At 38.8% G+C, this 144,179-nt stretch overlaps 4 protein-coding genes and 1 pseudogene across 8 annotated transcripts; 2 read left to right on the forward strand and 3 right to left on the reverse strand.

The window, feature by feature from the left end:
* Positions 1 to 4,745: 4,745 nt before the first annotated feature.
* On the reverse strand, positions 4,746 to 5,363 carry LOC143686651 (U7 snRNA-associated Sm-like protein LSm10). The gene has a single exon (XM_077163274.1). The coding sequence runs from the start codon at positions 5,361 to 5,363 to the stop codon at positions 4,746 to 4,748; it is 618 nt and encodes a 205-aa protein (XP_077019389.1).
* A 5,824-nt stretch (positions 5,364 to 11,187) lies between these two features.
* ATAD5 (ATPase family AAA domain containing 5) lies at positions 11,188 to 81,952 on the forward strand. Its single transcript, XM_077165271.1, has 23 exons — positions 11,188 to 11,637; positions 14,358 to 16,282; positions 16,869 to 16,977; positions 20,504 to 20,668; positions 21,748 to 21,874; positions 23,659 to 23,740; positions 37,624 to 37,808; positions 39,637 to 39,794; positions 41,038 to 41,197; positions 41,658 to 41,984; positions 43,022 to 43,118; positions 44,300 to 44,379; positions 44,599 to 44,738; positions 44,837 to 44,987; positions 52,587 to 52,763; positions 53,011 to 53,141; positions 54,692 to 54,785; positions 55,749 to 55,813; positions 67,964 to 68,144; positions 78,446 to 78,612; positions 79,167 to 80,023; positions 80,460 to 80,618; positions 80,723 to 81,952. Exons 1-23 carry the CDS (start codon positions 11,572 to 11,574, stop codon positions 80,799 to 80,801), a joined length of 5,682 nt encoding a protein of 1,893 aa, XP_077021386.1. The 5' UTR covers positions 11,188 to 11,571; the 3' UTR covers positions 80,802 to 81,952.
* Positions 53,490 to 55,570, reverse strand: LOC143687883 (transcription factor BTF3 pseudogene; annotated as a pseudogene).
* A 2,195-nt stretch (positions 81,953 to 84,147) lies between the features above and the next one.
* Positions 84,148 to 92,602, reverse strand: TEFM (transcription elongation factor, mitochondrial). Its single transcript, XM_077165277.1, has 4 exons — positions 92,505 to 92,602; positions 90,947 to 91,416; positions 86,052 to 86,201; positions 84,148 to 85,489 (listed from the first exon to the last, which is right to left on the reverse strand). The coding sequence occupies exons 1-4, from the start codon at positions 92,533 to 92,535 to the stop codon at positions 85,052 to 85,054; spliced, it is 1,089 nt and encodes a 362-aa protein (XP_077021392.1). The 5' UTR covers positions 92,536 to 92,602; the 3' UTR covers positions 84,148 to 85,051.
* A 17,497-nt stretch (positions 92,603 to 110,099) lies between these two features.
* ADAP2 (ArfGAP with dual PH domains 2) lies at positions 110,100 to 140,025 on the forward strand. Of its 5 annotated transcripts, XM_077165272.1 has the most exons (11): positions 111,974 to 112,104; positions 113,061 to 113,191; positions 114,868 to 114,959; positions 117,636 to 117,715; positions 118,552 to 118,664; positions 128,425 to 128,571; positions 131,883 to 131,966; positions 134,615 to 134,677; positions 136,022 to 136,099; positions 136,808 to 137,036; positions 138,635 to 140,025. In XM_077165272.1, exons 1-11 carry the CDS (start codon positions 112,011 to 112,013, stop codon positions 138,667 to 138,669), a joined length of 1,146 nt encoding a protein of 381 aa, XP_077021387.1. In that variant the 5' UTR covers positions 111,974 to 112,010; the 3' UTR covers positions 138,670 to 140,025. The 5 variants fall into 5 exon arrangements, with proteins under 5 accessions (XP_077021389.1, XP_077021391.1, XP_077021387.1 ...); XM_077165274.1 differs by lacking the exons at positions 111,974 to 112,104; positions 138,635 to 140,025 and adding an exon at positions 110,100 to 110,324 and having other exon boundaries at positions 136,808 to 137,210; XM_077165273.1 differs by lacking the exon at positions 138,635 to 140,025 and having other exon boundaries at positions 114,868 to 114,905; positions 136,808 to 137,210.
* Positions 140,026 to 144,179: the final 4,154 nt, after the last annotated feature.

The following is a 144,179-nucleotide window of genomic DNA, read 5'->3' on the forward strand; positions in this document are numbered from 1 at the left end:
GAACTAAGCAAACTTCTTCTATAAAGGAACAGATAGTAAATAGTTTGCTCTTTGCGGGCCATATGGTCTCTGTAGCAACTACTCAACTCTGGCAGGAAAGCAACCATAGCAAACAAGTGGGCCTGTCCAGACTTTGTTTATGAATGCTATTTGATTTTAATAGAATGTTCACGTGTCTGAAAATATTCTTTTCAACCATTTAAAAAGATAATAACCATTCTTAGGTCACGAGTCATTCAAAAACAACTGGTAGGTTGGATTGGCCAGTTTGCCTACCAGTGGCCTAGGAAGTCAAAGCTGAAAGTTGCCTCAGCCAGGGCTAGAGACAGGAGGCCATTTGCTTAAGTTTACGCTTGACTAAGCCTAGATCTCAGTTTCCCCAGGCCCACTAAGGGTCTTTCTATCACACAGTTTTATGCTAAGTAAAGGTTCCCAAGGTGTGGAACCTGAGAAGTTTAGAAAATTAGGAAAGAGAAGTCCTTAGAGAGAAAATAGGAAATCAGCTTTATCCTGAAGAAAGGGTAGCCTGGCACTTACAAGGTACTCAACAAATATTTGTTGAATAAATAAAGGTCTTAACTAAAGAAAAAGGACTGGGGAAAGAGAACCTGGGTAGGACATCATGAAGTGGGGAGGAGAAAAAGGACTTGAAGATGGAAATGTAAGTGGATTGGTTGAGAAAAATGGAACAGACCAGTTTGGCTAGAGAAACCAGACCGAGTAATACATTGGGAGATGAAGTTAAGAGAAAAGTAAGGGCTATGGAGTTTAGGCTAAGCTGTGAATGAGTAGACAGTAGATGTTTCTGCTCATGAAGTGACATTTGCAAAACAATGTTTTGAAAGATAAATGATAGAAAGGTGGGAGTTGGGTTTGTCTTAAGATATGGTATCAGGTAGGGATTATGCATAGTAAATTCTCAATAAATATTTGTTCAGTGAAATAAATATGCATAGGATAACTATGGGAAGAGGGCTGAAAATAAAGAAAAATCATACGGGATTAGTCCAGGTGGGATATGAAAGAGGCTTAAATTAGGATCATGGCATTCTTTACAGAAGTTTGGCAGTAAAAGGAGGGGAAAAGATAGTCAAATGGCTCAAGGGAATAGGAGGGTTTGGGCACAGATTGAATCCGTGTAAGATATGAGTGAACATTATTGACATAATTAAACATTACTGTGTGCCCTATAAAGCTAACAGAACTGGACCCCCGACCCTGAGAGTATCACTGAAATTTTAAAAATTAAAAGGAAAACTTCCATAAAGCCAAGATGTAATCCTTAGTTTCATTCAGCTTTATTTCCTTAGCCTACTAGCTAATGGGAGTCAGGAAATATGTATCTCCACATAATACCAAACCAAACCAAAGAAAACTAAAGAATATCTTGTGAAATAACTCCCCATGTTTGAAATTGTTGGAGATCTTGTTTTTAACTTTATAAGTTTCTAAATAGTAAATCCTCTTGTTGATAATGGAGAGGAAGATAATCTAGAGGTGGCAATGGCAGAAACCAGCTGGCCATCTGGCAGTGTTCTATAAAGTTATATTATCTGGGTCATCAAATTTGTCTAGAGTCAACTTTTCAAGTGTACTCAGAAGTGAGCAGATTCAGGATGACTCAGGCCAATAAGACTTAAAAAAACAAAGATATAAGAAATTTGCCAGTATATTTATTTACGATGAGAATATAATTGCTGTACAAATCATTACAACTGAAAAAATCAAGTTACATTCAGAGAGTTGCTTGATAAACATTGATTTGGTCCAAGAATATTTTGTTCATCACGTTCAACAAAGTTTTACCTTCTTTTTTCTCCAGGCTCCTCCCAGGAAGCTTCTAATTGTATTCGGCAGATGTTGATTTATCTTTACACTCTGACTCCTTTTTTTGCACACTTAGTACTATTAGCATAGTCTTTAGAATCATCTGGCTATAATTAAATACATCTTAGACCCAAATTTTTGAAGAGGAACTCATACAAAGAAACTCAGTCAAGCAACCAAAAATAGAGGTAATTCCAATGAAAACTTGTGTCTCTTAAAAACTTTTATGAATGCTAGGTATTTTAAAGTTTTGAAACTGTAAACTTATAGAAATCTCAAACTCATAGAAAAGTTGCAAGAAGAGTGATTTTTTTTTTTCCTGAACAAACCATTTGAGAGTCAATTCCCAACATCCTACAGAGAAGGACATTTTCCTACAAACTACAATGCAACCCTATCAGAAACGGGAAATTAACACTGAAACTTTACTACCATTTAATTCTCAGATCCCATTCAAGTTTAATCACTTGTCTCAATGTCATCCTTTATGGCAAATGGATCCAGTCCAGAATCTCATACTGCGTTTAGTTGTCATATCTCTGCTTACAATTCTGCTTACAGAATTTTAAATGGTCTCCAATCCATAACCCAGAGAAACTTTTTTTTAATTGTGAAAAATAACATATATACAAAAAAGCAATATATTTCAAAACACACTGCAAGAATTAGTTGTAGAACAGGTTTCAGGGTTTGGTATGGGTTACGTCACAATTTTAATTTTTTACTCCTAGCTGCTCCAAGACCCTGCAGACTAAAAAAAATATCAATATAATGATTCAGCAATCATACTCATCTATTATATTTTATCTTCTCTGTTATAACTCCACCTTCTCCTTTGAGCTTTCTCCCAATCTTTAGGGGCATTTGGGCTGAGCCCATTCTAACTTTTTCATGTTGATAATATTGAATAGGGGGATGGAACTAGTTGATGTTCTGGAGAGGTTGGCCCCTCTAGGTTTCAGAACTTATCTGGCCTAATAACCCATCTGGAGGTTGTAGGTTTCTGGAAATTAATCATAGTGCATTTAATTTTATAGAATCCCGGGTAATGCCCTAGGTGTTCTTTAGGTTTGGTGGGAATGTTTTGGTTGGGGGTTGGCAAACTATGATAAATAGCAATGTCTAGCTGAAGCTTGTGTAAGAGTATCCACCAGAGTAGCCTCTGGACTGTATTTGATCTTTCTCAGCCACTGATACCTTAATTGTTACACTTCTTTCCCCCTTTTTGGTCAGGAAGGAATTGTCAATCCCACAGTGCCAGGACCAGGCTCATCCCTGGGAATCATTTCCCACATTGCTAGGGAGACTTTCACCCCTGGATGTCATGTCCCGTGTAGCGCAGAGGGTATGATTTCACTTTCAGGAAATTCTTTTTTACTATCCTCTTTTCCACTCCCATTTTCTCATTCCGCATTAGTGCTGAAGTTTCTCTCTAACCCCTTACTCTACTGAATACAAACCTCCCAATGCTCAGCTTTCCCCTCCCTGCTTGCCTTCATTCCTGCTTTTCAGTTCTGTACCACAGAAACTTGAGAGCCAGGTTGGTAAGACAACCTGAAGGTGAGCCGGGAAAGACAAAATTCCTCTTGGTTGATAGTTTGGGTGATAATATATCTATGTTAATACATTTCGTATCAGTCTTTCTTGAGTCTGTCTCAGTGACCTCTTGATTGATTCAGATTATTCCTAAATGTTTTCAGTATATATTTACATCTTTTACATAGGGGAATTACGCTTTGATTCTTCCTATCTTTCCCATCTGTGCCTACCTTTCATGCTGTATCAGTTTGGATAGCTTCAGTTGCAAGTTACACGAGACCCAATTCCAACTGTCTTAAACAATAAAGGGGAATCATTGGCTAATATAACTGAACGGGTGCATAGGCTTGGTTTGTTTCAAAGGGCGGGCTTCCTAATCTCTTCTCTGCCGTTTGTGACACCTTATTTTAAGGCTGTTTAATCTTACACACCATCTGGAGGGAGTAGGAAGACCGCTTCCTCAACTTATTTCAGTAGTACACACAAGCTTATCTTCCAGAGGCAGCCAGATCTCCTTGCATGTCTCATTGACCTAAATTAGTTGATATGCCTACCTTTGAACCAATAATTTAGGCCAGGGATTGGATTGGTTAGTTTAGGTGGCTCCAGAGCCAGAGGTGGAATTAATTTTCCCTAAGTACAGGGTCAAGTAGAGGAAGCATGGGTACCAGAATGACAATAGGGATGGTTATTAAGAGAAGGGGATGTGATATCGGGGAGAAAATGACATCTTTCACTTTTTCTCCATGTACTGACTACAATGTGTTATTGCAAAAAAACAAAAAACAAAAAAACAAACAAAAAACCCCAAAACAAACACTGAAGTTGAAGTTAGGAGATGAGGCTCTATACTTTAACTCTGGAAATATCTCTGTGCTGTAGTTTCTACTTTTATAAATTGGCAATAATATAATTGTTTTCCTTATAGGACTGGTGTAAAGCCTGATTGATATAGTCATGTGAAAACACATATTAATTTTAAAAATGTTTAAAGAGCACAAGGTACATATGTGACTCTGTGCTAGGTGCTGAGAATAAAAACAGGAATGAGATCTAGTATTTGTCTTCATAGTCCAGTGGGGGGGAAACACACAAATAAACAGGAATTTAAACTACTATGCACTGACTGCAATGAGAGGTAGAGTATAATAGACGCACAGACACCTGCCGTCTAATCCAACCTGGGACAACGTCAGTGGTAGAAGGTGTCAGGGAAGGCTTATTTTTTGTTTGTTTGTATCCAAATTTAGTTTTATAAGAAAAAAGAACACAATTGCAAGAGAAAAAGGGACACTTGTGGGTGGCTCAGACGAAACATGTAATCATCTTTACTGAGGAGAGGATAAACAACAATTTGCTGGATTCTTTAAATCAGTAAATCAGGGATTCAGATGCAAACGATCAGAAGAGGGGACTGTCCCTACTCCAAAGCCACATACACATAATAGGATTCTGGATCCCAGGGTGAGTCTGGGAGGTGGAACCCTGTGAAAGGCAGCTGTGACAGGGTGTGTCAGACACCAGACTCTGGGCAGGCCTCGCTCCCTTCCTAGAATCTGGGCAAGCAGTTGGCTCAGCCGAACTCTGGTGGAAGCAGAGTGGGGGCTGGGGCCTGCTGAAGAGCCAGTCTCACAGCGTTTGGAGGGAAATTCATGCCGGCCCTGGCCCTTGCCCTTGCCCCCAAAGTTGTGCACCTGATGGATGAGCTGCTGCTCGACGGTGGCAATGATGTTTATATCATCTAGGATGTGGACATAATGGACATTACGGCCTGTCACAAAGAGGTCATCCTGCTCGACCTGATGCCCCCAATCGTCCGGGTAGGTGACCTGGGCCAGGTGGATGTTCATGAAAGCATCAGTGTTGTCTATGCGTCCGCGAGCCACACTCTGGTCCAGCAGGTCCACAGTGGTCACCTCGCCCTGGAGGCCCTGCAGCACGAAGATCAGGCCGTTCTCAGAGATGGTCTGCTCCTTCACCGAGTGGCTCACGGCCATTCTGCCACACTGGCTGGCTGCTTGTGCACGGGAATCTTGACACTCTCCTTGTTCAGGCTGCCACCGAAACTAGCGGGTGCCTAGCTGGGACGCCTCAGCCCATGCCAGACTGACCAAGAAGCCATGACAACGACAGGCCACCCTACCTTTCCGGGGCATGGAGAGTGCTGGTGAAGGCTTCTTGCATAGGGTGAACCTCAAGACTCTTAAGAAAGTTGAATCTTAAGATTTCTCTTAGGTTGGCCACATGGGATTCTCTCCTTTCCCTCCCAAACCTCATCAAAATAACAGTAAAGGAATTAAAACCTAATTAAGGACAACTAGAACAAGAGATGTCACAAAGGAGTGCATGAGGGTTTCATAGATTTTTGGAAGATAGAAAGTAGACAGGGGAGTAGTGCTTGCCCAGATTACTGAAGGAAGTTACATCCCAAAATTCAGAATTGGCCCACCTTCTCTACAGACACTTGAGAAATTCAGTTAGGAGGTCCCCTATATTTTCCTGACTATTTTTTATTGTTGTACTTTATTTCATCAAGGTGAAGTAAAAATTTGAAAGTAAATAGAGGAGTTAACATTATTTTAAAAAGAGATCATTTTTTTTCAAGGTGAGGAGGCATTGCCCAAAACATTAAGGAAAGAGATGGCCAACATACATATCAATAAGTATATTGGTCTGATAATATATAGAATCTTTGTCATCTATGCAGATTACTCAGATGCTTAAAAACTTTTTATAGCTTCTCACTAAGAGCAAACAAATAATCCAAGAAAACATTGTCATTTTAACAGAGTGAAAATCAAATTCTTGTTTTGCATGAAGATCCATCTGATAAGAAAACTATTAAAAATCTTATAAAACTATAAAAATCTTAGCCAACCTTAACCACAACCAATAAAATTCACTTCCAACAAGACTTCTACAATTTTTCATATCCATTCATTGTGTCCTACACATTCCTGTTTCTCATTCTGCAACAATCAGTTATTTTACGTTAGCCTGACTACTTTTTTTTTTTAATTTTTATTGATACAACGTAGAAGCACATACATTCTTTTTTTTTCACATACATTCTTAACATACAAACATTACATACATGGTATACAATCAATAGCTCACAATAACATCACATAGTTGTATACTCATCACCATGATCATTTTTTAGGACATTTGCATCAACTCCAGAAAAAGAAATAAAAAGAAAAAAGAAAAAACTCATACATACCATACCCCTAACCCCTCCCTCTCATTGGCCACCTATCCAATATATATATTTTTTAATTTTAACATTTGTTCCCTCTAATATTTATATATTTTTAATCCACATGTTTTACACATCTGTCCATACCGTAGATAAAAGAAGCATCAGACACAAGGTATTCACAATCACACAGTCACATTGCAAAAGCTATTATCATTATACTATCATCTTAAAGAAACATGGCTACTGGAACACAGCTCTACAGCTTCAGGCACTTCCCCCTAGCCTAATACACTTTAATCTAAAAAGGGGATATCTATATAATGTGTAAGAATAACCTCCAGGATAACCTCTCGACTCTGAAATCTTTCAGCCACTGACACTTTATTTTATCTCATTTCTCTCTTCCTCTTTTCGGTCAAGAGGACTTTCTCAACCCCTTGATGTTGAGTCCCAGATCATTCTAGGATTTCTGTCCCTCATTGCCAGGGAGGTTTACACCCCTGGGAATCATGTCCCACGTAGAGAGTGGGAGGGCGGTGAGTTTACTTGCCGTGTTGTCTGAGAGAGAGATAGGCCACGTCTGAGCCACAAAAGAGGTTCTTTGGGGGTAAGTCTTGGGCCTAATTTGAAGCATAGCCTGACTACCTTCTAAAATTGCAATCTTTCCCCTGGCATTCATTTCCTTATCCCACTTCCTGCTCTATTTTCTCCTCAGCATTTACCCTTACCTATCCTACCATATATTTTACTTATTTATCAATTTTATTATATGTCCCTTCAATCAGAATGTAAACTGCAAGAGGTTAGGGATTTTTATCTGTTTTGTTCATGCTGCTTCCCGGTGTCTAAACAGTGCCTGGCATATAGTAGGAACTCCACGCTATTTATGGAATGATGGACTACCACAGATGGTGACACTGAGGTATGGGATTGAAAAAGGAGGGTATTAGTTAAAATCAGAGTGACATCTTCCAGTTCCAGAGTTCTATAACATGCAGTTAGGTGACCTCTTCAAATAGCCCCTACCCAACTGCAAGATATACAACTCTTCCACAGTTCTTGAAACTGGAGGATAAACTGAATGGTCCCAGAGAAAGATCACCTCATATTGACAGTTGGGAGGCCCCTGTGAAGAGGCAGCAGACTCCCCAGACCCACAACCCCCAGGACCAGAAAACTATTGGATTAATGCCTGGCAAAGCAGGGGGCCTCTGGACCCTCCTCTAGCCCTAAGTGCCAGAATCTGTTGATTCTTTGGTATTTTGACCTACCTTTCATTGATTATTTTGACTCTCCTCTTGGGCAGCAGGTAATAGATATATAGAAACAAAATAAAATAGAAAAAAAAAGAGGAGGTACTTATCAATTCCAGGAAAAGAAAAAAACTTGGAGGCGAAAGTAAATCACTTGGATCAGTTGTAAACAATATTTACATCATCACAAAATGCAAAATTGATGATTGAGTTAGTAAAAAATTGCCATATAAATATAATAGAAGGGGGGAAGGAGAGAAAGTGTGAAGGGTGTGGTATAAGAGAATTTAATTCTCAGTCACCACAACAGGAAATTAATGAATATGTTTAATGTAGTTAAATCAAGAAATAGCTGTACAAACATATTATATATTAAAAAATAAGTTATTTATATTGTGAAGTGTTGAAATTGGTTGTCTATGGGAAAGAGACCCAGGTTGTGAAATAGCTATATTTTTATGTTTTTTAAAATGTTCTTTGATGTTTTTAACAAAGTGTAGGCATTACTTTGTTAAAAATGAAAAATAATTAAAGTAGGGTTTATGAAAAAAATAGGAAAGATACTCTAAATGACACGAACAAACTGTAAACTCTAAGTTGCTATACAAACATGGAACCCATTTAATTTAAAATTGATAAATACCATGAGTTCCTAAATGAGGGTTGTGTAAAATACTAATTACATATCTAGAAACAAACTCAGTGCATATGATAACAACTCAAGGCAGTACAAATGCATAACATTCAAGAAGGATAAAAAGCCTATAGACATAACCTATAACTTACTTTGAGATGTTTATCCTAGGGAGACATTACACGTGTGTTTAGGGGACCTAGACAAAAATATTCATTCACTCACTGCTTGAGTAACAGAAAATTAGAGACAACCCAAATGTCCATCTCTAAGGAAATACATAATTAAAACGTGGTGCATAGTTGGATAGAAAACTCAGGAATGAAAGGGAATAGATGAGATTTGTTCTAGTTTGCTAGCTGCCAGAATACAATATACCAGAAACGGAATGGCTTTTAAAAAGGGGTATTTAATAAGTTGCTTGTTTAAGTTCTAAGGCCGAGAAAATGTACCAATTAAAACAACTCTATAGAAGTGTCCAATCTAAGGCATCCAGGAAAAGATACCTTGGTTCAAGAAGGCCGATGAAGTTCAGGGTTTCTCTCTCAAGTGGAAGGGCACATGGTGAGCACAGTCAGGGCTTCTCTCTAGGCTGGAAGGGCACATGGTGAACATGGCATCATCTGCTAGCTTTCTCTCCTGGCTTCGGGTTTCTTTTTCATTTATTTATTTATTTATTCATTTATTTATTAATTAAAAAAATTAACTAACAACATTTAGAAATCATTCCATTCTACATATGCAATCAGTAATTCTTAATATCATCACATAGATGTATGATCATCATTTCTTAGTACATTTGCATCGATTTAGAAAAAGAAATAGCAAGACAACAGAAAAAGAAATAAAATGATAATATAGAGAAAAAATAAAAATAAAAAATACAAAAAATATATATAAAAAAACAAACAAAAAAAAACTATAGCTCAGATGCAGCTTCATTCAGTATTTTAACATAATTACATTACAATTAGGTAGTATTGTGCTGTACATTTTTGCATTTTTGTATCTAGTCCTGTTGCACAGTCTGTATCCCTTGAAGCTCCCCGGGAGGCGTTGTCCTTCTTCATCTCCAAAGGTCGCTGGCTTGTGGACTCTGCTTTGTGGTGCTGCAGCATTCTCTGCTCTCTCTGAATCTCCATTCTCCAAAATGTTTCCTCTTTTATAGGACTCCAGCAAACCAATCAAGACCTACCCAAATGGGTGGAGACATGTTGTCACCTAATCCAGTTTAACAAACACTCTTGACTAAATCACATCATCCAGGGAGATGATCTGATTACAGATTCAAACATACAGTACCAAATAGGGATTATTCTACCTTTATGAAATGGGATTTTGATTAAAATATGGCTTTTCTAGGGGGCATACTTCCGTTCAAACCAGCACAAGGTCTACATGAATCATGAACAGCTCTTGAAAACAATGTTGAGTAAAAAAAACAAGCAAATGAGTGATATCTACAGTGACACCATTTATTTATAATTTTTTTGTACATAAAAACAAAAGTAAAGATTTCCTATGGATACATATGTGTATGGAAAGCTATGAAAAAGATTGCAGCAGTACACACCAAATAAATAATAGTGGCCACCTCTGGGAGAAAGGGAGAAGATCAAGTTCAGGGGTAAAAGTCAAAGGAAATTTTTAGGTTTTTTTCCTGTAATTTTCTCATTTATTTTTCTTGTTCTTTTTTGGGACAATGTTCATATACTCCCTGAGTTATAAAACATATATAACAAGGGAACAGAACAGTACATTAAACATTAAACATTATTTTTAAAACATTAACATTAAGCAAAACATTAAAGAAACAGAACAGAGCATTAAAGCAGTAGTGTTTCTCCTCCTGAAAAATCTTATTCAGAGCTAATTTTCAAAGAAAACGTAATTACCATTAATTTCATTAGGGAAACATTTGTATGTGCTCTTACCACACAAATTACCTCCCACTTCTGATAAGACAGCAACAAAGACCCTAAAAGATGGTCACAAATACTTCAGTAGTTAAAAACACTTTGCATAACACTGGAACAGGTGGCTTCCCATCATTACTTGATTATGTCCTTTCTCTCTGTCGGCTCCTACACACTTGATTCAGTTTTTACATACCCGTCAGTTAAAAACTTATGCTTTCCAACAAACATTCATTATGTTTATGTAATTGCAACTTTCACGTAAAAGAAAAAAAGACTAAACAAATCCATAAAAACAATGGAAATGAAAACAAGGTTATCATTACTACTAACAGCAAAACACTGGTATCCTGCTTGGACTCCTACACTGCTCAGAGGACGAAATCCACAGGGAAAACAAGTCTTCTTAGCCAAATTCGGGGTATAAACGTAAAGCCAAAATCTCGGACCCCAAATGGGCTTATCTCGAGGTATGACTCACGCCAAATAATTAACATATACTGGGTGATAGGAATATAGTAATTGTTACTTCTTTAACAAAATTTCCACTTTAAAAAAGGATCCGGCCTGGAGCGTCAAGAGTCTAGGGTTTTAGTTTTATCGCCGACTAGGTGATCCAAGTCAAATCAAGTCCTTACATGTGAAATTGGACTTTAAGTCACGAGAAATTCGAATCTTTAAAATTCCGGTTGACATTAAATTCCTCGGTACTAAGATCCTGCTTCGGGCCAGTTCGCCAAGAGAAGCATTTTGGCTCCTTTGGCTCACCGTCCGTTCAGATCTCGGGAAGCAACACTAAGCTCCGCCCCCCGCGCGCCGGACGGCGCGAAAACCCAATTGACTAGAACTCCTGCTAAACCTTTCAGGACTGATCTGCGTTCGGTCAGCTTTCCCCGCCCGGACCCTTCTAGCCTTGAAGACTCACCCTAGAGCGCCCGCCTAGGAGGCACTCGGCGCTCACTGGCCGCGCCCCAGGGGTCTCGCCGTCCGCGCCTTTTCTTCCCCTCTTCCCGCGTTCGACTCGGCCAAGCTCGGCCCGGGCTCCGCGCGCTCTTCGGCGGGTGGGCGCAGGGAAATCCGAGACGGACCGGGAGACCCAGCTCGGCTCTCCTCCTGGAGCAGGCCGCCCCCATGGCCTCCAGGCAGGCCAGTCCGGTTCGCGAATGCTCCTAGGAACCGGGATACTGGGAAGCAGGGAGCATGGTAGGGGTCCTTGCCATGGCGGCGGCGGCTGCTCCCCCTCCAGTGAAGGACTACGAGATTGAGGTGCGGTCGAGTGTCTGTCGAGTTCCTTTCTCCGGCTGTTGGGGTTGGGTGGGTGGAAGGTGATCCCGACTTTGCAACTCTGAGGCGGAAGGGAAGGACATGGTGAGACCCCCAAGTTATGATCTTGTGCCTAGACTGTGTCTCTTTTTAGAGTTGTCTTGACAAACATTGCGGTTGTGCGATGTTTGGGGGGTCACGGTAAATCTGGATTTAGAATGATGATTCGGCCAGTTACCAGAGCCTGACATGTTCGTGGAACATGATGTTTTGGACTTGTGACATGTCATGGGGTAGCCGAGAGACAGGTTCTGGTTTCATGATATAGAGCCATAGGACTTTAGCGATGAAAAGGATTTTAAAGTTCACCTAGCCTATCCTTCTGTCTATTTTAGGAATGCCACTTAGTGTCAGTACTGGAATTAAACAAGGTGCTTAATAAAAAAATCAGTTTCTCCTGGCCCTAGTTCTTATGCTACAATTAGAAATTCAGTGTGGCATACTGACATTTCATGATTTTGTCAAGTTTTAGTGAAGTGCACTAAGCATTCATTATAAAGAGAGTCTAGTGCCGCTTAAGTAGTGGGCTAGCATCTTAAGGTAAACAGTTGCTATATTTTTACGTCTTTTCATCTCAGGTTAGCATTCTAACTGAAATATGTGTCCTGGTGTCCTCTAAGTGAGCCGAGATGTATGCACTTTTTTTTAGGCTTTTTTTTTTTTTTTTTTTTTTTTTGCATGGGTAGTAACCGGGAATCGAGCCCCGGTCTCCGGCTTGGCTGGCAAGAACTGCCTGCTGAGCCACGGTGGCCCGCCCTAAAATGTATACACTTTTAACCGCGACCATTTCTTTTTTCTCGGAGTTGGGTGCCCTTTTTCCCCCTCTTTTTGTTTTTATTTAATTATTATTATTTTTTGGAGTTGAGTGACTTTTGTATGCTTGAAAATAGTTATGCTGATACTAGCTACTAATTAGCTAAATCAAGGCAGTTCTCAGCTGGTCTCAGGTTTTGTGATGGTCTTTTGGTAGTTGAATTACACAGTTTTTGATTTGTGTGTGGTCAGTTTTATCAATCTTTTCCTTATGTTTTCTGCTTTTGGTAGCCTGCTTAGAGAGCTTGTATAATTATAATGACACTTACTTTTGTATGGTAAGGGTAAGGGCTTTATAAATATTATTGCTTAATATTGCTTAATATCAACCCTGTGATGGAGTCCACAAAGGAGAAGAAGGTTAAAAAGTTTAATTTGGTACAGTGTTAATAATGGTGGATCTGGGTATCTTGAAGGGTGGGGGTATGTTGGAGTTCTCTTATTGGTTTTGTATTATTTTTGCACCTGTCCTATAAGTTTGAAATTATTTCAAAATAAAGAAGTTTAAGGGAAGGAAAGGAAAAACTCTTTAAAAACAGCAGGTTTAATTTGATTAAGGTCACACCCAGTAGATGTCAGAGCTGACAGCTGGTAGATCTGACCCCACAGGCTGTAGTATAGTGCCTCTAATATTGTCTCAGGATTGTATCTATACTCATCAGTATTTTCTTCTAGTGTATTTATGATTTCATTGTAACAAATACGGTTTTAGTTTGTCTGATCTTATTTTGTTTCAGGTTAGAAATTTGTCCCAATACTATTAACTGTGTCTTTTTCCACTAACTTGATTGCTATTAGTATCATATATTAAGGTCTTAAATATTTACTTTATTTTATATATAGCAAATATATTATACGGTTTCTGAGTTTTTTAACCCATTCCATTAAAATATCTGCCTGTATCAGCACTACACTTTTAATCTTGATAGCTGTATAATACAATTAAGTTTCCAGAAGTATAATTCTCCTATTCATTACCTCTTAAGAATTTCCTTGTTATTTTGATAAGTTTATTCTAACAAACAGAGAAGAGAGAATTAAAGAAAAAACCAATGGAACTTTTTGTACCCAATAAGTTGATATCTATTTTCTATCATAATAAAATTTGTTTATAATATATAGAAATATATATATAGATTACTAACTTATGATCAACAAAAAAGATAGTCATGTCTAACATTATAGTAATCTTTATGCTGTGAGTGTAATCACTAATGTAGAAGGAAGATAGTGGTTGTTTTAATAGCAAATTAAAATAACAGACTTGTAGTAAGTGTTCTTCTGGTGATGTTACTATATTTTCTGTTTGATTAGTAAATATTGTGGGATCCTGGGCTTGTTCATCATGTTCTTGTTTTTTTTTTTTTTTTTTAAGTACAGCCAGGATAATGTGTTTAACTAAAACTTACCTAGATAAAAGTTAAAAAGGGATGGAACAAACATTTGTATTGTCCCTATCATGTGTCAGACTTGACATATTTTATCTAATACATTCATTTTAAGTTCTGTAAAATTGGTGATGCTATTCATGGTTCATAGAGTAAACAGAAGCTGTGAGAGATTGATACATTTACTCATAAATACAGTGACCTTGGAATTTTTTTTTTTAGTGTGAACATTTTATATAATGAAAAATACACTTATAAATTATAAGCGTACAACTCATTGGGCACTGGAATTTAAATATAGGTTTAACTTCAAATCTCGTGTTCCTTACCATTTATCAAGTTTGTCACTAAAGAGCCTTCATTTCTTTATTCAATTACTTAAAATATTAGGTCGATGTTTAAAGTTTGTATTTTGTATTACTTGCTTGAAATACGTGTCTTTTTCTTCTTTTATGTCTATAGCCATGTAAAAAGCGAAGGAAAGATGAGGACAGATCTTCCTGCAAAACAATTATAAAATATTTATCACCCATAGGGAAGACTGGAGATAGGGTCTTCTCTCCACCAAAATCCAACAATATTCTGGATTATTTTAGAAAGACCTCACCAACACATGAGAAGACAGAATCGGTGAAACAGTGTAAGATAAAGTCATCTGAACTGATGCCTGCTGACAGTGGCAAAGATTGCAAAACACCTTTGAAAATGTTCTCAAATGTAGAGTTTAAGAAGAGAGGAAAGAGAGTTAATTTATCTCATCAACTAAATAATATGAAACTTGAAAATGAATCTCCAGTTGAAATTAATAATAATAATAAAGAAGATTCAAGGCTAAGCAATGATTTTGCAGAAAGCAGTACTTCTGTTTTACTCTACCAAAAACATGTAGCGATACTTGCAGAAAGTTTTCAAGATATCAAAAGCCAGTCAAGCACTATGACCTCCAAAAAAAATTATGAGAAAATAAATCCTAAACAAGGCACCACAAAAACTGATTGCAAAAAAATGAGAAAAAGGAAGCACAAAGATGTAAAAGATCTGTCTGAAAGTTTTCCCTTGGCAAAAGAACCAAATCTCCTTAAAAAAGATGGTAAACATAATAAACAGATAATGTCTTCCTTAGCTAATGAAATCAGGAGTATGGCAAATGAAGGAAATCCTGGAGATAATGTAACTGAAACAGCACAACTAAAAGATAGTATAGTAACTGTCTCATATGAGGAATTTTTAAAAAGTCACAAGGAAAAGAAAGTGGAACAGATATCAGACTCTACAATGTCAGTTTGTGTTCCTTCTGAAACTGTTGAAGAAATAGTCAAAAGTGATTGTCTAAGTGATACAGAAACCTGTGACAGTTCCCAGCAGGTACTCTTTAAGACAGTAACTGTTCTTGCACAAGTTCATTCTATACCTCCCAAAAAGACAGTGAAAATACCTCAAATTTTCTTAAAACAAAAGCAAATTGAAATGGAAAATAGTCTATCTGATCCTGAGAGTGAACAGACAAATCAGAAAAGAAAATCTAATGTTGTTATACAGGAGGAGGAATTAGAATTGGCAGTGTTAGAAGCTGGAAATTCTGAAGCTGTAAAACCAAAATGCACTCCAGAAGAAAGACAGCAATTTATGAAAGCATTTAGGCAGCCAGCATCTGATGCACCTAAAAATGGAGCTAAAAAATCTTCTGATAAGCAGAAAGACCTTAATGAAAAATCTTTAAACGAGGAAGGAAAAGACAGTAATTCTAAAAAAGTCATGGAAAATTCTAACATCCAAATGGTTTCAAATAATGACAGTTCACAGCGATACCCTCCTAAAAGAAGTTTTCCTAAAGAGAAAAGTAAAAAGCTAAAGAAAAAGGGTAAGAAAACATTAGACACTGAGGCTACTCCAGTTGAAAAAAGAGAGGGAAAAACTCAAAAGAAAGAAACATTTTCCTTAAAAGCTAAGCAAAATCAAAATAGGGTTAGAAGGAGTTTAAGACAAAAGGAAACAGAAGTTTTCAAAAGCAGCACCTTATTTAAGAATGAAAGTCTTGTTTGTGAAGATATAGCAAATGATGACCCTTTAAAGATTTCCTCTCTATGTAACAATAGTAAATCGTCAAGAAAGACCAGCACACCAGTTAAAAATGTCAAAGTTTTACATTCTCAAGCTGAACCTGAAGGCAGTTTGGTAAATGTTTCTACACCCAGAGCAACCAGAAGATCTGTAAGGAGTAGCAGCACACCTACGACAGTGATCATTAGCAATTTTGACTCTAAAGATGGACAGGATAATACTCCAGTAAAGGCTTCCTCTCCAAAAGCAGCCAATTTCTCGGGAAGGCATAACTTATATACAGCAGAATTAATAACAGTACCCTCTGATTCAGAAAGCCCTATTAGGTAAAAGTTTGTTTTTGTCCTCTAGTATTCTGCATGTAACAGTAGCTTGGAAGGAAAATACTTCGAGTATCAGAGCATATTTTTTTCTAGAACATAACTGAATTATTTAGTAAGAGAAGAATGGGGCTTCAAAAATGCTCCTTGTTTTCCACATTTAATTTAGTCAGGCATAATTTCAGAAAAGTTCTAGATGTGTTTTAGATTAGTTCCAAACCCTTATTCAGCATCGTTGCTAATCTATAGCAAGTTTCAAAAGTTTTTATATAGAACTTTATTTCTTGGGTTAACTGAGCAATAACACTGAATTATAGTTGTGTGTTGTTCTGGCTAATGGAAGACTGCTCATTGGAGCTAATTTTCTGTAAAGTTTATGATTTTTTAAGTGAAAAGTTTTATTTTTTTCTAATAGTTTACGTTAAGTTTGGCTTATTTTTGAATTAGTGGTTTGAAACTGATGGGAGGTTTTTTTACTTCTTCCAAATTTAGTCCTAAAATTGAAGCCCTAGTTGATTCTTTTCCATGTGTAATTGAGAATCTTGCACATTATAATCATGAAAATGTTCCTTAACACCTTTTCTTTTTTCAGGATGAAATTCACCAGAATTAGTACTCCCAAAAAATGTAAGAAAAAATCTAAGAAAAGACCTAAGAAATCTGAAGTGCCTGATGGAGATTTTACTTCTCATACTAGAAAGGTAAAATTGAAATATAAAAGTCCTATAAGTGGTGTCCTATATCCTATAACCTTAAAAACAAAACAAAACTATTAGAAATAATAAGCCAAAAGAAGATTTACGTATTTCATAGTAATAGTAAATTATTTTTAATATTATTCTATTCTTCTAGTTAATTAAGATTTTCTCAAGATGTGTTATTGTAAAGTAAAAGTACAATATAATTTACTTAGAAAAAGCTTTCTTTGTGAGAGTTAGATTCCAATAGTTTTTTCCTAAGACTGCCTATAGGTCATGATTAGAGTTTTGGTTCATTTCTGTAGATAAGAGGCTCAGAAGCAGGATTTCTCAACCTTGGTACTTAACACTTTGGGCTGGATAATTCTTTGTGGTGGTGGGCTGTCCTGTTTTGTTTTGTTTTTTGTAGGATGTTTAGTAGTATCCCTGGCCTATAGAGATACCAGGAGTAGCCATACTCCCCAAGATCAAAAATGTCTCTAGATGTTGTCAAATATCCTTGGGTAGGGGGAGCAAAATCACCCCTGATTGAAAACTACCTTTTCTAAAGGGAAAGGTGGGATATATAAAAGAAGAATTTAGTTGCTTTTACAAAATAGCTACTTGTCTCCACCATGAAAGAATCATTTGATTCTCTCTCTAGCATTTATAGATACACGAATGTGTGTTTTTAAAAGACTGCTGAGGTATTCTAATATAATCCTTGAATGAAAACCACTGCTACAGAAATTTCTCTCTTTCATTTTTATTTAACAGCTATCATTTTTTTTAACTGCTTTCAAGTTCCAGGCACTGTGCTTAGTTTTTAAATCATTACTCTCATAACGTAGATATTATTTAGTCCTGTTTTATAGATGAAGAAAACTGTAGTTCATGGGTTGAGAAAGCATGCAGATTATGTATAACTGGGAAGTGACTTTCCCAGAGTCACTATAAGTTGTTAGAAAGATGGTTCTTAGACTGCTGGAAAGCTCTCTGGAATACAGAGGGTGATACTACCAGCTAAAGGTTAAAGTCTCTGAGATGAGCTGTATCCCATATGTTTTATTCTTCCTAATTTCATTCCAGAGGATGACTTCGACTTTACTATCAGGAATACTGTGCCTTGGTTTGCTGCATGTACTGCTTAGAATTGTAATTCAGTGATGTTTTCCAGTGAGATAAATCTCAAAATTAAATGTATCCAAATGGGGATACCTTACCCAAATTTACGTATGTCAGTCATTTTATCTTGTTCTGTTGGTCTATGAACCTCTTACCACAGATCTTTATTGTCATTTGAAACCTTATTCAGGATTGTTTACTAGCTCTAGAGAGAATCTCAATAATTTTCTGAGATGCATTTTTCAAGGTTCCTCGAGAATGAGGAAATAAACTGGTTATCCTAAATGCCTCATATTCATTCTTTTTTTTTTTACATGGGCAGGCACCAGGAATCGAACCTGGGTCCTCTGGCATGGCAGGCAAGCATCCTTGCCTGCTGAGCCACCGTGGCCCGCCCCTAAATGCCTCATATTCATAACAGCTCTTGCAACAGAGATACTTACAGAACAACTTTCAGAATGACTTTGGGTTCATTCTTTCATGCATTATCTTAGTTTGCTTAAAAACAAAATTACTCGTCTTATAGTCCTGAAGGATAGAAGTCTGAAATCAATATGTCAACAGGTCATGCTTCAGTCAAAGTCCCTAGGGTTCTTGCAGTGGCTGGTAATCCATGATGTCCCTTGGCTTGTGACGTAACTTAGTCTCTGCCCCTGGCACATAACCTTGTTTCTCTCTGTCTCCCGTTTACCTGTGTGCAAATTTCTTCTCCTAATGAGGTTGCCAGTCATTGAATTAGAACTCACCCTAATCGAGTTTGGTCTCATCTTAACTAATAAGATCTTCAAAGGTCCTGTTTACAAATAGGTTCACAGTCATAGGACTAAAGGTTAGGACTTGAATATATCTTTTTGGGGGCCACAAACCATCCTTTATATAAAGTTTCAAGTGAGGGTCAAATTTAAAAGGGTCAAATTCATCTAGAAGGTCTTCATTCCCAACCCATCCTATTTATTCAAGTTGATTGTCCAATGACTTCCAACATAAACTTTTAAAATATCTCTTATAACATAGACTCCTTTGAAAATATGAATGCTATTGACCCTCTCCCTAGAGAAAATTTTGTGCACAAAATTTATCGGCAGATTTCACTGGTTCATGCCTTCCCTTATGACCTATCATTGGTCTGTCGGTTAAGAATTGCTGATGTACCTCATCAAGGGATCTTGCTTTCCTTGTAATCTGTGGACTCCTATAGATCTGTACCTTTAGTTCTTAGAATATATGCATTTCTACTACCAATCTATTCCATTAGTTACAAGCTTTGTCTTCACTGTCTCTATGAAACCTTCTCTAATCACCTTTATTAAAACTGGTTACCAATAGTTTCTTTTTAGTTGGATTGTAAACTCTAAGAAAGCATGAGTTACAATTTTACAGTATTTTCTTCATGCTACCTTATGCTCTGATGTCCCTCAGGGAGGGTGAGAATTGTAAAAAATCATATATTGCTTAATTTTCTATTTTAAGCTATTTGGGGAGAACAATTCAAAATACTTCATAAGAGATTTTCATACCTTTGACATCATAGTTTCTGAAGAGTCATTGCCTGCCATTTCAGCAGTTTTACCCCTAACAAGCAGACTCTACACATTTTGGTCTAACACATGTAAAATTTCAAGCATTGATTTTGGATTGATAGATAGTACTGACCAGTATCAATTTTTAAACTTCACCATGAGTTTCAGTAGAGTCCATCTTCAGTAGTATACTTCATTAGTGTTATAGTAAATATCTGTCTGACATATTTCTACTTTGTTGTGAAAAGTAGCTACACAAACCTACATGGTTTGCCGTCTTTGGTTATTTATCCTTTCTTTGAGCTTTCTTATGTATGAACATAAAAAGAGGAAAAGAATCTTTGTCCAAATAATGTAGTTTTAAAACTTTGTATCATAAAGACATGCTTAGAATTGCTGTTTTAATGCTTTCTGAAAGACAAATGAAAGACAATGATAAAAAATTGTCTTTGTTCCTGTTTGTAAAGTACTTTGCCTAAATTTGGTGAATAAAATCAAATAATAGGGTGTGTGACGATGGCTCAGTGGCAGAATTCTCGCCTGCCATCCCGGAGACTTGGGTTTGATTCCTGATGCCTGCCCATGACAAAAAAAAAAAAAAAAAAATCAAATAATAGATGCCATGAAGATGATGGGGAAATAGCAACAATTCTAACCTATGCTGTTCTGCAGACATCCTTCTAGGTGTTTTTCACACATGTACATACTTAGTTTATCATGATAAATTTCAAGTAAGAAATAAAGGCAAAACAAGTATAATGATCCAGTTTAATTAAAGTTCCCTGGTAAAAGTTGACTAACCATTTATTTGTCTTTTATGTAATGTGATTTATGGTTATTTTTTCTATTGTTACATATAAAATGTCTACTAGTGATCTAATTTAACTTTTGTAATCTTTGTCTAGGCAATTAATGCTTCAAAAAATATATCAAAAGCAAAACAATTAATTGAAAAAGCAAAAGCTTTACACATTAATAGGTCTAAGGTTACTGAAGAAATATCAGTACCTTTAAGGCGTTCCTCTAGACATCAGGCACATCCTGAAAGCAAGAAACTGTCAGAAGCAGAAGTAAGTACTACAGATATTTATTGATATAAATTCTGTCCTATTCTGTTCAGAGAGAGAGAGGGAAACCATTGTAAAATTATATAATCTAGCATTGTAAGATAACCTCGAGATGGTAGAAAAGAATATCATTTACAGTTCTGTTTAAAAGCCTTTGGTATCTTTTTGCCTTTAGAAAACAGTTTGAATCTTTATCAAGTTATTCAGAATCCTTCATAAACGAAATTAGCTTTTCCCTCTCCTCAAAACAACCTCATGCACATACTCTTTGCTCTAGTCACACTAAATTATTCATTTCTCCCTGGACAAGTGATGTAATTTTCACTTTTCATTTAATAGCTTTTCCACTTGAAATATCCATTCTGGGTACTCTTTCTTAAATGAGAATTGTTATTCAACCCTTAAGTTCCTACGAAGTGTCACAGCCTCCTCATAGAAGTTATACTGATGCCTTCAGGCCAAATAGTTTCCTTCCCTAAATGTACTTTCATGGGTTTTTTTGTATTTTAAATATTGCCCTCATAGTACTATATTTTAACTAGCTAAGCTGCCTATCCATGAACTAGCCCTTTCTCTGTCCCCTAAACCCTGAATTATCTGGAGGACAATCTTGAATTTTGTCTGTGTATTCCCGGCACCTGCTACATTGCCTGATTTATGGTAGATGCTCAATAAATGTATTCTAATCATATGAAAATAGTGGACTTCATCTAATATATTTTCAAGGATATATAGTTCTAAAAGGAAGATAGCCAGAATTTCAATATCTTGGTTGTACTGATTCTTTTATCTGAAATGCAGTCTACTGGTTTCACTTTTAAAACAGTTCATGGTTAGAATAAACTCAGTCTTTGGTATCATATCAACTTGTACAGTATAAGCATAGACTGTCATTCAGATAGTCTAAGTGATAAGTCTGTGCTCATATTTGTGTTTTCTGTTTCTATCAGATCATGTGTCATTGGAATTGTATGGAGTTGCTAATTTAATTGTGTTGTCTATGGCTCTATCACTAATCTTTTTGATAATTTTTTTTGGCATGAAATTATATATACTTTTTAAATGTTTTCCCTTTATTTTAGGATTCTGTAATAATAATAGATTCAAGTCCTACTTCTTTAAAGCATCCTGAGAAAAGTCAAACAAAACTTAAGTGTTTGAATAATGTAATAAGAAAAAGCCTCAATATATCTCCCCAAAATGTACCTGGTAAGTAGGTTTAATAACATTTAGGATGAAATATGAATGTGTTAGTGGGATTTTAGTGTTCTGAATGCATTGTAAGATAGCGTTGAGATGTTAGAAAAGAATATAATTTACATTTCTGCTTTAAAAGCCTTTGGTGTCTTTTTGCCTTTAGAAAAAGTCTGAATCCTTATCAAGTTATTCAGAATCCTTCATAAATGAAATTAGCTTTTCCCTCTCCTCAAAACAACCCTATACACATGCTCTTTGCTCTAGTCACATTAAATTATTCATTTAGTCTCTTATTTCATAAACTGAAATTTTTAGTTGTATTAAATATTATTTCTATTTTAATAAGTGAAGTTATGGTATAGGGAAGAGTTTTAAAAAGGGAGACCGAGTTACATTTTAATTTATTGCTTTTCTTTGTATTTATCACTTAAATTGACGGTTCCCAAATCTGTCTGACTATCAAAAACATCTGGGTAAATTTTCTATATTTTATATCTTTACGTCCTTCCATGGACATATTGAACAAGAATCTCCAAAGGTGGGCTATGGAAATCTGTAGTTAAAAAAAATGTCTCCCAGGAGATTCTGATCTTGCTGGGTTGAAGGATCAGATCATTATATAGGAATTTTTTAAATTAAAAAAAAAGTTAATTTAAAAAACAAAAAAAAATGTTATTTTTATTTCTCTATTATAACAGTTATAAGTTTGCAGAAAAATAATGCAGAAATAACAGATCCCATGTAAATTCTACACACAAGCATACAGTTCACCTATTAATATTTTATTAGTGTGTTACCTTTGTTACATGATGAAATGTTATTATAATTATACTATTAACTGTAGTCCATAATTTACATTAGGGTTTACTCTTTGTGTTGTACAGTTCTATGCTTTTTTGTTTTTAAATTGTTTTTATTCTGGTAACATATAGAAGCTAAAATTTCCCATTTTAACCACTTTCAGATATACAATTCAGTAGCGTTAATTACATTCACAGTGTTGTGCTACTCTAAGCACCATCCATTGCAAAACTTCATATCAAACAGAAACTCTATACCAGTTAAGCATTAACTCCTCATTCGCCATACCACCTCAGCCCCTGCTAACCTGTGTATTCTAGTTTCTGACTATGAATTTGCATATTCTGATTATTTAATGTCAGTGAGATCATATAGTGTTTGTCCAGGAAATATAATTTTGAAAGTAGCTGGAGGTGGTAAACTGTTTTTTTCAGTAGCACACCTTTAGTTTATTGACTTATGTAGAAAGATAATAGGTCTTAAAAAGTCAGAACAGTAAAAGAATATGCCAAAGGGTATTTCTGTTTCTAGAAGTCTACACAAATATGCGAAAGGGAATAGGTCATTATTTTTTTGCATCTGGGTAAACATTTTTAATAACTGTAAATTTTATTGAGAGATATTCATATACCATATAATTCACCCAAAATATATAATCAGTGCCTCACAGTATTATCAATTAGTTGTTCAGTCATCATCATGTGATTTTAGACCATTTTCATTGCTCCAAAAAGAACAATTACAGACAAAACCCCAAAACCCTCCATACCCCTTATTCCCCCGTTTATTGACCCCTAATATTGGAGTGGCACACTCGTTACTGTTAATGAGAGAATATTAAGATCTCACTGTTAACTACAGTCCATAGCTTACGATACTTTCCCCCCATTCCACTCTATCATTAACTCTTTGTAGAAGAACTTAATTATATTTATGGTGTTAAACTGAGCATGGTGGTAAAGATTTATATTAATCTAAATTTTTGTTTTTCTAAGGAAAAATGAAAGTTGCTCCTTTATTTCTTTCCAAAAAAGCTCAAAAGACAGCTGCTCCTGTCCTTGGTTTTGAAGAAAGCAGGTCAGTCCAATATATATTTTAAGATATCAAAATATTTTATGGGATGGATTTTGTATTTATTTCTTTACTTTGATGAGAAAATAAGTAAATTATCATTTGAAATCTTAATAAGTTCATTTTAAGATGATAATATTGACAGTGCTATAGCTGCTATTTTTTATTTTGAAATAGTTTCAAATTTACATGACAGTTGCAAAAATAATACAAACCCACATACTTCTATCCCCCAGAAACCTATGTCCAATTTTAACACTTTGCCACCTTTGCCATATTATTCTTTGTATCATTTTTCTGTCTATCTCTCTACTGTTTACCTATCTTCTGAATATTTGAGAGCGGGTTGCATACATCATACTCCTTGAATACTTAATACTTCCATGTACATTTCCTAAGAATAAGGATATTCACTTATACAATCATCTTAAGTGCAGTTATCAAGTTCAAGAAATATAACATTGATAGAACCCTTACATTTATATTCCAATTTTTCCTTATGTCCTAATAGTGTCCTTTTGAGTATTTTCTCCTCTATTCTTAGATCCCATCCAAGATTATCTCTTTAGTATCGTTCTTTCTTTCTTTTTTAATTGTGGAAACATATGCAACATGAATCTTCCTGTGCCATTCCTTTCCAAATATACCATTCAGTGGGATTAATCACATTCAGTGTTGTCTCCTCAACAGTGTCCATTACTAGAATTTTTCCTTTATCCCAAGCATGAACCCTCTGCTCATTTTGCATTAACTCCCCATTGCTTCTGCCCTCCATTCCTGATAACATGTGTTCTAGTTTCTGTCTCTGAGTTTGTATAGTCTCTGATATATATTTTTTTGTGTGTTGTTATCATGGGGCTTAAATTTAACAAGAAATATAATTTCCTGTTAAACAATCTCATTTCCTTTGAAGCCAACTTCAATATCATACATAAACTGTGTTCCTATATCCCTCCAGACCCCAACTTTAGTTCTTGTTACAAGTTACATATTTATACATTATGAATCCAAGACTATTTATTTATCATTACATTTTATGCATTCACCTTTTAGATCCTGTAGGAAGTAAAAAATGGAGTTACAAATAAAAAATACAACACATTCTGGTATTTATATTTACCCATGTCATTATTTTTACTGGCTTCAGTCAATTGCCTGCCATCCTTTCCTTTCGACCTATAGAACTCCCTTTAGCATTTCTTGTAGGACTGGTCCAGTAACAAAGCCCTTCAGGTTGTGTTTATCTGGGAGTATCTTAATCCCTCCCTCATTTTTGAAAGACAATTTTGCCAGAATTCTTGGTTAGCCATGTTTTTGCTTTCAGCATTTTGAATATTTCTTCCCATTGCCTTCTTACCGTCATGGTTTCCAATGAAATATAGACTTTTTTTTGCATGGACTGGCACCAGAAATTGAACCCGGGTCTCTGGCATGGGCAGGTGAGAACTCTGCCTGCTGAGCTACCATGGCCCACCTGAGATAGAGACATTTAATTTTTTTTAAATTTATTTTATTTATTAAACATACCAACATTACAAACATAAACATTCTTACCATATGATCATTTCATTCTATATATATAATCACTAATTCACAGTATCATCATATAGTTGTATATTCACCATCATGATCATTTCTTAGAACATTTGCATCTATTCAGAAAAAGAAATAAAAAGAAAACAGAAAAAATTCATACATACCATACACCTTACCCCTCCCTTTCATTGATCCCTAGCATTTCAATCTACTAAATTTATTCTAACATTTGTTCCCCCATTATTTATTTTTAATCCATGTGTTTTACTCGTCTGTTGATTATGTAGATAAAAGAAGTATCAGACACAAGGTTTTCACAATCACACAGTCACATTGCGAAAGCTATATCGTTATACAATCATCTTCCAGAAACATGGCTACTGGAACAGAGCTCTACATTTTCAGGCAGTTCCCTCCAGCCTCTCTATTACACCTTAACTAAAAAGGTGATAACTATTTAATGTGTTAGAATAACCTCCAGGATGACCTCTTGACTGTTTGGAATCTCTCAGCCATTGACACTTTGTCTCATTTCTCTCTTCTCCCTTTTGGTCCAGAAGGTTTTTTTAATCCCTTGATGCTGAGCCCCAGCTCATTCTAGGATTTCTGTCCCATGTTGCTGGGGAGGTTTATACCCCTGGGAGTGATGTCCCTCATAGAGAGGGGGAGCGTGGTGAGTTTGTTTCCTGTGTTGGCTGAGAGATAGACCACACTTGAGCAACAACAAAAGAGGTTCTCTGGGGGTGACTCTTAGGCCGAATTTTAAGTAGGCTTAGCCTATCCTTTGTGGGGTTAAATTTCATATGAACAAACCCCGAGATTGGAGGCTCAGCCTGTTGATTTGGTTTTCCCCACTGCTTGTGAGAATTTCAAGAATTCTCCACTTGGGGAAGTTGAATTTCCCCCTTTCTCACCCTTCCCTCAAGGGAACTTTGCAAATACTTTTTTATTCACTTAGACATTTAATTTTATTAGGGTTCCCATGTACATAACACCTTGCTTCTTTCTTGCAGCTTTTAGCATTCTCTGTTTATCTTTGACATTCAACAGTTTGATTACTGTGGGTCTGTTTGGATTTATCCTTTTGGGGGTTTGGGAATCTTGTATATATATATATTCATCACTTTTGTTAAATTTGACAAGTTTTCAGCCATTATTTCTTTGAATAGTCTCTGCTCCTTTTTTCATCTCCTTCTGGAATTTCCACAACGTGTATATAGGTACACTTGATGATGTCCCACAGATTCCTCAGTCTCTCACTTTTCTTCATTCTTTATTCTTTCTGCTCCTTAGAGTAGATGATTTCAATTGTCTGTCTTCACATTCATTGGTTCTTTCTTCTGCCAGCTCCAGTCTGCTGTTGAACTGTGCTTAGGGAATTCGAAATTTCTAGTTACTATAATTCTTTAACTCTTTTTGGTTCCTTTTTATAATTTCCATCTGTATTTGTATTCTCTGTGTTCCTCTGTTGTTTTCCTGATTTCCTTTAGTACTTTGTCTGTGTTTTCCTTTAGCGCTTTGAGTGTGCTTAGGATCATTTTTTGAAGTTTTTCTGGACTGTCCCAAGTCTGATCCTCCTCATTGATGGTTAATAAAGCTTAGTCTTCTCCTTTGCCTGGATTATCACTTCTTGTTTCTCCTTATGTTTTTGTAATTTTTAGTGAAACCTGGATATTTTGATATTTTAATGTGTTATTCTGGAATTTAGATTCTGAAGCATCTGTTCCTTAAGCTTGAATCCACTTAGTATATGACAGTTTTCCTTCAATTCCAGGACCCAATATCAAAAAAAAGAGAATGAGAAGGAAAAAGAAAATACTGTTCCTAGTCCTCATAGATTGACCTGTGCAAGTGCTCTCTATCAGAGTTTATCCCATACAGTGAATTTAGAGAATAATTCTAAGCCAAAGTGCAAGGGCCTCACTGGTCCTTTCTGCTCATGTGTCTTTTCTTGGGAATGTACGTATGGCTCTAGGAATTCCCGTTTACAAGGTTCTGAATGTTCCCTCTTCCTTAGGAAACAGTTCCTCAAGGTCTGGACTTATATCCTATAGCCAGCAATCCCTTGCCTCTGGCAGCCACTTGATTGTTTTCACAAGGGTTCTGTAAGATAGCTCTCTGAGCTGTTTTCTATACACAGGGCAAGTTCTGTGACAGAAAATGCCTCAGGCCACCACCAGATAGATTGAGTCAGATATATATGCTCCTTATGTACATGAGAATTACTCTCCTCCCTCTGAACTTGGACTAGGGGAATCTGCACTGGGAGAGCAGGCTGGTTCCGCTCTGACTGGGTGAAGAGTGGGGGAGGGACCAGCTAGTGTACCACTGAGATCCTTCTGCTATTAAGTAGCTCTTTGTCTTGATTTGGCACTCACCCTTTTACTGCAGTTTTTTAGCTATTTTCTAGAGTTTTGTGAAAAATGTTTCTGCCAGTTCTTACCAGTTGTTCAGAGTTTGTTCAGGGATGGAACCCTGAAGCTTCTTGCTCCATCATCTTGTTTAGGACAAGTTACTACTACTGCTATTTGAAGATCTTGTTTTTCTGTAAAAACTTTGTGTGCAGCTCTTGGCAAAATAGCAAAATAATAAACAAACATGCAAACAAAAAAACAAAGTACCTACTATGAATTTCATTCATGCAGTGCATTTTTAATTAACTACTATAATGTCAGGCACCATTTTGGTATAGGAATATTATGGGAACAAAACAAGACTGACTCTTTCCCTGACTTCATAGAGCTTACTTTCTAGAGAGGAAAAATAATCTATGATAAAGCATTATTCAAACCAACAGATGAAAAATTGCATTGTGCTAAGCAGAGGTATATAATTCTATATAAGTTCATAAGAGAATTGGTCAAGGAAGCCTTTCTTGAAACTTGAACTGAAATTTGGAGGATAAGTACAAGTTGACTGGAGAAGTAAAATTGTTCCCTCCAAGGGTAACAGTCTGTGCAAAGACTGTGTATAGTTGGAAGGAGCATGGTAAACACAAAAGACTGAAAGGATGCCTTGGTGACATGAGTAGAGATAGCAAAGGTGAATAGAATGTGAAATTAAGCTAGCAATGTGAATGTCTGACATTGTGGGATCTTATAAACCATGTTAAAGAATTTTGTCATTACTCTAAGAGCAATGAGAACCTATCAAAGAATTTTAAGCATTGGTGTGAGTATAAATGGATTTGGAGTTTGAAAGTCTAATGTAACTGCAGAATTAATCTGCCTTTTGTATAAAGAGTAGATTGGAATACGGATTAGAGTGGATGCAGGAATCCAGATGATGGAGGTGTGGGCAAGGGTGTTGGAGATAATGTATGAAAAGGTATTTAGGAGATAAATTTAAAAACATTTGATAGGGCAGGCCACAGTGGCTCAGTGGCAGAGTTTTTGCCTGCCCTGCTAGAGACCCAGGTTCGTTTCTCAGTGCCTGCCCATGTAAAAAAAAAAAAAAAAAAATTGGTGATTAAATCTGGGGTTGGGAAACTGAGGAATGGGAACATGTAAGGATGAAACCTAAGTTTCTAACATATGCAACTGCATAGTACAATAAAAAGACCAGATAGGGACATCTTGAGTTCAGGTTTTGCCTTAGGTTTTCATTTTATTGAAGGATAATTGCATATTGATAACTGCACAGATCTTAAGGGTACAGTTTTGAGAAGTACACCCATATCAAGATTTCCCCATAAAGTTTATTCTTATTCTTTTATTTTTGGTATGCTGTATGGTGGGGGTCACATTTCATTCTTTTTCCATGTGGCTGTCCCATTATTGCAGCACCGTTTGTTGAAATTTGTTTTTGTTTTGGAAGTGCCGGGCTGGGAATCGAACCTGGGCCTCATGCATGGCAGGTGAGAATTCTACTACTGAACTACCTTCAGACCCCCTTCTTACTCGTTTTCTATGATTATCTCCACCACACCAAAAGGTTACCACGTCTCTGATTTCTGTTATAAAATATTTTCTTATTTATTGTAGAACTTAACATAAATGGAATATACAGTATATACTCTTTTGTATCTAGCTTCTTGCTCAGCATATATACATATATATTTTTTAAAAACCTGTTTCATTCAGGTATAATGTATGTGCAGTTACGTGTATCTGTTTTAAGTAAGCAATTTGAGTTTAAATAAATGTACACATCTGTGCAATCACCACCATAATAAAGATATAGAACATTTCTATCATCCCAAAAATGTTCCCTTGTGCTCCTTTGTACTTAATCCTTGCCCCCCATTCCTGTTCTTGTGCAACCACAGATCTGCTTCCTGTCACTATAGATTAATTCATCTTTTCTGAAATTTTATTTAAGTGAAGTAATGTGATAGGTATACTTTTGTATCTGGCTTCTTTCAGTCAAGGTAATGTTTTTGAGATTCATCCATAGTGTTGCATGTAACAGTAGTCTGTTCCATGTTATTGTTAAATAGTGTTCCTTATATGAAGATACTAGAATTTATTTATCCATTCTTTTTTGGCGGACATTTGGGTTGTTTCCGATATCAATTTTGAATTAGGCTGCTGTGAATATTCTTGTGCATATGTGTGCACGGTGTTCTCATTTCTCTTGGGTATTGCTTTGCTAAGTAGGTGCATGTTTAACATTGTGAGAAATTGCCAAACTTTTCCAAAGTGGTTCCATTTTATACTCCCATCAGCAATATATGAGAGCTCTAGTTGCATCATGTCCTCATCAACATTTGACATTATCATACTTTTTAATTTTAGCCATTCCTTTGGGTTTATAATGGTATTTTATTGTGGGTTTTTTGTTTTCAATTAATTTAATGTATAAATTTATTTTAACTTTTATGAGGTATAATTTATGTATAATTAACAGAATCCAATTAAATCCAATTAATTTGACAATTATATATACCTATGAAACCACCACCATAATCATGATAGTGAATTGTTGCCGTCACCCCAAAAAAGAACCTAATGCTTTTTTTTCCTTCATGCTCATTTGCAGCCCATTTCTCCCTTTGCCCTCAGCCCTAGACAAAGTGATCTCTTTTTAGTATATTGATTTGCATTTTGTATCAATGAAATCAATATAGCATTTATTTTTTTGTGTCTGGGTTTTTGATTTTTGAGATTTATTCATGTTCATTCTTCATTTTTGCTGGATAGTATTCCATTGTATGTTGTACCTCATTTTGCTTATCCATTCACTTGGTAATGAGCATTTGGGTTGCTTCCAATATTAAGCAATTTGTGAATAAAATTGGTATGAACATTCATATATGAGTTTGTGTGGGTGTGTGTTTTCATTTTTCTTGGGTAAAGATCCAGAGGTAGAATGGCTGGGTTGTATGGTAAGTATAGATTTAATTTTGGCAGTTTTTAAAAATAGTTTTTCAAAGTAGTTCTACCATTTTACATTTCCACCAGCAGTGTATGAGATCTCTAGTTGCTTCACATTTTTGCCAACATTTGGTATTGTTAGTATTTGTAATTTTATCTGTTCTAATGGGCATGTAATTTCTCATAGTGGTTGTAATTTTAATTTCTCTGCTATCTGATGATACTGAGCATTTTTTCATGTGCTTATTAGCCATTTGTTTATCTTCCTTAAAAAATTTTTTGCCCAATTTTGTTTGAATTGTCTGTTTTTACTGAGTGGTGAGAATTCTTTATATATTCTGGATACAAGGCCTTTATCAGATATATTTGCTTGCCTTTTCTTTTTGTTGTTGTTGTATACGGTGTCATGGGGGTCACATTTCATTCTTCTCCATGTGAATATCTCATTATCGCAACACCATTTGTTGACTTTTTTTGAGGGGAGTAGTAAGAGGAGGGTTACATGGGCCAGAAATCGAACCCAAGTCTTCCACATGGCGGGTGAGAATTCTACCACAGAAGTGCCTGTGCATCCCTGCCTATTCACTTCTTTGTTTACTTTTTTGTTGTTGTTGCCTTATCATTTTTTAATGGTGTTTTTTGATGAGCAGAGGTTTGATGAAGTCCAGTATATCAATTTTTTAAATGTATGGTTTGACTAGTAAATCAATTGTATTAGGGCAAGTTTATTTCATTCATTCATTTCTCTATTTTTACACCATTATCGTACTGTTTTAATAACTGTAGCTTTGTAATAAGTCTTGAAATCAGGTAGTGCATAGGCCTTTAGCTTTAGCCTTCTTTTTCAAGATTGTTTATCTATCCTAAGTTCTTTTCAGTTTTTATAAATGTTAGAATTTGCTTGTCAATTTCCACAAAATCTTCCTGAGATTTTGATGGTGATCATGTTGAATTTATAAATTGATTAGGAGAAAATTGACATCTTAATAATGAGTCTGATGACCCAAGAACATGGTATATCTATTTACAACTTTAATTTCTTTTAGCACTGTTTTGTAGATTTTGGTGTAGAGGTTTTATAAATTTTTGTTAAGTTTACCTAAGTATTTCAGTTTTTATGTTATTTTAAATGGTATTTTTTAATAGATACTGAAAATATTTTATTATTTTAGAGCCACTTATCTGGTTTGACAAAATTAAACTTCACCTGAAACTTCAGTAGTTTTTTTTAATGCAATTTTATTGAGATATATTCATATACCATATAATCCATCACAAAGTACAAAAGCAGTGGCTCACAGTATCATCACATAGTTGTGCATTCATCACCACAATCAATTTTAGAAGATTTTCATTACTCTAAAAAATAAATAGATAAAAAGAAAACCCAAAATATCTCATACGCCTTGTTTTCTCCTACTATTTTTTAACAGTTTATTCACACATCTACAGTCTATCTTAAGTATACAATCAGTAGCTTTTGGTATAATCACATAGCTATGCATTCACCACTACAGTTACTGTGAGAACATTCTCATAGTATCTTTCTTCCAAAGAAAAAATCCCATACCCCTGATATTCCCCTCTTACGGACTATTTAGCTGTTGTATAGTGCTTTTGTTACCATCAACGCAAGAATATTACAGTGTTACTGTTAACTATAGACCTTAGTTTACATTAATTGTATTTTTCCATATACCACCCTATTAACATCTTGTAATGATGACACATGTTTGTTTTAGTTTCCTAATATTTATACACTATCATTGTCCTTCTAGGTTTGGCTAAGTTATACAGTCCCAGTTTTTATCCTCTAGCTTTTTTTCTAGTGACACACACAACTCTCGACTTCCTTTTTCAACCATAATTTCCCTCTAAGATCTGGAACAACTTAAGATACCTGTTGCCACCACTGTTATTCAGTGTTATGTTGGAAATTCTACCTGTAGCAATTAAGCAAGAAAAAGAAATAAAAGGCATCTACATTGGAAAGGAAGAAGTAAAACTTTCACTGCTTGCAGATAACATGATCCTATATGTAGAAAGTCCTCCAAAATGAACAAAGCTACTAGAGCTAAAAAACAAGTTCAGCAAAGTAGCTGATATAAAATCAACATACAGAAATGAGTAGTGTTTTTGTAAACTAGTAATGAGCATTATCAGGAGGAAATCAAGAAAAAAAATTCCATTTACAAGAGCAACCCAAACTATCAAATATCTAGGAATCAATTTTACCAGGGACATAAAGGAACTATACAAAGAAAACTGTGAAACATTGCTAAGAGAAATCAAGGAAGACCTAAATAAATGTTATGACATACTGTGTTCATGGATTAGAAGACAAAATATAGTTAAGATGCCAGTTTTACCCAAAATGATTATAGACTCAACAAACTAACAATCAAAAGCCCAACGACTTACTTTGCAGAAATAGAAAAACAATAGTCAAATTTATTTTGGAGGGCAGGGTGCTCTGAATAGCTAAAAACATCTTGAGAAAGAAAAATGACGTGGAAGTCTCACACTACCAGACTTAAAAGCATATTACAAAGCTTTGGTGGTCAAAACAGCATTGTACTGGCATAAAGCTAGATATACTGAACAATGGAATCAAATTGAAAATTCAGAAATAGACCCTCTCTCTCATCTATGGACAACTGATTTTTTACAAGGTGGCCAAGTCCATTCAACTGTGAAAGAAGACCCTCTTAAGCAAATGGTGCTTGGAGAACTGGATATCCATATCTCAAAGAATGAAAGAGGACCCCTGTCTTACATTTTATACAAAAATTAACTAAAAATTTAATGGATGGAAGGCCTAAATATTACAGCTAATACCATAAAATTCTTAGAAGAAAATCTGGGAAGGTATCTTAAAGATCTTGATAGGTGGTGGGTTCCTAGACTTTACACCCAAAACGCAAGCAATGAAAGAAGAAATAGATAAATGGGATGTCCTCAAAATTGAATACTTTCACATATCAAAGGACTTTGTCATAAAAATATAAAGGCAGCCTACTCAATGGGAGACAATATTTGGAAACCACATATCTGATAAATGGTGTTTTTAAATTTTTATTTTCCGTTTGTTTGTTTCTAGTATACAGAAATACAGTTGATTTTTTTCTTTGCCTATGGATCTGACAATAGGCCAGTTTAATTCATCTTTCTCTTTTTTAAAGATTTCTTAGGATGTTTTAATATGCACAATTATATAGTCTGCAAATAAAAACAGTTTTACCTCTTCTTTTCCAATTTTTGTATTTTTTATTTAGTGTTGTTTCCTAATTGCACTGACTAGGACCTACAACACAATGTTGATTGAATGGAAGTGTTAAGCTTGAACATCTTTGCCTTGTTCCTGCTCTTAGGGGGAAATCATTCAGTGTTGCACCATTAAGTATGATGTTACCTATAGTATTTTTATAGATGTCTTTTATACCTGCAAATTTTTATCATGAGTAGTTGTTGAATTTTGTCACATGCTTTTTTGCATCTGTGGAGATCATCGTATAGTTTTTCTCCTTTATTTTGTTAATGCAGCAAATTATAGTTGATTGATTTTCCATTGTTAAATCAACCTTGCATTTCTAGAATTAACTCTATTTGATAGTGATTTATTAGTCTTTCCATATATTGCTGAATTCAATTTGCTAATCTTTTAAAAGGATTTTTATGTCTATTATCATGTAATTTTAGTGTGTAGTTTTCTTGTAATTCTTGTAATGTCTTTGCTTTTGATATAGGGTTTATGCTGGTCTCATAAAATTAATTGGTATGTGTTCTCTTCTGTTTTCTGAAATATTTTGTGTTGAATTAGCCTTATTTTTTCTTTTATATTTGATATTATTCAGATGATTTGAGTGGAAGCCTCATTGAAATAAATTAAGGGGTGAGGAAATAGAGGGCCAGTATAGACATCTTTGAGAATTTTGGCCATGAAGAGAATAGGTGGTGGTCAGTTAGAGAGGCATGAACATTGAATTAGGATTTTTTTTTTTTAATTTAGTGAGAGACTGGATCATGATTAAAAGTCACAGAGAAGGGTGGGCCACGGTGGCACAGCAGGCAGGAATGCTTGCCTGTGATGCCAGAGGTTTGATTCCCGGTGCCTGCCCATGTAAAATAAAAAAAAAAAGTCACAGAGAAGTTGATGAGAAGTTGAATATATGAGAGAAAGATTAATTGATTGCATTAAGGAAGATTTCATGGGATGAGTTCCAAAGCCATTTTGAAGGAATTGGTCTTGTATTGGACCTTCTTATTTTAAGAGGAAAGAAAGAAGGATAGAATGGGCAAAGTTATAGATTTGCATGTTTTAAAAAAATTTTTTTTATTATAAAAAATTACAAGAAAGAAAGGCAAACATTCGTAACATTTGCTCATTCCATTCTACATATATAATCAGTAATTCACAATATCATCACATAGTTGCAATATTCATCATCATGATCATTTCTTGGAACATTTGCATCAATTCAGAAAAAGAAATAAAAAGGCAACAGAAAAATAAAATGAAAACAGAAAAAAAAAATTATACATACCATACCCCTTAACCCTCCCTTTCATTGATCACTAGCAATTCAAACTAAATTTATTTTAACATTTGTTCCCCCTTTTATTTATTTTTATTCCATATGTTCTACTGGTCTGTTGACAAGGTAGATAAAAGGAGCATCAGACACAAGTCAGTCACATTGTGAAAGCTATATTATTATACATTCATCATCAAGAAACATGGCTGCTGGAACACAGCTCTACATTTTCAGGCAGTTCCCTCCAGAGTCTCCATTACATCTTGGATAACAAGGTGATATCTACTTAATGTGTGAGAATAACCTCAAGGATAACCTCTTAACTTTTTGGAATCTCTTAGCCACTGACATTTTGTCTCATTTCACTCTTCCCCTTTTGGTCGAGAGGGTTTTCTCAATCCCTTGATGCTGGGTGTCTGCTCATTCTAGAGTTTTTCTCAATCCCTTGATGCTAAGTCTCAGCTCATTCTAGGATTTCTGTCCCATGTTGCCAGGAAGATCCGCACCCCTGGGAGTCATGTCCCACGTAGATAGGGGGAGAGTGGTGATTTGCTTGTTGTGTTGGCTGGAGAGAGAGGCCACATCTGAGGAACAAAAGAGGTTCTCTTGGGGGTGACTCTTAGGCCTAATTTTAAGTAGGGTTGACCTATCCTTTGTGGGATTAAGTTTCATATGAACGAACGCCAAGACTAGGGGCTCATCCTATAGCTTTGGTTGTCCACACTGCTTGTGAGAATATCAAGAATTAGATTTGCATGTTTTTTATAAGGAACAAGAGGAAATTCCTATCTGATAGCTCTTTTTTCTGTAATATAGGCTGTTGAGATCATCCGTTGAAGGTGAGAAGATACAAATGGACCTTCTGAGGTCTGGGTCTGAGTTTGAAGAGAGTGAAGGAGGTTTGAAATAGTCTTCATGAAGAATGGGAGAGAAAATGAGTTGAATACAAAAATGCGAAATTACTGACAGGGTTGAGGGTCCATTTGCATTGATACTGTAAATTTATGGTGGAATCAGTGTACTCAGTTATGTGACTTTAGGTGCTCACATGCGTGTGTAGAGAAAATATTTGGTGATTTTGACAGGCAGGCACTACAAAACATGAATCTAAAGTAGAATAGATTGTCAGGGGTTAGTACGTGCCATAGGATGACCTGTGACTGGGTTGCTATTACTCATGACCAGACTCAGGTCATACATTATTGTCAGGATTACCATAGAAACATTCTGCTCTTCTCAGTGCATCACATAAGGAGACATGTGATGGTGACCAGTCCCACCCACTGGTGATGTTAAACTTGATCACCCAAATATGTTGATATCTGCCTGGTTTCTGTATCTTATATTCACCCTTTTCCCTTTGAAATTGATTAGTTTTTTTTTTTGTGGGAAGATATTCTGAGATAATATCAATATCCTGTTCTGTTCCTCATCAGACCTCGAGTTATTAATCTTGACGTAGACTGACATGCCTGTCTCAGTCAACTGCCACTTTGATGGTAAAGGTGATTTTCTATTGCAGTCATTCCTTCTGTATTTGTTAGTTTACTGCTGCTATAAGGAAAAAATTTCACTTTGCTCGTTTATCTATTTACTTATTTACTTTTTTCTCAATATAGACTCATAGATCCCTCTTTTATTCAGTGGGTTGTAAGCCATTATTATCATTATTTATTTGGATGTTCAAATTGTTTTCAACTTTGCCAATAAAAGTTCTTTAGGATGGCTTCTGTATCTCTTTGGTGTGCTCTCACCATTAATTGAACATTACTTTCTGGAGTAGTAAGATGTTTCAGGTTCATGTTATACTTGCCCTGCCTTAGCATTTGGAATATTACAGTACTTACATTGTGTTATGATAGGCTAGGAAAAAAATATAAGCTGTAACGTACCACACCACATATCTCTCTCCGCACACACACATTCCAACTCCCCAACTTCCTTCTTCCTTTCATCCCCTTCTACCTTCTTCCTTCTCTCCCACTTCTCTCCAACTGTCTGCCACTGCAATCAAGATTCCTATTACTAACAACTGAAGATAAGCCAGGTAAAACTAAGTAAAGTGAAAATAGGACATTGATAATAAGAGTTCTGATTTCCCTGTTCTTATATTGGAAACAATATTACTTTAGAGATTCTTGTATTACAGTTTTTAAAATATGATACTTATTTTTTTTCTAATGATAATTTAAATGCATGTTTTAAAAATGTTAACAGAAAAGGCAAGGGTAAAACTCACCTACCTATCACTCAAAGATAGCCGCAGTTAGCATTTTGATGGTTGTTCTTCCAGTCTTTTTTTCTATGTATATTTATTTTTATTTAATTTCTTAACACTGGAAGGCATTTTTTGTATGATTACCAAAAGGATTTGTATAGCTAACATTTCAGGAAGCTAATGAAAAACTTTTCAAATTAAATTACGTGTTTTTTTCCTAGATAGTATAATATTATAAGTGTTTTGTAACCTTAATTTTCCTTTTTCAAATCATTTTCTTAAAAGCCAAGATACATCTGAAAAACCTCAGAACTGTGATGTGCAATTTAAAGCAAAGCGTGAATTTCTAATGAGTGGTTTGCCAGACTTGTTGAAACGACAGATTGCAAAGAAAGCAGTTGCATTGGATGTGTACAATGCTGTGAGTACCAGTTTTCAGAGAGTTGTTCATATACAACAAAAAGATGATGGTAAGTTTATTATTATAGAATATTTACTCTTTAAATGTTGGAAGTAATATAAAAGTGTATAAATTAATTAAACACGAGGCTAAAGTTTAAGTATACTTATGATTTTAGTGGGAATTTCAAGTGTGTTTCATTGTTTTTCCTCAGCCTATGACTCAGTTTACTGAGATTGGGTGTATGTGGGAATGGGGGCATCCAAGGAAGCCAAAGGTATCTTTATCCCTTATTTCAGCGAGGACAGGCTAGTGTGACCGACCTTGAGTGAATGTTGTTCTCTGGAGAGGCATGTGTTCTAAAATGAAGACAGTTCCCTTCTGAAATAATAGGCTGTGTGATCACAGAGGAGCTCCAGCCCTATCCTTGTCCTGTCTACTACTAAGTGGCCAAGAGAAGTCTGTCTGTCTCCTTTCCTGAACAGTTTTTGCTGTTTCGTACATGATTATTTTCTGGAATGTATAGGTAACAGGTAGCAGTGCTTCTTGCTCCAATTCACCCCTTTCTTACACACACACACATATACAAAAGCGAACTGTTTGTACAAGTCTCTTGTACATGAGATTAGCCTGGTTATAGTCCAATTCTTTTGGATACAAATACTATAGCAACCACAATCTTACTTTGCTTATAGCTTATAATTACTGATCATGTACAAAATATATCTTTAGTTGGCCATAGCTTTTACCTAGAACTCTTTTTTTTTTTCAGCACAAAAACAGAGTCTCCTCAGGTGGCTTTGTGGTATGTGGTAGTGTGCTCCCCTATCCATGAAATTCCACATTGTGCTCTGTTGTCCTTTCTTTTCCTTTTGAATTTTTGGTCTTGATACTTTATCAGTTTTGTTCAGCCTCTTTGTTAGTTGGGGAATTTCCCAGACAATATTTCTAGCAATCCTTTCTTTTCATTTTTTTCTCCATCTCTGCCATTGGTCATTTAATTGACAGACCCTTTTTTATTATATTTAGTAGTCCAATTTTTTATGTCTCCCTACATATATGTATATCTATATCTATGCATACACACAGAGAGAGGCAAATATGTAATATGTATGTCATAGGGAATTTTGTTTACAACTTGTTCTTGGGGGGAGGTGCATGGGTGGGGAATGGAATTGAACTGAAGTGTCTTTTTCATGGCAGACGGGAATTCTACCATTCAACTACCTGTGCACCTCTAGTCCAGTTTTATATAGCATTTTCTAATAGTATGTTCAATTACAGAAATTAGTTATACTTTTCTTCCATGAATTTGATAAACCTATTTTCACTGGTGTGCCACTGTAAAATTTAGCAGATGAGGTAAGCGCAGAAGTCCTTAGTGCTTAAGAGTTATTGAACACTTGTTATTTTCTGACATTTTGCTGAGCAGTTCATGTACATATCTAGTTTAATCACCATAATAACTCTAGGAGGTTGAGAATTAAAATTGTCACCTCCACTTTACAGATGAAAAAAGTAAGGTTTAGGATCTCGCCCATTGTCATGTAGTTTGTAATTGGCAGAGCAGAGATTTGAATCCAGGTCTGACTCAAAGCTCGCACTTTGAATCCGGGTGCTAGCTACCCATAAAATTTTTACCTTGAGTATTAAGGTTGAATTAAAAGAAAATAAAGTTTGCTAATATTTGCTCACTTTTAATAATTGAGAAAGGAGACTAGGTAACTTTTTACTAACTGTATTTGTTAGAGAAGAGGATTTTATTCCCTGAGTACTCATTTGGGTTTTTGGTACTTTTTTTATGTAGTTGTTAACTCTTTCCATGTTTATACCTAAGCATTCATTAAATGGATAGTATGTAAATGAAGTTAATTATGATAATTTTCTCTCTTCTTTAGGGTGCCATTTGTGGCACTTGACACCACCCTGTTGTCCTCTCTTAACTAAATTTAAGGAACTGAATACGAAAGTAATAGATATTTCAAAATGTACTATAGCACTTGGTGAATTTTCAACATTGAATTTAAATTTGAAAAGCCTTTATTCTCCTGTTACCGTAAGTATTAGAGAGCTTAGCTATTGTAGTGTTTCTTTCACATCTTCCAAAGGGAAAAAGAACTTGATATCCACTGGTGTAGCTGAAGGCACATTTTTCCCAGAGTCCAATTTTAAGAAATAAATACTAATTGAGGTACAAATCATTTCTTTGTTTGTTTATTTATTTATACGCATCTTTTAAATACGCAGAGTTTTAAAAACATTTTAAGAATTGATAGTTTCAAAAGAATATCAGATTTACTGCATGCACTCCATCTTGAATTGGTAGTTCTAAATTCTGATAATGTACTTAAGATACAACTATTTAATATTTCTGAGAGATATGCTTCCCTCAGTTTGTGATTGCCCAGGGTTTTTTTGCATAATTGAGATAATTCCTTATTATGCTTCAGAGAGTTTGGATAAACATTGGCTCTGATTAGAAGGAGTAAAATTATTAACGTATGGAAAAGTGTCCACATGGATCACTTAAATGTGCCTTGTACCTGTTTGAAGAAAAAAATATACAGTGTACCATCAAGGTTATAATAGTCTGGGTGTATGAAATACCAGTTTTTCTTCCTTCTGTTTTTTTCCTATTTTCTAATGGAGTACTCAAGAAAACTGAAAAATTGTAATGGCTCAATTTAAAATATTTTATTTCATAAAAGTTTTTTTTTTTCTCACCTATTGTAATATGCAGGACCCTTCTCCTCTGCTGGGAGAGAGAGGTAGTGAATCTAGGCTGGAAAAGGTTATGTCAAAATATATACGTAATAAGAGGGAAACTCTGCTTTTCCAAGTTCTTGTTTTCTCTTAATCTAAGTTAGCCATATCCAAAATAAATATATAAAGAAGTAAAATAAAGTTATCTTCATGGAAAAAAGAAATACTAGAATAGTCTCATATCAAAAGTGGTGGTGAATGCATAGCTATGTGATTATACCAAGAGCCATTGATTGTACACTTAGAATTGATTGTATGGTGTGTGAATAAAACGGTTTAAAAAAAAGAATATTATATAGCACATTTAGATAATGTATAAATCAGCATTATAATACAACAAATGTATAAAGTACAATTAGTTAAAAGAACAACAAAAAATATTAGCTTATTCTTCACAAGCTATGCAGATAACAGCTTTGCTGTCAAGGTTGTACTTTTAAAGCTAATCCTGTACTGATGTTGACATTAGACAGAAACCAAGCAGTATTACACCCAACATTAAGGCATTTAAAAAAGCATTTTATTCTTAATTGCAGCTTATGAGGACAAGGAAGGATTTTACCAAAGAAGTAAGGAATCTTTTGCTGGAGGAGATCAGGTTGTCAAATCCTGAATTTCCCTTGAGAAAGTATTTCCCTTTGCTTCTAAAAAAACGAACTGAGTACCAGGTACTTTCTGAGTGTCGTGGTAAGCAAGGTTAGTGATGATTATTATCATTTATGTTAAAATTTCAGTTTCCAAGACACTAAGATAAGCTTGCCATTTACTCTTGGAAGTAGTCACTGGAGACAGAACGTTATTTACAGCTTACAGGGAGAATTGTGCAACTGAAGTAAAAGAATCTTAAGTAATGCAGTGTTAGCTCCTGCCAACTTCCAGAGATGCCAACCCAAAGACAGCTTTAATTATGTTAAAATATTAATTATTCATATATGGAAAGCCCTAGATGAAATTATTTTTACTTATGTAACTTATACAAAAGACAGTCTAAATAACAGGATCTCCAGCTTGATTGCATGTGCTACATTTGAGTTTTACGTTTTTATTTTATAGTAATAAGACTACTGGATATTTTGAAATACTAAGATTATTAGGAATTTAAAAAATTGTTTTTGTTGATTAGTAAGCACATACATACCTATAATTCCCAAAATAGGAATTCCACAACTAGAACCTGATGTCAATCAAAAAGAAATCAAAAGGAAAAGAGTGGAAACTGAAAATCATAGGTCAAAAAGAAAAAAACCAAACGAATGTTCTGTAAGTCAAAAAAAGATAAGTGGAAAACCTGAAGAATTTGACAGAAGAAGTAACTCCTCTGAGATAAAGCTAGAGTCTTCCAAATGTGTATTTTCTAAAATAGCCAGGAAGAAACAAACTGCTTTGAATGTAACATGTAAAGTGAAAACAGAAGCTGAAGATTTTGATATTCTGATAATTGATGATGACGAAGAATCTACATCAAAATTGTCTTCTATTCCTGGTAAATAAGATTTTTTAACCTCTGATTTTTTCCTCTCCCTTTTAATATATGCTCATTGCAACATTCAAACTATTCATGTGTATAAAATAAGTAGGAGTCTCACTAATTGAGATAACCACACTTAATGGGGTCATTTGATTCTTCCATGCTTCTATAAATATATATATATATATATATATATAATTTAAAAACCTGAGATTAAAAAAACAAACCTGGAATCATGCTATGCATGTTATGTTACAACCTGTTTCACGTATCTCTGTCATGTTTCCATTTAGTTTATGTAGTTTTTCCAAAGTATTTCCATGGATTTGATTCATTCATCCATTTATATAGCTTTATAGTATGTTTTGATATTTGGCAAGGCAAGTCTGCTATCATTTTTTTAAAAATAATTTCTGTATTTACTATACTAAATGAACTCAGGTTCCTCTACCTACCAAAAATCCCAGTGCATTTTGATTTTTGCATTGGTTTATGAATTAATGTGTAGTGAATTGACACCTTTACATATTCAGTCTTTTTAATTAGGAGCATAACATATTTTTCACATGACTAGGCTTTTGACTTTTCGGTGGTAAAAAGTAGGCTCCAGTAAAGTTTATGATGCCTTTATTTTTTTTAGACTTTTGCTTTTTAATCCTAAAAATTATTTTGCGTGTTTATTGTTTCTTGAGTGGTTATTACAAATTTAAATGCTCACTTTTAAACATCACTTTCTTGAAACTTAATGGTGGTTAGTTTAAGAGGGAAGGATTTTTTTTTTTAAATGGACAGGCATTGGGAATCAAACCGGGGTCTCTGGCATGGCAGGTGAGAACTCTGCCACTGAGCCACCGTGGCCCACCCAAGGGGGAAGGCTTTTATTGTGAAGAATTTTAAGTATAATGTTAAGTTTTAATTTGTCTTTTTGACATTTTGTAAATATAAATATTTGCATAAATGCCTATTCTTACACTGTAACAGAAATGTAAATGTAAGTTAAGAGTGTGGTTGTATTGAGGAATGAATGCCTTAATATATGTTTTTTACTTTAGATTCTGGAATTGAAGACATGCTTTGGACAGAAAAGTATCAACCACAGAACTCCAGTGAACTCATAGGCAATGAACTGGCCATAAAAAAGTTGCATAGGTTGGTAAAGTTTATAAAGGAATTGAGAAATAGTTAATGGATCAACTTTTATTATTTATTTTATTTATATTAAAATTTTAAAATTATAAGTAATACATTACATAGCAAAATCTTTTTTTAAAATTATAGAATTTTAAGTGAAAACGAGTGTCTTTTCTCCCGTCTCTAGACTCCAGAGGCAACTCCTAATAAAAGAACATTTCTTATAAAACCTTCTAGAAAAAAGTTAATGTTCTTCCTCACAAATGAGTTAATATTACTACTACTAAGGTCCATAATTCCCTATTTACAATTTCCAAATCGAAAAAGTTCTGAAAATTGAGTTTATTAAGTAATAAATTGAGTTTATTAATTTTATTACCTAAAGCTGATTATGGTCTTTATCTGTCTTGCTTAGGAGGAATTCATATTTTTTTAATAGAAATATTAAGCGATTTTAGATGTATTGTCCCAGGCTCCATTAGGGGTGTTATGTAATATGTGATATATATCTCACATATAAATGGTAATACATATTACCTTTTAAATATCTAAATAATTCTGTATTCTAAAACTCATCTGACCTGAAGAATTTCAGATAAGGAATTATAGACATGTATTAATAGCTAACACCATAAACTTGGCACTGTTTTAAGTGCTTGAACTATTCTTAGCTCATTTAATCCTTAGAATAATCCTATAAGGATAAATACTGTTGTCTTCCTCATCTCATAACTGAGGCCCAGAGAGGTTGAGTTATTTGCCCAGTGTTACATAAACTCAGACAGTCTAACTCCAGCCTTCTAATTACACTTAGAATTATACTTTAGTTATCTTTCATATCATCATACAGTGTACTGCAATTCTTTTTTATTGCTGTTAACTATTTTCTTATATGAATGTATCATAATTTATCATTTTCCTTACCAGTATACTTTTAAGTATTTACTTTTAAGGGCTAATATAAACAGTGGTATAATGAATATCCTTGTACTTAGAGTCTTATGTATTTAGGCAAAAATTATTTCATATAATATTCACGCCTGTATGAAAATAACTTACTGTTTAGATGATTCAGAAGCACTGCAGAGTGTTTAAAAACAAACAATATGCTATAACTTCCCCCAACAATCATTTTAATAGCCTAAGAGATACCTCTATTCTGTGAATTATTTTTATTAACCTGCATTTTCTTATGGCAGTTGGTTGAAAGACTGGAAAAGAAGAGTTGAATTGGAAGAAGGACAGACTTTGAAGGGAAAAAGAGAAGGGAAACAGGAAGGTATTTTGAGGTTTTTTTTTTCCTGTTTTGGTGAACAGTTTTAGAGTTAAGAATTTTTATAAAATGTCTTAATTGGTATTATATATTTGGTTTTCTAGTTTTTGTAAATAAAACATAGCATTTATTAGCAAGAAATTTGAGTGATTTGATCTTGGGTTTATGAGGTATAGTTGCTGCCTAAGCAGTTATCATTTTATGTGTATTTGAATAATTTTTCAGATCCGTCAGACAGCTTAGATTTTAAAGGAAGCTCAGATGAAGAAGAGAATTGTCTTTGCAATACTGTTCTTATAACAGGGCCAACAGGAGTGGGAAAAACTGCTGCAGTTTATTCTTGTGCTCAGGAACTTGGATTTAAGGTTAGTAATAGCTACAGTGAAAGACTTAATGTAAAATTATTTTTGAATTAAAATAAAACATAAACCATTCTACTTTTTTTTCATATTTGTTCTTTTAGATATTTGAAGTGAATGCCTCTTCCCAGCGCAGTGGTAGACAAATTCTCTCTCAACTAAAGGAAGCTACTCAGTCCCATCAAGTAGATAAGCAAGGTGTAAACTCACAAAAACCTTGTTTTTTCAATACCTGCAACATAGGCAAGTCACCAAGTAAGTACATTATTTTACTTAAGCCATAACTTTTGGTGGAGAAAAAAAATCTTAGCATTTTGCCGTTCGTATTTAGTCTTCTCCTACACATACACATGCTGTTTTTTTTTTTTGTTTTTTTTTTTTCTGGACTGTTTTAAAGCAAGTCTTAAGACCATTTTATTATTTCACCAATAAATACTTCGATATGTATCTCTAATAAAGACATTAAAGCAAAAAAAAACCCATAACTATAATATTATCAGACCTAAGAAAATTAACTGTTTTCCTTAATATCACCTAATATACAGTTGATTTCAGTTTTCTAGTGTTTCAAATGGTTTGTTCAAATCAGGATCCTTAAATAAGTTCACATCTTATGTTTGATTGTCTTTTAAGTTTCTTGTCATCTCAATGACAGTTCCCTCATCCTTTCTTTTTATGCCATTCATTTGTTGAAGAACCTGGGTCATATGTCATAGGATATCTGATATTCTGAATTTGGCTGGTTATATCCTCTTGTTATCAGTTGACATATTCTCTTCCGTGTATTCCCTGTATCCCACTTCCTTGTATTTCTGGTAAATTGCTAGCTAAATCTGTGGGTTTGATTAGATTCAGGTTCAGTTTCGGGAGGCTAGCATAATGCATAGGTAGGACTGTGTACTTCCTGTGGCATCATAGCAAGAGACACATAATTACTGTTTAGTTCACTTTTAGTGATACTGAGATTGACTGATGGGGTCAAGTGCTTTCAATCTGATCCAGCCATTATAAAGTTCCTTGTCAAACTCTTATCTAATAGTTTTTTGCCAGTATTATTGATCTTTGTCTAGACTCTTTATTTCATTAGAAATTAAAACTAATGATGTAAAAAATTTTTTTCTCAGCTCTTTTGCATTACTAACTGGAATTCTAAAAAGTGCTATGTTTCACCAGCTATTTAAAGACTTTGAAATACAGTTTGTACAGAAAAGTCACTAAAAAGGCTTCATTCTTTTTATTTATCAGTTCTTAGTGGTGCCCTACAACCTCCAAAGTTGACAATGAGTTTTTTTGTTTTTTTTTTGTTTTTAGTATCATTAGGGACTTAAGGATTTATATATATTTAATGTGTTTGAATCTTTTGTGGTCATTCTTTTTTTTAAAATTTTTATTAACAAAACCAATCAACATACAATATGAACATTCTTTTTTTTCATCACATAGTTGTATATTCATCATCATGATCATTTCTTAGAACATTTGCATCAATTCAGAAAAAGAAATAAAAAGAAAACAGAAAAAAATTCATACATACCATACCCCTTACCCTCTCCCTTTCATTGATCACTAGCATTTCAGTCTACTAAATTTATTTTAACATTTGTTCCCCCTATTATTTATTTATTTATTTATTTTTTAATTAATTAACGGAAAAAAAGAAATTAACCCAACATTTAGAAATCATACCATTCTACATATGCAATCAGTAATTCTTAACATCATCACATAGATGCATGATCATCGTTTCTTAGTACATTTGCATTGGTTTAGAAGAACTAGCAACACAACAGAAAAAGATATAGAATGTTAATACAGAGAAAAAAAATGAAAGTAATAATAGTAAAAAAAACAAAACAAAACAAAAACCTATAGCTCAGATGCGGCTTCATTCAGTGTTTTAACATGATTACTTTACAATTAGGTATTATTGTGGTGTCCATTTTTGAGTTTTTGTATCTAGTCTTGTTGCACAGTCTGTATCCCTTCAGCTCCAATTACCCATTATCTTACTCTGTTTCTAACTCCTGCTGGACTCTGTTACCAGTGACATATTCCAAGTTTATTCTCTAATGTCGGTTCACATCAGTGGGACCATACAGTATTTGTCTTTTAGTTTTTGGCTAGACTCACTCAGCATAATGTTCTGTAGGTCCATCCATGTTATTACATGCTTCATAAGTTTATCCTGTCTTAAAGCTGCATAATATTCCATCGTATGTATATACCACAGTTTGTTTAGCCACTCGTCTGTTGATGGACATTTTGGCTGTTTCCATCTCTTTGCAATTGTAAATAACGCTGCTATAAACATTGGTGTGCAAATGTCCGTTTGTGTCTTTGCCCTTAAGTCCTTTGAGTAGATTCCCAGCAATGGTATTGCTGGGTCGTATGGCAATTCTATATTGAGCTTTTTGAGGAACCGCCAAACTGCCTTCCACAGTGGTTGCACCATTTGACATTCCCACCAACAGTGGATAAGTGTGCCTCTTTCTCCGCATCCTCTCCAGCACTTGTCATTTTCTGTTTTGTTGAAAATGGCCATTCTGGTGGGTGTGAGATATCTCATTGTGGTTTTGATTTGCATTTCTCTAATGGCCAGGGACATTGAGCATCTCTTCATGTGCCTTTTGGCCATTTGTATTTCGTCTTCTGATAGGTGTCTGTTCAAGTCTTTTTCCCATTTTGTAATTGGGTTGGCTGTCTTTTTGTTGTTGAGTTGAACAATCTCTTTATAAATTCTGGATAATAGACCTTTATCTGATATGTCATTTCCAAATATTGTCTCCCTTTGTGTAGGCTGTCTTTCTACTTTCTTGATGAAGTTCTTTGATGCACAAAAGTGTTTAATTTTGAGGAGCTCCCATTTCTTTCTTTCTTTCTTCAGTGCTCTTGCTTTAGGTTTAAGGCCCATAAAACCGCCTCCAATTGTAAGTTTCATAAGATATCTCCCTACATTTTCCTCTAACTGTTTTATGGTCTTAGACCTAATGTTTAGATCTTTGATCCATTTTGAGTTAACTTTTGTATAGGGTGTGAGAGATGGGTCTTCTTTCATTCTTTTGCATATGGATATCCAGTTCTCTAGGCACCATTTATTGAAGAGACTGTTCTGTTCCAGGTGAGTTGGCTTGACTGCCTTATCAAAGATCAAATGTCCATAGATGAGAGGGTCTATATCTGAGCACTCTATTCGATTCCATTGGTCGATATATCTATCTTTATGCCAATACCATGCTGTTTTGACCACTGTGGCTTCATAATATGCCTTAAAGTCAGGCAGTGCGAGACCTCCAGCTTCGTTTTTTTTCCTCAAGATGTTTTTAGCAATTCGGGGCACCCTGCCCTTCCAGATAAATTTGCTTATTGTTTTTTCTATTTCTGAAAAATAAGTTGTTGGGATTTTGATTGGTATTGCATTGAATCTGTAAATCAATTTAGGTAGGATTGACATCTTAACTATATTTAGTCTTCCAATCCATGAACATGGTATGTCCTTCCATCTATTTAGGTCTTCTGTGATTTCTTTTAACGGTTTTTTGTAGTTTTCTTTATATAGGTTTTTTGTCTCTTTAGTTAAATTTAGTCCTAGGTATTTCATTCTTTTAGTTGCAATTGTAAATGGGATTCGTTTCTTGATTTCCCCCTCAGCTTGTTCATTGCTAGTGGATAGAAATGCTACAGATTTTTGAATGTTGATCTTGTAACCTGCTACTTTGCTGTACTCATTTATTAGCTCTAGTAGTTTTGTTGTGGATTTTTCCGGGTTTTCGACGTATAGTATCATATCGTCTGCAAACAGTGATAGTTTTACTTCTTCCTTTCCAATTTTGATGCCTTGTATTTCTTTTTCTTGTCTAATTGCTCTGGCTAGAACCTCCAACACAATGTTGAATAATAGTGGTGATAGTGGACATCCTTGTCTTGTTCCTGATCTTAGGGGGAAAGTTTTCAATTTTTCCCCATTGAGGATGATATTAGCTGTGGGTTTTTCATATATTCCCTCTATCATTTTAAGGAAGTTCCCTTGTATTCCTATCTTTTGAAGTGTTTTCAACAGGAAAGGATGTTGAATCTTGTCAAATGCCTTCTCTGCATCAATTGAGATGATCATGTGATTTTTCTGCTTTGATTTGTTGATATGATGTATTACATTAATTGATTTTCTTATGTTGAACCATCCTTGCATACCTGGGACGAATCCTACTTGGTCATGATGTATAATTCTTTTAATGTGTTGTTGGATACGATTTGCTAGAATTTTATTGAGGATTTTTGCATCTATATTCATTAGAGAGATTGGTCTGTAGTTTTCTTTTTTTGTAATATCTTTGCCTGGTTTTGGTATGAGGGTGATGTTGGCTTCATAGAATGAATTAGGTAGTTTTCCCTCCACTTCGATTTTTTTGAAGAGTTTGAGGAGAGTAGGTACTAATTCTTTCTGGAATGTTTGATAGAATTCACATGTGAAGCCGTCTGGTCCTGGACTCTTCTTTTTAGGAAGCTTTTGAATGACTAATTCAATTTCTTTACTTGTGATTGGTTTGTTGAGGTCATCTGTGTCTTCTTGAGTCAAAGTTGGTTGTTCATGTCTTTCCAGGAACCCATACCATTTCATCTAAATTGTTGTATTTATTAGCATAAAGTTGTTCATAGTATCCTGTTATTATCTCCTTTATTTCTGTGAGGTCAGTAGTTATGTCTCCTCTTCCATTTCTGATCTTATTGATTTGCATCCTCTCTCTTCTTCTTTTTGTCAATCTTGCTAAGGGCCCATCAATCTTATTGATTTTCTCATAGAACCAACTTCTGGTCTTATTGATTTTCTCTATTGTTTTCATGTTTTCAATTTCATTTATTTCTGCTCTAATCTTTGTTATTTCTTTCCTTTTGCTTGCTTTGGGATTAGTTTGCTGTTCTTTCTCCAGTTCTTCCAAGTGGACAGTTAATTCCTGCATTTTTGCCTTTTCTTCTTTTCTGATATAGGCATTTAGGGCAATAAATTTCCCTCTTAGCACTGCTGTTGCTGCGTCCCATAAGTTTTGATATGTTGTGTTTTCATTTTCATTCGCCTCGAGGTATTTGCTAATTTCTCTTGCAATTTCTTCTTTGACCCACTCGTTGTTTAACAGTGTGTTGTTGAGCCTCCATGTATTTGTGAATTTTCTGGCACTCAGCTTATTATTGATTTCCAACTTCATTCCTTTATGATCCGAGAAAGTGTTGTGTAGGATTTCAATCTTTTTAAACTTGTTAAGACTTGCTTTGTGACCCAGCATATGGTCTATCTTTGAGAATGATCCATGAGCACTTGAGAAAAAGGTGTATCCTGCTGTTGTGGGATGTAATGTCCTATAAATATCTGTTAAGTCTAGCTCATTTATAGTAATATTCAGATTCTCTATTTCTTTATTGATCCTCTGTCTAGATGTTCTGTCCATTGATGAGAGTGGTGAATTGAAGTCTCCAACTATTATGGTATATGAGTCTATTTCCCTTTTCAGTGTTTGCAGTGTATTCCTCACGTATTTTGGGGCATTCTGGTTCGGTGCGTAAATATTTATGATTGTTATGTCTTCTTGTTTAATTGTTCCTTTTATTAGTATATAGTGTCCTTCTTTGTCTCTTTTAACTGTTTTACATTTGAAGTCTAATTTGTTGGATATTAGTATAGCCACTCCTGCTCTTTTCTGGTTGTTATTTGCATGAAATATCTTTTCCCAACCTTTCACTTTCAACCTATGTTTATCTTTGGGTCTAAGATGTGTTTCCTGTAGACAGCATATGGAAGGATCCTGTTTTTTAATCCATTCTGCCAATCTATGTCTTTTGATTGGGGAGTTCAGTCCATTAACATTTAGTGTTATTACTGTTTGGATAATATTTTCCTCTAACATTTTGGCTTTTGTATTATATATATCATATCTGATTTTCCTTCTTTCTACACTCTTCTCCATACCTCTCTCTTCTGTCTTTTCGTATCTGACTCTAGTGCTCCCTTTAGTGTTTCTTGCAGAGCTGGTCTCTTGGTCACAAATTCTCTCAGTGACTTTTTGTCTGAGAATGTTTTAATTTCTCCCTCATTTTTGAAGGACAATTTTGCTGGATATAGGAGTCTTGGTTGGCAGTTTTTCTCTTTTAGTAATTTAAATATATCATCCCACTGTCTTCTAGCTTCCATGGTTTCTGCTGAGAAATCTACACATAGTCTTATTGCGTTTCCCTTGTATGTGACAGATTGTTTTTCTCTCGCTGCTTTCAAGATCCTCTCTTTCTCTTTGACCTCTGACATTCTAACTAGTAAGTGTCTTGGAGAACGCCTATTTGGGTCTAATCTCTTTGGGGTGCGCTGCACTTCTTGGATCTGTAATTTTAGGTCTTTCATAAGAGTTGGGAAATTTTCAGTGATAATTTCTTCCATTAGTTTTTCTCCTCCTTTTCCCTTCTCTTCTCCTTCTGCGACACCCACAACACGTATATTTGTGCGGTTCATATTGTCCTTGAGTTCCCTGATACCCTGTTCAAATTTTTCCATTCTTTTCCTGATAGTTTCTGTTTCTTTTTGGAATTCAGATGTTCCATCCTCCATATCACTAATTCTATCTTCTGTCTCTTTAAATCTATCATTGTAGGTATCCATTGTTTTTTCCATCTTTTCTACTTTATCCTTCACTTCCATAAGTTCTGTGATTTGTTTTTTCAGATTTTCTATTTCTTATTTTTGTTCAGCCCATGTCTTCTTCATGTCCTCCCTCAATTTATCGATTTCGTTTTTGAAGAGTTTTTCCATTTCTGTTCGTATATTCAGCATTAGTTGTCTCAGCTCCTGTATCTCATTTGAACTATTGGTTTGTTCCTTTGACTGGGCCATATTTTCAGTCTTCTGAGCGTGGTCTATTATCTTCTGCTGGCGTCTGGGCATTTAGTCAGATTTCCCTGGGTGTTGGACCCAACAGGTTGGAAGATTTTTCTGTGAAATCTCTGGGTTCTGTTTTTCTTATCCTGCCCAGTAGGTGGTGCTCGTGGCACACATTTGTCTCACGTGTTTGGAAGGGATCCCCCTGGTCACCGTTCTCTGCGGCCTGGGGATTTCCAATCCAATTCTCTCAGTTGGTCCGTGGGCCGCGCGTGGTGGGGACTCCAGCCACCGTGGCTTGAGGGGACCCTGTGGCTCCTTTATTAATGCCCCTATTGGTGTTTGGTTCGACCCAGTCCCTGCCACTGTCGGAAATTCCCTCCTCTCCCTGGAGGGGTGCCAGTCGCTAACTGCCGCAGCCGGGGGAACTCGCCACCGGACCAGGAAGTCGCCTGTGGGGGAAGGGCACCGGTCGCCGGCTGCCGCAGCCTGGGGAACTCGCCACCGGACCAGGAAGCCGCCCACGGGGGAGGGGCGCCAAACCAGTAATTCTTAATATCATCACATAGTTGCATATTCATCATTTCTTAGAACATTTGCATCGATTTAGAAAAAGAAATAAAAAGACAACAGAAAAAGAAATAAAATGATAATAGAGAAAAAAAAGATTATACATATCATACCCCTTACCACTCGCTTTCATTTACCACTAGCATTTCAAACTAAATTTATTTTAACATTTGTTCCCCCTATTATTTATTTTTATTCCATATGTTCTACTCTTCTGTTGATATAGTAGCTAAAAGGAGCATCAGACACAAGGTTTTCACATTCACAGAGTCTCATTGTCAGGTTTTATTTCTTTAAACATCTTTTCTATTCTTCCTATCTCCTTTGGTAATACTAATTATGTTAGACAACTTGAACTTAGAAACAATGCATATATTCTTTCTGTTTAATGTTTAGAATATTTATCTTTCAATGTAATTTGTTTTTGGCAGAAAAATTATACTCTCCTAAGAAAGTTGTAATGTCACCAAGAAAGCTTCCTCCACCTTCACCAAAATGTAGTGGATCAAAGCAAGCACTGCCTCCTAAAACTTTGGCAAATTATTTTAAAGTGTCTTCCAGGTTAAAAAATAATGAAGAAATAGGAGTACTTCAGGAAAAGAATAAAGGTAAGGTAGTACATTGACAAAATAAATTGATATTTTTAATATTAATGATTAATAAAAATGTGAACATATTTCATTAGTTCCTATTGCTTTTATTGATATACAGCTACTCTGAAGGTCTTTATATAGTTGTTTTAGTATTTTATATCAGTTTAGACAAGTAATTTCAGTTTGAGCTTATTCTGTCTAAATATCTAGTGTTCTATAAATAGTTGATTTAACCCAAAATACTAATATTCTGTTTATGTAGGAATCAAAAGTCCTTTTGAACAGAAACAAATTTCTCAGACTAAACCCACAAACACAGCTAATTCAAGCATCAACTTTGGAGCAGAGGAATCCACCAGGAAAAATGCAACATCTCTCATTCTTTTTGAGGAGGTAGGCTTATAGAGGTATACATTTATGATATCTCATGATAAAAACTTATTTTAAGAATTACTAGTAATGTTCTTCTATAAATGATTATAAAATAGCTAAGAAAGTCAGGAGTATTTGTTTCTATTTGAAATTAATGCAAACAAAACTGTCAACCATAGATTTTTTTTTCAAGAAGAAGAAATACGATTTTAGGTTACTAATTATTTTTCTTTTTTTTTCTTTTTTTTTATTAATTAAAAAAAGAATTAACAAAACAATTAGAAATCATTCCATTCTACATGTACAATCAGTAATTCTTAATAACATCACATAGTTGCATATTCATCATTTCTTAGTACATTTGCATCGATTTAGAAAAAGAAATAAAAAGACAACAGAATAAGAATTAAAACATTAATAGAAAACTAATTATTTTTCAGTGATTGTAGAAATTATTCTGGTATATATCCATATACCCATTTATAGATGACTGCCTTTCTTTCTTCTTTTCTTTACTAGGTAAAGAACTTTATTAATGTTTATTTGCAAACTTTTACTCCCAGGCTTCTTCAGCTTAGTCGCAAAGAACAAAATTGTATATAAGCAAAAACTGAAAAGAGCTATAGTGTCCAAGGGGCTTAAGTGTAAAAATATTAGAGATCTAGATTTTATTAGATCCATAAACAAAACAATTTTAAAAAGCAGTCAGTATATAATAACAGCTCCAACTAACTTCAAATTCTATGTTCTTCAGAAGTTTATTCAGTTCAGTTCATCTCATTCTTGGAAGCCTCATCGAAATTCCCCACAAGATCTGAAACTTCATCATCATCATCCTCTCTAGTAGCAAGTGGTCCTCTTCCATCCACAGATTGTTTGAGCAAAACTTCGACCAGTCTCCTTAAATTAGTCAGACTGTCTGTGCCAAGCTGGTTTAAGATGCTGGGGGCATTGCTGTCAGCTCCTTGGTCTCAGCATGGCCTGTAATGGTGAAAATGTTCACTCCCAGAGATGCCTGAACTTAAGGGTTACTAAAGTGGATCTCTGTTCCTTAGTATTAACCTCTTTAGTACCAGAGATATTATTTACCCCTAGTTTCTTTAAGGAGAACTGAAGTTTTTTATCATCTACGGTAGCTGTTCTGTGAACCACCATCTTTCTGCAAGCAGTTCCTTTCTCACCAATGCGAAACTTGTGCCTACAGTTTGGCAAGTTTCTCCTGGTTCATGATAGTTTTTTTTATCTTGTCAGAATGGAAATGGGACTGCACCAGGTACCCTATAGGACTGGCGCTCAGGGGGCCTCACACAGACTAACTTAGACCAGATGCACATACATGGGGATGTTAGATGGCCGCTTAGAGGGCCATTTCTTTAGTTTTAATATTTGATCATTTATTTTACTCTTTTATAGTGTTAAACATTGTAAGCCTTCAGCATGGGCTGAAATCACACTGTTCATAAATTTTACTTCTAACAGACATACAGTCTATCTTGTATGTATACATAATTGATATCCAGGATATACTAATATACTATTAGTACATTTATATTCTTATAAATGGATTGTAGGTTGATGTAATTTTCGATGAAGATGCTGGGTTTTTAAATGCAATCAAAACATTCATGGCAACAACAAAAAGACCTGTAATCCTTACTACAAGTGGTAAGTAACAACAATTTTGATAAAATTAATTACTTTTGCTTAAAATATTTTGTTGTTTAATTTTAGTTAGAAATATTCCCATAGAAGTCAGGAAATAAAAACTCTTTTTTTCCCCTAAAATGAGGAGGTTCTTAGATCAATTTTTAAACTAAGAATTATTTAAATTTGCCAATGACTTGTAGCCTTGAGTACTTATAAAATTAACATAATCACCTTACTAACAGAATTTTTTAAATTAGTATTACTGTGGATCATTATGTTGGGTGTTAAAGATTTAGGAAGCTGAGAACAGCAGAGAAAAAAACTTAAAGACTAATCAGTGAAGGAATTTTGATAGGGAACATACCAGATCCTTCCTTTTCTTTTTCTTATGCCTATAATTAGATCACCAAGCCTCATTTACTACCATACCACCATAGGCAAGTTTGGTCAAAATTCTTTATGGAGCTCAACCTTTCTGAAGTTCCTTAATATTGAACTTCCTTCTTAGCCATTCCTTTGCCCCTGATAGCATTTCTATATGGATTATTGCATATATTAGCTAATATAAACCATCATCAGCCTTACAGAATTGATTTCTTCCCCCAAATTAGCATTCAATGTTTAATTTTAAAAACCCATACAACATAATATTTTTCAATGCAATACTCAATAGGATATCTCTGCTGTGGATTTTTATATAAATATGTATTTGCTTAGTCTCCATTTACAAATTAATGGCCCACTTGGTGATTGTACTATAAAAATATTGATAGAAGTTTTATTATAGATTAGTTGGTAGCTTAATTAACAGATCATAGTTACTTAGGTTAAGATAGGAACTTAGTTTTTTAAGGACATAATTATAATTATCAAGATATTGTATTTTCATTAATGATGAGATATAAACTATCCATAGAAAAAGTATAACTGGAAAAAGTAATTTCATGATCTTAATGTAATAGAAATGTTTTATTTTTATAGATCCAACCTTTAGTTTAATGTTTGATGGCTGCTTTGAAGAAATCAATTTTACTACTCCTTCCCTGGTAAGTTTTGAATTTTTATGATTATAAATTATTTATCACAATTCTATTAAAGGTGGTTTTTAAAATGAAATTTAGCTGTCATTATTGAAAAATGTTTTTACTAACTAATATGATAAAATTTTCGAGTTTTAATTTTAAATGTAGAACTCACTAAACGTTAACATATGTAAACCCCCATGTAACTATCACCCAGATCAAAATACAGAACATTTCCATCACCTGCAAAAGTTGCCTGGGTTCATTTTTAGTCCCTTCCAGGTAATCACAATTCTGATGAACATCGACATAGATTGGATTTGTCTGTTCTGAAATTTCACATAATAGGAAGGAAATATGCCCTTTTGTGTTGGCTTCTTTTTTTTAACATAATGTGTTTTTGGAGTTGTCCACTCTGTTCTGTTAGTGGAATTGTTGGCACGTATGCAATTAGATATTTACCTTTTAAAAAAAAATGGCAGATAAGTTTTCATTGTATGAGAATTCTGGCACCTGTTAGTCTGTTTAATTTTAGCTATGGTAGTGGTATCCATCTGTGTGTGTGTGTTAATTAGCTTTATTGAAGTATATTTTGCATATGGTAAAATTCACGCATGTTAAGTGTACAGTTCAGTGAATTTTGAAAAATATAGATATAGAACATGTCCATCAAGATATAGAACATTTCCATTTCCCAGAAAGTTCTTTCATACCCAATTGCTTTTAGTCCCTTCCCCTAAACACTAGGCCCTACTGATCTTCTCTGTCACTATAGTTCTTCCTGTTGTAGAATTTCATGTAAATTGAATCAAATAATATATAGTATTTTGTGGGTAGTTTCTTTTACTCACCATAATGCTTTCCAGGTCTATTCATGTTGCATGTATCAGTCATTCTTTTTATTACTGATCAGTATTGTATTATTTGGATTACTTCTGTGTATTTGTTTATTCTCCTATTGATAAATATTGGGGTTGTTTCAATTGAAGCTATTATTAATAAAACTGCTATAAATGTTCATGTGAAAATCTTTGTGTAGACATATATTTCCATTTTTCTTATTTAAATACTTAGAGATAGAATTGTTCGTTTGTTTAACATTATAAGAGGCTGGTAAAGTGTTTTCCTAAGTTTTTCAATATTTTGCATTATTCCCACCAGTAATATAAAGAATTTCATTTGTTTCACACATTTGCCAAACCTTGGAATTGTCGGTTTATTTAATTTAACGATATTAATAATTGTGTTTTGGTTTTGTATGTGATTTTAATTTGTGTTTCCTTAATTCATAATGTTGAGCATCTTTTCATGTGCTCATTGTATTAGTAATGATGCATCGTGTTTCCTTTTTTCCTTGCTCAGTTTGGCTAGTAGTTAATTTATATTTTGATCTTTTCAAAGAACTAACTTTGAGTTCCCTCTGTTTTTTTCCCCTTCTTTATTTCTTGTTTATTATTTTTTCCTTTGGGTTTAATTTACTCTTCTTTTTTGCTATTATAATGATGAAGCTTGGATGATTGATTTTAGACCTTTCTTTTATAATATAAGCATCTAATGACATAAATACTCCCTGTAAAACAACTTCTCTAATAATATAAATAACCCTGTATGCATCCTCTAACAGCATCACACAAATTTTTTATATCTTGTTACTTTCATTCTGGTCAAAATATGTTCTAATTTTTTTTTCTGATTACTCATGGTCAGAAAATATACTTTGTAAGATTTCAGTACTTTTAAATTTATCAAGAGCTCTCTGATGGTCCAAAATATGATCCATCTGGCTGAATGTACCAGTGTGCACTTGAAAGAAAGTTGGTGGGTGGAGTGTTCTGCAGATATCAATTAGGAAAAATGGTTGGTAATGTTTCTAAGTGTTTTATATCTGTATCCTAACTGAGTTTCTGCCTACTTATCAGGATTGGGGTGGGAGGTAGAGTAATCGGGAGTTAATGGATAATGGGTGCAGAGTTTCTGTTTTGGGTGATAGAAAAGTTTTGGTAATGGATCATGGTACATGATAGTACAATATTGTGAATATGATTAATCCCACTAAATTGTATGCATGGGCATAGTTGAGAAGGGAAATTTTTTTTTTAATTAATCAAAAAAAAAAGAAATAAACACAACATTTAGAAATCATTCCATTCTACACATGCACTCAGTAATTCTTAGTATCATCACATAGATGTATGATCATCATTTCTTAGTACATTTGCATCGATTTAGGAAAAGAACTAGCAAAACAGCAGAAAAAGATATAGAATGTTAATATAGAGAAGAGAATTAAAATAATAATACTAATAATATATATATGTATATATATATAAAGGAAAAAGAAAAAAAACAAAAACAAAAGATACAAACACACAAACAAAAAACTATATTTCAGGTGCAGCTTCATTCAGTGTTCCAACATAGTTACATTACACTTAGGTATTATTGTGCTGTCCATTTTTGAGTTTTTGTATCTAGTCCTGTTGCACAGTCTGTATCCCTTCAGCTCCAATTACCCATTATCTTACCGTGTTTCTAACTCCTGCTGGTCTCTGTTACCAATGATATATTCCAAGCTGATTCTCGAATGTCGGTTCACATCAGTGGGACCATACAGTATTTGTCCTTTAGTTTTTGGCTAGACTCACTCAGCATAATGGTCTCTAGGTCCATCCATGTTATTACATGCTTCATAAGTTTAGTCTGTCTTAAAGCTGCATAATATTCCATCGTAGGTATACGCCACAGTTTGTTTAGCCACTCGTCTGTTGATGGACATTTTGGCTGTTTCCATCTCTTTGCCATTGTAGATAATGCTGCTATAAACACTGGTGTGCAAATGTCTGTCTGTGTCTTTGCCCTTAAGTCCTTTAAGTAGATACCTAGCAGTGGTATTGCTGGGTTGTAATCCATTCTGCCAGTCTATGTCTTTTGATTGGGAAATTCAGTCCATTAACTTTTAGTGTTATTACTGTTTGGATAATATTTTCCTCTACCATTTTGGCTTTTGTATTATATATATCATATCTGATTTTCCTTCTTTCTACACTTTACTCCATACCTCTCTCTTCTGTCGTTTCATATCTGACTCTAGTGCTCCCTTTAGTATTTCTTGCAGAGCTGGTCTCTTGGTCACAAATTCTCTCAGTGACTTTTTGTCTATAAATGTTTTTATTTTTCCTTCATTTTTGAAGGACAATTTTGCTGGATATAGAAGTCTTGGTTGGCAGTTTTTCTCTTTTAGTAATTTAAATATATCATCCCACTGTCTTCTAGCTTCCATGGTTTCTGCTATAGAAATCTACACATAGTCTTATTGGGTTTCCCTTGTATGTGACAGATTGTTTTTCTCTTGCTGCTTTCAAGATCCTCTCTTTCTCTTTGACCTCTGACATTCTAACTAGTAAGTGTCTTGGAGAACGCCTATTTGGGTCTATTCTCTTTGGGGTGCGCTGCACTTCTTGGATCTGTAAATTTAGGTCTTTCATAAGAGTTGGGAAATTTTCAGTGATAATTTCTTCCATTAGTTTTTCTCCTCCTTTTCCCTTCTCTTCTCCTTCTGGGATACCCACAACACGTATATTTGTGTGCTTCATATTGTCATTCAGTTCCCTGATCCCCTACTCAAGTTTTTCCATTCTTTTCCCTATAGTTTCTGGGGTTTTTTTGGAATTCAGATGTTCCATCCTCCAGTTCACTAATTCTATCTTCTGTCTCTTTAGATCTACCGTTGTAGGTATCCATTGTTTTTTCCATTTTTTCTTCTTTGTCCTTCACTCCCATAAGTTCTGTGATTTGTTTTTTCAGATTTTCTATTTCTTATTTTTGTTCAGCCCATGTCTTCTTCATGTCCTCCCTCAATTTATTGATTTGGTTTTTGAAGAGTTTTTCCATTTCTGTTCGTATATTCAGCATTAGTTGTCTCAGCTCCTGTATCTCATTTGAACTATTGGTTTGTTCCTTTGACTGGGCCATATCTTCAATTTTCCAAGCATCATCCATTATTTTCTGCTGGTGTCTGGGCATTTGATCAGATTTCCCTGGGTGTGGGACCCGGCTAGTTGAAAGGTTTTTCTGTGAAATCTCTGGGCTCTGTTTTTCTTTTCCTGCCCAGTAGGTGGCGCTCGTGGCGCTCGTCTGTCTGCGGGTCCCACCAGTAAAAGATGCTGTGGCTCCTTTAACTTGCCAATCCGAATCTCGCAGTCGGCCAGGGAAACCGCGTTTGGAGGGGTGGTCGCCGGCCGCCGCGGCTTGTGGGAGTGCCGGTCCAAATTGCCCAGCTGGCCCGAGACGCCAAGCGTGGTGGGAGGGCCCCGCTATCCAACGTTCCCAGTCAGACCAGGGAGCCACGTGCGTGAAGGGGACCCCAGTCGCCAGCCGCCCCGGCCGGGAAAACACACGCCCCTTGGGTATCTCACCGCAGCGGATTCTCCCTGCCCGTTCAGCCGTTCCAGAATGGGGTACGCTGTCTTTCTGGTCTCTGTCATGGCTCCGGGAGCTGTCTCGTATTGTTTCTGTTTCTTTAGTTGCTGTTCTGGAGGAGGAACTAAGACCCGTGCGTCTTAGTAAGCCGCCATCTTCTCTGGAAGTCGAGAAGGGAAATTTTATGTGGAATGTGTTTCCACATTAAAAAAAAATACACCAAAAGGTCAATGACAGTTAAGTGCAAAACATGATCATGGAGTATATCTAACAGTGGGGAAGAAAATGCCCAAAGGGGCATTATTGAAACAATTGAAAAAAATGGAATATACCTTATATGCTCCTTCTCAATGTTAATATATCTTTAACTTGATAGCATTTCTTAATGAGGTTATATTATTGAATATTCCTGTTCTTAGGTAATATATGTAGAAGTATTATGCATGATGTCTTCAAGTTTCTGGTAGTAGCACATAACAGAACTTCATTCATATATATATATATTTTAATTGATAAATCTTCACACACATACATTCCATATATGGTGTACAATCAGTGGCTCACAATATCATCACATAGTTGTGCATTCATTACTACGATCATTTTTAAGAACATTTGCATCACTCCAGAAAAAGGAATAAAAAGAAAAAAAAAACAACAAAAAATCTCATACATACCCTACCCCTTGTGGTGTTCTACTAAACTGACCATACAAATTAAATTAGGTAATGTGCTACTCAAAATATAAATTTTGCACCAAATAAACATCTCTCCCTCTGATCTCACACAGAAGTTGAAGTTTTTAAATATGGATCATATCATCCTTTACGCTGTATCCTGATTTACATTAATCCTATCCAGATCAGCTTAATTCATATCTGTACTCGAAGTCTGATCCCTTTTTCAACTTTATAAACAGTTCCTGTATGGGGAACTACTGACTTTCATAGCTTCTGAGCTCTAACTCTGTCTCAGGTATCCCATAAATACCTGAAGTTTCTGGAAATGACTAGGTTATAAGCAATCAGCTCAGTATCTCAGAATTTAGAAATAACAATGAACAACTCCCAAATATATGTGACTACTATAAGAGCTTACAATCTAGGACCCTTTGTAATAGGCCCCAACCTGATAACCATGTTCAGATTTCAGTTCAGGTTTTTATATTATCATTAGTCCAAATGATTGAGACATGATAATACTTGTCTTTTAATCCCTGACATTTCATTCAACATACAGTCCTTAAGGTTCATACACCTGCTTGCATGCCTCATAACTTCATTCCTTCTTGAGGCCACTCAGTAGTCGATTGTGTGTATTCACCATATTACCCCTTCCATTCCTCAGTTGATATACCCTTAGGCCACCTCCATCCATTGTGGATCTCGAACACTGCTGCCAGAAACACCAGGGTGCAAATGTCCATTCGTGTCTCCACACTCAGTTCCTCCAGGTATATTCTGAGCAACGGGTTTCAAGATCATATGGCAACCCCACCCCTAGCCTCCTGTGGAACCACCATACTCCCCTCCAATGGGCTGCATGTCTTCAGTTTCCCTACCGACAGTGAATAGGTACATCTCTTTCTCCTCATTTTCTCTAGCACGTGTTTCTCTCTGTACATTTTAAAACTGTTTTATTCACACATCATACAATCCAACCTAAGTATATAGACATGCTTTCATCACCATAATGTATATGAAGACATTTCCTTTTCTTCCACAAAGAATCCATACCCCTCCCCCATGCCATCTAGTTGAGATTTAGGTTTAGCATAATACCTTTGTTACATTCAGTGGAAGCATATTACAATGTTACTGTTGACTACAGACCCTAGTTTGCATTTATTGTACCCCCCCACCATATCATCTATTTTCAGCACCCTGCAATGTTGGCATTTATTTTTTCTTGCAAATGTTTTTTTATTTTTACATTTAATCACCATCATTGTCCACTGTATGCTTTCCTAAATTATACCGACTCAGTCTTTATCCTCTACCTTTCCTTTTGTTTTCATATGTGCCTCCAGCCCTTCTCTTGCCGTCATACATTCAGCTTCATTCAATGTATTTATATTACTATGCTAGAATCAGGTAGTATTATGCTCTCTATTTCTGAATTTTTGCAGTCAGTTCTGTTGCACAATCTGTATTCGTTCAGCACCAATTGTGCAGTCTCTACCCTGTTTCTATTTCCTGATAACCTGTGTTTTTAACTTCAATTCTCAAAGCTCACTCAGTAATGTTAATTCATATTAGTGAGACCATACAGTATTTGTCCTTGTTTCTGCCTAATTTCACTCAACATAATGTCCTCAAGTTTCATCCACGTTGCTACTTACTTCATGACTTTATTCTGTCTTACAGCTGTGTAATATTCCATTGTATGTATATACCAGAGCTTGTTTAGCCACTCATTTGTTGATGGACATTTGGGAATTTTCCATCTCGTGGCAATTGTAAATAAACCGCCTATAACATTGGCGTGTAAATGTAATGGGATTGCTGGATCATGTGACAGTTCTATACTTAATTTTGAGGAACTGCCAAACTGCTTTCCACAGTGGTTGTACCATTTTACATTCCTACCATCAGTGGATAAGTGTGCCTCTTTTTCCACATCCTCTCCAGCATTTGTTGCTGTTGTTGTTTTTTTAATGGCTATTCTAGTGGGTATCAGATGATAGCTCATCATGGTTTTGATTTGCATTTCCCTAATGGTCAGTGAAGTTGAGAGTATTTTCATGTGCCTTTTAGCCATTTGTATCTCCTCTTTTGAGAAATGTCTATTCATTTTTAATTGAGTTGTTTTGTTGTTGTTGAACTGAAGAATCTCTACATATCCTGGATACTAAACCCTTATCTGATATGTGGTTTCCAAATATTGTCTCCCATTGTGTAGGCTGCCTTTTTACTCTCTTGACAAAGATCTTTGATGCACAAAAGGGTTTAATTTTGAGGAGTTTCCATTTATCTATTTCTTTTTTCAATGCTTCTGCTTTGGGTGTAAGGTCTAGGAAACTGCCTCCTAGCCTCCTATTACTAAGATATTTCCCTATATTTTTTTCTAAAAGTTTTATGGTCTTAGATCTAATGTGTAGGTCTTTGATCCCTTTTGAGTTAATTTTTATATAGGGTGTGAGATATGGATCCTCTTTCATTCTTTTGCTTATGGATATCCAGTTCTCCAAGCACCATTTATTGAAGAGGCTGCTCTGTCCCAGGTGAATTTCCTTGACTGCCTTATCAAAGATCAGTTGTCCACTGATAAGAGGGTCTATTTCTGAACACTATTTGATTCCATTGGTCAGTGTATCTTTATGTCAGTACCATGCTGTTTTGTCCACACTGTAGCTTCATAATATGCTTTAAAGTTGGGTAGTGTTAGACCTCCTACTTCATTTTTCTTTCTCAAGATCTTTTTAGTTATTCAGGGCACCCTGCCCTTCCAGTTCTATCTAATGAGCTGTTAAGCAGCAGAACCAAAAGCAAAAAAGAAGCCTTTTCAGATTGGGACCTCCGCTCCTCTGGTTTGTCAATCAAGAGCTTAAGTTGGTTCGTGGCTCTGTGTATCTTCAGGCTCTATGTGCCCCCTTTTCTTTGGGTCCAGCCCTTTTCCAATATTTTGTGCTATCCAACTCAAAAAACCTTTTTTTTTTCCTATCAGCCTTGCCTCCTGTTTGCTGGGGCAAAAACTCCTAGTACCTTTAGTGCTTATTCCAGGTTTATCTGTGCTAAGGGCTTATTTTCAGTTGTCAGAATTTGTTAATTAATTATGCAGTTGGAGCTTGGTTGAGCTAAGCCCTTACTGTAGTTAAGTCTGTTTCCTTTCCCCTCTGGGAACCAGTCTACTGTGCCTTTGGGGGAGAGGCACTAGCCCCCACAACTTGGGGGACTTAAAGTTCTTATGGGGGTCTCAGTTGTTCCACCTGGTTCAAACTGGTGTACACTGTGTGTCTGATCACTATTACTCCCCTAGCAGTTGTTCTGTACCGTTCCTGGCTATTTACTATCTGTTCTGGAGGACAAACTAGATTCCACACCTCACTAAACCACCATCTTGCCCTGCCTCTCTGTCTGTCTCTTCTGGTTTTTAATGTTGCATGAAAATACTGTTTTAAGTTCTGTAGTAGAGCACCAAGAGGGAGAAAGTCTGTTTCTTGGGAGTAGTGGGGACATTCAAATTCCTTGGCTCAAGAAGGCAGTGATACTCAGGGTTTCTCTGTCAGCTGGGAAGGCACATGACAACATCTGCTAGCTTTCTCTCCAAGCTTCTTCAGTCCATTCCTATTTTTAATGGCTATTATTTATCGCTACATACTATATCTTTGTAGGTATATACCATAATTTGTTTATCCATTTATTTTTTGATGTACACTTGGTGTGTTTCCACCTTTTGGCTGTTGTAAATAATGTAGCAATGAACATTGGTGTACAAATATCTGTTTGAGTCCCTACTTTCAGTTATTTGGCGTATATGCCTAAGAGTAGAATTACAGTGTCGTGGTAATTCTGTTTGCCTTTTTGAGGAACTGCCAACTGTTTTCCAAAGTGATGATGCTATTTTACATTCCCACCAACAGTGTACAAGGGTTTCTATTTCTCCATTTCCTATATGGAGTTCCCTGAGCATCTACATACCTTAAGATACGTCTTTTCTCAGTTAGGGACATTTTCAGACATTGTTTCTTTTCATTTATTTTACACCTATTCTCATTTTTCCTCCTGGTATTTAGATACAGCTAGGTTAGACATTTTATGTTGTTTCCCAGGTCATTGTGGCACTGTTTTTTTTTTTATATTCAATCATTTTTCTGCCTTGCTTCTCAGTCAGTCATTTCTATCTATCCTCAAGTTACTGATATATTTTTTTCTATCATCTCCAATCTCCTGTTAGACCTATCCAGTGAAATTTTTATTTCTGATATTATGGTTTTTGGTTTCATAGTTTTCATTGCCTCTTATTTATAACTTATATTTCTCTGCTGATATTTCCTATTTGTTCTTTCACTATGAACATGTTTTTCTTAGCAGGGTTTACTAGCTGCTTAGAAATTCCTTGTTTGCTAGTTCTAACATCTTGGTTATCTTGTGATCAGTCTCTATTGATTATATTGTCTCTGAAGTATAGGTTTCTTTGTATGTCTAGTAATTTTAGATTTTTTTCATGGGCATTGTAATATAGTCTATATAGACTATAGGCTCTGGATTTTGTTATCTTTCTCACACAGTATACTCCTGCAGTGGTTAGCAGCTAAAATCCCTGTTCAGTTGTTTTAGCTGTGACTGGGCTGTTTTGAGGCAGGCCCACGTTTGCAAAGTTTTGGGGTCAGTCAGAGATTTTGGTCCTACTTATAGGCTGAATTTCTGTCTCTGCTTTCTGGGACCTCTCCTCTCACTTTCTATCTACTGTACTCATCCCAAACTGTCCTCTAAGCCAGTAACACTTGAGTTTCAGTCATCCCTGCTATAGCCTGCCCTTAGCCAAAATGGAATTGAAAAAAAAAAGAGGATGTTTACTTGGTTTGCTAAAGCTGCCAGCATGAAATATACCAGGAATGGATTAACTTTTACAAAGAGAATTTGTTAGGTTACAAATTTACAGTTATAAGGCCATGAAAAATATCCAAATTAAGGCATCCAGAATAAGATTCCTTGACTTTGAAGAGAAGCCTCTGCATCTGGAACACCTGGGAAGGCACATGGATGGTGTGTACTGGTTCATTGCTTTCAGCTCCTCGTTCATTGCTTTCAGCTTCTGATTCCTGTGGCTTTCTAAGTGTCTTTGGGTCCTCAGTTAGCTTCTCTGGGGCAAACTGGTTTCATCTTTTAGCTTAGCATCCCCAAACATATATGTCTTTTGGTTTCATCCCTCTGCCCTCTGTGCCAGCTCTAAGCACTATGTTTTCTACCTTTTAGTCTCTTCATAGAGGACTCCATTAAGAGGATTAAGACCCACCTTGAAGGGGCATGGTCACATCTCCATGGAAACAACCCAGTCAAAAGGTCCCTCTCACAATTGGGTGTTTCACATCTTCATGGAAACAACCTAATCAAAGGTCCCACCCAGACAATAGGTCTGCTCCCACAAGATTGGGTTAGAAGAATGTGGCTTTTCAAGAGTACATACAGTTTCAAACCAGCACACTTGGTGTTGTTCCCTTTGTCCAAGTGTTGATTTTTCTGCCAGTTTCATCTGCTTTTGGTCACTCTCTAGTGCTGTTAAGTTGTTTTTCTTTATTTGTTGTTGACTACAGAATTTATAGTTATTAATGGCAGGAGGATTTTTTAGATAGTAGCTACTAATTCGTTATGAGAAGCAGAATTCGCAGTTTGAAACAGAAGTGTACAGGAGTAATGTGTATCTATGGAATAAATAAAACATTTCATAGGGAAATATTTTTTAACAATTGCTGTGTTTACTATGAAATGAAAATTATGGTAGTCTTGTAAAATCTGTGGAATGCAGTACAATTTTATTTATATTTTAGCTTTCTCAGATAAAAAGTTTTCCATAAATAACTGTGGGAAGAGAATTGTTCATTTAAGCATATTTACAATTTACTTAGAGACTTAAAAAATGTTTTGTTTTTTTTGTTTTATTAAAAAATTGCAGCACTATTAATGTAACACTAAATAAAATAAAAGAAATTCACTTATTCCATTACCTTCACTGAATCAAATTTTCCTTCTGCTGTTTCTTATTGACATACATATGAGATTTTATGCATATGTCAATACAATTTTCTAACTTAGGTTTTTAAAAATTATATAATAAGTATTTTTCAATATTGGTATAGTATTCATAGTCATAGTTTTAAAGGGCATAAAATAGTCTGTCAAGCCATACCATAGGAATTTCCCCAAAGTTTATAAATTTGCCCCTAATGTTCAGGTTGGAGAATCTCCCCTGCTGTTTTAGAATATATACAATTAATGAAAATACGTATATGTACATACATTTTATTTGGTAGCATATTCTTCTGTATTTTTAGAGAACTATTGTTCTAATTTGCTAGCTGCCAGAATGCAATATACCAGAAACAGAATGACTTTTAAAAGGGGAATTTAATAAGTTGCTAGTTTACGGTTCTAAGGCCAAGAAAATGTCCCAATTAAAACAAGTCTATAGAAATGTCCAATGTAAGGCATCCAGGGAAAGATACCTTGGTTTAAGAAGGCCAATGAAATTCAGGGTTTCTCTCTCAAATGAGAAGGCACATGGCGAACATGGTGTCATCTGCTAGCTTTCTCTCCTAGCTTTCGGTTTCATGAAGCTGCCCAGGAGGCGTTTTCCTTCTTCATCTCCAGAGGTTACTGGCTCGTGGACTCTCTGCTTCGTGGTGCTGCAGCATTCTCTGCGCTCTCTGAATCTCCATTCTCCAAAATGTTTCCTGTTTTATAGGACTCCAGTAAACCAATCAAGACCCACCCAAATGGGTGGAGACACACCTCCCCTAATCCAGTTTAACAACCACTCTTGATTGGGTTACATCTCCAGGGAGATGATCAAATTACATACAGTATTGAATAGGGATTATTCTGCCTTTAAGAAATGAAATGTTGATTAAAACATGGCTTTTCAAGGTACATACATCCTTTCAAACCAGCACAACTATCATTTTCAAGAAGACTTTATTGTGAACTTTATCAGATTTGTTTCACTTTTAGGTTATTGTCCATATCTTTTATTAATGTGTTTCTATTAACTTTACAACTGACCATTCTTGTCTCTTTCTCTCTCTGTCTCTTTAAGCTAAATGTTGCCAGCTACCTACAGATGATCTGCTTGACTGAGAATTTTAGAACTGATATAAAAGACTTTGTCACCTTGTTATCTACAAATTCTTGTGATATCAGAAAAAGTATCCTTTACTTACAATTCTGGATTAGAAGTGGTGGTGGATTTTTAGAAGAAAGGCCATTATCCCTTTGTGGTAAGTTGATTTGTTACAAAAGATATTTCCGTGACAGGACCCTATATAAAAATATATGCTGTACCAAAATATTTGAGAGCTTGTAAAAATTTTGAGCATCCAGTGGTCACATTGATCTTCAAAATAAATGTACATAAGCCAACTTTGGATAGTAGTATGTTCACAAAAACATTTGGGTAAATAGAGCTTTGAAACGTGGGTAAATAGAGCTAGTCAAATTGAGTTTGACAGCATGACTATGTTACAAAATACCTTGCAGCCTCCAAAATTCAGTTTACTTCTTTGAGTCTGTTTCTGCACCTCAAATGCGGTAGGGCTGAACTAAATAATCTGTAACTTACCTTTTATTTTGCAGTTGTTCTTTTAAGATTAAAAAGTAATATGGGGGGCGGGCCGCGGTGGCTCAGCGGGCAAAGTGCTTGCCTGCTGTGCCGGAGGACCTCGGTTCGATTCCCGGCCCCAGCCCATGTAACGAAAACGGAGAAACAAAATACAATAAAGCAAGAAAATGTTTAAAAGGTGTTTCCCTTTCTTCCTCTCTTCCTTCCTTCTATCCTTCCTTCCTTCTCTCTGTCTTTCCTTTAAAAAAAAAAAAAAAAAAAAAAAAGTAATATGGGGTGCACAGGTGGTTCAGTGGTAGAATGCTCACCTTCCATGCAGGACACCTGGGTTAGATTCCCAGACCATGTACCTAAAAATAAATAAATAAATAAATAAATAAAGTAGTATGACCTCATAAAAAAAATTAGCCTCCCATCCCATTCCCTCTCCTCTCCAAAGGTATAGCTGTTAAAATTTTCCAAACTATTAAAACTGATACATTTACAAATGTATAGTTTCTCATAAAACCAATAGAATTATATATGTTATTCATTAGCTTCTTTTTTTCACTTAGTAAAAACATATTGGTTGTGACCATGTGATTATGAAAACCTTGTGGCTGACACTTCCTTTATCCAGGGTATGGACATATGAGTAAAATAATAAGGACAAAAAATAAGTAAATGTTAGGAGTAGATAAAGGGTAAAAAAATATTTGGGTAGATTGTAATACTCATGGTCAGTGAGAGGAAGGGGTAGGGATATCTGTTTTTTTTCTTTTTTCTTTTTATTTCTTCTTTTGTTCTAAAAAATATCATGGTGATAAATATACAACTATGTGATGATATTATGAGCCATTGATTGTGTGCTTTTTTTTTTTTTTTTAACATGGGTAGGCACCAGGAATCGAACCCGGGTCCTCTGGCATGGCAGGCAAGCATTCTTGCCTGCTGAGCCACCATGGCCCACCCTGATTGTGTACTTTGCATGGACTGTATTGTGAATGAACATATCTGATTAAAAATATTTTTAAAAAAATAAAAGAAATATGGGGGAGAGGGGACTTCCTTAGGATATAGAAATTGGAATCAGTATACTGAATGGTGGTGTGGAATGGGAGCAGTCTGCCCCAGGTGCAGACAGGGCACATTATCTGTAGGCAATTTAAAAGCAATAATAAACCCAACTAAAATTGGGGAAAAAAACATATTGGTGATTTTTCCATGTCAGTATATATAGATATTTTTCATTTTTTTTATTTGACAGTACTGTAATTAAGGTCCTTTTTAGCTTCTTCAAAAGTCTATAACTCTGTTTTTCTCAGAATTTTGTAATATCAGAGATAGTTTCTTTCTCAGTGATCTTCAGACATCACTGTTACCAAATTCAAGTCACAAGTATTTATCGAATGCTTTCTCCATGCCAGGTCGTTTTTACATGAGTAAGACTTCTTCCCTGAAGAAGTCCATAGTTTGTGGTTTCCATGCTCCATAGGCACAGTTCAGGGAAATATATCAATATTTAAATGACCCTCCAGATGAAGTTCTGTGAATCCCCTATCAGTTTTTTCTTGATTAGTTCAAATTGTTTATTTTTTTTAATTGTGAAAAATAACATATATCCAAAAAAGCAATAAATTTCAAAGCACACCACAGTGATTAGTTATAGAACAGATTTCAGAGTTTGATATGGGTTAAAGTTCTACAGTTTTAGGTTTTCCTTCTGGCTGCTCCAAGACACTGGAGATCAAAAGAAATATCAATATAATGATTTAGGAGTAATACAGTTTGTTAAATCCTGTCTTTTACCACTCCATCTTTTCCTTTGATCTTTTTTAAAAATTATTTTTTATTGATAAATATTACATATTCACATACCATGTAATCATCCAAAGTTTATAAGTAATGGTTCACAATATCATCATATACCTATGCATTTATCATCACAATCGACTCTTTTTTACCTTTTTTGAAAATAACATATATAGAAAAAACAATAAATTTCAAAGCATGTCGGGACAGTTAGTTGTAGAACAGATTTCAGAGTTTGGTATGGGTTAAAATGTCACAATTTTAGGTTTTAACTTCTAGCTGCTCTAAGTCACTGGAGACTAAAACAAATATCAATATAATGATTCAGCAATCATACTCATTTGTTAAACCTACCTTCTCTATATAACTCCACCATCACCTTTGATCTTTCTATTCCACTCTTTAGGGGTATTTCGGCTATGGCCGTCCTAACTTTTTCATGTTAGAAGGGGCTGTCAGTAATATGGGGTAGGGAGATGGAACTAGCTGATGTCAGAAGAGGCTGGTCTCTAGGTTTCAGGACTTATCTGGTCCAGGGACCCATCTGGAAGTTGTAGGTTTCTGGAAAGTTACCCTAGTTCATGGAACCTTTGCAGAATCTTATGTATTACCCTAGGTATTCTTTAGAACTGGCAGAAATGGTTTTGGTTGGGGGTTGGCAAGTTATGAGAGGTAGAAGTGTCTAACTGAAGCTTATGTAAGAGTGACCTCCAGAGTAGCCTCTCAACCCTATTTGAACTCTCTCAGCCACTGATACCTCATTTGTTATACTTCTTTCCCCCTTTTTGGTCAGGATGAATGTTATTTTTTAAAGTAGACACATGTATATATTTATTTACTTATCTTTGGTGCCTGGGTTGAGAATCGAACCCTGGTCTCCCACATGGCAGGTGAGCATTCTACCACTGAATCACCTGTGCACCCACATGTATATATTTAATTAATTTCTTGTAAGGTGGTGGCAGCTTCATCTATTTCTTAGAAGTAAATGTGATAATGATATATGTATATCCTAGTATAAAATGCACACTTTAGTTAATAGGTCTTTATTGCCATACTGTTGGATATTAAATATTATACCAAGAACTTTAGAAGAAAAGTATAGCATATAGTTTCTCTTCTTGAAGATCTTATAATTTTATTAATATTTCATTCTTGCATTTTTAAAAAACTCAGTACACACTCACTGAAAATTAAAACAATATAGAAGTATATAAAGTAAAAAGTAAAATATCTTCCCCACTTTTTAAAATGTTTTTATTAAGATATCTTCACATACCATACAGTCCATCCAAAGTATACAATCAGTGGCTCACAATATCATTACATAGTTGTATATTCAACACCATGATCATTTTTAGAACATTTGCAGCACACTACAAAAAGAAATAAAAAGAAAAAACCCATGCTTCCCATACCTTCTTACCCCTTCCTCTCATTGACAAGTAATGCAATCTACCCAATTTTTTTGTACCCCTTACCCCCCATTATTTATTTATTTTTCATTTGTTTACACCCTGCATAAATGAAGCTTCACTCACAAGGTTTTTTATAATATAACAGCTATATTATAAAAGCGATATGATTCTATGGTCATCTTCAAGAATCAAGGCTACAGCAACACATCTCTACAGTTTCAGGTACTTCCCTCTAGCTATGCCAATACACCATAAACTAAAAAGCAGTTATCTACATAATGCATAAGAATAACCTTTCAACTCTGTTTGAAATCTCTTAGCCACTGAAACATTATTTTGTCTCATTTCTCTCTTCTCCCTTTTGGTCAGGAAGGTTTTCTCAGTCACTTGATGCCAGGTCCCAGCTCATCCCAGGATTTTGGTCCCACATTGCTAGGAAGATATACACCCCTGGCAGTCATGTCTCATGTTGGGGGGAGGTGGGCAGTGAATTCACTGGTTGTGTTGGCTTAGAGAGAGAGAGAGAGGCCGTATCTGAGCAACAAAAGTTCTCTGGGGGTGACTCTTAGGCCTAATTTTAAGTAGGCCTAATTTGCAGGGATATGATTCATGGGGTGAACCGCATATATTTAGATCTTCTTTGATTTCTTTTAGCAATGTTACGGAGTTTTCTGTGTATAAGTCCTTTATGTTCCTAATTAAGTTCATTTCTAGATACTTGATTCTTTCAATTGCTATTTTGAATGGAATTTTTTTCTTAATTGACTCTTTAGTTAGGTCATTGCTTGTGTATAGAAACATTACTGATTGTTGCACATTAGTTTTATATCCTACCACCTTGTGAATTTGTTATTAGCTCAAGTAACTTTGTTGTAGATTTCTCAGGATTTTCCAAGGTAGTATCATATCATCTGCAAATAATGAAAGTTACTTCTTCCTTCCCAATTTGGATACCTTTTATTTCTTTTTCCTGCCTGATTGCCTTAGCTAGAACTTCTAGTACAATGAGGAATAATAGTGGTGACAGAGGGCATCCTTATCTTGTTCCTGATCTTAGGGGGAATGCTTTCAGTTTGTCTCCATGCTGTCTAGGGGTTTATCATATATGCCCTTGATCACATTGAGGAAGTACCTTTGATTTCTACCTTTTGAAATGTTTTTATCAGAAAAAGATGTTGAATTTTGTCAAATGTTTTTTCAGCATCAATCAAGATGATCATGTGATTTTTTTTCCTTTCAGTTTGTTAATGTGCTATATTAAATTAATTGATTTTCTTGTGTTTAACCATCCTTGCATTCCTGGTCATTGTATATAATTCTTTTAATGTGTTGTTGGATTCAATTTGCTAGTATTTTTTTGAGAATTTTTTCACCTGTGTTCACTAGGGAGCTTGGCCTGTAGTTTTCCTTTCTTATAGATATTTACCTAGTTTTGGTATTAAAGTGATGTTAGTTTCATAAAATGAGTTAAGTAGTGTTCCTTTTCCCTTAATTTTTGGAAACAGTTTGAGCAGGATTGGTGTTAGTTCTTTTTGGGGTATTTGATAAAATTCCCCTGTGAAGCTATCTGGCCCTGGGCTTTTCTGTTTTGGAAAATTTTTGATGACTGACTGACTCTTTGCTTGTGATTGGTTTGAGATCTTCTGTTTCTTCTTGAGTCAGTGTAGCGTGTTCGTGTGTTTCCAGGAGTTTGTCCATTCCATCTAAGTTGTCTAGTTTTTTTGTCTTATGGTTGTTCATAGTATCCTCTTAATGATTTTTAAAATTTCTCCAGGGTCTGTGGTAACAACCCTCTTCTCATTTCTGATTTTGTTTCTTTGCATCCTCTTTACTTTTTCTTTGTCAGCCTTGCTAGTGGTGCATCAATTTTATTGATTTTCTCAAAGAACCAACTTTTCATTTTACTGATTCTTTCTGTTGTTCTTTTGTTCTCCCATTCATTTAACTTTGCTTTAATTTTTGTAGCTCCTTGGTTGAGAGCAGAAACATTTATGATTGTTATTTCTTCCTGATGAATTGTCCCTTTTATAAATATATAGTGTCCGTTTTTGTCTCTTATGATGTCTTTACATTTAAAGTCTTAATTTGTCTGATATTAGTATAGCTATTCCTGCTTTCTTTTGGTTACAGCTTGTGTGGAACATCTTTTTCCATCCTTTCACTTTCAGTCTATTTGTATCCTTGTGACTAAGATGAGTCTCTTGTAAACAGCATATACCTGGATTATATTTCTTAATCCATTCTGCCACTTTTTATCTTTTAATTGGTGAGTTTAGGAAATTATTAATCAAAGATATTACTGTAAAGGTGTTTTTTGAATCTGCCATCTTATCCTTTGGATTTTATTTGTCAGATCTGTATATTCTTTTCCCTCTTTCTCTTTTTATCCTTTAAGTTACCCTTACTGGTATCCTTCAATTTTGTGCCTTCCTCCAGACCACTCTCTCCTGTCTTTTTTTCAGCTGGCAAAACTCCCTGTAGTATTTCTTGTACTGCTGGTCTCTCTCTCTTTTTTTGATATCTCTACCCCCTCCTTTTTTTTTTATTAATTTAAAAAATATATATAACAACTAACAAAAACATTCTTAACATGTGATCATTCTGTTCTACATATATAATCAGTAACTCACAGTATCATCAAATAGTTGCATATTCATCATCATGATCATTTCTTAGAACATTTGCATCAATTCAGAAAAAGAAAAAGACAACAGAAAAAAATTCATACATACCATACTCCTTACCCCTTCCTTTCATTGATCCCTAGCATTTCAATCTACTAAATTTATTTTAACATTTGTTCCCCCATTATTTATTTTTATTCCGTATGTTTTACTCGTCTGTTGATAAGGTAGATAAAAGGAGCATCAGACACAAGGTTTTCACAATCACACAGTCACATTGTAAAAGCTATATCATTATACAATCATCATCAAGAAACATGGCTACTGGAACACAGCTCTACATTTTCAAGCAGTTCCCTCCAGCCTCTCCATTACATCTTGACTAACAAGGTGATATCTGTTAATGCGTAAGAATAACCTCCAGAATAACCTCTCGACTCTGTTTGGAATCTCTCAGCCATTTGCACTGTATTTTGTCTCATTTCACTCTTTCCCCTTTTGGTCAAGAAGGTTTTCTCAATATCTTGATGCTGAGTCTCAGCTCATTCTAGGATTTCTGTCCTGCGTTGCTAGGAAGGTCTACACCCCTGGGAGTCATGTCCCACATATAGTGCTGGTCTCTTGTTGACATATTCTCTTAGCCTTTGTTTGTCTGTGAAAATTTTAAGCTCTCCCTCAGTTTTGAGGGACAGTTGGCTGGGTACAGAATTCTTGGCTGGAAGTCTTTCTATTTCAGGATCTTAAATATATCATACCGTGGCCTTCTCACCTCCATAGTGCTGGTTGAGTAGTCCAAATTTAGTCTTATGTGGTTTCCCTTATATGTAGTAGATTGTTTTTCTCTTGCCGCTTTCAGGATTTTCTGCTTCTCTTTAACATTTGACGGACTGATTAGTATGTGTCTGGAGAAGGCCTATTTAGATTTACTCTATTTGGAGCTCATTGGGTTTCTTTGCTTTGCCTATTTTTGTCCTTTATAAGGGCTGGGAATTTTTTCCCCATTATATCCTCAACTTATCTTCCTAGCCCTTTACTCTTCTGTTCTCCATCTGGGACACCAATGATTCTTATATCAGTGCTCATCATTTCCCTGAGATCCAATTCAAGTTTTTCCACCTTTTTTTGCCATTTGCTTTTTTGTGTATTTGAAATCAGTTGTCCTGTTCTCTAGTTTGCTTATTCTTTCTTCTGTCTCTTCAAATCTGCTGTTGTTTATTTCTAGTATATTTTTATGTGTCTACAGTATCTTTAATCTTTGTGAAATCTGCTATTTTTCTATTTATTCTTTCAAATTCCTCTTTATGTTCTTCTAGTGTCTTCTTTATCTCCTTTATGTCATGAGCCATCCCCCTGATTTTATTTAGCAGAGTTATATGAACATCTTTTATTAGTTGTTCCAAAGTCTGTGTCTCCTCTGGTGTTTTAATTTGGTCATTAGGCTGGGCTATATCTGTTTGTATCTTGGTATGCTTAGTGATATTCTTTTGCCTTTGAGGCATGTAAATATCTTGATAGGGTTACTTTGCATGTTGGTTTCCTTCAGTAGTCTATAAAGTTTTTTATTTGCTGGATGGATGTGGAGCAGAATGCAGGGTGCGGGGCTGGGCACAACAGTGCAGTGACGGGTTGAGGTGCAGGTATAAGCACGGGTCAGGGACTCTATGCTGTGCCTGTGAGCATGGGGTGCAGCACGTGGGGTTGTGGAGGTGTGCTGCAGGGGCTGTGGGAGTGAGGTGAGCTCAGGCAGGCCTTGGAACACAGGCGCAGGGTGTGGCGTGGGGGCTACAGAGGTAGGGTGCATTGGGAAGCATATGAGGGGGCTGTGCGGTGCATGGGGGTTGGTATGCAGTCAGGCAGGATGTGGGTGGTTGCATGGAGCATGGGGGTCGTGGGTATCAGGTTGTGGGGTAAGGGGAACAGAGGTCAGGGCACAGGGATGGCAGGGTGCTGATGTGTCCTTGTGCAGGGAGAGGGGTCCAGGGGGTTTGGGATGTGGTTGCGGTTGTGTAAGGCAGGGCAGAGGTCAAAGGACGTTGGGTGGGGGAGTGATGTTGGGTATGCATGTGCGGGGTGGGGGGTGTTGGTCAGCGAAGGGTGTACACGAGTGCAGGGCGGGGGCTACACATGTGCACCTGCCAGATGTGAGAGCAGGGCTTGTGCTGGGGGTGGTGTAAGGGTGTGCACATGTGCAGGGTAGGGGTTTGGAGTACAGGGGTCAAGAGATTGATGCATGGGTGCATGGGCACTCAGCAGGGAGGATATGTCTGTGCATGTACACGGGTCTTGGGGTCAGGGTCCTGCTGTGTGGGTGTGCAGATTTCAGGGGCAGCAGGGCGGGGTCATGGTTTTGTGGGCTGTGGGCTGTTGTGGCATCTGGATACGCACATCAGAGCTTTCCCAAGAGCCGAGGGGCTTGGCAGCTCTGCGCACCTGTACATGCTTGGATCTGGGGGAGCCAGATGTTGATGTACGCATACATAGAGCTGGTGAGGGGTCAGGGTGGGGTTGCATGACTGTATGGGTTTGGGACAGGTGTGGCCCAGGCTTGTAGGTGAGCACGCACAGCCTGGATGTGCAGGTGACCACCTGTAGGAGCCAAGGGTTAAAATAAGACCTGCAGATTTTGTTGGGAGCAGCTGGCCTCAGGATGGCAGCAGTAAACTGTGGAGATTGTTATGTAGAGCAGTCTGGGAGGAAGAGAATGTTTGTTTACGCCAAATGGTTATTTTAAGTATGAAGGAAGAACACTGAAAGATAAGAACTTTGTTCCCTCAGGAGATGCATGCATGCCTATTGTCATCCTGTGGTATATAACCAGGATCTGGTTAAGAATAAAATTGTCTGAAGTCTGTTTGAAGTAAACTCAAGCTTCAGACCCCCTGAGCCCGTCTGTGTCTTTCTTTCTCTCCTTCCTTTCTTTCTTTCTCATCATCCCTTAATATCCTTCGAGCTCCGTTTCAACAGGAAGCAACATCTGGTGCCCAACGTGGCTCTCCTTCCCTCCTTCCCCTCCTTCCTTCCCCTCCTATCCCTCCTATCCCTCCTATCCTTTGAGCTCCATTTAATAGGAAGCAACAACCACTTGCTGGTGTCAGGAAGGAGGTGGTTGGGGTCTAGGGGATAGCACAGGTTTATGGGTCTCCGAGGGGTGGGGCAAGATTTACAGTTACAGGGGAGAGGTAGGTGGGGCTGGTTTAGGCATGCATGTGTGCACGGAGAGGGGGGGTCGCGGTGTGCACTGGGGTGTGTGTGATGGGTTTCGGGTGTAGGGGGGAGTCGTGGGCTGGGGACAGTACAGGTGACAGCTTGGGTGAAGGTAGCGTGTTCAAGGAATATGGCTTGGCTTACTTCTTTGTCTCTGTCTCTCTGTCCCTTCACTCCTGAGGGCTCTGGGCTTCAGTTTGGAAAGGGCCATGTTAGGCTCTTTGCACGAGGTGGACCGTCTCTGGTTCTATGCCTTTCAATTCTTCAGTTTTTACAACCAGGCCTTCTCTGTGTGGATAGAAGACCCTCCTAGGTCAATTACACCTTGGAATCACCATCCCAGTTGCCTTCCCGTCACTTCTCTAACTGTTCCTTAGAGCAGGGGTGAACTTGACCTATCCTTTTCTGCCATCTTCCTGGAACTGGCTATTTACATTTTAGTGGGTATTGCCAGATTGCCGTCCAAAGAGAAGTATGCCAATTTATACTCTCACAAATAGTATATGATGGTTCTTTTCTGTTTATATTTGATGGAACTGGATTATCAGTCTTTTTAATTTTGCCAATTTAATAGGTGAAAAATGGGCAGTATCTTATGTTTCCTTAATCACTAGTGAAAATGTCTTTTCATGAGTTTATTAGATACAGGTATTTCTTTTGTCATTTGCGTGGTTATAATTCTTGCACTTTTTTCTATTCGATTGTTTTGGAAGACCACTCCACTTAGCCTATTTAAAGAATTTTTATTGTATTTTATAAATAATGCTTGTGTCATATTCTTCATGAATGAAGTACAAATGTGGAAGAGAACAAGATAGGGATATACAGCTACAAGATCTCAAAGGATTTCAGATTTTAAATTATTTGCTATAATTTTTTTCAAAATATGTATAAGCTAAGATTTTCCTATATTAATTTTGTAGGAGGAAATAGCAGGAATGATCAACTAGTTTTCTCTGAAGATTGCCCTAATACAAAAAATATAAAGAATTCTGTAGACCTTCCAAAATGTGACACCGGCTGTGTTGAGACCTTCTTTGGTCTTAAGAACATATTTTTCCCATCTGAAGACTTATTTTCGTTTTTAAAGGTATTTTCAATGTCTACTTTGGAATGTTAAAATTGTGTTCTTTTAAATCTTCCCTACAATTACTCTTGTTTTTTGAAGTTTAACGCTTACTTAAATTTACCAGTGGGAGGGCCATGGTGGCTTAGCAGGTAAGAATGCTTGCCTGCCAAGCCTGAGGACCCGGGTTCGATTCCCAGTACCTGCCCAACAGTAATTTTTTATAGCTTTAGATTTCTGGTTTTAAGACATTCCAACCCTTAGACAGATGGGACACAGGCATTGCTCAAATGCAGATTATAAGATTTAGAATAGGATTTAGAAATAAGTGAGCTTCTAAATTGAGTTATGGTATATATTGAATATTAGAGAATTTAATTCTCCAAATAGTCTAAATGAGCTTTTTTAGAACCATAGTGCTGTTTTGATACATAAAGGAGTGTATGTTAGTAAAATTATGAGTAGTGGTGATTCAATATTTTGAGGATAGAATAGGCATAATACTGCATTCTAGTTGGTTGGAAAATGTTCAGACTATGTACTGTTATAACATCTCTTTATTCAAAATTGTTTTTCAGCGCAAAACTACAACAAAGGAAGAATGGCATAAACTCATCCAGCTTCTTACAGAATTCCAAACACGGAACATAGATTTCTTATATAGTAATCTCGAGTTCATTCTCCCATTACCAGTTGATATCATTCCAGAAACAAAAGACCTTTGTAGCTTATCAGTAACTGTTAGTGCCTGTCCAGCAATAAAAAGTACGAAATATCTTGCTAGGAACCATTCTAAAGGAAAGCAATCATCGAAAAAGTCACAAAAAAAGAAACACAAGAAAAAGATGGTAATACTAGATGACAGTGACTTATTTGACACCAGATTGGACTTTTCTGATGAATTTATTAGCCTAAACCCCAGCTCTTCAAGTTCAGAAGCACGGAAAGTCAGAGACAAAGAAAGCAAACCAGAGACAAAGAAACCAAACAAATGCTTAGAGTCTAACATTGATTCTATTGCTAGCCCTAAAACGCTAGCCGAAAAAAAATGTTCTGCTCTTGTTTCTCATTGTTTAAATTCGCTCACTGAATTCATTGATAACATGTCCTTCTTAGATGCCCTTATAACTAATATAAGTGAACAAAAGGAATTTGGTAAAAATGACTTTAGTTGGACAAATGGAAAGGTTAAAAATGGACTTTGTGATGAGTTTAGTCTTGAGAATAGTGACAGATGGCATTCTCAAAGCTCTGGAGAATTAAAGGCAGTTGTAGAAGCTCTTAGCTTTACTAAATGTTCTTCTACTATTTCAAAAGCATTGGGAACTTTGAATTCTTGCAAGAAATTGGGAAGAGATCCAACCAAAGACCTTACTTTTTATGTTTCACAACAGCGTAAGAATGTATACTTTAGTCAATCAGCAGCTAATTTAGAGTAAGTCTTATTTCTTTTTACTTTATTTTTAATAATATATATTTAAGGGGAAATGATTAGAGCTTCTTTTAGTCCTTACTAATTTTGGAAACTGAGTTTTATTGATCTTGATACAACCTTAATATGAATAATGTAACTTCTGAGACAATAAGGAGACCAGCTTAATTGCTTGAAATACAGATAATGAAAGATTAGAGTGGGTTAGGTTTTGGAGGCCCTTGAATGTGAGGGCGAGGGACTTGGACATGCTGTGGCAGATAGTGGCTAGCCATCGAAGATTTTTGAGCATGGGGGTGAATGATGTGTGAGATGATAAAGGAAATTAATCCAGAAGTTCTGTGCAGTCTCGAAGAGGCAGGAAGACTTGTGTTTTGGATTGTTGCCTTTTTATTGGACATTAAAAATTAAGAAATAATGCATTCCTTTTAAATTACAGTAATGCACGGAAGAGGATAGCATTTGTTAAAAGTGTATTTTCTAGTCGATCTCTTCTGAACCTGAGTAATCGACAAGCTAGTATTATTGAATACTTGCCAACTCTTCGAAACATATGTAGGACTGAGAAGCTAAAAGAACAAGGAAAAAGTAAAAGAAGGTAAAGTATCTTAAAAATAACATTTTAGATATATATTTCAAGATTAATAAATATTTTCAACAGGTGAAAACATTAAGTTGTATTTTTCCTTGTTATTTTACTAGGTTCCTGCACTATTTTGAAGGAATTCACCTCGATATTCCAAAAGAGACTGTGAATACTTTGGCAGCTGACTTCCCTTAATATTCCACATTAACAGTAATTTGTACAGATTATATGGTCCATAATACATTTTATATTATGTTGATTTTCATGAAAGAGTCTGTTTCTCTTTATTGTATATTTTAAATAGACTATTTGTATATTTTTTATCGTGCAGATATTTAAAATGAAAAAAACTGAGTTACAAATTGTAAATATGATTGTGGGATTTTAAAAATCTTTAAAATGTCTGATATAGCTTTTTTGGAGTATTTTTATATGTGAGTGAGCTGTTTCTAGAAAATAGAGTTAAGTAAAATATTTTTTAAGGTGTTTAATATTAAACTAATCTATAATTTTTCCATTTCCCATTATCCTTAATTCACCCTTCTCCAAACAACTATCAGTGCTCTTTTGAATTATAAATATGAATCATGTAGATGGTAATCTTTCTAAGTTTACACAATGTAAAATACAAAATTAGATATATAATACTTGAGTAAACTAACAAAGGAAATCATGCTTCATTTTTCAAAGTAAGATCTACCCAATACCGTATTCCTCCAGCATACTTTACCATTGAATCAGTAAATGTCTACAAAGTGAAAACAAGATTATGAATTATAGTTTCATAAATATTTTTAGCAGCTATACATATGATATCTTGTATATTTTGCCAACTCAAATCATTTGCATTGTACATTTTCCTTGTATTTTTTTCATTTGTTTTATTTCATTAGAATATTAATGATGTTAATATATCTATTTTGGACAAACTGCTCTCCATTAAAACTAACAAAAGATGCCTCTACTATATGGGGTTTCTACATAATAGCCATTTCCACCTTATGAATGTTTTTGGAAAAAATGTTTTTTTAATTACAAGATTTTAAAGTATCATATTTCACTTAAAATCATTTTGCAATTAGATTATCAGGTGTATTTTAAAATACTTCCCAATTTCAGTGTTTATATTATATATTAATATTCAGATGCATTATCTGGTGAATTGTATTTTTAACTCTAAGGTAAGGATCCTAATTTTGTACAGTTCTGAAAAATATGTATGCATACCTGTGTACAAACTGTGTGAAGATATTTGTTTTTACCTCTTATGTGTTCAACCTACCTTCTCTTGTATCGAGCACTGTGTTGATTTAATTAAAGGTTAAAGCCAAAAGGCTTTATGTGATATTTACATCAAAATTTTGATGTAATCATGTTGCCACATTACATATATTGTATAGGTTTGGAGATAGGTTTCGTCTCTGTACAAAAAAGAGTAAGATCTTTTGAAACATATTTTTAAAGTATACCACTTTATTTTTCTACCTATACAGACCACTTACATGTGTTACTTCGGTAACACATAATAACATCAGAGAATGGTATCCTCACAGAATGGTATTTAAACTATCAAAAAATCAAGAAACAGTGAAGGTATTTTCCTAATACAGGAAACACATTTAATACCTTATTTTTTTTTAGGTTTAGTATAATTTTGGGGAAAAATTTATCATTCTTAAAGGTAACAAATTCCTTTAAGAGTTAGGTTTATTTTTGTGATAAAAGTAACCAAATTTTGATGACTTTTCCATACTTCTCATCTTATCCTATAAATGTCTAAAACCAACACTTACAGCTATTTCCAGAAAGATGTGGGAGTTAGAAATCCAAGTTTCTGGCAGAAACAACTGGATAATTAGTGAATTATTTACCAAAATAGAAAACAATGGCAAAGGCAATGGTTTTGGAAGGAAAGAGAATGATTTCTTTTTCAGACATTCATAGTTTGAGATAAGTACAACGTATCTAAGGTGGAGATGTTTATGTGTGTGTGTGTATATATATATATATGCACGTATGTATATAGAGATACAGAGGTTTATATGTGCTTGGCAATAAGGCTAAGGTATAACCCAACTCCATAGAGTTGGAGGTGATAGCAAAAGGAAAATTTGTACTTCTTTATATATCTCTGATTATTTAGATTTTTTCCAAAGCATATTTCACTTTTGAATTAAAAAAAAAATTGGGGTTCAATTCCTAGTCCTACTGTGCTAATCATCAACTATAATCTCTAAACTGATATAAAATCTCATGTTAAAAAAAGAGTCAATATAAAACAGCCTCTCAAAATCCAGAAGTAGTAATCACCACTCTGGGCTTAATGTGTCCTGCTATAAAAGCTTATAATCTTGCCCAGAATAAGAAAAAGGTCCTTTAATCCTGTATAGGTTATTATAATACCTGAGTACATCCTAGAGTATATTAAGCAGATAATCAAAAAGTATTAGCAAAGTCCCTTGCTACCTATCATAACCTGCAAAACCCCAACCAGGACCATTCCAGCCAATCCTAAAGAACACCTAAGGCAATATGTAAGATCCCACAAGGGTCCAAGGCACTAGAATAACTTCCCAGAAACTTACAACCTCCAGGTAGGTCCCTGGTCCATATAAGTCCTGAAACATAGAGGGCCCAACCTCTCCAGAACCTCAGATAGTTCCACTCCCTATCCCGTATTAGTGACAGACCTTTCCAATATGAAAAAGTTAGAATTGCCATAGCCCAAACACCCCTAAAGAGAGGGATGGAAAGATCAAAGGTGGTGGTGGAGTTATACAGTGAAGATAGGATTTAACAAATGAATATGAATGCTGAATCATTAAATTGATACCTCTTTTAGTCTTTGGTATCTTAGAACAGCTTGAAGTAAAACCTAAAATTGTAGAATTGTATCTCATGTCAAACTCTGAAATATGTTCTACAACTAATTGTGGTGCTGTGCATTGAAATTTATAGTTTTGTATATATATTATTTTTCACAAAAAAAGAAGGAAAAAAATGTCCATATAATACATGGAAGTACCTGGTCATAATTATCTATATTGACTATTATTATAATTTTTATTATTACCAGAGGGTAAATAGCCTTATGATTTAAATATAATGTTCAAAGCCATAGAAGGGTTTGAACAGTGGAGTGACATGATTAGGATTGTATTCTTGCAGCAGTGTGAAATATTGTTTGGAAGGCTGAGAGACTACTTAGCAATCTATTCCAAACTACAGGTGAGATATAATGAGGGCCTGAATTAAGGTAGACATAATGGAAAATGGAGAGGTATGGGGAAAAAAATCAAGCACTCTTTTATCAAAGGATAATCTCTCAAGTAAGCTATTTCAAAGTATAAATAAATAAACAATGAGCCTATCTGACAGCCTGTTCTGGGTTTGATGGATTGAGCTGATGAAAATCACATTTTGGAAGCAGTCCACTAAACTACATTCTAACTGTGGAATAAGAGATATTTTAACAATTACCTTCAGCTTTTATTCCTACAAGGGGTGCCATCCAGCAAAATCATTCCCTATTTTACACAATATGATAATGATACAATCCTCAGTATAGATGACATCTCATTTGGGGGGGGGGGGTGCACGGTCCAGGAATTGAACCCAGATCTCCCGCATGAAAGGTGAGCATTCTACCACTGAACCACCCATGCACCCAGATGGCATTTGATTTTAAGGGGAGATGATTTCCTTCTTCACTTGATCTTAGCCAAAAGGCTGAGAAGCAATGATGATTTCCTTCTTGTTTTGGGGACTTACATTTATACTTAAACCTGAAAGGCACAGAAATTCATAAAATATTGATTGACTTAGGCTTGGCCATTTAACTGTCTGAATGCTGACTTTAAACATCTAAAATACACTTGGCATCAGTTTCCTAGGCTACTCAAGCAAATACCATGAAATGGGTTGGGTTAAACAATTGAAATTTATTTGCTTGTTTTGAGGCTGGGAAAAAATCCAAATAAGGGCATCATCAAGGTGATGCTTTCTTCCAGAAGACTAGCATTCTGGGGCTGGCTGCTGGCAATCGTTGGTCTTTAGTTTGTCACATGGCAAGGAATGTAGCAGCATCTCCTGGTCTCCGTTCTCTTCCCGTTTCCATTGATGTGTTCAGCTTCTTGCTTTCTGTGGCTTTCTCTGTCTAAATTTCATTCTTCTTTTAAAGGACTCAAGTAATAGGATTAAGACCCATTCGACTGAGGTGGGCCAAATCTTAACTGAAATAACCTTGTCAAAAAGATTCTACCTAAAGTGCGTTCACATCCACAGGATGTTTTTCTGGGGCACATATAGCTTCAAACCACAACACTCAAATGTGTTTTCTCCTACATTAACACAGAGGTTTAAAAACAGTTGATTTTACAACTTCAGAGTTAATAAATATAAAATTAATACAAGACCAGAACTGGTGATGTATTAAACTCAAAATTTTAAGGCCCAGTGTCAAAAACTGCTAACTCGTAGAAGGCAACAGCTTGTAATAATGAATCATACAACTCTTCTACTCTGTTTTGTTCAGTACATGAAAACATCTGTCTGTAGTGGACTACTTTATCCAATGGGAAGAATACCCGAGGTTCTGCCTTCAGTACAGACTCTGAGAGAAACTGCTTCACTAGCTCTTTTCCACTGGTCCGTGTGTCAGTAATCATCAGTTCAAAGTGCTTCCCTACTGCATTTCTGTTCATGCTCAGAACCTGATGCTGGCCATCCTGGGCAAATGTTTTATTTAATAAAGCATACAGCATGGCTTCTATGATATGAAAATGCAACAGTATAGGAAAAAGAGATGAGTTCTGAGTTGAAAGTCCTGTTTTTTCCAGAATATAGAAATCAGCTTTAGGCATCTTTGAAATGACTGAAGAAATCTTTAAACAAAACAAAAGAAAGTAAGTGCACAGAAATAATCTCTTTTAAAATGTTACAGTTATATAACATATTGCCAGTGATAATTTTAGAATAATTGGAAAAACATTAATGGGGGAGACATGAGAGCCAAGTTCCAGTCTATCAGGAACAAACTTAGCTAAGGTAAGTTGTTTAGCACCAGTTTCTTCACCTGTAAAGCAGGCTTCGTAATTCTTAAATCTTATTTTGGCTTTAAGATTAGACAACTTAAAACTGTTCTGTTAATCTTTTAAACATTTTTAGGGCAAAAAAAGGGAAAAAACCAAAAAAAAATACAGAAAAAAAAAGTCTAGGGTGGAGCATTGGGTTAGAATTACTAGCCTAGAATCAATCAGCACTACAGTAGATGCTTGACTGAGCCAGTTTTCTTATGTATAATCAAGATGATAATTCTTGCTCATCTTGTAAGGTACCAAAAGAAAATCCATCCTTACTACTTTATTAACATTCCTTTTGGGACTTGAAGACTAAACTATTCAAGGAGCTCTAGGAGACAGGAATTTGAAGGTACAACTACCTTACCTCTTCTAAATAGACAGATGATGGGTATGTTCCTTTTAAGAGCCTACAACATTGAACTTGTTGCCAGTCCAGAACTGTCAATTTGCGATCAAGGTGAGCCCACGCAATTCTTCGAGTACCAAAAACAATTGAGACGATACTATTAACTGCCTAAAACAAAAAGTCTGGTTTAATAACAAGTGTAAACATTTTAACAAAGTTTAAGCTACAAATTTAGAATACCTAATCGGTTTCTATAATAAATAGTTGCAGCTTATAAACTCAGAATTACTAAAGAAATGGAGGAGTAAAGGTAACCAATAGCAGTCAGTTTATAGACAAAGAACCTTTACTCATTTTTAACACCTAGCCCAAAATATTTGTTGTCAGGGATGGTGCTAGGAAATGAGAAACAGAACAGTACATTATAGGAAATGCTATCATTCAACAGTTACTGTAGAGAGAGGTGGTCAAGGAAGACTTACTGGAGGACTGGGAGAAAGTTATTCAATCCAGGTATCTGCAAAGATACGATGTAGAGTAAAAGGCTGCAAGTGGAAAAACGGGCAGAAGGGTAGGCAGATTTCTGAAAACTTAAGTAACCTGTTTTATCCTGAGAACTAGAGGGAGCCAACAAAGCATACAGTGTTAGGGAGCAACATAAAGATTTACATTTCAGGAAAATACTGCCAACTGTGTTGAAGATGGATTGAAGAGGACTAGACTAGAGGTGGAGATTTGTGTTAGGTACCTGTTGTAACATGACAAAGTATTAAGAATCTCATTTAAGACTATGAGAGTGAGAAGCAAAGAAACAAAACAGATTAGAGCTTAAAAGGAGTAGAACTGATATACAGGATGAGGGAATGGCCTAGGAAACTAGATTCTGACTTCAGTGATTGAATGGCATCTGTTCTAGTTTGCTAGCTGCCGGAATGCAACACACCAGAGACGGATTGGCTTTTAATAAAAGGGGATTTATTTTGTTGGTTCTTCAGAGGAAAGTCAGCTAACTTTCCACTGAGGTTCTTTCTTATATGGAAGGCACAGGATGGTCTCTGCTGGTCTTCTATCCAGGCCCCTGGGTTCCAACAACTTTCCCCAGGGTGACTTCTTTCTGCATCGGCAAAGACCTGGGCTGAGCTGCGAGTGCTGAGATGAGGAATGCCGCTAGGCTGCGCTACATTGCATTCTCTCATTTAAGCACCAGCCAATTAAGTCAAACGTCACTCACTGCACCAGACACACCTCCTAGCCGACTGCAGATGTAATTAGCAACAAATGAGGTTCACGTACCATTGGCTTATATCCGCAGCAACCAGACTAGGTATGCTCACTTGGCCAAGTTGACAACTGAATCTAACTAATACAGCATCATTCAAGATTATCATGCTAGGAGGCACATAAAATGGGGGAAGTGGGAGGAGATGAGTTATTTTTTAATGAGTTTGGGTTGCCTATAGGGCTTTTAAGGGAAGATTTATTACAGATAATTGGATATGTGGATTTAGCTCAGTGCGAAATCCGGGTACAGTGCCGTTATTTCACTCCCACATGTCTCATTTAGTTATATTGACAAATTACTAATGTGTTCTAAAAATACTGAAGCACATAAGCAGGAACATTTTAAAATTCTATACCAATCTCTTTCACTGCCAAGGATTAGAAAAATATCTTAACGGCAGAATAGCTTACATGCCCAGGAATCTAAAAAAATACAAGACTTCTTTGGGATCTTTTCTCTAGCTCAGTGATTCTCAAGCTTTAGTGTGCATGGTAATTACTGTGCTTGGTTGTATACAGTACTTCTTAGGCAATAGGGAAGTATTTTCAAGGATTCTGACTGCACAATTTTCTCCATACAAATTGTCTAGTAGTAGTTTTAGCCATGACTTTGGATGAAATTCATTTCTGAAAAATTTTGTTTAAATATGTTCCAGATCAACTACAGCAGTTCTATTGCAAATCCATGGATGGACTTAATGGAATCTGCAAGTCCTCTAAAAGTATACAAAATTCTGTATATGTGCTATATACATAAACACATATATTTTTGCCCCTCCTAGAAAGAGGGTCCATAGCTTTCATCGAGTTTTTAAAAAGTACGCATATTCATTGAGCAAAGTTACAAGATACAACATAAACACGCAGAAGTCAATTAAGTTTCTAGTAACAAACAATCTGAGAAGGAAAGAAATTCCATTACAATAATATCTAAAATAATAAAATACCTGGGAATAAATTTAACCGAGGAGATGATTTTGTACACTGAAAACTATAAAGCGTTGCTAAAAGAAATTAAAGATCTAAATAATAGGAAAGACACCCCATGTTCATGAACTGAAAGATTTTAATATTGTTAAAATATCAACACCGCCTAAAGTAATCAACAAATTCAATGTAATCCCAAATTCCAGCAGCCTTTTTTTTTGCACAAATGGAAAAGCTGATCCTCAAAATGATATGGAATTGCAAGGGGCACAAACAGCAAACAATTGCAAAGAATAAAGATGGAGAACTCACACTTACTATCTTCAAAACTTACTTCAATGCTACAGTAATTAAAATGATGGTACTCACACAGAATAGATATACAGATCAATGCAATAGAACTGAGAGTCCAGAGATAAATCTATAAACTATGGCCAGCTGATTTTCCACAAGGTTGCTAAGTCCATTCAATGGGGAAAGAATAGTTTCTTCAACAAATGATGTTGGAACAACTGAAAAATCAACATGCAAAAGAATGAAGATGGACTTCTACCTCTTACTGTATATAAAAGTTAATTCAAAATGGATCAATGACCCAAATATAAAAGCTAATACTATAAAGCTGTTATAAGAAAGCATACGGGAATATCTTTGGGACCTTGTAATATGCAATGGATTTTTAGATTTTACAGCAAAAGCACCAGCAACCAGACAAAAAAATAGATAAAATGGACTTCATCAAAATCAAAACCTTTTGTGCATCAAAGGATATTATCAAGAAAGTGCAAAGACATCCTACAGAATGGGAGAAAATATATGGAAAACATATAAGGGATTAACATCCAAAATACATAAGGAACTTTAAAACTCAACAACAAAAAGACAACCCAATAAAAAAATGGGCCACAGATTTGAATAGACATTTCACCAAAGAAGATATACAAATGGACAATAAGCACAAGAAAATATGCTTAACATTAGCCATTAGAGAAATACAAATTAAAACTAAGACACATCATTTCACACCCACAAGGGTGTTTATTATTTTAAAGCACTGAAAATAAGTGTTAGTGAGGATGCAGAGAAATAAGGAATCTTGATTAGTGGTAGGAACGTAAAATGTAGTTTGGTGATTGCCATATGACCAGCAATTTCACTTGTAGGTATATACCCAAAGGAATCGAAAGTAGTGACTCAAACAGATATTTGTACATCACTGTTCCCGGCAGCATTATTCACAAGAGCCAAAAGGTAAAATCAACTGAACTGTCCATCATCAGCTGAATGGCTAAATAAAATGCAGTATTTCCATACAATGGAATATTATCCAGCCGTAAAAAGAAATGAAGCACTGGTACATGCTACAATGTGGATAGAGCTTGAAGACATTATTTGGAGTCAAATAAGCCAGGCACAAAAGGATAAATATATCTCTTACAGGAAATACTTAAAATAAGCAAATTTATAGAGACAGAAGGCAGAATAGTGGTTACTGAGTGAAGGGAGGGAGGAATGGGTGGTTATTGCTAAATGAGTATGAAGTTTGGTTCTGGGTGATGAAAACAGTCTAAAACAAACAGTGGTTTGTTTTAAAGTCAAAGAATTGTTTACTTAAGATGGTTAAGATTATTTTTATGGTAAATGTATTTTACCACAATTAAAAATAACTTCTTAAAAAAAGTAACCATCTTCCCCCAAAAAACAGAACTCCTGGTCCACAAAACATGGTGCTTATTATTGACAATATAAGAGAATCTTTTATCAGTAATGCTACACAGGACCAACGTTCCATCAACATTTAATGTTTGATGAGCCGATAACTCTTATATTTAAGTTTTTAAGACAATACTGAAAAAGATCCGCTTTTAAAATGATTTTTATAAGAGAGGATCAGAAAATAATTTTAAGTCCCGCTGAAAAGGGTGATTATAATGTTCTAAAGTCTAGGAATCTTTAAAAAGCCATTTGTCATAAATTATTCATAATCATGATCTAATATATTATCTAAATAATGATAAAATCCAAACACCTTGTCCATAACCTATCTTTGCATCTTAATTTCTCATTATTCCCAAATATAACCCTCAGTCACAGCTAGGTATCTCATCTATATTCCTCTTAAATAAATCACATACATAACTACTTCTGGACATCAACTGTTTTTTTTTTTTTTTTTTTTGGCAAGTACAGGGTCTGAGAATCGAACCCGAGTCTCCCCAATGGCAGGTGAGAATTCTACCAACAAGCTACCCTTGCACCACCCTGGACATCAACTGTTTTCTTTCTTTTTTTTTGGCATGGTCAGGCTCTGGGAATCGAACCCAGGTCTCCGGCATGGCAGGCAAGAATTCAACTGTTTTTTATACCTAGCATTCCCTCCTCTTCCAACCAGCTCAGTTCTCTCCTTCGAGATTCAGGTTGCATTCTTCAAGTAAACCTTCTACCCTACCATTACAGACTACAGTTTTCTCTTTTCTAAACTGCCAACTTACTATCTGTACATTTCATTATTTGGTAGTGATCCCATACTACTTTATATTATAGGTTACCTATTTACATAGACATGTCTGACCCACCAACTAAACTAATATACTACCTTGAGAACCCTACCTCAGTAACTCTCCAGTCCAATGCCCAGAATGGTGCTTTGCAAAGTAGGTTTTCAAATATTCAGCCAGTGTAACAGACACTAAGAAAAATGATACCTTTAGTTTCTCTCTTCCTATGTCTGGTTTGAGGAGCTTTCCCAAGAGCCGGTTTTCCTGTGATTTTCTTTTTTTCTCTCTTGTCTCTGGACAAAGAATGGAGTTACAAACTTGAACGGTAGTTTTATACTGAAACAAGGGCACATTCATTAAACTCTCCAAATTCTGAAATGGCCCAAACTTTTCTCTGTACTGTACAATATTGACAGACTTTCTTCCACGTAACAATTTGAAAGCTTCAAGTTCTTTATCAGATGCTGTATTCAGTACATGCAAGATGGAAGCCTGCTGCTCAGAAGAGAAGAGTTTGTCAAAGGCATTTCCATGTTCCTTTGTATTTTCATCACAAAAAGCAACGTTGGGAATAGTTATCTTAGTTGTAGTGGACTTTTCCCGACAGCAGGAATTGCGTGGTGTCCGGAAAAGCAATGACCTCAGTGGAACTGGAAAGCATCTCCATCTCCATCTCCCTGGAAGAAAAATTTAGCAAAACACAAGTTTTGGGATGTCCTACTTTCTTTTAGCATTCATTGCAGACTTGATCAGCAACTTTGCCAAGTGATGCATACTTTCCCATGCTTAAGAACTAATATGTACTATATTAAATTCCCCCAGAGAACCATCTTTAAAATAAGTTTAGTTTTGAAACTAAACTATATTTATTTTAAAAGAGTTTTCGTTGGTTCAGTCACTAGAGATGTCTTCTGATTCTTACAGATTAGACCTAAGTTTTACTGAATAGAAAGTTTGTTTTATGCCCATCAAGAAACATGCAGTTAAAAATTATTTCAACTATGTGATGATATTGCGAATTACTGATTACATATGTAGAACGGAATGATCAAAATAAGAATGTCTGCGTTTGGTGTTTTTGTGGAATTTAAAAAAATTAAAAAATTAAAAAAATTATTTCAACTGCTTAATGCTTTTGATAGTATTTTTAGCTTGAGATCTTTGTTATTAGTATCGCTCGTTAAGAATATATATATACCTAGGCGGGCCACGGTGGCTCAATAGGCAAGAACGCTTGCCTGCCATGCCAGAGGCGCCGGGTTCGATTCCCGTTGTCTGCCCACGTCAAAACAAACAAACATATACTTTCAATTCTGTTTTCATAGTTTCTTATATGGGGGAACCAAATAACATTAAATTCTATACATTTATAAGCAATGTTTGCTTGAATGGTAGATTTAAGGCCAGTTTCCATTTTCATCTTCTCAAAGTTTCTACCATGAATACGCTTTTGCAAGCAGGAGAACCACCCAAGAAATAACTTTGTAAAACCAACGGAAAATCAATGACACCACAACCACAGGACAATAATACAACGAGAGGTAAACAAACGGCTGTTAGAATCTGAAACCTCCTCCCGCGGCCCAGTCCCGGAGGGAACCGTCTGCTGACTCCTTGCCCAGCCAAGTATAAATGCTCCAACCCTCGGGGCAGCTCAGAAGGTCCTCCGAGTGGTGATCTGAGGATTGGGACTAGAAAGAGAAATACTCCAGAACCGTAGTCTCAAGGCAAACGGGAAATTAACCCAGTAGTCCAGCAACACTACCTCCCGCCATGAGGAAACGAGGGACGCTCATCTTCCAACTTGCCAATAGGATCTGACGTCCTGCTCCCTTCGCCGGTTTCCGGTTCCTGCGTGCTTCGCCCAAAAGCGTCCGGCATGAACCCAGAAGAAGGGTTCCAGTCGAAGCAGCGTTCCGGATCCAGCCCGTGATGCATCTAGCTGAGCAGTGGAGTGGGTCGCTGCTAGTTTGCAGGCTCGGGGACGGACGCTAGTCGAGGCAATGGGCTGGCCCGCGGATTCACGCCACCGCACTGGGAAATGCTGTCGTCCCGACCGGCCCCAGATAGCGGCTGGGTGCGAGGGATTGGGGGCTGCTGGCCCGAGTCTTCGGGAAGGAACCGCTTAGGCCAGTTTTAGTCTATAGTTCAAGATGCCCCTCAACTCCCTGGGTTTATTGCAAGCGCATAGATTGACGCGCTCCTATCGGGGCCCAGGCTTGGGAGCAAGGAGCGGAGTTGGGGGTGGGGGTGGGGGCGTTAGAAAAGTACGCAGTTATATCCCTGGATAGGAAAGAGTAAGTGTTGCGTGGTGTTTCGGGAGCTCACGGGAAACCGCGTGCACGCAGGGGATCAGCGAAGGGTAGGCTAGGAGGTGGTGGCCTTGGCTTTGAGCTTGGGCTCAAATGGAGCAGTACTCCATTTGGAAGGGGTGGAGGAAGATGAGGCTGAAGCCATATTTGGTTTGGATCTTGAATGCAGGGTGGAGCCATTGTATAGTTCCAGGTAGCCGGAAGCCACTGAAACAATGTGGAGTCAGGCTGCAGATGCCTTTTCTAGAAAATTAGCCAAAAAGCAGGGTGAGGCTGGATTGGAGGTGAAGAGTGTGGAGGAAGGAAGCTTTCCAAGGAAGAGACAGTAGTAAGGAATTGAACCTAGAAGATGTAAGGAGTGTCAAGGGCATTTCCACACGTCTTTGTATTTGTATTATATATATATATAATATATATACATATATAATGTGTATATATATATAATATACACATTGTGTATATATATTATAGAATAAAAGACAGAAAAAGCTCAGATATGAAATTCACAGAACCACCCGAGAAATTTGGAGAGAAAAGCCCTGGAGAGGACCTGCAGGATGCAGAGAGGAAGCCACTGGAACCAGAAGCTGAAAGCAACAAACTCGGGAGCAAAGGACCGGCAGATGCCGGCCATGTGCCTTCCTATGTGCGGAGATGTCCCAGATGCATTCAGCCTGTCTTGACAGTCCAGGTATTATCTTGTTGATGCTTTGCATTGGACATTCATGGCCATTCTCATGGCCTAAGAAATGAAATTTGTAAGCTAATAACTCCCCAACCAATTTCTGGTATGTTGCATTCTGGCAGCTTTAGCAGACAGAAACAATGTTTTTTTTTTTTTTTTTTTTTTGTATGTTGTATGGCAGGGTCACATTTCATTATTTCTCCATATGAGTATCCCATTATTGCAGCACCATTTGTTGAATTTTTGTTTGCTTGGCTTTTTTTTTTTTTTTTTTTTTGGCGGGGTTGGGGGGAGTGTATGGACTGGGAATTGAACTTGGGTCTCCCACATGGTAGGCGAGAATTCTAGTACTGAACTACCCTTGCACCCCCTGCGCCTATGTTTTTATGAGGCACAGTGGATTGCATATTGTCCAGAAAGCAATGGTGGATGTTACTACAAATTCTGGGAATCTTGGTAGTTTCTTGGGAATTTACGAATTTAACAGGAAATAAAGTCAGCTTTTTTGCATAGAACCTTCCAAATCAGAAAGAAATAATTTCCTTTTAAAGCCAGGGCTTATTCAACTTAATGAGGCCATAGGAACCCTATAGGAAACTCAGAGGTGGTGTGGTTTGCACACAAAATGCAAGGAATGTATCACTAATTGTCAGGTCTTGACAGTTTCCCATCCTCTCTGAACCTCAGCTTCCTTATTTGTAAGATGGAGGTAATGGTACCTGCCTCACAGAGCTGCTGGGAGGATTATCAAGACGCCAAATGACCAGAGACCAGCACATAATAAGGGTTCAATAAATGTTAATGTCCCTATTAATATTTCATCTCTTCTTGGAAGCTAATTATAAATTTCCTGGAAAGGAGACTCCCTCATTCTCAGAACATTCATTTAGAACTATACCTGACCAGAAGCTGGATGTGCTAGGGAAAGTGGCAACCACTCTGCATGATTTACTATAAACCAGAATCAGTGCATTCAGAATGAAAGACTTCATCTTCCTCTAGAAACCAGCTCCTTGTAAGTTCCCTGTTTTTATTGCCCTGATGCAGTTGTCCCTGGCTACTCCCACTACTTTCATTTCTGTGACTAGCCTGTCATCTTCTTTCCGATTCTTTTTTTAACTTTTTTTTATGTGACCCCGGACGTACATATGTGTGAACAAAAGTGTCATAAAACAATATCTGTGTTTTTACATGTGATGCACCCTGTTTTGGTTTGCTAAAGCTGCTGGAATGCAATATACCAGAAATAGATTGGCTTTTACAAAAGGGATTTATTAAGTTGCAAGTTATAATTCGAAGACCATGGGAATGTCCAAATTAAGGCATCAACAAGAAGATACCTTCACTGCAGAAAGGCTGATTGTGTCCAAGTTCCTCTGTCCCATGGGAAGTTACACAGTGACGTCTGCTGGCCCTTCTCTCCTGGGTTGGTTTCAAGATGACTCAGCTCCTGTGGGTCCTTCTGGCTTCTCGGAGGGCATTTTCTTTCTCCAGGTGTCTGTGCTTTTCTCCAAAATGTCTCTCTTAAAGGACTCCAGGGAGCGAATTAAGACCCACCTTGAGCTGGCAGGGTCATCTCCATGGAAACAACCTAATTATAATATCCCGCCCAATAATAGGTCTGCCCCCCACAAGATTGGATTAAAGAAGATGGTTTTTCTGGGGTGCATAACAGTTTCAAACCAGCACAGAACCTTTTTTCTTTTTCTTTTTCTGTTTTTTTTAACACTGGTCTGTTTTTGAACTTAGAAGACATCAAATGGAGATGTCTGTCCACATATCTAGTGAGAAATGTGTATCTGAAGCTCAAGGGAGAGGAGGACTGTGCTGTGGTGTAGATTGGAAGCCATCAGCATAGAGAGATGGCAGTTTACCCCATGAGGATGGATGGGATGAGCCCATGTAGGGGGTGGTATGAGAAAACCCAGCAAGTCAGGGAGAGAACTCAGAGCATAAGCACTGTAGGTAGGCAGAGGATTCAGGTTCCCATTAAGATAGAGACACAATGTTCAGAGAGAGTTAAAAGGAAACAGGACAAAGTGAAGTTAAAGAAACTAAGGACATAAAGGATTTTGAGGAGGGAAGAGATCAAACAAAAACCGAAAACCTGAAATTGGTCTGAACCACCTAATTAATATTTATGACTCATTTTTGGGTGACTACTTGCAGTTTAAAAACCATGACATTCCTGTGGGAGACGCAGGTTCGATTCCTGGCTAGTGCACTTCCCCCCAAAACTAAAAACTAAAAAATAAGTTACAAACCCGACATTCTATTAGCCTTCCCTGTAAATGTCTTCTTCACTGCTACACTCTGGCCAACCTAACCAGAGCCTCGTTGTCTTACCTGGGCCCTTACAGTTACCCCTCCCCACACTCAACTGGTTTCCAGCCCTTATCTGTCCTTCACATCAACTCTAGTCCCAGTGCTGACTACATCTCCAACTCCTGCCGGTGGTACAGTCTCAGATCAAGCCTCCAGCTCACCACCAGGCTCCCAGAGTGGCTCCATGGTCCCAGTGCTGCCTTTCCTCCGTCCTGCTCAGTTCCCGGTTATAGGAAGGGGCATGGTCCTCAGGGAAGGTGGATCAGTTGAGGTGGTCCCATTTCCCTTTGCTAACAACTGAAATAGCAGTGGGTGTGATTCCGTTTGGGGCATGTCAGAGACAGACTTTGTATCCTGGTGAAAAGTGAGAGAGACGTAGGAAGAGAAACCGATCCTGCCTGTGACTCTGTCGGTGGGAGGATGAGCTGAGAGAAGGAGCCATCTGCCAATTGACAGTACCGACACGGGGTTGAAGAGCGTCACGAGGGACAGCACGTGGGCCTTAATGACAGTGTCCAGCTGCTGAAGCGATCCTGAATCCACCCACCTTCAGACTTGGCTTAGTGAGAAAACGAATGTCAGTATTCCTTTACTTGGAGCTGGTAACTTCCTAATTCATACACCCACTCAGGAGAGGAACCAGGTGACAGGAACTTTCTCACGCTCTTCCGTGCTGCCTCACCTCTGCACCTCTGCACCTGCCAGTCTGTTTCCCAGGAATGTTCTCTCTCTCCAAACAGACTGAATTCTGTTCACTTTTTGAGGACTGACAAGGGTGCCCTTGGCTTTAGAAGTCTCCGCATCTCCCAAGCCAGAAGCAACTCTCCCTCCTGTCAACACTCAACTTGTATCTCCCTTATAACATATACTGTCTTGTTTTGCTTTCAATTACTGTTTTAGTTTCCTAGGCTGCTTAAAGCAAATACCATGAAGTGGTTTGGCTTGAATAACAGGAATTTACCAGCTTTGAGGCTGAGAAAATGTTCAAATCAAGGCGTTATCAAGGCGATACTTTGGCTCCTGTGCCACATGGCAAGGCACAAGGCGGCGTCACCTGGGCTCTCCCTTCTCTTTCCTTCCAGTTTTTTTGCTTTTTGCTTCTTGCTTCTATGGCTTTCACTCTGTCTGAATTTCATTCTTTTATCTCCAGTAAGAGGATCAAAGACCAGTTCTGGTTGAGGTGGGTCCCACCTTCACTGAAGTTGCCTCATCAAAAGGTCCTACTTACACTGAATCCCACCCACAGGAATGGATCCAATTTAAGAACATGTTTTTCTCAACTCCATATGACTTCAAACCACCAAAATTATCAGACCTTTCCCCCTTTACTTGACTTTCTCCATTTTTCCAATGTGATGTAGAAATTACCAATTAGAATATATCAAAATCCACTCCTGTGTATTTAACAACTGAAATGTATAATTGAACGTCGTAAAAATGATTAATTTTAGGTTTTAACCTGTACAACACAAAGAGTGAACCGTAATGTAAATTATGGACTACACTTTAATTATAATACTAGTGTTTCACCAACTGTAACAAAGTTACCACACTAATGCAAAATGTTAATAATAGGGAAAACTGGGGTGTGGGGCAGTATACAGGAACTCTACTTCTGCATAATTTGTCTGTAAACTTACAACTACTGTATTAAAAATTTTTAATATAAATACAAACAAAAATGAAAAAATAAAAGCCAACATGGAAACCAAAAATCCCCTCTGGAGAGAGAAGAGTGCAATGGTTAACTCAAGCTCTGGAATCTATCAATCCTGTGTTTCAACCCTTGGTTCCAATCCAATCTTAGAAGCATGTTATGTCACCTCTCCGAGCCTCTCAAATTAGAGGGACATGGGCCATAACTGTGTCCCCTTCAATACCCAGCACATTGCCTGGCACATATGGAGATGTATTAAGTGTTTATTGAAAAAATGAATGATCACATATATATACACCTGAGAAGTTAATTTTGTTTGGTAAAAATATTAAAATTAATTCTCCATGACTTCATGACCTTGAGGTGGGCATACATTTCTTAAATAGGACATAAGGAGCTCTAACTGTAAAGGAAAAAATAAATAAATTAGGCCTCATTAAAATTAAGAACATCTGTTCATTGAAAGACATCATTGAGAGTGTGAAAACATAAACTACAAAGTGAAAGAAGATGTTTGCAATACATATAAGTGTCAAAGATCTTGTATCCAAAATACGTTAAAAAAACCCAACTCCCACAAGTCAATCAGAAAATGGCAGGCAACCCAATTGAAATATGTTAAGAGACTTGAATCAGTACTTCACTGAAAGAGGATGTCAAATGGCTAATGAATATATGAATAGATGCTCACCTTTATTAGTCGTCAGGGAAATGTGAATTAAAGCCACATTGTGCGGGAAAAAAAATTTTAAAAAAAACCCACATTGTGATACAACTCCACACCTATAAGAATAGCTAAAATGGAAAAGTCAGACACCGATAAATCAACAGACTGGAGTACTAGCAAGGATGGGAACAACTGGACTTCTCATGGATGCTGATGGAAGTGTGAATTGGTAGAATCACTTTGGAAAACTGTTTTGCAGTCTCTACAAAACTTGAACATAGATATATCTTGTGACCCAGCAATCCCTCTCCTGGTTTCTGTTCAACAGAAATACAAGCAAATACTAACTAAAAACCATACAATAGGTTCAACCATATGTGTAAAATTGCCAACATTTGAGTACTGGTAACTTAAGAAAAATCGGAATTTCACATGGCTCAAACTAATACAAGTTCAAAGTTCATAGCAGGACTATCTGTATTAGCCAAAGGTGGAATATTTCAAATGCCCCTCAAAAGGATTGTGGATACATTGATCAAACAAACTTCAACTACATCCAGCAACATGGATGAACCTCACAAACTATGTTGAGAGAAAGAAGTCAGCACTTATATAAAGGAAGAAAGTAGACAAAACTAATCAGGATAAAGGACAATAAACAAATAAATATGTGGGGGAGGGAGTATGGGATGTTTTGGGTGTTCTTCACTTTTATTCTTTTTTTTTTTTGGATTAATGAAAATGTTCAAAAATCGATTGTGGTGAGGGATGCACAGCTATGCGATGATACTGTGAACCACTGATTGTACCATCTGGATGATTATATGGTATGTGAATATATAGTATATCTCAATAAAATTACATTTAAAAAGACTAATCAGGATAGTGTTATCTTTGGGGGGAGTAACTAAAGGGAAATGGGGAGACTTCTGGTATGTTGCTTGTATACACTAGGGCTCTCTACAGAAACAGAATCAGTAGAGATATCCCTAAATATAAAATTTATAAAAGTGTCTCACGTAACCGTGAGGATTAGAGTCCAAAGTCTGTAGGGCAGGCTGCAAACTGGCAGCTTCAATGAAGGTCCTCAGCGAACTCTCAGGAGAGGCTGACTGAAGCAGGAAGAGTGAATGTCTCTTCTGAACCCTCCTAAGGCCTTCTGGTGATTAGATTAAGCGTCACTCATTGTAGGACACTCCCCTTAGCTGATGGCAGCAGACAGGCCAGCACTTGCCCAAGCAGACACCCGAGCACCACCACCTGGCCAAGCTGACACAGGAATCTGACTGGTTATTGTCTTTTTTTTTTAGTCTGGATGCTGGATAAGTACATAAGTGCTTTGTAAAAATTAATCAAGCTGTACACTTATGATGTGTGCGCTTTTCTGTGGGTATGCTGTACCTCAACAAAAGTTTGCTAAAAAGTTTAATTGCCCAAATTATTTTGAATCAGATGTGCGTCTTATAAGGTTTGAATATTTATTGATTGATATAATCTCCTTTATTTAGTCCCCAGTCATTCACCTCTTCACATGTAACCAGACTCCCAAGGAAGGGCTGCTGCCCCTTGGAAAAATGACTCAGGGTTGGGAGCCTTTTTACGAATTTCTTTGACTGTCTCCACCAACCAATCTCAGTGACAGGAGGAAAGACAATTGATTCTACTCTTCTTCGTCAGTTTTGGATTTCTGAACTTAGTTTTATCAATAATTGAACCTAGTTTTAAAACTGTAGTTCTATTGGAGTGAACCCCCGTGTTCCAATAGAATTTCCAGCAGATGTCACCCTAATCTCTTCACTTATAGTTGTGTCTAAACCTCTATGACCAACTTCTACTTCACTGTTTCAAGTAATGAAAGAAAATGCAAACCCTTTTGTGCTGGTTTGAAAGGAACAATGCCCCCTAAGAAAAGCCATGTTTTAATATAAATCCCATTTTATAAAGGTAGAATGATCTCTATTCAATACTGTATGTTTGAAACTGCAATGAGATCATCTCCCTGGATGATGTGATTTAGTCAAGAATGGTTGTTAAACTGGATTAGGAGACGACATGTCTCCACCCATTTGGGTGGGTCTTGATTGGTTTACTGGAGTCCTATAAAAGAGGAAATATTTTGGAGAATGAGAGACTCAGAGAGAGCAGAGGATGCTGCAGCACCACGAAGCAGAGAGTCCACCAGCCAGTGACCTTTGGAGATGAAGAAGGAAAATGCCTCCCGGGGAGCTTCATGAAACCAGAAGCCAGGAGAGAAAGCTAGCAGATGATGCTGTGTTCACCATGTGCCCTTCCAGCTGAGAGAGAAGCCCTAACTGTGTTCACCATGTGCCTTCTCACTTGAGAGAGAAACCCTGAACTTCATCGGCCTTCTTGAACCAAGGTATCTTTCCCTGGATGCCTTTGATTGGACATTTCTATAGACTTGTTGTAATTGGGACATTTTCTTGGCCTTAGAACTATAAACTAGAAACTTACTAAATCCCCCCTTTTAAAAGCTATTCCGTTTCTGGTATATTGCATTCCAGCAGCTAGCAAACTAGAACACCTCTGAACTCTCGAGTCTATTCGGGACATCTTTTGTGTCTCTTCAGATTTCACAACTGGGGCTTTCAACTCTCTGGATCTCTGTTGAGTCATTCTATTTTTTTCAGAATGCAAACTCCCAGAAACCAGACTGCCTCTGTCATAGGACTCTGAACTCCATTCAGTTCAACCAAAACTTTTCAAGCAACTACTGTGTGTCAGGCCCTGCACTTGGCAGGCACCAAAGGTACAAAGATGAATGTGACAATAATGTGCTCGCTGCCCGCTACCAACTGGGACAAAAGGTAAGTAAATATCTATCCAACAATGTGATCATTATTGTAATACAAATGCATCTATGTGGGAACATAGATGAAGGAGGTAAGAGTGAGCTGGAAGAAATGAGATTTGAATTTAGGCAAGGAGGCAGGAAATTGCTAGAGCAGTGGGGGCTGGGCAGGAGGATGAGGTAGAAGCAGAGGGAAGGTTGAATAGGAGAGAGCACAGGGGGAGGGAGAAAGGTCCAATAGCCTGGAGCTGGACAACTTTGTGCTCAAAGGCAGTGGAGAGAACACAAACCAAACACAGTACCAGCCCAGGGCCTTTGCACTTACTGTTCCCTTGCGCTGGACCCCCTTCTCACAGAAGGGTTGGCTGGACCCCTTCTGCTAAATCTTTGCCTAAATGGCATGTCCTCAGAGAGGGCTTCCTTGACCACCCTATCTAAAAGCATCTTTCATCCTCTCTGTCCACTTACTCTATTTATTTTTTCTTTATAGCACTTAACACTGTCTGGTGTCATGGTGTATGCATTTATTATGTATATTGGTTTCTCTGTTTATTTTCTGTCTCTCCCACTTGGAGATAAACTCTATGAAAGCAGGAACTTTTATTTTGTTAATAGCTATGTCTCTAACATCCATAACAGAGTCTGGCATCCAGTTGGTGGCCATAAATATTTAAAGAATGAATGAAGAATGCACGCTTTGGCAGTGCTGTGATGGGCAGTCCCTCTGGGCTCTGCACTGATTCCTGTTGTTGAAGATAAAGTGGTTGATATTTAACATGAAAATGTATAGATAAAATTGATCCATTTCTTCTCTGTGAGACTGGCGGTCAGCTATTTCACTTGCTTCCCTGTTCTGTTTTTCCTCCAGAAAGGAAAACGCTTTATGATCCTCTCACTTTACAGTACAGGTCAGTACTCATTTCTTCATTTACGTAGCAAATATTTATGGGCTCTCTGCTGGTGCTGGGGGTACAGTGAGGAACATGACTGGCCTGACCCCAGTCCTCATGAAGCTTAGGTGATGGGGAGATGCACAAGCCAGCAAACAATTATAGTAAAGTGTGAGGCTCAAAAACACAATTTTAAAGATGGAAAAGGCTTTGGACACAAAGATACTCATTGTAGCCTTATATACAACAGCAAAAAAATCAGTCATAATCTATTACATCCCACAACATACCCTATGGAATATTACATAGCCATTAAAATGATCTCAGAAAGTATCTATAAAAATGCATTAAGGGTGGGCCACGGTAGCTCAGCAGGCACAGTTCTCATCTGCCATGCCAGAGACTAGGGTTTGATTCCCGGTGCCTGCCCATGCGAGAAAAAATGAAGCATTAAAAGGCTTATGTTAAGAAAGTAAAAAAGGGATATAAAATTGTATGAAAACATATGGTTCCAATCATATTAGGATATGCATAAAAGACTAGAAGGAAATTCACAAAAAATGTGAACAATGCTTGGTGGCGGTATTATTAAAAGCTTAGTATTAGGTAGAACTGCAAGATATTGCTATTTTTGTAAGTCAACTTCATATGGTTCAACCTAATATTTTGTTGAAAGGAGCCTAAGACCATCTTGGTAATACCAAATTAACAAATAAGAAAATTCTTAAGAGAGCTCTGTTCAAATTGCTTAAAGATAAATAAAAATTAGTATTCCTGGAGTCTCAGAAATTGAGGAAGCCCAGCTGGCACTCTTTAAAATCCTCCTGTCTTCTTCTTCTGTGTTCTACCTTAACCCAACTCTCCTTTTATAATAATATTTCCCAATTCTACTGAAGATTCAGTGAGTCTTGTAAAGAATTCAATTTTATCATTCTCACTCATAAACCTGAATACTCAGACCTTTGCCAGTTAACAGAACTGCTGGCGAAGGTCAGGCAGAAATCTGAATTAAAAAAATGTTTTTGAAAAAAAAAAAACAACTGAGAAAAAAAGATTCTCTTGAGCTAAAACTACAGCTAAATAAACCCAAGTAAACCCTCTAAGTACCAAGGTTCAAGGTATTAGTACATATGATTAACATATAAACCTAGACATTGGAACAGAAAGTCCCTAAAACCTACCAAAAAATAGTAGCCTTCTCAGACAGCAAAATGCCTCTCAATTCACCGCATTCTGAGAATCTTATAATTAGAATGGTGTTCTAGTTTGCCAGCTGCCGGAATGCAATATATCAGAAACGGAATGGGTTTTAAAAAGAGGAATTTAATAAGTTGCTAGTTCACAGTTCTAAGGCCGAGATAATGTCCCAATTAGAACAAGTCAAGAGAAATGTCCAATCAAAGGTATCCAAGGAAAGATACCTTGGTTCAAGAAGGCCGCTGAAGTTCAGGGTCTCTCTCTCAAGTGAGAAGGCACATGGTGAACAGTCACAGTTTCTCTCTCAGCTGGAAGGGCACATGGCAAGTGCACTGTCATCTGCTAGCTTTCTCTCCTGGCTTCCTGTTTCATGAAGCTCCCCGGGAGGCATTTTCCTTCTTCATCTCCAAAGGTCGCTGGCTCGTGGACTCTGCTTCTCGTGGCTATGTTGTTCTCTGCTCTCTCAGAATCTCTCTCATTCTCCAAAATGTTTCCTCTTTTATAGGATTCCAGAAACTAATTAAGACCCACCCAAATGGGTGGAGACACATCTCTCCTAATCCAGTTTAACAACCACTCTTGATTGGGTCACATCTCCAGGGAGATGACCTAATTACAGATTCAAACATACAGTATTGAATAGGGATTATTCTGCCTTTACGAAATGGGGTTTTGATTAAAACATGGCTTTTCTAGGGGACATACATCCTTTCAAACCAGCACAAATGGATATAATAAAAAATAAATATTTTGAATACTTACAACTTATGTCCTCATAAATAAAAATAATCATTTAGGGAAACATTTCTCTCCAAGCTTTGTTTGAATTAAATTTGTATATATGCCTAATTAAGGATTTAACAAAACTGTAGAGACAAATTACCTTCATAAATTTCAAATTTCACTCGTATACAATGCATCAGTTTTTTTTGGAGGGACAGTGTATAGCCTCTATGTGCCAATAATCCTTGTTAAAAGTTTATATACTACTGTTTCAAAAGTGCATTGACTAAGGTGTTTTAAATATTTAAACAGATCTGCTTGTGCAAAACATTGTCATAATTTCATTTGCACAGTTTCATTATATTATTGAGAAAGAACAAGGAAATGTTAGTAGAAAAAACTCCAAGTCAGGGCTAGTTAACATTAATGTTCTCTGTTCTGGTTCCATGTTAATTCTAGTTACACCTGGAGAGCCACATTAATAGAATTAGTGCTGTAAAAATTTAGTAACTTTTAAGCCAGACAACTCTATTAAAAAGAAAAGGATAGAAAAACACTGGCTGCTTTTGCAAACTTGCAAATAAATTATAGCTTAGCTCCAATCTAAAGCCCTCCCTACTTATCTCCAGAAAACGATTTCAGAAATGCAGCCTTATAATGTTTCATAAAATATCTCATTTGAAGACTAATAAATTAATAAACTGAAAAAAGTAAATATTTCTGAAAACTATTCCCTATGAGCTAAGTACAATACGAGCATACAGTTTTGTTTTTTTGAAGTAAGTAAGTTCTCCCTAAATTTATAGATTTGCTAATCTAATGAGCTAGCATTGAAGAAAAAACTATGATTGCATTTAAACAAATTAAATCATTATTCTGACAAGTTTGGTTTTAACAGTAATTGTATATTGTAAGATTTTTTAAAGACAGTTTTCAAAATCATTTGTTAAGTTACATTAAGTATGTAGGGTATACAGGATGTGGTTTTTTATTAAGGAAATAGAAAGTAATTTTGTCCTAAAATGAGATGACTGTTATACAGTAAGCAAGAAGAAAATATAGGACAAATCTTGGATAGACATAGAAAGCAGTGAAAAGTTCACGGAAGAGGAAATTTACTTCTTGTGGTCAGAGTTGGGTAAGATATGATGAGGCTATCTGTGAAGTTTTTTAAAGTCTTAGTATCAAATAATATAGTGATGTAAAACTAAAATTTAGTTTTCTGTTCCAGTGTGTTGGTTTGAAAATATTATGTACCCCAGAAAAGCCATGTTTTAATCCAGATTCAATCTTGTGGAGGCAGCTGTTTGTTTTAATCCTAATTCAATATTGTAGGGCAGAAACTTTTGATTAGATTATCTCCACAGAGGTGTGGCGTGCCCAATTGTGGGTGTGGCGTTTGATCAGATGAAGATGTGACTCCACCATTTCAGGTGGGCCTTGGTTAGTTCACTGTACCGGAATCCTTTAAAAGAGGAAACATTTTTTTTGGGGGGGGGAGGTGCATGGTCAGGGAATCGAACCCGGGTCTCCCGCATGAAAGGCGAGCATTCAACCACTGAACACCTGTGCAGCCTAAAAGAAGAAACATTTTGTAGAGTCAGATATGACAGAGCCAGCAGAAACTTCAGAGCAGAGCTGACACAGACACTGACACTTGGGGAACAGAGACACAGATGTTTGGAGATGCTTGCAGCCCAGCAGACATTGCCGTGAGATGTTCGGCAAGCCGGGGCCTGGAAAGAGCCAAGGGAAGCCACGAGACGAAAGCCAGCCCTACACAAGCCAAGTGAGGAATCCCCACAGAAGCAAAGGATGAAAGCAACGAAGCCCAGGAGCAGGGGACCAGCAGGTGCCAGCCACGTGACTGCCCAGTCGACAGAGGGGTTCCTGACCCATCAGCCTTTCTTGAGTGAAGCTAATCTCTTGTTGGTGTCTGAATTTGAACATTTTTGTAGGCTTGGAACTGTAACCTTGTAATTTATTAAATTCCCCTTTTTAAAAGTCTTTCCAGTTCTGGTATATAGCATTCTGGCAGCTTACAAACTAAAACATATATATAGTAACAAAGTTTTCTTAGATTAGTCTGTTTTTAGTAAGAGGTTATAAAACATTTTTTCTAAATAATCAATAGAAAAGACAGAAAGTCTATGTTTTATCAGGATAACTTCTTGTACTTTACGTTATCTTTACCATGTCCTTGGTTGTTTAAGAAAAAACAACAAAGATCTATGTTATATGAAAATAACATCTCCATTGATGATTATGTTAACCTTATCTTCCTGTATTGTCAAAAAAACAAATCTCACTTTTAAAAGAAATAAGTCTTTTCTTAAATTTAGTTAAATAAAGAACCAAATATTGTTTCACAGTGACCCTTTTCCTGGTTAAAATAATATTCAACTCGAAGTCAAATTCTAAAGAAAGTCTTTTAATTTCAAACTGTCCTTGAGATTCCTCCCCAAAAGAACAATCATAAAGGATTTTTTCTTTCACTTTGTAAAAAAGAAGTACTAGAAATAGTTAAATTCATTTAATATGTTATGAATTGTGTAAAAAAAGTTGTCATATTAAAAAGATTTTCTAACCTTCTGAGAGTTGACTTTGTTTTGCTGAAATATTGTTCACATAAGTATTTTTAAATTATATAAAATTCCTAGAACCTTAACCATATTTTCACTGTCCCTGCTGTGTCCTGGTTCTGATCTGCATGATATTAAATAATAATATTGTTAGTCATAATTTAAGCTATTTTAAAGATGTTAAATGTCACAAAAAATAACCACATTTCCTCGTCAGTAATATTGTTTTACTCTGATGCCTCTCTTGAAAGTGCTTGCAGTCAGCTACAGGTCAAAGTCTCACCTTCAACAGAAAAGGATGTTAAAAAAACAAGGCAAATCTATTAATATGTTCTATCTGTTAATTCACATAACCCTAGTAAAAATGTAAAGGTGAAACAGGACAAAACTTCTGCTATGGTCTATAGTTAATAACCTCAATACAAGTTAACTGTCAAATATTCTTATTTCTAGAAATTGTTTAATTTAGAAAATACTAATAAAAGAATTGGGACTAAACACATTTGTTTCTGGTCTTTAGTGATTATTTCTAAATTCCAAGATGCTTTGCTCTTCGTGTGTGACCTGGTAACTCCCTGGACTTTTGGGTATTTGTGTGACACTTGAAACTCAGAGTTGAAGTTCTCCAGATCTGGGGATGCTGAAAAAGCAGGATTAGTTCTAATAAAATGTCTCCATCCAGCCATTGTTAAAGAAACAGAAGAAAGAAACAAACTTCAATTAAAAATATGAATGAAACTAATCTGATTAAAACTAAGGTGAATCAGAATACAATGTAAAAGGTTATATTATTTTTATTTTAGAACTTTAATTTCTATGTGAAACTAAAGAAAAGAGATTTATTTTATCCAGAAAATCTGAGTTTTCTGTGGCACACTATCTGATTTAACCTGTCTGGACAGTTTATTTAGACAACCTAACTCAGTTTTATTTAACATAAAGCCTAAAATAAGGAATGGGATCTTAATATTCTACACAAGTTAATGTAATTCCTTAATACTTTTCAGAATGTTTTAAACATGAAATGAAACAAACAAATTTAGAAAGTCCCTTGAAGAACTAGGGAAGAAAAACATAGAACTAAAAACTTCCCCATCTGGGGAATTTCTGCTATTCTCTTAAGCAATAAAGACTCCCAATTTACTGAAACTGTAATCAAAGAAGTTTGCAGGATCTATATAATCCCTGCATCATGAAAATAAATATGCTAATAAGCCAAGCTCTCGATCTTAAAACTGACACTTATAGAATGTATTCCTATAATAACAAAACTAAACCTAATTATAATTAATGCCTAAGAGTCACCCCCAGGAAACCTCCTTGTTACTCAATGTGGCTTTTCTCTAAGCCAAACCATAAATAAACTCACTACCAATACCCCTATGTGGGACATGGCTCCAGGGGATGAGCCTCCCTGGCACCATTGGATTAATACCAAATAGTAATCAGCAATGTTTTTGGAAAATGACCTTGATAAAAAGAAGGAAAATAAATAAAACAAAATACAGTTTCTATAGCTAAGAGATTTCAAATAAGAGTTGGGAGGTCATTCTAGAGGTTATTTTTATGCAGTTTTCACCCAAATATACGCAAAGCCTCAAGCAAAAGTGCTCCTGAGGGTCTTAAGGACATCCAAACACCATACGCAAGCTCCCAGCTACAGAACAGTAGAACCCCCTTGGCTCAAACCATAAATAAGATTCTCAAAAGCTTACAGCCACAGATCTATTCTTGCATTCCTCAGAATGCAAATACCAACCTCTACATTACCTGATGTGGTCACCACTAAAGCCAGCAGCCCCCACAACTGAGAAGTTCCTTCAGTCACAAGCCAAAATGTCCCATGCCTCTTCCATCCCCAACTGCTTCCTAAATCAGCAGGAAATACCTTGAGCAGTCATCACCCCATTTCCTCAAGATCGAGAAAAAGAACACTAAAAGGGGGAAATTGTAGTGGACCCTGACCCATTTTCCATACCCGCTGCCTGCTGAGACAGCCCCCTCCCTAACTAGGTTGCAGAAGTTTCCATTCCTCTTTTTTCTGAAATTCCCACCTAGAACCCCCATAGATAAGTTCTTGTTTTAACAGCTCTCGCCAGATCAGCTTTAATTAGCTTAAACCAAGACCTGAACTTAAAATGACCCCAGGACATAAAATACCCTGCTAGCAAAATCCAAATGAGCAGAGACCACAGGAAAAAGGAAAACCAAGAACTGAAAGAAAGCAAGAGGTCTGGCAAAATCCCACAAGCCCACTCCTCAAAATAACAAAATCCATCCGCCAATGATAATAACCGATTTGTAATCCCTAATTTAAATGTAGACACAGCCAGTGATAATAGCCAATTTGTAATCCTAAATTTGAATGTTTATTAGCCAATCCTTACTTGCCAATAGCCCTAATACCCCTAGCCCCACCTCCCTTTGTTTAACCCAGTAAATATCTGTCACCTTACCAACTTGGAGAGACAGATTTAGGGAACTATTTATCCTCCTGTCTGTTTCCACAAGGCTAGCCTTTGCTAAATAAAATTTTTCTCTCCTCAAAATTCCAGTGCCTACTGATTAATTTTTGTGTGCATCAGGTGAGGACTCTCTTTTGAGCCATGACATCATGTCATATCCCTAGGAATGGGGAAATGAGACGAGCGCAGGCCTGACATGTGGCTAGACAGGGCCACTGTCATGTGGGTTTCATCAAATAAGTTCAGACTGTCCGACATTATGATAGGGAACCTGGCTTTAGGCCCCTGTGTACTCCTTACTTGGCTCCATGACCCTGGGTAACTCAGCTCCTCTGAGGCTCAGCTTTTTCTTTTGCAAAGTGGCCTGTTAATTGACTGCCTTCTAAGGACTGTCATGAAACTCAAAATGTGATCGAATGTGTGAAAGCCCGCTGTAAAACACTAATAATTGTTCATTTGCGTTACTCCCTCAAGGAAAACAAACAAAAAAGGAACTCATCACCAACAAGATATCTTTTTTTTTCCCCCTCTGAGGATGTTTGAAATTTCATCGTAAGTCTTGACTTCCTGTTTAAATGGAAAACCTCCAGAAGAAAGGGAGAGAAGAGGGGAAAGTAAGGGAAACTTAATCTCTGGCTCCTCACTGTGACTGGGATATTCTGTTTTCCCTGGTCAGTTTCTGTGGGACCTCCAGGAGGGGCCAGAGAGTCTAACGGCTGCAGAGGACAGCAGCTCAGAAGAACTAAGGAGCAGAGAATGGGGCCAACTGATTATGCCCAGGAACTACCCCAAACATCACAATTTCCCCCCTACATTGGGCAAAGAAAAATTACGTCCTTAGCCCATTCTCTCCTCTTTCCCCTACCCTGCCCCCTTCATGCCTTAAGTTGCATTTCCCATCTTTCTCCTGGGAGATTTATTTCTGTCCCTTTCTTCATCTAAAGCAGTGGAAATGAATCATCTTTTGGCCTGTTTGGTAAACAGCCCGTGCCCTTTGACCCCAACTGTGCTCTCACTGGTTCCTCTGTGCTGCTGCTGCTGCTGGGCTCGGCCTCAATCCCCACAGTTCGGACCCCTCATGGCTGGTATCCTTGGTAATGTCCCCCTCCCTCTGAGCCTGGAGGCTTGACCTCCTCCATCCTGGGAGAGATGGGAAATGACACACAGTATTCCAAATGATAGTCCCACGAAGCTGAGCACCAAGGGAAGCAAGGGAGCCAGGGCTTTGTGTGCCATGAGCTGGGACCGGCACATCTCATGACCCTAACAGGTAAGTCTTGCAACCCCATTTTACAGATGAGAAGGTCAGGATCAGAGAAGTGAAGGAACTTGCCCAAGGCCACACAGCTACCCCAAAGTAGCTAGTGGCAGCTAGTGATAGAGCCAAGATTTAAAGCCAATGCCTGGATTTATCCCATTAGACCATGCTGCTGTGTGTGTGTGTGTGTGTGTGTGTGTGTGTGTGTGTGTGTTGAATTGGGGATACTAGCACGTCAGTTAGAACATCAACTGAAATCCATTGAGATGGAAACAAGTTCATACACATTAACCCATATGCATATGAGTAGATGGGTTTCACCCACTGTATTTGGGTTCTCTAGGGAACAGAACCAACAGGAGATATCTGTAAATAAGAGATTCTATAAAAGTGTCTCACGCAACTATGGGAATGCAAGAATCCAAATTCTGCAGGGCAAGCCACAAGCTGACAACTCAGATGAAGATCTTCGATGAATTCCTGAGGAGTGGCTGGCTACCTAAGTACAGAAGAAAGCTCTTTCTTCTGACTGCTGAAATTGACACTTCTTCCTTAAAAGCCTCCAACTGATTAGACTAAACATCTCTCATTGCAGAAGGCATTCCTGTAGATGATCGTAGATGTGATTATCCAGATGCAGTCAACTGACTGATGATTTACGTCCACGAAATATCCGCAGTAGCTGTCAGGCCTGTGCTTCCTTGACCACACAACTTGGCATCGTCACCTGGCCAAGTTGACACATGAACTCAACCATCACACCCACAGAGGGGCTGGCAAGTGGGTATAGCGCATACTTTACCAAAGCTCTTCAGGGCACGGAGATAGGTGACAAGGAGTAACAAGGATGGGAGAGGGAGCAGAAGAGAAGGAGATTGATGGAATGCCCAAATTTAAGACCACCTAGGCTCTGCCCACACCTTGCAGTGATGGAAATTTACAATCAATCCGCCCCACAGCATCCACGAGGGAGAAGGCACATTTCCTGGTACACACAGTCATGCAAGTATTAATTGAACTTCTAAAAATATGCAGGTGCTGTTTCCAGGAGCAGTGGAGACTACAGGACTAAAACCACAGACATGAAACCCTCCGGTGTGGTGGGCATGTGTGTGTTCCGAGAATATATAAATTACGGTGATGCAATGTAGTTAGAAAGTGTTCAGGGCCCCAAGTGATGGACAGATTCTATAACTGTTCTAGGAGGACCAGAGATAAGAGATATTGCTTGAAACTTGGTTGTCAGGAGGGCTTCCTGAGGTGGCATTTGAATATAGGTATGTCTCTAAGATGCCACATCAGTAGAATGCTTTAACAGAAGCTAGATCCTTTTTAATTTTCATAAGAGGCCTGAGACTCAAACATATATCCTTACCTTGCTTTTAGAGTGGAAACCAGGGCCCAGAGACCAGGATTTGATCATATACCAGCGTGCCTGACTCCAAGTCCCACGCTCCTCCTGCACCTCCCCGCGGGGTGGCCGCGCCGGGGTCCTGGTGCCGGGTGCCCGGTGCCCGCCTCGGCTGAGCTCGGGGTGCGAACCCGCCGAGGGAGGGGCGGAAAGCCCTAGAAGGGCGGGGCTGGCGGCCGCGAGGCTCCTCGCGTTGGGTTCTTCCCCACCACTCCGTCTCTCGCCCGTGGGTGGCTGCGGGCCGGGGGGCGGCCGGGCCGAGCCCCGCTGAGCCCACGGGGCGGGCCATGGGCGACCGTGAGCGCAACAAGAAGCGGCTGCTGGAGCTGCGGCAGGCGGCGGGCACCGGCAACGCGCACTGCGCCGACTGCGGGGCGCCGGGTAAGGACGCGGAGGCGGGACCCGCTGCAGGGCGCGCGCAGCCCGGCCCCCGAGCCCGACTCCCCGGGCCGCCACACTGCCCCTTCCGTCCAGGCCTTGTCCCGTCCCGGGCCACCGCTGGACCCAGACATGGTCCTTATTACGCCTTCGCACCCCCGACACCCAGACGGTGGATCCCCGCCCCGGGTCCACTGCCTTCCCTACTCTGGACCTAGACATGGCTCTTTCCAGATCCTGGGACACGAGATCTCGCAGCCGGGTGCCCTGACCTCCTGCTCCCTACTCACCCGGACCGGGGTCCCTGGGGTCCCCGAAGTCTTCATTCCGGACCCAGCCCTTTCCCACCCTTGGACCCGGACTTCCCACACACCGAGAAACCCCACGCCCCGGCCCCTGGCCCCGGACGTCCTGCCTCCCCTCCCTCGCCCCGGGACGCCCCCGGGATCCACTCGGTGCCCCACCCCCACCCCCGCTCCAGCCTGCACCAGCGCTTTGACCCCGCAATCTCCCCGCGCCGCTCACCCAGGCTTCCTCACCTGCAGCTCCCCAGCCAGACTCCTTGGCGTGGTCCCCTCCGACGGCCCTCTCCTCTCAGTTCCTCCCGAGTCCTGTCACTTCCTCGACGCGCCCACCCCAGGCTCTTATCCCCATGGCCTGGACTCCCTGCAAGATCTTCACCCTGGTCACCACCGCGCCATGGCCTCCGGGCTGACCCTGAGGCTCGGTGCTGGTAGCTTAGACAGCCCCAGTCCGGGAGGGTCGGTGTGTGTGTGTGCGTGCGCATGTGTGTGCGTGCGCATGTGTGCGTGTGTGTGGTCGGTGGGAAGGCAAGAGAGAAAGGGTTCCGGTGTGTGGACACGGCAGGTCCTCTCCCAGCGCTCCCGCCACCACACCCAGCCTGGCTTGCCCGCCCCGCTGTCCCCGCAGCGCCCTTCCTGCCTTCCCTGTCCCGGCAGATCCCGACTGGGCCTCTTACAAACTGGGGATCTTCATCTGTCTGAACTGCTCTGGGGTCCACCGCAACTTCCCCGACATCAGCAAAGTTAAATCCGTGAGACTTGACTTCTGGGACGATGCTGTTGTGGAGGTAGAAAGGCCTGCACTTGGAACAGCAGAGCTGGGGCGGGGCTGGGGGGCTGGATTGGGGTCTCCCTTGTTCAGAGGAGAAAACCGAGGCAGAGCAAGGGCAGCAAAGCTAGCGAGAGGAAGCACTTCCGATCAGAGCTGCTGCTCAGAGAGAGCACCCTGGAGACAGCATGCCTGCCTTCAAATCCTGAGCCCTGGCAAACTGTGAGGCTCTGAGCTAGTGACTTGACCCTAGTCGTAGAGCTTCAGTTTCTGCATCTGTATAGTGGGGACACCGCCGCTCCTTCACAGAGCTGCCTAAGGACTCAGTGTGGCCTCAGTGCAGGCACAAAGCCAACGCACAGCTCCCGTTACTAGTAGCATAACGGGAGCTCTGAACTGGAACAGAAGTATCTTGATTCCTGCTGTAGTCCCCTCCCTCCCTCCAGCCAGGAAGGGAACCACCTTGCTCTCATGACCTCTGGGGATGAAGGATCCTTCGGCCTGGACTGTGATACTGTTTGGGCTAGAAAACCTTCAGAGAGTGGGCAGCTCTGAGCTGTGCTGTTGGCTGTGGGTTTCGAGGTCTGTTGGGGAAGCAGACCGACGCTTACTGCGTGCCCACTTTGTGCCAGACAGCGCTGGGCCAGGTGCTTTGCTTATGCATGCAACAACTAGCTTGAATGCCTACGCTGGGTACTGGGAGGAGGCGGTCAACAAGACAAGGTCCCTGCCTACTTGGGGCTTACGTTCTAGTGTGGGGAAAAAGTCAGGCAATCAGTCCATAAACCTGAAGGTTGTGATTAGTGCCTCATAACTCTCCTGTGAGGTAGATATTTTTTCATTTAGGTGAAGTCCCTGAAGTTCAGGGAGTTAAGTATTGCCCAAGAGTGCTCACACCAGTGAAAAATGGCAGAGCTGGGATTTGAACGCTGCTCTGATGGATCCAAAGCCCATGCAAAGTCTATGACCCCACTCAGCAGCCCCTGGCAGGGGGGAGAGTAGGGTTCACTCTGCCCAAGGAATATGGATTGAAAACCAGTGTTTCTAGAATGTTCATCTTTCATGTGGGAGACCTGGGTTTGATTCCTGAACCATGTATCCCCCAAAAAAGACAAAAAACAAAAAATAGTGTTTCTTTCACCATGCCCTCAGCCCAGATACGCTGCCACTGTGCTGGGCGTGGACTGTTGGCCAGGCTCCCTGTTGGCCCTTCTGACTCTGGGTCTTTTGGGTGCCAAAGAACCTCACGGATTATCTTGACCCATACTCTTTGGGTGGTAGGTGAGAGACAGAACATGGGCTTTGGAATCAGACGGGTCTGAGTTCAGATCCCAGCTCTGCCACTTTACTGGTTGGGTCACCTTGGACAAGTCACTTAACCTCTCAGAGCCTCAGTTTTCTGGTCTCTAAAATGTTGATAGTATTAAAATGCTTGAGAGGATCAGTGAGCTAGTGTGTGAGAAGCGCTCTGTCTATATGAGGCACGATTATTATTGTGCCTTATCATTCTACACTGGGCCTCCCCAGCAGTACAGATGAACAAGCCTGGGGTGTCTCTTTCCTGGGGACAGTGCCTTTTGCCCCAGTCTAGGAGCCAATGAGACCAATGGCCTTCTGGGTAGACTGTGGTTTCATTTCACATTTTTTCAAGTTGTATTATTACTAATATTACCCCAAGTTTCTGTTGTCTTACAGTTTATGACCCACAACGGGAACCTCCGTGCAAAAGCCAAGTATGAAGCGAGAGTCCCTGCTTTCTACTACATCCCCCAGGCCAGTGACTGTCTGTGAGTGGGTGATTTCTTGGGGTGGGGAGCGGGGAGTCTCCCTGGTCCCATTTGTCCCTCCCCTACCTCATCTTCAGTGCCTCTGTCTGTGGTGGTCTCCATCAGGAGGTGAACCCAGGAGAGCATTTGGTACCATCAGGGAGAGCATGGAGATCTGGTTTGAGTGCCTCTCTCCCACTATTGCTCGCATGTGTCATTCCCCCTTCCTGGGCCTCATATCTATAGCTGTGAAATGGGGGATTTTCTCTATGATGTGTCTCTCTGCCTCTGATGTTCTCATTGTCTCCAGGTAGTGGCTAGCCCAAAATAGGAGAGAATGCTAGCATTTTAGGAGTATATGCGTGTTTCAGTTACTTTCTAGCTGTGCCCTAGTGTGCCCTATCTAAACTCAGCTTGGCTCCAAAGCAGTTGCCTGGACCACTGATTACTAAATAATACCCATAAAAAATAAAAGCTGCTGATTTTAACTGAGCTTTACCTACATATCAGAACCTGTGTTAAATTCTTTTGTGCATTCATTTATTTAATTCTTTCAACAACCTTATGAGCTAAGTACTGTTATTCCTGTCATATAGATGAAAAATCTGAGGCTTATAGAGGCAAAGCTGAGATTAGCCTGGGTCACGACACCATGGCACTGGGAGAATCCAACCTGACAGGAGGGCTGTCAAGCAGCTGGAGGGTTCAGGTTCCCTGGTACTCAATGACCCCTTTCCAAGGCCTCAGCCTCCCCGCCAGGACCCCACCTTGTGTGGATGGGAAAATGTACATCTCTAGGCAGACACAGCCTCCAGGGTCTAGGCATGGCTTGCAGGCACAGAGCAGGCTGCATATCTGGAACACAGAGCTTCCATTCCTTTTCTGCTTCTGCAAGTCACTTTGGAGTAATGCACAAACTATACAGCCATATAGTTTCCCAGTACTTAGACAACCCAAAGGCTACTGATGTAGTTGGGAATGGCAGGGAAAGACAGCACTCTATGCAAAAGTCCTCAGTATTTATTTCGGGCTCTACCACTACATGGCTGTGAAATGGTGGGCATGTTACCAAACCTCTCTGATCCTTGCCATCCTCATCTCTGAAATGTGGAAAACAAACCCTCATCTTAGCATGGGTGTAGAGATTAAATGAGATAGTATAGGTAGAGCATCTTCCCTACCACCTGACACGTGGTAGGCATTTCGTGCCCAGCGAAGAGCTGTGCTAGGCTCAACTGAGAGGCCCTGTCGCATCTTACTTCCCTGCCACCACTTACGTCTGAGCTCCAGAGGGAAACGAACAGGTACTTGGTGAGCCCCTGAAGCATGCTAGGCTTTCTGCCCGCCCTGCACAGGCATTGCACACTGACCCCTTTTAGCTAAATATTAATGCCGCTCCTCCCATTCTAAAACTCCTCTAAATCCCCCAACTCTAGGGCCAGGATTGGTGGCCTGCAGTCTTCAGTCCTCTCCCAACTCTGATACTCTAGACCCAGGGTCTCCACCTCTGTGGGGAGCTTGGTGACTCTCCTCAATGTCCTGGGGCCAGGGCTGTGCGTTAAGCAGAGCTCTTGATTGTAAGTGGCAGATACCCGCTTTAAACCCGCTTAGGCACAAGGGGATTTTGTGGGTTCTGGGGATCAAACCACCGGAAGGACAGAGGCAGAGCCATTCTCAGGAAGGACTAAGCCTGGGGCTAAAACTCCATCAGGTCTCACCTCTCTGACTCTCATTCCTGCTTCTTTCTCTCAGCTGGGGGTGGGGTGTGGGGTGGAGGCCGGTGCCAGACCCAGACACCCCCTGGGTTGGCTGGGAGAGGGCTTCCTAATCAATCCCTCTTTCAGTTTTGGTCCACACGTCCCAGGGAAGAGCTCTGATGTCTTGGGCCATTCCTTGTACTCTGGTGTTAGGACATATAAACCTCATAGCGTTTACCCCGAAAGAGGGAGAGGGAGCAAAACAAACAATGAACATAAGCCGACTCTTGGCTGCTTGGGTCATGAATGACAGTATCCAACTGAGCTAGCGTGAAACATCTACTATGTGCCAAATATGGCATTAAGTCCTCTAATATATTTAAATCTCTCAATAACCCTGAGGGGTAGGTAGGTATAATAGTATTGACACATCCTTCAAGTTCGGACGAGTTCAGTAACTTGCTCTAGGTCATACAGTGAATAAGTGGTAGCGTGGGACCGGGCCTGGGTTGTCTAACTCCAGGACCCCTGCTCCGTCCAAGAGGCATGCCCAGGTTTCATGGGAGGCCATGGGAAAGGGGGTCTCGGATCCTTCCAGCGTAAGCTTGTGAAGGTTCAGCTCGTCCAGGGGAGGTTGGACGAGAGGGCTGAGGCTGAGGTTGGGGCAGTCTAGTGGCTCTCCTATAGCCCAGTGGGGAAACGTAGCTACCAGGGGGCATTTGGCATATCTGATATGGAAGGCATTTTTGGTTGTCACAATTTGGGTGGCGTTGTTGGCAGTGGATAGAGGCCAGGGATGCTGCTAAACATCCCATAATGCATAGGAACGCCCCCACCACAAAGAATTATCCAATCCCAAACAGCAATAGCACGGAGGTTGAGAAGCCCTGGATAGCCCAAGCGGGCAGTAAGGCAGCTGTCGTGATGCCCCTACCCTCAGCCACTGGGGCCTTGAAAAGTTACAGCTGATTAAAGGCATTAAGAGATTTTCTCTTTGAAGGGTCTTAAAGGAACAATGGATTCGAGCTAAGTACGAGAGACAGGAATTTATGGCTGATGGGAAAACTGGCCCACCCCCAGGTAAAGTTATTTTCATTATCTTTTGAATTCTGTGTTCTAATGAGCTCTAGCAAACACAGGGCCTGAGAATTAGGAGCAAAGTGCAACCAAGAGATGCCGCTGGCCACAGAGGCCAAGGCGTGGATTCTTCTATTTCTGAAAGGGTCTGCAGCATACTAGCTAGTGAAGTTCTATGGCCCGAACAGCAGAAAAGCATATTTGTCTCAGGGCCATGAACGTGTACAGAGTCTCTGTATAAATTGTGGGAAGACTACCCCATTGCACAGTCCCTTCTCTTGGTTAATGTGGCCCCTGGTGGGAAAGAAGGTTTAGTGAGGAGCATGGGCCTTTCTAGAGAGCAAAGGATGCTAAATCGCTTTTTGGGGATTGGAGGCAGCCAATTCTTAACTCTCCACGCTGGTTAAGAGGACCAGGAGAACATATTCCTTCAAACCAGTAGGTGCCTCAAGGTCCTTCACCATTCATGGACCCTGGAATGATTTATTAGGTTGATGTGAAAGTGATGTTGGGCTGGGAGCATGTACATTTAGTCTCTTTCCGTTTTAGTCCCGTTTCTCAGACCTTAGCTCTGTCAAGTGTATATGAGACAGCTTGAGACCCTGGAGAGAAAAGGAAGAAAAGGTCTGCACAATGGGGAAAGCCCAACTGAAAGGATGTGACATTACAAAACTGGCCTCAGACGGGATCTCTGCTGCCTGCAGCTGAAATAATTAAGTTAGATTCAGGGCATTAGAGTGGCAGGTGGAGGGCTCGTTGCATCTCTGAGGCCCTTTGAGGTTTGTGGGCTGCCTGTCCATCTAGGAGCGTTCACTCTTTCTCATCCTTGGTTGGCTAAGGTGACCGGGACGGGCTCCTGTGGAAGCGGGGAAGGGACAACGCACAGTTCCTGAAGAGGAGGTTTGTCCTCCTGGCAGGAGAAGGCCTCCTGAAGTACTACACTAAGGAAGAGGTAAGAGGCCAGACCAGAGAGGGGTTTAATCAGTGGCGTCTTGTGCTGTGGATAGATTTCAGGTAATGAAAGTTAGGTACAACCTTGTGCTTCTTTATCCCTACACCCATTCCAGTCCACTAAAAAATGCACCATCTGTTGACCTAGAATCAGCGTAGACTGGCCCATGTTGAAGCCTCTGATGACCACTTGATATTGCTTCACTTATTCATTCACTCAAGAAATATTTACTGAGCTCCTGCTATGTGCCAGACATTATTCCAGGGTCTGGGAACACAGCAGTGAACTAAATGAAGCTCCTCTTATGGAGCCTTTGTTCTAACGGAAGGAAACACTCCACAACCAAAATATAAATCGGTATGTAACCTATCAGATGGCAATAAGTTCTATGAAGAAAAATAAAAGAGGATAAAGGATTAAAGAATGATGAGAGTTGGGGGGCAGTTTACTACCCCAGAATGTCAGGAGAGGCCTCTCTGGTGATATTTGAGTGGAAAACTGAATGAATGTGAGGAATGAGTTATGTGCATATCTGGGGTGAGAGTAGAGAGGTGGAGGGTACGATATGTGCAGAAGCCCTGTGCAGGGTCATGGCTAGCCAATTGGAAAACCAGGGTCCCTCTGAGAGAGCACAGCCCCCCGGGCCCCAGTCAGGGCAGAAAGAGGGCTGGACTGCAGTTCTCATTCGCCCCCTCAGCTGGGGGCCTTTTGGGCAGTGCACAAGCTGCTCAGCCACCAGCTGGCCCTGAGATGGGAGAGTGTTAGAGGTCCATTGGGCATGAAGGAGGTCAAAGAGATGGGTGCAGAGATAGCAAGGAGAAGGATGGAGAGACTGTGGTCACATAGCGGAGGGCCTTGTAGGCCACACGGAAGCTTGGGTTGATTTCTTAAAAACAATTTTATTGAGATGTAATTCATGTACCACCCAATGTACCTGCTTAAATCACAGTTCAATAAGTACTACTATATTCATAAAGTTGTGCAAGTATTAGACAATAAATATTTTAGTCACCCCAAAAAGAAACCCTGAACCCCTCATCTGTCATCATTTCACCCCCTTATCTCCCCCAGCCTAGGCATCCACTGAACTACTTTCTGTCTTTTTGGATTTGTCTATTCTGGACATTTCATATAAATGGAGTCATACATTATGTTACCTTTTGTGGCTGGCTTCATTCATTTAGCATTATCTTCTGAAGGTCATCCATGCTGTGTCATGCGTGCATCAGTATTTCATTCCTTCTTATGACTGAATAATATTCCATTGTATGGATATACCACATTTTGTTTTCCCATTCATTCAGCTGATGGACATTGGGTTGTTTCCACTGTTTGGCTATTGAAGATAATGCTGCTATGAACACGTAAAGGTTTTTGCATGGACATGTGTTTTCATTTTCTTGAATATACACCTAGGAGTGGAGTGGCTAGGTCATACAGCAACTTAATCTTTATCATTTTGCATTCTCACCAGCAGTGTATAAGCGTTCTGATTTTCCACACACTTTGCCAACACTTGTTATTATTTGTCTTTTTAATTGTAGCTGTCCTAGCGGATGTGAAGTGGTATTCATTGTGGTTTGCATTTCCTCCGGTGACTAATGATGTTGAGCATCTTTTCATGTGCTTATTATAATTGTGTATCTTCTTTGGACAAATGTCTATTCAAACTCTGCCCTTTTCTTTTTTTAACATTTTTAAATTGTGAAATGTAAAATATATACAAAAAAGCAATACATTTCCAAGTACATTTTAGCAAGTAGTTATAGAACAGATTTTAAAGTTTGACATGGGTTTCAGTTCCACGAGTTTTCTTTTTTTCTTCTAGTTGTTCCAAGACACTGGAGACCAACATAAATGTCAGTATAATGATTCAGCAGTCATACCCATTTGTTAAATCCTATCTTCTCTGTTATACTCCTCCTTCTCTTTAAATTACATATATATACTTAAAAGCAATACATTTCAAAGTATATTGCAATAATTTAGATTTCAGAATTTGGTATGGGGATCAATTCCACAATCTTAAGTTTTTATTTCTAGCTGCTCTGAGGTACTGGAAGCCAAAAGAAATATCAGTATAATGATTCAGCACTCATACTCATTTGTTAAACTGACCTTCTCTGTATAACTCTACCATCAACTCTGATCTTTTCCCCACTCTTTAGGGGTATTTGGGCTATGCCCATTGTAACTTTTATGTTGGAAGGGAGTGTCGATAATATTGGATAGGGGGACAGGACTAGCTGATGTTCTGGAAAGGCTGCCCTTTCTGCATTTCACGACTTACCTGGTCTGCGCATTTTTAAATTGGGTTATTTGTCTGTTTTATTATTGAGTTGTATCAATTCTTTATGTAGTCTAGAAACCTTATCAGATATAGGGTTTACAAGCATTTAAGCTTTTGGATTTTATCCTGAGCAAGATGGAAACCACCAGAGGGTTGGAACAAACAACTGATATGATTTGACTTAAACTTTCAAATAAAGAGTATTCCAGCTGCTGGAAAGCAAGAGTAGAAGCAGGGAAACCAGTTCAGCGGCTACTGCAGCAACCCAGGGGAGGAATGATAGTGAATCAGATTAGGATGATGGTGGAGGAAGTGGTTCCAAGTGGCTGGATTCTTCATCTATTTTGAAGGTAAAGGTAATAGGATTTCCTGAAGGATTGGATCTGGAATGTAAGAGTAAAAGGAATCAAGGACAATTTCAAGATTTTTGGCCTGCTGCAATTAGAAAGATCATTTTGATTTACTGTTTGCTGAGATAACAAAGACTCACCTCATGAAAAGAATGATCAAAGTCATTTTCACTTTGAGATGCTTATTAGGCCTTCAAGTTGAGGCATAGGGAAAGTTGTATATATGAGCCTGGAAATTTGGGAAGAGTTTGGATCTCAAGTCATTAGTATGTTGAGTGGTTTAGCAATGGGACTGGCTGGTATCATCTAGGCAAGGAGTATGGATAGATGAGAAAAGATATCTAAGGACTGAGTGTTTTAGTTATTTATTGCTGTATAACAAATCACTCCAAAACTTAGTGGTGTACAACATCAGTTTATTGTTTCTCATGGTCCTGTGGTCAGGCATTTGGGCAGGCCTTGGCTCGGGGGACCTCCTGCTCCATGAGGTGTCAGCTGGGTCACTCTTTCAGCAGATGGATGGGCTGAGCTGGAAGGTCTAGGAAGCCTTCACTCACATGTCTGGGCCTTGGGGGACTCCACATAGCTCTTCTCTCTACCTGTGGCTGCTCCTTGTCTGGAGTTTAGCTTGAGCTTCTTTACAGCTTGGCAGCTGGCTTCCCCCAAGCCAAAAGGGATGCAGCCAGGCCATGTTAGGACCAGACCAGGAGCTGGCAGAAAGCCACATCCTCCATGTTCTATTGACCAAGCAAGTCACGAGGCCAGCCCAGATTCAAGGGAAGGGGAAATAGATTTCATCTCTTTAAGGACAGAGTGACATAAGTAAACAGAAAGGGAAATAATTGGTGGGGGGGGGCCATCTTTGGAGAGCTTCTACCACAATGAGCCAAAATTTAGAGAATGAAAAGATGAGAAGCTTCCAGCAAAAGAGAACATGAAGGAATGAGAAGAAAAGAGAAGAGAAGAGCAAATTCTGCACACTTTAGCCTTTTCTTGACTTTGTCCTCTATACGTAGAGTTGTGATTTGTTTCCCCTGTTGCTTTCCCAGATGGACCAAGGTAATGCTAGTGTGTGTCCAGTCTGGGGTCACGGGAAAGATGATGGGGATGAAGTTTTAATCATGGATCTGAAGGGCTTCCAAGTGAGCATAGGGATTTGTTCTTCTCAGCCTTCAATTTTAAGCATTGAAAGTGTTGAAGGTACAAAAGATGGGCAGAAAAAATGCTGCTGCAGAGTTAGGAGGGGCCACTAGGCCCCAGCAGCCTCGGTGTATTGGCCTTTGTGACAGGAACTCATCCCTGGTTGGAAGAAGTTGATCCATTTTTTATTTTAGGCCAGTTCAGCCTAGAGAAGGCCAAAGTTAGAATGGGTGGCCTGAGTTCTTTTTTATTTTTAATTGGAATGGAATGATCTTTCTTTTATTGTAAAAACTCATTTTTATGCAAAACCTTCGGGTGAAATAGAAAAGTAAATAAATTATGTAGAAGAAAGTGAAATGTAGAAATTTAAAACTATAACAAAGTATCAATACTCAGAATAATAATTGTTTTAAACTACAAACCGAGAAGAAAAACACAATCCATTGAAAAAATAGCAAAGGAAGTAAACGGCAAGAAAACCAAATGGTTGATAGGTATATGAAAAGCTGCTCTCTTTAGTAGTCAGGAAAATGCAAATTAAAACCACAATGAGATCTACAACACACCTTTTCTAATGGCTAAAATTTTAAAGACTGGCAATACCAAGTGTGTGTGAGGATGTTGAGCAAACTGGAGCTTTCATATATTGCTGGCAGAACTTTAAAACAATACATCCACTTAGGTAAACTGTTTAAGGCCCCAACGAGCTGTCACAGATCACACTGTAAAGTCTAGTATGGGTCACGGTTCCATGATTTTTCATTTTTTCTCTAGCTGCTCCAAGACACTGGAGGCCAACAGAAATATCAATATAATGATTCAGTGCTCATACTCATTTGTTAAATCCTATCCTCTGTTACACTCTTCCTTCTCTTTAAATAACATATACGCATAAAAGCAATAAATTTCAAAGTACATTGCAACGGTTAATTGTAGAACAGATTTCAGAATTGGTATGGGTTACAATTCCACAATTTTGGGTTTTTATTTCTAGCTGCTCTAAGGCATTGGAGGCCAGAAGGAACAGCAACCCAATGATTCAGCCTTCATGCTCATCTGCCTGCCAAACCCAACCCCTCTGTACAACCCCACCCCCACCCCCATCTCCCTCCTACTCCCCAAAGGTGTTTGGGCATTTAAGAAAAAGTTAAATTAAATATACACTTAAGCATATGACCCAGCCATTCTACCCTTAGGTTGCTATCCAAGAGAAGCAAAAACATAGCCACAAAAGTATTTGACCACAAATGTTCATATAAGCTCTATTCATAGCCCCAAACTGGAAGGTTCCCAAATGTTGATCCACAACTGATTGGAAAAACAAATTGTGGTGTAAAATGGAATACTACTCAATAATAAAAAGGAAAACTACTGATGAATGCAACAACATGGATGAATCTCAAAAACATTAGTCCAAGCAAAGGAAGCTTTATGCAAGTGTAAATACTGTCTAATTCCATTGAAATGAAATTCTGGAATAGGCGACACTAATCTATACTGTTAGAAAGCAGATAAATGATTATCTGGAGTTGGGGTTGGAAATTTTTGGGGGTGACAGAAATGTTCATTATCTCAATTGTGGTGGTGGTTACCTGGGTATATACATTTATCAAAGATCTAACTATACACTTAAAGTGTGTGCAATATATTGTCTATAAATTATATCTTGATAAAGTTGGTTAAATAAAAATCAACAATGAGATAAAATTTCATGCCCGTCATATTGCCCAAAATTTAAGAACCTGGCAGTGTCAAGCGTTGGTGAGGACACAGAGAAAGGGAAACTTGGCTATCTTGCTGTTGGCAATAAATATTGGTCCAGCAATTGTGGAGAGCAGTTCAGTAGAATAATTTGGAAGTTTCCAGTAAAGTTGAAGGTATATGTTCTAGTTTGCTAGCTGCTGGAATGCAATATACCAGAATCAGAATGGCTTTTAAAAAGGGGAATTTAATAAGTTGCTAGCTTACAGTTCTAAGGCTGAGAAAATGTCCCAATTAAAACAAGTCTATAGAAATGTCCAATCTAAGGCATCCAGGGAAAGATACCTTGGTTCAAGAAGGCCGATGATGTTCAGGGTTTCTCTCTCAAGTGAGAAGGCACATGGCGAACACAGTCAGGGCTTCTCTCTCATCTGGAAAGGCACGTGGTGAACACGGGTCATCCGCCAGCTTCTTCTCCTGGCTTCCTGTTTCATGGAGCTCCCAGGAGGTATTTTCCTTCTTCATCTCCAAAGGTTGCTGGCTTGTGGGCTCTCTGCTTCTCATGGCTATGTCGTTCTTCTCTGCTCTCTCGGAGTTGCTTTTATTCACCAAAATGTTTCCTCTTTTATAGGACTCCAGAAACTTATCAAGACCCACCCAAATGGGTGGAGACATGTCGTCACCTAATCCAGTTTAACAACCACTCTTGATTAGATCCATCTCCAGAGAGATGATCTGATTACAGTTTCAAACATACAGTATTGAACAGGGATTATTCTGCCTTTATGAAATGGGATTTAGATGAAAACATGGCTTTTCTTGGGGACATACGTCCTTTCAAACCAGCACAGTGTACATGCCCTGTGATCTAGCAGTTCCACTCTTAAGTATATACTGTGACCTAGAGAAACTCTTACACATGGGTGCCAGGGACGCAAATTGACAGCAGCCTCGTTTACAATAGCAGAAAATTGAGAACAATCTTATTATCCACCAACAGGAAAATAGATAAAAAACTTTTAGTCTGGTCATATACAAGAGCAAACTATATTGGTAATCTTTTAACATTGTTACCATATTGTATGATAGCACTGATGTAAATTAAATGCACATAAAACAACTATATATTGTTTGTGTATGTGTGTATGTGTGTGTGTGTAGAAATATTAAAAAGGAACTTGAAAGATAAATTTCAAACTCATGACAATAATTCCTTCTGAAAGTGGAGGAGGGATATGGCCTGGGATAAGTAGCAGTTAAAGAATTTTGGTTTACTACTGATGTCATTTTTTTTTTTAAAAAAAAGCAGGATAGATTGTATAGTGACAAAATTAGATTTTTTTTGGCATTTAAAAATTTCTCATAGTAATTTTTCTAAAGTTCTCCCAGTAATCTTCCAAGATACCCATTTTTAAGAGTGTTGCTATAAATCCATCTACCATTTGTACACACACACACATAATTTTTACATTAATTGGTTCCTACTGTATATCCTGTCTGGGACTGGTTTTTCTTACTCATGGATATCATGGGCATTTTTTCCATATTAGCAAAATTGATTTGTTAGTCTTCTAAAAATTCTGTGTTATTTCATTGTGTGGCTGCACCATGATCTATTTAACCCATTCTTATTGATGGACATTTAATTACCTTCCCCCCCCCTTTTTTGTTATTATAAACGACACCACGATTTATGTCTTTTGATGTACATATTTGTATAATAATCCTGTTGCATCCATAGGGGTACATTCTTAGATGGGAAATTACTAGGTCAAAGCAAAACACTCAGCATTTTAATATATGTGGCTAAATTTCTCACTAGAGTAGCGCAGTCCATAAGATTTTTTGCAATGATGGAATTACTCTGTTTCTTCCCGGTCTAATACCGTAGCCAGGAGCCACAGGTGGCTATTAAGCACTTAGAATGTGACTAGTGTACTGAGGATATGAATTTTTAATTTTAATTAATTTAAATTTCAATTGCCACCTGCAGCTGCCAGCCACTGTATCAGGCAGTGTAGGCCTAGAGTATTTGAACGGTTTTGCACTCCTGTCAGTTACATAGGAAAGTGCTTCTCTTCCCATCCCTTCTTGGCACCAATTAGTGCCCAGATTGTATTTCAGAACCCTAAGGATGGGGAGCAGAGTGTGGCAGGTACTGCTCTGAGGCCTGCACTGTTAGGTTTTTTTGGAGGTGCAAACCTTTAATACTCATTAAGGCCTGGCTCAAAAATATCAAAGAGAATTACATGGTGTCCATAAAAATAGCAAAAAGTATGGGAAAATCTGCTTTGGCTGACCCTGCTGCCATGACAGTGTTTCCCGAAAAACTGAGAGGAAAAAAAAGATTAAAGGAGAAAGATTGATTAACATAGCAGATTCTATCGCTAATAGATATGATTTTTTTTGAAAGCATGCAGCATCTAGAATTTTTTTGTAGGGCTAAACATATTTATATATACTTATTTAACGATATTTTACCATCTTTTTTTCTTCAGACTATAGTGTGTATGAAATCTTAAGTTGCCAACAGTTTTTTATGGTGATTTTATTTTATGTATATATGTATGATTTTATTTATTTTGTCAAATGCATCATTTTTTCTCAAATGTGAACTGCATGGTTGGTCAAGGAGTTTAATACCTTTGTTTTTTCTTTCATTGTGGTAAAATACAAATAAGATAAAATTTACCGTTTTAAGGGGTACAATTCAGTGGCATGTGGCGCAGTGCAGTGACATTCACAAAGCTGTGCGACCATCACCCCAACTAGTTCTGAAACATTTTCATTTTCATCACCCCGAGGAAACCCCGTCCCCATTACACATCCCCTCCACTTTCTCCAACCCCTGCCAAGCACTAATCTGTTTTCTGTCGCCACGAATCGCCTGTTCTAGGTACTTCATGTAAATGGGATCATATAATATGCTGTCTTTGTGATTGGTTTTTTTCACTTAGCATCATGTTTTCAGGGTTCATCTGTGTTTTGTCACATATATCAGAACTTATTTCATCCCTTTTTTGAATAAGTAATCCCTTGTATGGATATATTATATATATTATAATTGTTTATAATTCATCAGTTGATGGACATTTGGGTTGTTTCCACATTTTGGTTACTGTGAATATACTGCTGGGAACATTTGTGTGCAGGTTTTGTTTGAAGACCTGCTTCCAGCTCTTTTGAGTAAATGCCTAGGAGTGAAATTGCTGGGTCATGTAATAAGTCTGTGTTTAACTTTTTGAGAAACTTAACCAAGAGGTTCTGCTTTTATCTGTTTTATGTATTTGACTTTCATGGATGACTTGCTAGAAAAATAGTTTTGTGGCTCAAAAATTTGAAAAGTACTAAGTTATGAGCTTTCCAAGCACCTTCCAGCCCAGAGAGCTGACCTGATGAAACAGTATCTTGAGATGGCTGCATACAGGAAAGTAATAGAATATCTATCTATGCATTTCTATATGAGCAAGAACATTTAAACTCATTATTTGTTTGCATTAAGGCCTTGATGAAGGTGATGGTGAAGTCACTCTGCTGACAGCTTCTCACCTGTTCTAGTTTGCTAGCTGCCAGAATGCAGTATACCAGGAACAGAATGGCTTTTAAAAGGGGGAATTGAATAAGTTGCTAGTGTACAGTTCTAAGGCCGAAAAAATATCCCAGTTAAAACAAGTCTATAGAAATGTCCAATCAAAGGCACCCAGAGAAAGATACCTTGATTCAAGAAGGCCGATGAAGTTCAGGGTCTCTCTCTCAAGTGAGAAGGCCTGTGGTGAACACAGTCAGGGTTTCGCTCTCATCTGGAAGGGCACATGGTGAACACAGGGTTTCTCGCTTGGCTGGAAGGGCACATGGCGAACACGGCGTCATCTGTTAGCTTTCTCTCTGGGTTTCCTGTTTCATGACGCTTCCTGGGAGGTATTTTCCTTCATCTCTGAAGGTCGCTGGCTGGTGGACTCTGCTTCATGGTGCTGCAGCATTCTCTGCTCTCTCAGAATCTCTTTCATTTTCCAACATGTTTCCTCTTTTATAGGATTCCAGAAGCTTAACAAGACCCACCCAAATGGGTGGAGACATGTCATCACCTAATCCAGTTTAACAACCACTCTTGATTAAATCACATCTCCAGGGAGATGATCTGATTACGGTTTCAAACATACAGTATTGAATAGGGATTATTCTACCTTTATGAAATGGGATTTTGATTAGAACATGGCTTTTCCAGGGGACATACATCCTTTCAAACCAGCACATCACCTGTCTTCTTTCTCTCTTTCAGAGCAAAGGCCCCAAAGCTGTCATCAGCATCAAGGACCTGAACGCCACCTTCCAGACAGAGAAGATAGGGAACCCTCATGGGCTGCAGATCACCTACAGGAGAGAGGGTCACACCAGGAACCTGTTTGTGTATCATGAAAGTGGGAAGGTGAGATGACCAGAGCTCCCTCTCCAGCCTCTAGCTGGCCCAGGTTGCCAACTCCCTTGTTGTTTTGGTGACATGCTCCCTTGACTGTTGAGATGCTGCTCTTTGCCTGAATCTTTTGTCACTTTCAGGTCTGGGGCTTAGTAAGATCAGAAAGAGGAACCCAGCTGGTACCATGGGTGTGTCTGGACAGTGCCCAGCCACACATGGGAATCCAGTAGCAGAAGGGCTGTGCCCAGGGATGGCAAACCCAGATGGAACCAGACATTCGGGATATGAGAAAGAGACAGATTAGGTCATCAGGCTGGTGGCATGCTCTAAGTCCTTGCTTCTCAATGTGTGGTCCTGGCCAACAGCACTGGGCTATTACCAGGGAGCGTAGTAGTTTCTCAGTCCTGCCCCAGGCCTACTAAATCAGAATCTGCATTTTGACAGGATCCCTATACACTACTTAAAGGTCCAGGAAATGAGCTGAAGCAAACAGCAGGCCAATGGTACAGGTCTAAGGGAATTGGCTATGGCAGATCCTGGGGAAATTCATGGCCTGAGTGTGGGACAGAGATGCTAAATGGGGGCCCAACGCGCGAGGTGGGGCTGACATTTTGTAAACATCTATTTACTCTGGCTGGGCACTATTCTAGGTGATTGTTACACATCATTTATTGATCCTCAAAACAACCCTGGAAACTTATCTTCATGTTACTGAGACATGGGCATGTTAGGTAACGTGTCTAGGTCATATGGCCAATGATTCTTGAACCCTGCACCCATTTTACCACCCCATGTGCCTCTGCATCAGGAGCCAGGTATCAGGTGCAGGAAGGAGATCCCCCCAAGCGGCTTCAGCACCGGATGGTGACCATGGGCGGTAGGATGGACACTGCCCGCCTCTCAGTAGGCTTCATGCTTTTCCCATAGTGTATTAGGTTCTAAGGAGCACGATAGTGGATGGGGCAGAACCGTGGGCCCCAAGCATCTCACAGTCTAGACAAGGAGAAGGACAGGGAAAGAGGTGCTGGTGACACTGTGCCAGAGCTGTCACTGTGCTGGGCATACAGAGGGCATGTGGGTGGCCTCATCCGGGGTAGAGCCGGTTACAGAGGTTTTCCAGAGCAAGGCCTTTCTATTTAAGAATCATGAGATGACATTGAAATTTAACTGATCTGAAGGGAAGCATGGACGGGAAAGAACTCAAGAACTCATGGCACTCACGGACAGGAAGTACAACCGAGTCTCCTGAGATATTAGAATGAGAGATTGGATGTTAATGAGCAACCGAGCAGTGTAGGTGTTGTGGTGTGTGCATTCATGTGTGTGTGTGTGTGATAGAGAGAGAGAGAGAGAGAGGGATAGAAAGAGAAAGAGAGAGGTGCCCTTTTCTAAATGAAGAGGACCCCATTTCCGAAGGTCGGTGAGGAATCTAATATCCATCGTCTTTGCTCCTTCCCTGGGTTTTTTGAGAACTTTGGGACTTATGCAATCTGGGAGATAATGAGGAGACCCCTGGTTCTTAGTACATGGTGGGTCTTCTCTTGTTGCCCCTTGTGAGACTGGCTTGGTCCAGAAGGTGGTGGCCACCCCTCCATGCCCGTCTCTGCCATGGGACTTTTACTGAGGTGCCCAAGGTCTCTGACACGTACCGTTCCTGACATTCACGCAGTCACGGTGCATCTGACACCCTCAGCCTGGCAAGTCTGCTCTTTACCCTCATGGCCCAGCTTCTCCCTTAGATAGGCGCGAGTGAGAGCAGCAAACTTGTGCCTAGAGGAGTCAAGAAGGCAATTTCCATCAATGAAGTGGACAGATATAAGGAGTGGCAGGGGCTGCGGCAAACAAGAAATACTGTTAGGGGGCTGAAATAAACAAAAGTTCAGAGGCCAAGCAAAACATGTGCAGGTTGGATCCGGCCCTGGGGCTGCCATTCTGTGACTGGTAAGACCTTCTAAAGTAAGGGCATGGGAGGGCTTTCCAGGGATGGCCCCATTCCCTTAGTGCCTGGGACCCAAGAAGTTCTTAACAATCCCTGGGACAAGAGAGCTCAGAATTTCGTGAGAATTGACCTGTGAGGGAGAAGGGGACATTGCGTTGCAATTCCTCTGAAACCATTCTCAAATATATTTCTCAAAGTCTAGCACTGCAGCTGTTTGAACACGTCTTTCAGTCTTTCAATCCCAAATTCCTGGGAGAAGGAATCTGATAAACTCAATCCAGCCTCCGCATTGATCCAGCCCTGGTCCCGTTGCTGAGGCCAAGGAGGGAAGGAATCACAGTAGCAAATGTGGTTGCAAATAGGGGTGGGTGGGAATGGGTGGGGCAGCTCTCACAGAAGCAGGGCTTGGGCAAGTAAGAGCTCAAAAATGTATCTGTTACAACATCCAAACTAACCTGCAGGGTGGGTAGGATGTTCTAAGTAAAAGGTATGTGTGGGGAAGGAGGGAAACGAGACAGAATGTTCTGGGAGGGGTACAACATGTGAAAATAGTTTTTCATGTAAAGAAGCTCAGAGGCAAAGTAGGTCTTGCCAAGGAACTTAGACTTTTTTCCTGAAGGCAGTGGAGCATACTTGAAACCAGACTTGAGCAGGGTCGCAGTTACAAAATCACGCTGGCTGCCATGGGGAGGACTGACTGGGAGCAGCAGTGCAGAGACAAGGCTGTCTGGATAAGAGGCTGGTGTAGGTCTCCAGGTGAGAGGAAATGGTCCAGACTGCTGAGGGATGCCTTTTCCCAGGGGGATGCTGAAGTTGCACCCCTAGCAAGGATCATTCCCGTCAGAAGAGCATCCCCAGGAGCTCCTGCCCCACACTGAAAAGCTGGCCTTGACATCCTGGGACAATGCTTTCCTTGCCCTTCAGTGTATGTCCCACTGGCCAGCAGCATCAGCTTCACCTGGTAGCTTGCTAGAAATGCAGACTCTCAGGCCCCGCCCCAGACCTACTACATCAGAATCTGCATTTTAAGAAGATCTCCAGGTAACTCATGTGCACATCAAAGTATGAAAAGCACCATCCTGGGTGTTGCATGACTTCTGTGCAGTTCACTTGCCCTTACCCACGGCTTTGGGGTTCTCCTCGTCTGTGATTTCCTGCTAGCTCAGGTAAGCACCCCGTGCTCTGACCTCGTTCTCCCCAGGAACAAGATGGAGTCAGATGCTTGTGATGAGCCCACAGACCCCTGAAACTTTTTAACCCCCCAGGGTAGAGTGGATGGCCCAGTGCAGGGGCGCCTAATCTGATAACTCAGCCAGCCTCCTGCCACCAGGCCTGGTCCCACCCCATCTCACCTGCTGTCTGTCCTCTGCGTTTTTCTTGGCAGGAGATAGTGGACTGGTTCAATGGCCTCCGCGCAGCCCGTTTGCAATACCTAAAAATGGCCTTTCCTGAGCTCCCAGAGTCTGAGGTGAGCCAGATGTGGTTCCCAGCTTCTGAGCCTCCTCCCTGCCTCCTCCCTGCCTTCTCTCCAGAAGACAGTCAGAGACCAGACTGAGTCCATTAGAAGGCCAGGCCTGGAGACCTGGGAAAGAAAGCAGGATTTTCTTCTGGGGAAGCTGGTGGATTATGGCCTCACACAGGGCGAGATGCCTCCAAAAAGCAGGTCAGCTCTCCCCGTCAGGATGCACAGCCACTAGCTGGAGTGTCGAGGGGCACCGGATTTAGGCATCTCTTTCTGACCTCTTCACCCACTAAAATGTTCAAATGACCCCTGACATCCTGCTTACAAAATGCTTCTGAGCCCGTTTTCGTCTGTGGCTCCTTATATCCAGTGATCCCTTGTAGCAGGTAGGTAGGTGGAGATAGTTATTCCTACTTTCTTGATGAGAAACATTCCCAGTTAGGACAGGTGAAGGACAGAAGGTGCTCTTTCCACTCTACCACCCCCTTTTGCCGCATGGTGTTCAGGTCCGGAAGGCAGCGGGACCCATCCCTTTATGACTGCAACCGGAGCAGGTCCCCCTTCGGTGGCCAAGGGAATGGCGAGACCTTCATTTTGATCGTCCTCACCTCCCTGGGGCATCCATCCTCCTCTCAGGCTCTGCCGGAGAAGCCCACACAACGTGGGGCAGAGCATGCTGCCTCCGGTCGGGAGGCTGGGCTCTCACGGCTGCCTGTCGTTCACCTGCTGCAGGTCACATCACTTCTCTTAGCGTCTGTTTCTCCCTCTGTAAGAGGGTGGCTGGCCATCATAGAGCCCCTTCCAGCTCTGAGGTCTCATGGTCTGGTCCTGTTTTAGGTCCTCCTCTGAGTGGATTCTGGAGGTGGAGAGGGTGGGGAGAACTGAGACTTAATCCTGGGGCTATCTTATTTCAAACAGTTAGACCTTCCTTGAAAGCCTGCATGTTCCTTAACGCCAAGGTTCGTGAGGAGCTCAGCGTCTGGGATGGGGGCAGGCCCCAAGCCCAGCGAGGCTCCGCCATGGCAGTTGTCTGGGGAGCATTTCCAGCAGTTCCTGAGTCAGCCTCTTCCTTCTGCTGACTCGGCAGCCAGAAGTAGTCCACGCGGGCTCCCTGTGGGCGAGCAGAGGCTGGGAGTGCTGACTGGGGGCGACTTGGAATTACAAAGTGCAGATGATTTCCGACTCTGCTGACCCATGCCGAGGGGTTGATCACTGGCCAATATCCTCAGTGTCTTCTTGCCTCCCTCGTCTATCCTCTTTACCCTTTATTCACCCCCAATCTCCTCCCAGCCTATCTTTCACTTCCTTCCCTCGAACTTGTTCTCTATGTATGGTGTGAGGTTCTGGGCACTTGCCCAGGCCTGGCTCAGGCTTAAGGATCCAGATGCCAGAAACCCAGAGAGTCTGAGTGGGGCTGTGGTCCTGTCATAAGAAATGCAGGGACTCTAAAGTCAGAGAAGCTGATGTGTTACCCAGGGAAAGTCACCTCCCCTCTCTGAGCCTCAGCATACTCCTCTGTCACCAAGGTGGTGGCACCTACCTCCCAGAGCTACGGTGAGAACACAGTGAGCCAAGCCATATAAAGCACAGCAGGTACTCCTTCTGCATGATCTTCCTTCTCCACCTGTCTTCTTAGGCCTAGGCTAGTCCTGCCTGGCTCAAGTTTAGACTGTTTAGTAGTTAAGAACTCTGACTTTTCACCAAATTACAGCCTATAGAACTTATTTTAGGGGAGAAGGAGTAGCATACATTAAAATATAGTATCCTTTTTGGCTCATAATATTCCCTCTTCCAGATGCCCATTTCTAGTCCCCAGAACTCACTTCCCCTTTGCCCTTGCCCCTGGGCCCTGGGGCTCTAGAAAACCTCTTCTGCTTTTAGAAATCTGGACTGTCATCTGAAGCTTTAGACTTGCCAGGTGGTCCCAGAACCATCAGTCCCTGAAGCCTCTAAGAAGTCACAAAAGCCAGTCTCCTTATTATCCAAGGGAAAACAGGCCCATAAGGTCTTGCCAGACTAGCTGAGGTCAGAGCTGGAACGAGAATCCTAGTCTCCTGACTCCTAGTCCAGAGCTTTCTCTACTTGCCTGCCTGGCCATTGCCTCCTCGTGGCGCTATGTTAGAATCTCACTGATGACCAGGGCTTGTGCAGGGGCCTGATCAGAGGCCCTTAGACGTCATGGTATAGTGGAAGGAGCACAGTTGAGCATCTGTCAGTGCTGGAGAGTCTCAGCTCTTCGTCATAACAGTTACCAGGCCTCGGGAAAATCCCTGTCCACTTCTGAGATCTGGTTTCATCCTGTGTACAATGAGGATGATGATTCCTGCCTCGCACGGTGGTGTGAGAACTGCACCCAGAACTTGACACGCTGGCACCTGGAGGGGCTCCTCAGAGCCTTGGCTGTGTCCATCCTCTGGTTACTGAAGGAGTCCTCACGCCAGGTTCTGCAAACATCTGGGGTGCTGTCATCTGGCTCTGTTGAAATATTAATGTTGCATCCATTTCACATTCCAAATATAACCCCGTGAGCCACGAGCAAGTGCGTATCCTTCCCCATTCCCAACTTCCCCTTCGTCAGGGTGCCGAGCTCAACGGTGAACCTCGAGCCCCTGAGGTGTGAGTCAGGGGGTCAGCATGTGTCTCTCTTCCCCCAGCTCGTGCCCCTCATCACCAGGAATTACCTCAAACAAGGCTTCATGGAAAAGACTGGTCCAAAGGTACATTCTACGCCTCCCCGGGGGACGTACATGGTCCTTGTCCCAGAGGGCAGTAGGGCAGAATTTGGGAGGTGGGGTCATGGGGAGCCAACGGGAGGGCCGTGGGAGGGAAGGAGGTAAGCCGATGTTTGTGAGTTCCAGAGTTGAAGGACGGAGTGTAGACTGAGCTGGTGAGTGATCCAGCAGTGCTGCAGGAACTTCTCCCTACCATTGGCCATCCCTCCTCTTTATCATCATCTTCTCTCCTCCTAACTCTAACTGGCCCTGCCCTGGGAAAGTGTAGCTGAAAGGGGACTCACTGGGGAGGTAGCTTTTGTGCTTTCCAGAACCACTGTGTCCTCCAGGCTGGGGGACTACCAGCACTGCCCAAGCAAGATGGAAACAGGTGACTGTCTGAGAAAACGAAACAACACATATACACTCATGCTTGGGGGCCGGAGGCGCCCCCGGTACATGCCCCTACCCCCGCACTCGCTCACACCCTTAAACTAACTCAGTCTCTGCTCTCCTTTGCTTTGGAACCTGCTCCTACCTCCAGCGTCTGCTCACTCCACTGATCTAAAAAGGAAGCTAAGCTGGCAGCTTCTGAGCCTCCCGTGGGTGGTCCAGAGGGGAGGAGCCTCTGCCTTAGTGTGTCATCCTCAACCTCAATGTTGGGTGGGGCTGGGCTCAAAGTCAGAAGTCTGGCAGGAGAGACTGAGAAGGAAAGAGAGAAAGGGAGGTGGCAAGCAGAGGGAGCTGCTTAAAAACATTATCCCAAAGTGGCTGCGGTCCAAGGATTATTTTGAAGGTATTCTGCGTCGACAGGATGGTTGTTAAGACTAGTATAAAATGTGTTAGGGAATCAGTGTGAAAGAAAGCTCGTAAAAAGGGTTGCACATTTCATGTTTTTCCTTCACCAGCCAATGGCACAGCCCCTACCCCATGGTTCTTGCCCCCAGGCTTTCTCTCCCCGGCCCTAGAATTTGGCCAAGGTCAGCACTTTCAGGTTTGCTGAGAAGTAGCCACTTCTGATTTCCAGAAGTTCCTTTTTCTATGACTTCTTGTCCACAGCCTGAGAAAGAGGAAAGTGCCTCTTTTTTCCAACTAAAGGCAGCACGTGGGGGCAGCAGGGTGCAGCTGACAAGTGGGAGTGACGATGGGGGAGAGGGGGGCGGCTGCAGAGCCTCAAGAGCACAAGCGCCCCTGCCTGGGCCCCAAAGAAGAGCGCTAGGACCTCTGGCTTCGGGAGCCTGGGATGGAGAACCAGGGGACTGGCCGGCTCCCTTGGTTTGATCTGGGTTGGCCTCCCACCCTCTGTCCTCTGGCACCACCTTCCCGAGTACGTGGTTCCCTTTTTTGCAGCAAAGAGAACCTTTCAAGAAACGGTGGTTCACCCTGGATTCCCAGGAGCGAAGGCTGCTCTATTACAAGAACCCACTGGTAAGAGCCACTCCTGGTCTCTAGTCCATCCCAGACAGAGGTGGGTTTGTGCTCAGGACGGTGGGGAAGCTGCAGACAAACACCTCTTCCAGAGCGCCAGGGCAGGAGAAACCTGGAGTAGGACACACTCTACCTCTTACCCATAGGGAGCTTCTCTAAGTCGTCTCTGTGCACAGAGCTGTCCAGACAGACTTTTTTCACCTCCCAGCTTTAGGAAGTCCTTCATATGTGTCCAAAATGCTGTCAATTATAGTCAAGTAAGTTGTATTTTTTCTTCTTGTCTCCAGGGCTCACTTCTGAGCAGGAGGTGAAGTGTTAAGGGTGTGGGCTTAGAATCTGGTTGCTGGGCTTTGGTCTCAGTCCTGCCCTGGGGAGGACACTTCCATCTCTGTGCCTCAGTTTCTTTCTCTGGGAAGCAGGCTTATTAACAATGCCTTCCCACATGTAGTCATGATGACTAGATGAGCTACGACATGTGATGCACTTAAGTTCTTGATTTATGGCCAGCGCACCATAAATGTTCAATATTATTTTAATAGATGATGTGCGCGATTTATTTTAGGGTATGAACCTTTCAGATATTGGGTCCCACTAAACAGAAATCCCAGCAGTGACCCCCCACTTTGTACCAAAACAGAGCTGCCCAGGCTGCAGCTGCCCTCTGCTCAAGCCGCAGCCCCCCCGTAACCCTGCACCCTCTGTTTTCAGGACGCTTTTGAGCAGGGCCAGGTTTTTCTCGGAAGCAAAGAACAGGGGTACGAGGTATTTGAAGATCTGCCCAAGGGCGTCCGAGGGAGTCGCTGGAAAGCCGGCCTTACCATCGTCACCCCGGAGCGGAGATTTGTCTTCACCTGCCCCAACGAGAAGGAGCAGCGGGAATGGCTGGAGAGTTTGCAGGGTGTCCTGTCTGGCCCCTTGACCCCCCTCAACCTCCTCAGTAAGATGCAGCCACTAGAGATTGTTCTTTCAGGGGGCAGAAGGGGCTTCTTCACTTGGGTTCAGTTTTGATGCTGCCACAGAGACCGAAGCAGAGGCCATGGCTCCTGACAACACTCTTTCCATTTTCTTCATCTCTTCCTACCAAAGAAAAGTACAGACAGCCCTCCTCTCTGCCCACCTGAAGTTCCTCTGAGGGGACCCCGAGGCCATTGGCATCTAGAGGAGTCTAGCCCCGGAGGAGCTGCCTGGAGCCCCTTCTCCACCCCACGGAGTCTAGCATGAGCCCCGCCTTCCTCTTGCCACCCCTCAGGCCCCCTTTCCTGGGAGAAGAGCGTGGTCTGTAATTACTGGCTGAGGTCCACCCCGCGGGGCAGCTCAGGGAGCCTGGGGTCCTCCCCACTAGTGGTGACGGAAGGCTATTTTCAGGGCCCTTGTTTGCTCCGGGTCTTCCCTCCAATCCTTCACTCCTGCCCCCGCCCCCCACGCAGTCTTCCCCGTGTGCGGCACCCTGGGAAAGAGGAGACGTCTGAGCTAGGGCAGCCCACTCTGACAGGGACCCAGGGCCTGGCTTCTGGAAAAGAGAAGTTCTGTGTCTGGAAAAGTACAAACTGATACATGGCCCCACAAGGCCCCCGGGGGAAGCCTGCTGTCCTTTGAGTCCAACTTGTGTAAACACAAATGCTCGTCACTGTCCAAAATCCCAAAGCCAAATAGCCTCACAAATGGCCTTGGAAATTGTCAGTGACGTTTATCGGCTGGTGCTTGCTTTTCTCTGGGGGCCTACATGTTTAGGAGTCTCTCTGGGTTTCTCTGCCTCTGCGTCTCTGGTTCGACTTTCCTCCCCTTCTGTGGTGCGTGGGTCCCCCTTTGTCTCTCGCTCTCGCAGTCAGTTTTTTTTTTTAATTTTTTATTAATTAAAAAAATTACAAGAAACAAACATTCCCAACACATACACTCAGCAATTCACAATATCATCCCATAGTTGCATATTCATCATCATGATCATTTCTCAGAACATTAGCATCAATTCAGAAAAAGAAATAAAAAGACAACAGAAAAATATAACAAACAGAAAAAAAAAATTTTACAGGCCATACACCTTACTGATCCCTTTCATTGATCACTAGCATTTCAAACTAAATCTATTTTAACGTTTGTTCCCCTATTATTTATTTTTATTCCATATGTTCTACTCGTCTGTTGATAAGGTAGATAAAAGGAGCATCAGACACAAGGTTTTCACAATCACACAGTCACATTGTAAAAGCTATATCATTATACAATCATCATCAAGAAACATGGCTACTGGAACACAGCTCTACATTTTCAGGCAGTTCCCTCCAGCCTCTCCATTACATCTTGGATAACAAGGTGATACCTACTTGATGCATAAGAATAACCTCCAGGATAACCTCTCGACTCTGTTTGGAATCTCTCAGCCATTGACACTTTGTCTCATTTCACTCTTCCCGCAGTCTGTTTTTGATTCTGGCCTTCTCTGACTTTGTATCCCCATGCCCTCGCTGCCTCCCCTCCCCCAAGTAGGACTGCCCCAGTGCGGTCGGCCCCCCTCACCCCCTTCTTGTTCCCGCACAGCTGCATCAACAGAAAGTGGCTGCAGCAGCAGGTGACCTGTGGGCTGAGGTGCTGGCTGGCCGTTGGCCCCCCCCAGGGCTCCTGGCAGGAAGGATGCGTTCTCTCGTCAGCCCTGGTTGTGCTTCAGGAGTGAGTGCCCTGCAGTCAGCAGCCGTCCCCGGTGGTCAACTGTCAAGACTGAAGCTGTGGCCTTTACCGGTGTCTGGGCCTTCCCCCCGCTCCTGACCCCAGGGGGCCTGTGGATGTGGTACCCCCACCCCACCCTGTCCAGGCCCAGAGTGTGTCCTCAAGGCTTTCCAGCTCAGGACTTGTCCACCCTGAGTTGTAGCGTTGCCAGCCAAGGCACCACGGGCATCACCCAAGTAATGCTTCTGCCCACAAAACGTTTGATCTGAATCTAATCATGAGGAGATGATTAAACAAATCCGTATTGAAGGGCATTCTGCAAAACAACTGCCCAGGAATCTTCAAAAATCTCAGTGTCATGAAAGATAAGGTTGACTGGGGACTGTGATGGACTGAAGGAGAAAGATACGGAACTATGGCAACTAAATGCAATTCGTGATTCTTGATTAGATCCTGAATTTTTAAAAAACAAGGAAAATAGCGATAAGGGACATAATTAGGGAGGTTTGAACATGAATGTGTATTAGCTATTAGCATTGTAAGATTGTGATAATTATGCTGTATTTCTGCGAGAGAATGCTCTTGTTCTAAGACGATATCTACTGAAGTATTTAGGGGTAAAATGTAGTAATGTCTGCTACTGACTCTGAAATGGCTCAGAAAAAAAGCATATGTGTATATATATATATGCATAGAGTATATATGTATATATAGAGGGGTGGGGTAGAAAGAGAGATACAGACAATTATTGTGCAGGATACTAGCAGTTGGTGAATCTACAGGAGATACAGATGGCTGCTTATTGTCCTATTCGTGCAACTTGTCGATAGATTTGAAAGCTTTCAAAAGAAAAGTTGGGAAGAAAAATAAAAAAACAGTACAGAGGGAGGTTCTGTTTGGTTTGATGGGAAATTTTTAGTGATGGGTGATGGTGATGGTAGCCCAGTACCGTGACTGTAATTAACACCACTGGACTGTGGACTTGGAAGTGGTTAAAATGGGACATGTTCTGTTATATTTTTGTTATCCTGATAAAATTTTTTTTAAAAAATAAGAAGGCACCTACTTTTCCCATGTCAAGAGCAGTGTCTTTTCTTTTTTTTACTTTTTCACCTCCGGCATGACTCAAAAATGTTCTTGGGAGAATTCCATCTCTGCATATTTTAGGAAAAATAAAAGCATAGTTAGTGTTAAAAAAGCAATGCTCGTGTGGATCACCGCTGTGCCCTGGAAGGAAGGAAGCGAGCAGAGGAGACTTCTCTGCTGGACCACAGGGCAGAGTGACCCGGCCAGGGCCTTGAGACCACTGGGAAACGCGCTTCCCCACCTCCTTGTCTTGGGGTTTTCTTCTTTAAAGTGAGGAAGTTGTACTGAATGCTGAGTTTCAGTGTACGAGATGAGTATTTTGAGCACTTCCTAGCCCTGCGCCAGGGCCTGGGACTAGGCGGGAACGAGACGATGTGGTCCCTCCGCCGCCCTTTCCAGGCCGCTGGGACAGCAGGCGCTCAGCAGGCTGCACAGCGCTGCGAGTGTTCCAAACAGGAAGGACAGACTGCTGTGGGAACCTCTGCCGTGGGAACCCTAACTGAGGGAGAGAAGGAAGTCTCCTTCCTCCCCAGAAAGTGACCTTTAAGTTGAAACCTTAAAGCTGTTCACAGGTTAGGCAGAGTGAAGAGAGAGAGGAAAGCACCCAAGGCTGAGGGAAGAAAGTATTTAATGTCCAGAGACGGGAAAGAGGAGCTAAAGGAAATCTCAGATGGCTGAAATCACAAGGTCTTCGCTTGGTGATTCTTCGTTCTCTTCCTCTCCGTTTGAGTGATGTATAGAAACACTCAGTGGAGACTCAGAGGATCTTTTACGGCTTTTCTTTTGGGTTCCCCAATCCCTGGACAAGCATCACCATCAGGCTGTCTCTTTTCTAGGCTTCCTTACGAACCAGGTGAAGAGGTGGTGGCTTCCTCCTCTGGCTCTGAAAGCATCTTGAAAATGTCTGTTTCAGGCTCGGTCCGGGGTTTTGGCATGAAAAAAAAAAAAGTCTGTTTCAGCACCTGCCAGGTGGTGATTTAAGGGCCACTTTACCTGTCTGCCTTTCCCCCCACTGTTTTAGTTTGCTAATGTTGTCAGAATGCAACATACCAGAAATGGAATTGCTTTTATAAAGGGGATTTACTAAATTACAAGCTAACAGTTCTGAGGCCTTCAAAATGTCCAAACTAAGGCAACCAGATAAAGATACCTTGATTCCAAAGAAAGGCCAATGTCTGTCCCACAGGAAGGCACGTGGCTCACATATGCTGATCCTTGTTTCTGGTTCCATTGCCTTTAGCTTTTGATTCCAGTGGCTTTCTCTTTAAGTGTCTGTGGGTCCTGACTTAGCTGCTCTGGAGCAAAACTCTGGGTTTCATCTCTTAGCTTAGCATCTCACGGAAAGGCGCATGGCAGTGTCTGCTGGGTTCTGCTTCCTGTCTAGCATCTGTCAGCTTTCTCAGCTCCTGGCGTGTCACAGGGCTTCGACATTTCCAAACGTCTGCATGTCTGTGGGCTCTGACCTATCTCTCCTTTGTGAGCTCTTCTAAGGACTCCAGTAAACTAATCAAGACCACCTTGAATAGGCGGAGTCACATCTCCATCTAATCAATAGGCCACGCCCACAACTGGGTGTTTCACATCTCCGTGGAAACAGTCTAATGAAAGGTTTCACCCTAAACAATAGGTCCATTCCCACAGGTATGGATTAAGATTGAAATAACATGGCTTATCTGGGGTACATAACAGTTTCAAACCAGCACACCCATGCTGTGAGCTCTGTGGGGGTTCACTCTTCTAAGTTCTAAGGATGAGGACACGAAAAAGGCACCGTTTCTGCCCTCAAGGAACTTACTGTCTAGAGAGGGAGAAAGAAAGTAAACAAGCAGTGACAATACTGCTCAAGGAAGGAAACTAGGATTCAAAGGGTGGGAGGCCCTCAGAAGAGAACAGACAGGAGGCAGAGGCCGAGTCTGCTGAGATGCAGTGCCTACTTTTGGTTGGTTTCCAACTGAGGTCTGGTTCCCTGAAGATTCTTTTGTACGCTTACATTAGATCCCCTTCTCCCTTTTTGGCTTATTAGTGCAAGGAAGGTCACCCCTTGCAAATAGAGCCTTTTGAAGATGTTATTTATTTCTTTTTTTTCTTTTTTTTTTGCTGCGGGAGAGGGGCTGGGGGAGAGGCGCTGGGGGAGAGGGGCTGGGGGAGAGGGGCTGGGGGAGAGGGGCTGCAGGAGAGGGGCTGGGGGAGAGGGGCTGCGGGAGAGGGGCTGCAGGAGAGGGGCTGGGGGAGAGGCCTTGAAGATGTTATTTTTGGTTAAGGTGTGGCCCAGGTGAACACGGTTGGGGCTTAACCCTATTACTAGAGGCTTTATGAAAAGAAAGCCACGTGGAGGAGTGGAAACTGGAAGTCAGAACCCAAAGAGAAAAGAGAGGACATGACCACAAGATGGGATAGCCAAGGAACCCAAAGGATGCCAGCCTGTCAAAATGCTACTGGCACGGGTGGCTCAGTGGTAGGCTGCTCGCCTTCCATGTGGGAGTCCTGGGTTTGGTTCCTGGACCATGCCCCCCACAAAAAACAAAAAAATGCTACGGACCCAGTGAGGAAGCCTTCTGGCTTCCAAAACTGAGCTAATAAATTCCTGTTGTTAAACCAACTTGTTAAGTGGTCTTTGGCATAGCAACCAGGGAACTGCCAATAGATGTAATATATATGACAATTCTAGTGTGAAGGACTGGGGGAGCAAATAAATGGAACTTACACTTATAAGCTTCTTAGATTTACATGAAGTGGTACAAATTAACTCTAAACAGATTATGAAAAGTGAAGGATTTATATATGATTGCAGCGACTAATAGATAAGGCTAAAAAGCCAACAAAGAAATTAAAATGGATATCAAAAGAATTTGAAGAACCCCAAAAAGACAGGAAAGGAGGGACAAATGAACAAAACCCAAATAGGAAAAACAAAAAACAAAGAGCAAAGTAGTAAATCTCACCATATGAATAATAACAGTGAATGTTAATGGATTAAGCAGTCAAATAAAAAAGCGAGATTGTCAGAGTGACTAAGAAAGCAAGATGACTATTTTAAATCTAAAGACACAGACAGGTTAAAGGTAAAAGGAGCATGGAAAAGTGTGTACCACTTATACAGTGACTACAAAAAAGCTGGTTAACTATACTAGGATCTGATAGAGTAATTTTCAGGAGAGGGATTATCAGGGATAATAATGAGTGACATTTTATAATGATAAAACAGTTAATTCTTCAAAAGACATGGCACCACAAATATGTATTTGTTTAATAATAGAGCCTCAAAAGACATGAAGCAAAAATTGACAACATTTAAGGGAGAAATAGACAAATAACCATGGGTCAAAAAAGAAATCACAAAGGATGAAGAATTATTTATAACTGAATGATGATGAAAATAGACCATAGAGAAATTGGGATGATGCATCTAAAACAGTGATTAGAGAAAAAGTATAAAAATCAATGACTTCAGGCTGTACTAGCCAATATAGCAGCCACAGTAACCACTAGTAGCTATAGAGCATTGAAATGTTACCAATGCAACTGAGAAACTTTTCATTTTAATTTTTAATTTCATTTTATTTTAATCTAATTTTAAGTAAGAAATTTAAATCTAAAAACTTAAGCAGTGTAAGATATGTTCCCTTCAAATGCAATGTAAGTATTTGGTGGGACTATACTGCATAAGATACTTATTATTTCAATTGTGTACATTTTTTTAAGTGATGAGAAAAATACTAGAACCAAATTTTATAAAAAGTGAAAATCATTCAATTAAGCTATTACCAAACAACTATCTGTAGAATATAAGGTATTTCTAATAATATCAAAGACCAAATTTTTATTCAAAATTTGAAAAAAATGTAGGTAGTTTTTCTAGTTTTAGATGAATTGTGTGATATGAGACTAATAATGAATAATTTGGGTAAATTCTGTCTCAAATTTACCCCAAGTTGTCTCAAGCACCCCCAAGTTAATGAGAAAATACTAATTCACTGCTTAAAAAATCAAACTCATAGTATAGATATTTTTGAATCTTTAGTATCAGTTAAAGATGAATTTCAGATAGATATGGAGAACTTAAGTTTTGTCATGATAGATGGTCACGATGATTCTTCAGCTAAGCTATATTGAAAATTTAGATTTGTTGAAGTTTTAAAACAAGGGACTGTTCCCTTACTGCTTTCTTCCAGGGTATGATACATAGTGAAAATATCTGTGTTCAGTTTTCTGAAGTGTCATGGATACAGATGTTGAAATTATTCAACATATATGTGTAAATGCTATGAATCTCTGCCAGTATATGGAAGTGTTGAAAGACAGTTTAGTGATCTAATCTTTGCCAATGCCTGTT

This window comes from Tamandua tetradactyla, chromosome 6 (genome assembly GCF_023851605.1).
Source record: "Tamandua tetradactyla isolate mTamTet1 chromosome 6, mTamTet1.pri, whole genome shotgun sequence".
NCBI lineage: Eukaryota > Metazoa > Chordata > Mammalia > Pilosa > Myrmecophagidae > Tamandua > Tamandua tetradactyla.

Bases quoted from the DNA above. Each gene is read 5' to 3' on its own strand.
- LOC143686651 (XM_077163274.1), bottom strand. From the start codon at position 5,363: ATGGCCGTGAGCCACTCGGTGAAGGAGCAGACCATCTCTGAGAACGGC.
- ATAD5 (XM_077165271.1), top strand. From the start codon at position 11,572: ATGGTAGGGGTCCTTGCCATGGCGGCGGCGGCTGCTCCCCCTCCAGTG. The intron at 23,741-37,623 runs GTCAGTCCAATA...TTTTCTTAAAAG, and splicing joins CTTGGTTTTGAAGAAAGCAG to CCAAGATACATCTGAAAAAC. The intron at 44,739-44,836 runs GTTAGTAATAGC...TTGTTCTTTTAG, and splicing joins CTCAGGAACTTGGATTTAAG to ATATTTGAAGTGAATGCCTC.
- TEFM (XM_077165277.1), bottom strand. From the start codon at position 92,535: ATGAGCGTCCCTCGTTTCCTCATGGCGGGAG. The intron at 91,417-92,504 runs GTAGTGTTGCTG...TTTTTCTTCCAG, and splicing joins TCGTTTCCTCATGGCGGGAG to GGAGATGGAGATGGAGATGC. The intron at 86,202-90,946 runs GTATCATTTTTC...TTTTTGTTTTAG, and splicing joins TAGGAAGAGAGAAACTAAAG to GCAGTTAATAGTATCGTCTC.
- ADAP2 (XM_077165272.1), top strand. From the start codon at position 112,011: ATGGGCGACCGTGAGCGCAACAAGAAGCGGCTGCTGGAGCTGCGGCAG. The intron at 114,960-117,635 runs GTGAGTGGGTGA...TTCTCTTTGAAG, and splicing joins CCCCAGGCCAGTGACTGTCT to GGTCTTAAAGGAACAATGGA. The intron at 136,100-136,807 runs GTAAGAGCCACT...CTCTGTTTTCAG, and splicing joins TCTATTACAAGAACCCACTG to GACGCTTTTGAGCAGGGCCA.